The sequence below is a fragment of the Onthophagus taurus genome, chromosome 11, assembly GCF_036711975.1.
Source record: "Onthophagus taurus isolate NC chromosome 11, IU_Otau_3.0, whole genome shotgun sequence".
In the NCBI taxonomy this organism is placed as follows: domain Eukaryota; kingdom Metazoa; phylum Arthropoda; class Insecta; order Coleoptera; family Scarabaeidae; genus Onthophagus; species Onthophagus taurus.
Genome location: NC_091976.1, coordinates 2,180,700 through 2,324,878, shown reverse-complemented (window position 1 = coordinate 2,324,878; position 144,179 = coordinate 2,180,700). Strand labels below are relative to the sequence as shown.

The following is a 144,179-nucleotide window of genomic DNA, read 5'->3' as shown; positions in this document are numbered from 1 at the left end:
AAATGGAAGATATCAATTCTAATTTTATTAAAGATTGAACTTTTAAGTGTCTGAAATTTGGTTAAAGTTCTCCCCGTGATAATGGATTTTTAACACGAGATTGTGTTTTTTCACCAAACAATCTACATCTGAATTTAATGAGCGTTATGTCATACAATAACTCCATTGTATTGAAGGTTAATGAAGACGCCAAACGGCGCTAAAAGAATAATAGTATGATCTTGGACAGTAAAACAAAATATTATTATTGAAACTAACGCAACTTCACCTAGATTAGCTGGTAAGTGTATTGAATAGCTCACCAGACTTCACTGCTGGTCCCAAGCCCGGCACTGTAGCCAGGCCAGTGTAAAATCCAACATATGCTCAAAAAATTGCTACTCAGGCAAAACATGAAGAAAGGACTTTGGGCGTCTTAAATACTACGAATGACCCAGGCTGTTGCCCCAGGCTTGTTGTGGTAGGCTGCTGACACAGACTACTAAAAGAAGCAAAAGTATTTATAATGGAAGATTTTAACTCTAGAACTGGAAGTACTCCTTCTTTTTCTTCTATGGTTCTACAACCCAAGTCGGTCTCTGCTTCACTTAACCATTGCAATGATTAATATTTAAATGAAACAAAGTCCCTTTATGATGAGATTATTTACCCTAATATATGAGAAGTGTTCAGCCTCTCTAATGCCATCCTCTATAATGACGTTCAGTGTTTTTGTGCGTTTGAGTGTTCTTCTTCTTGTTTGTAGTAGTACCTTTTTTCTCCTATATTTGTCACCAAACCTAACCTTTGCTCTAGACGTGTTCATTCAGTTAATATACTTCTGTTAACGTCTATGTCATGTTTGTAGACTTTTCTATTTACGTAAAATATCTATCTACTGTGCATATTTGGTAAATTGTAGACCTAACGCGCCTAAAACCGGTTTGGTTTTGACTAATAACGTTATCTAATATAAGTTAGAACTACTCATTAATGTACAGAACACCGTTATGTGCCGTATCGAAAAGGGAGATTCCGCGGTAGTACTTTCAGATGAGTTGTCACTTATTTTATAAATGGGACATATGATGCTTTGCCTCCAGTTATTTGGTATTTGCTCTTTCCTCCATATATTATTTATCAGCGCATGAATGTGTTTTATTAATAAGTAGTAACACGGAGGTGTTATCTACACTTGCTTTCTATTGTTTCCTTGGTCTTTTTGGTATGTTTATTAAACCAAAATATATACAGCAAATACACTCCACACAATATAAAAGCATAACAAAAGTAATAACATTTATAGAATTAATGACAAAATGCAAGTATCAGTAAGGTGCAGAATTATAAACATTTACACGCTGGATGATATACATCTATGTTGTGCTTTTTCTTCAAATCATTTTACTCACATGATCTTGGCTGCTAGTGTGCTGTTGCAATGTATAAGAATGTAGGCTTAAAACTTAAGAAATAAATCGCTATGTAGTTTGATGTGTTCCTGGGCCAATTTCGAAAACCTGGAATGTTTTTGAATATTTCTTATATGTAAAGGAAGGAGATTATAAAATTTAAGACCCTTGCACGATCGATGATTAAGATGAACTGATTTAAAAGATTTTGTAGCGTACAGTCTTTCATTCATCTTATTTCTTGTGATGTAGTTGTGATTTATTGCGATTTGCGTATATATATGTCTGTGACAGTATTTGAAACAGGAGAGAATTTATTTTGAGTGAAGAGGAAGATATGTTGGATATAAACGTGGTTCTATTTGATTCCCTGCTATTGTACTTGTTTTGTTTGCACACATCTTTTACGACTTGTTTGTCACTCACTACTTGGCCTCCATTATTCTTGCAGAGTCTGGCTTGATGTTTGTATCTTTTGTCATTTCCGTATACTCTTTCTAAAACCATAATGAACGTTTCCATCTTTCTTATAGTTCTAATACAGATTCTGCATTGTCTGCTTATCATTCTGCTTTTCCGTTGATTGTGTTCTCTATCTAGTTCGTTATGTCAGGTTTCTAATAATCTCCTTCTGGAAACTCTCCTGTATTTCTGGAAATTTTAATTTTTTTAAGTACAACTTAGAAAGTTGTTCCTCTTGTGGCCGATTCTGCACCTAAAATTTATCTGTACCAAGAAATGATCTGAGCCACAGCAAGTGTCTTTACGTCCAATATACTGCCAACATGTCTATCAGAACGTGATTTACTTGATTAACTGTACTTTCATCGGGTGAGATCCACGTAGGTTTATGTATTTCTCTATGTCGAAATTATGTGGTACTTTCGATCACATGTGTACTATTTGCAAAGTTATCAGACTTATCAGAAATTGCTCGTTTTCATTAGTCTTCTTGTGCAGAAAAGGTCCCCATATTCGTGTCTTGTCATATATTCTTTCCAGGTATAATATATTCGCAATCGATTCCTTTTCCATGTTTAATCCTTCTCCTTTTTCTCGCCGGTGTCGTCATCGTATTATCAATCCTGTTCCGAGGCGTTATATTAGTTCTAAACTTACGATTTTGTAAAGGTGGGCTTTTCAATTATAAAATTACGCCTATTTCGACAATAAATTAAATACAACTGATATTATGTCGGATGTGATTCTCTCTCTTTCTCTTTGATCAACTATTTTCTATTATCTGACTATTTTTTTATATTTACTGTTCCAGAGTTTATTCTCACAATAATTAAATTGTCAGAATAGCCTAACAATTTAACTAAATTTTGCTATAATAAGTAGATTAATCAAATGTAATGCATATACGAAAAAAAAACAAGATGGTTTTGTTTGTGTGAAACATCAGTCTTGTGAAACTCTGTACTTATGAACGAGATTTAATAGGAATAATCCTACTCTGGTTTCTCTCGGTGAACTGCGAATCTATCGAAAATTCCACAGAGAGCTAATTACCATTAGCACAAAGGAATGCAATAGTGCGTGTGTGTCCAATGCTGACTGTAAGCATAAGCCTGTGTGAGATGTTATTAGAGCCAATAATCGTGTAGAATGCGTAATTTTACCCATCAATCTAACCATGATAAATTTAAATATATATTTTTAGTTGTTTAGCAAAAACAAATTTATCCTTCACTTCAAATGTAATAATTTTAATAAGTTAAACTCAACGTTAATAAAAACGATGCTGACTCGATTGTTGTGCTTATTTGGCGTGGTGAACTTTTAAAGTAGGTTCATTATTACCACTAAACTAAGGATTTAATTTCTCAACCCCTAGTGAATGTCGCACCCTGGAACTGGGCTAGATGATTCGAACAGGTGCTCTAGTATGCAACTTACCTATGGGCATCCCCAGATTTGCCGTAATGGTGACGGGGTGAATTTTTAAAGAATGATAATCCAGGGTTTTCTCCCTTGCATCGTACAAATGAATGGGGTCAAAACTGCAGAGTAATCTTTTTTTAGATTTTATGTTTAGTATTAAGAAGAGAACATCGCCAAGTGCGGCAGTATGTACCTTTCTGGGACACTCTGTATGATTTATTATAAAAATTGTTGCGCTTGTAGAACTACATTGTAAGTTGTTTTTAATTTTGTTTACAACCTAAAATTATTTGAACATACGACTTCTATAATATTGTAATAAATAATAAGTAATAAGAGAAAATGTTTGCTGTCCCATTTCAACACATTCATGTACAAGCTCCTCACCTGTTTTAGCTCTAAATAATGTTTCCTCCACTGATAAAAAGCTAATTTAAGAGAAAACACGTTTTGATTTTAAAATCGAGCATTTCATGCAAGAATTTGATCAAACCTAGAATCACTACCAATAAAGAAGGTTAAATCTAAAAGAATTGTTATTAAAATTAGATATCGCATGTGTGGTGATATTTAAAGGTTCAGCCAAACAAATTAAAGGGTATAACACAAATATTGTAGTGTATGAGCGATGTAAACATGAAGGTTGCAAAAAATTTAGATTTGAGTATAGTTTTTCCGCTAACTCATTAAAAGTGGAATCTAAAACGGAAGGTTACTATAATATTGATGACTACGCCGATGTGTTATTGATTTGTTTTCCAAAGAGACAGTAAATTGTGTAGTATCAAAAGATACTGGTTAACTACTAACAAAGTTCTTCCAGGTTTGTAAACAAAATTAAAAACAAACTTACAATGTAGTTCTACAAGCGCAACAATTTTTATAATAAATCATACAGAGTGTCCAAGAAAGGTGCATACAGCCGCACTTGGCGATGTTCTCTTCTTAATACTAAACATAAAATCTAAAAAGAGATTACTCTGCAGTTTTGTTCCCACTTACTTACACGATGCAAGGGAGAAACCCCCGGATTATCAGGCGCCTAAACGTGGTATTTAGTGGTAAAAATGACTATACTTTAAAAATTCACCCTGTCGCCGCTACGGTAAATCTGGGGATGCCCATAAGCAGGTTGCATACTAGAGTACTTATTCGAATTATCTAGACCAGTTCCAGGGTGCGACATTCACTAGGGGTTGAGAAATTAAATTCTTAGATTAGTGGTAAAAATGAGTCTACTTTAAAAGTTCACCCCACCGCTCCTACGGTAAATCTGGGGTGCCCATAGGTAGGTTGTATACTAGAGGACCTGTTCGAATTATCCAGCCTAGTTCCTAGGTTGAATACTAGAGGACCGATTCGAATTATCTAGACTATTAAATAAAATAATATAATAAAATAAAAATAATAATTAAAATTTATGTTCACTACTTGGTTGGTCAACTGTAATTTTATAAATCTGAATTTGTTGTGGATTTAAATCTGAAGCTTCAGCCACATTCTAAGGTCATATAGGTAGCGTTGTTTGTTTTTTTAGTAGCTAAAGATTTATATGATTTACATTAGCATAAATTAAAAGGAACTTGATGTGCAATTCAACCAGCACATAGTATCAAAAGAAACGGTAGTACAGCTAATATCTTTGGAAACTATCATTCACCTACTGGCTTTCGACAAAAATCGACAAAAATGTCATTTTACATAGTTTTTAAAAAGATCCTGCAACGGGCATATTTTGGAAAGGCAATTGAATATCTCCAGAACTACTAATGCTATTAGTTAGCAACAAATATGATAAAATATACAGGGCGTTCCATTTAAAAAAATTTATATGTCACGCCTAAATGTAACACCCTGTGTAAATGAAAATAATTTTACGTTATAGAAAGTGGCGATTCAAACAACTTTTGTATAAAACATTTTTTTCTTTCTCACAAGATTTAGTAACTATCAACCGCCGGGATACTAATAAGTCACTCTGTATATGCAAACAACACCTCTAATTCATCTGCATAAACAGACCAAAGGTTCAAATCAAGAACACATTAAATGCTATGTTGGGAAACGTTTGTGAACCTCTTACATTTTCAAAGCGATTTATAACGAAATCTACAAGATCATTTCATAAAAATAGAAAATGTATTAAGATAGTTGGAAACGAATAAAATATATGGATTCGTAAACGTCTTCTGGATGCAAAATTAAATTTAAAGAAAACATAGATCAATATTACTGCGACATACGGTAAACTGGGACATTTTTGACGTAATTGTTCGAAGAATAACAATAAAAGAAGAAACACAGACAAGATTTTTAAGAAGAGGAAGGTTGGAGGTCACATCTAGCAGTTGTACAAGAAGAAAAACAAGAGGAGATTGAGGAAGTTACTGTCAACTGTATAAATGTCAGATATGATACGAGTAATAAGCAAAGTTGGTTGTCCATGATTTTGTAGGTGATATACAACTATGTTTCAATTTTATCGAATCCTTCGATGTTCATTAGGGTCCAATTTTGGGACTCACTGTTCTTGAATTGGTCTAAGAGTTAGTCTTGGTCATGCTACTTTGCATATCACTTGTATATAATTTTTTCGAATCTTCGCAACTTCCTTTAAACCTTATTTTGACATGGCTATGGCATCTATTGCTTCGTCACGATTTCTCGAGAACATTCATCGTTACTATGATCACTAATATAACCAACATCCAGTTAAAAAAACATTAATATTCTTAAGGAAAAACGGACAAACCTTGGAAAAAAATGCATCACGTCCTGGAACACTAAAACACGGGAAATTTGGATATATGCTATAGGAGTAAAACCAAAAAGAAGAAAAAGGACATTACTATGTACAGAGATTATTCACTAATATACAACGGGAAATGCAAAATTGCGGCGAAAGAACACTAAGTGTCTCCATTAAGTTATCAGGTAGCATAATGAACTTTAATTGTGTGTATGTTCGAGAAATAATCAAACCCAAGCATATACATATGTATATAACAGCTTCCCTTCGAAAGAAAGAACTTTTATAGAAGGTGATCTTAATGTGCGAGTGAAAAATGAACCAGTACAGGGAATTATGCAAAGATACAACGAAGTCACACAGAATGAGGGTGGTGAACAACTTATAAAATTCTGCGCTAACGAATGAAGGATAACACATACTTTCAGTACGCACAACAATATAAATAACATGTAGATATTATTCATTTTTAGTCAAAATCAGAAAAGAAATGTTGATGAATACGTTCAAATTAATAGCATACCGAGATAAGAATAGAAGGAACTCTTTGCAATATTATGTGGAGAGACACAGTCAAATTAAAGGATGTACTCCAAAAAAGTATCTTTAATCTTACATATTTAACATAAAATAACACATTTTTGTTACACATCATTTTCTATTCCTGGCAGGCTATTATAACTTTACAACTTTTAATACAAATTCAAATGGTTCGAAATATGTAAATATTTTAATCAAGAAAACCTAATCAAAACTTTATAAAGTTATTGAAACTTTATGAACAAAATTTATTGCTAGATTTCCTCGTATGCTGTTAGCGGTTGCTACGTGTTTCCTGAGCTCCATACATCAACCTTTACGGTTTGAAATATGAGGTCCATCTGGCACCGAAGGCCGGTTTTCTCAAACTGGAAAACGATGCTAGGCACTTGATCGATTTTTCAGTCGTTTATCATGGAAGAGCGGCGTCGACAATCCAATATAATTCCTCAATAATTGTCCGTGTTTTTATTTTCACCCCCATTCTTTCTTCCTTTCGTACAATTTTAAAAAAGAGGCAAATACCCGGTCAATTGCAAATTCCTCTGCACCTGCAGCTCTTTTATCGATTTCAATTCGTCGCCTGTTGCTCATTTCTACGACTTGCGGGGTTCGTGTTAACGCTGTTAAAAAAGACTAATTCAAACTTTTTTTTTTAATGTTTGAGTTATATAAATTTAATATGAAACTATCAGAAGGGTCAAGATATTTTAGTTGTATACTTAACTAAGCAAATAGCCATGAATGTGTTGGTTCAATTTATAGAAATATTTACGTTTAACCAGATCGGAATAATACCTAATACCGAAACTAAACTCGTAATTACACCGGTGTTAATTGGGTTTAGATTCCTCTTAATTGAATTTGAATTAAATAGAAATTTAAATTAAGTCATAAAATTTAAAAATTAATGAAATTCATAAAATTGAAATTAATTTTCGAGAAACAAATAAATTGAAAGTAACAAAACGTAACAGCCCACACATTATGAAATACTACGTAATTGCATTATACTGTAACTACAATTAGCCTTTCCTAATTGCTTTAAAATGAGGTCCTTTGCAAAACGAACGGTTGTTATAGAGAGCACTCTCAGATGAGGACCTCGAGGGGGAAATTTTCCGCTTCAGTTACGGTTTCGGCGGGGGTAGAGAAATTAATTTTTAACCAAATACAACGCTTCCGCCCCTCCAAATAAGGGGGAAGCTTTCCAAATATTTGCATCCGGAGCGTGTCAAACAACAACGAACGATGATCCTTACGCAAGCTGTTAGTATCGGTGTTGGTGGTGGAACACAATATTGAGGTCATATAAATGGAAATCGACTGGTAATTTCGTCTCGCGCCATTTTCCGTTTCTGTTTTAGTCTTTTTGTCGTTATGCACACAGAGAAACCCAGCCGAGGGATGGTGTCGATAAAAATAGAGTTAAACCGAGAGAGGTACGTTTGTTTTGCCCGAGGAAATGTAATTTTCAGATAAAACTGTAGTTTTTTTTTTGTTTTTCACTCGTCGCGTGTTATCTTAATTAACGAGATGAAGAATTTTAAAACTAATAAATAACGGAATTGAATTAAATTTTATTAAAATTATAATTTAAATTAATGCAAATCTGCTGAATTATTCGATGTTCGAGACATGCAATAAATTTCCAATAATGAATATTTAAAAGTATGCGGAAGTTCTTCATTCCATATTCAGCAATTTTGCTTATCGCATCGTTTTATCAGGAATTATAAGGATCAAGAGCAATTTTGGATTTTGCCTATTCGCCGATTTAATAATGTACATGCTGTCCATAAATTGTATGAATTCACGGCTTCAATTGGTGTACACGATAACGAATCAATTCGTTCGTGCCCTTCTCAATTAACTTTACACAGGAACAATAACGATTCGCATCGTTGAACTTCATTTTTAGTGTAAAAGAATTCATTTGTAATATTAACACCTATACGCAAATTGTGCCAATGTGAGAGAACAATTATAGGAGAAAGGCAACTTGTCAACTTTTTTGTACCATTTCATTTCCTAAATAAAGAGAATAAAAGAATTTTGGACCTTGTATCTCTCCGCATCTCTCTTATTCCCACGTTTGTTTATCGGTGTTGTAAAGAGAGTCGATTTTAGTTTCTCCTTTGTTCTTTGTGTTTCTGTTCTGGTCTCTGTTCCGTAGGGCATCACTAGCCGAATTGTCGCCTTGCATGCTGAGTGACTTTACTCTCTACTTGCATGTATTTATTTTCTCAAAACCTTTATTGCCTTTGTCGCACGGTTGAAAAACATCATCAGTTATAAGACGACGATATTTCTAGGTCGAGCTTGCATCTTCAAGGCTCCCTAGATGTCAGTTTTTAATGTTTCGCAAAATTTAAAGGATTTTTGGAGATCATCTCCGTTCTCGGCTGTACATCGTCTGTATGTATAATAGATGATGTTTATTTTATTGTTTCCCATTATGTACTCGTAATCCTTGGAAATCGGCATTTTCTCAGTAACATGGTTGTGTTTATCTCCTGAACTAACCGTGTTATATTAAGCCTGTGATAAATGATATACCTTGTTACTTAATAAAGAGTTTATTAATCAACTATGCATCTACACGTTTACATCAGATCTCGTGTTATTGCTGTCATATTTAGTGTTACCAACTACGTCTGTCATATAGCGCCATCTCTTGATCAGTCCTTTCACTACATCCCCCAATTTCAACTTACAAGGAGACATCGCAGTTGACTCTTCACCAATTTTGATGTTTTTTTTTATGGTGAATCTATATTGAATATAAGTAAGTTCCCCCAGAGCTTTTGATCGAATGGCCCTTCTAAAGGGAGTTATTAATTTTTTAAAGTTACGATTTTTGAGAGTTGTTGTTATAAGCTATAAAGCGAAGCCGTCTAACATATCTGTCCGCAGTGCAGTGAATGAATGCCGCGCTCCTGTGCAGGAAGCCCAGGATCGGGATTCGGATGTTTCAATTTTTTTTTGTTTTACAATTAATTACTTATTGTAATACTCCTAATCTATTGTTTTATTTATATCAATATATACGTAATTATATTTATATATAATTGTAATTTTTTAATTACTTTATTATTATCACTATTTGGAATTTTTTAATAATTCCTTTTAATAAAATCTCATAACACGTGTTTTCTGTTTCAAAGGATATAACAGGACGTAAACTTATATTACAATTATATATAAATATAATTACGTATATATTGATATAAATAAAACAATAGATTAGGAGTATTACAATAAACAATTTATTAATTGTAAAACAAAAAAAAAATTGAAACTCCGAATCCCGATCCTGGGCTTCCTGCGCAGGAGCGCGGCATTCATTCACTGCACTACGGACTAATATGTAAAACGGTTTCGCTTTATAGCTTATAACAACAACTCTCAAAAATCGTAACTTTAAAAAATTAATAACTCCCTTTAGAAGGGCCATTCGATCAAAAGCTCTGGGGGAACTTACTTATATTCAATATAGATTCACCATAAAAAAATTCATCAAAATTGGTGAAGAGTCAACTGCGATGTCTCCTTGTTAGTCTATAGTATTAACAATAATCGTTTACATATGATGCCTTTTTTACAATTCGTCCGGATTTAGTGTGTCTTAAAGACGTTATCGGCGATTTACTAACACTTGTATCTTTTTGCGTAACATTACAATCAGGTTGATTATTTACAATGCGAGGCTCATTGTAAGATTCTCCACTAACGTTACATACAGGCGGATCTACAGTACTATTTCTAGGCTTAGCATTAACATCATTGTAACACCTACGGAGATGTGAACTATTACGTCTTAATAACCTTCCTGAGTCCTTCTGCACTACAAATAATCTTGGGGCATTATTTACTTTACAATACCCTTACCTTCGCACCATGTTTTATCTTTCTCCTGCATTAACACATTTTCCCCCGTTGCAAACGACTTTCGTAGAATAAATGTTTTTGTCCACGACTACCTTATAATATATACCTTATGAATGAGTTTTCTAAAACAGAATGGTAGTCATTTTTCACGGAGTGAATAATAGCGGTGAATAATAATCATTATTCACGGGTAGCCATCTTGACCAGACTAATAATAATTATTTCAAACGTTAAAAGTTCAAAAAACGTCAATTTAATTCAATTTTTTACGAGTTTCTAAATATTTGACATTAAAAAACCCTAAATAATTTCGTTTTTTCGTATGATTTAAGCATAAATTAATTAATTTTCGTAAAGAAAACGATGTTTTATAAAACTGACACTTAGTTTTGACAAATTGTTGTGAAGTTGGTTACAGTTAGTAATATTGAATTTGTGTCACATTGACGTTTAACCTTTATTCAAAAATTTATTTAAAAAATAAATTTATGGAATCAATTTCAATAGTCGTGGACAAAGTATAGTATTCTACTCGCATATAATGAGCTATTATTTACTCAGGTTAATTATGCCACTCGCTACGCTCGTAACATAAACTTAACCTTCGTGAATAATAGCCCTCATTATATGCTCATATAATAATATACTATATCGTAACACTTTCTATCTCTATTTTGATTATTCATTAATTGATCATAAGCATCTGTTGGAACACTACGACTTAACATTGTATTATAAGTCAACTTATCACGCAGAACCATTTATAGCATTTGTGCTGGCGAATAGTTCATTCTTGTTATAGGAGTATTCTTGTAACTCAGCAAAGCTAGATAAATATCTTGGTTATCCTCGTAGCATTTTCTTAACATTCTCTTTGCTATCCCTAATCCGTTCTCTGCAAACCCATTATATTTGGGATAATTAGGACTCAACGTTGTTAATTTTATGTCTCACTCATCTGTAAACTGTCTAAATTTGTAGCTAGAGAATGGCATATTATCTGAAACTGTACTACACTAGAAGCAGTTTTGTTCTCCAACTCTTTAATTTCTATCCATTCGCTATAGTAATCTATAACTAGTAGATAATCTTGATTTTAAAATGGAATATGTCCATACCGACTATATTAAAAGCAGGCTATACCAAAATTGTATATCGTGACCAATAAATGGTTCCTTAGCATATATATCTTATTTTACACTTTTGTATGTTATTTTCCACATCAGTACTCATTCCAGACCAATACCGTAAACATATTGCACGCGCTTTTCCTTTTGCTATTCCATAATGACCTTCATGTACTACATCTTAAGTATTTCTAATCTAAGACTTTTAAGAATGATAACTCTTTTCCCTAAATTCATTTTGACATGTGATTTCATTTCTTACTTTGTATAATGCCTTTAGTTCAAAACTATTTAAATTATTATTGTTGTTTGGATATCCTTCTTTGTACCATTCCATGTATTTGTTCAAATTGTTATCTTTTGAAGATTCCACCTTAAGCTCTTCCAGCCTTCTGTGGGATATTGGTAAATCTATACAATGTACGATTTCCTTTAAATTTTCCGTAGGCTGGGCACTGTTTGGGTTTGTGTATTTTATTGCAATACTTGCATTTCTTCTTCATTCCTCTTTTTCGTTTATTCTTAAAACTCTTAGTTTCTACGGTATTTTTCTTTTGCTTTATACTATCTACCTTCTTCTCCTGCTTATTTGAAACTATTATTTGTCTTCGAGTTATTTCTGCGGATCTGTATTGTTCTATGGCCAATTTTAACGTAAAATTTGGTATTCTTAGCATTCTTTCTTGTAGCTCTTTATCGTTTGTTCCTATTACAATTTTGTCTTTCAAAAGACCTTCTTCTAAATTCTTACCAGTGCGCAATGATCTTTAAATGTGTCTACGACTATCAAAATTCTTCTAGTCTTCATCACTCAAACCAAGTTGTTGGAATACAACCTGCGCTTCTTCTCCTGCGACATTTAAGAATATTGCGACTTTAGTTTCACTTTCTTTAGTATTATAACCTGCTGCCATCATAAGAAATTGAAAACTTTCATAGAACTTTTGGACATTTTTATCTATATTTTTATCAAATTTGAGGTTATTTGGTGGTTTAAAGCACGACATTTCTTTCTTTTTTTCTTAGATTTCCTCTGGTTTAACACCTGACACCATGTGATAAATGATATATCTTGTTACTTAATAAAGAGTTTATTAATCAACTATGTATCTACACGTTTACATCAGATCTCGTGTTCTTGCTGTCATGTTTCAACAGTCATTTCACTACAAAGCCAAAAATTAGCTTCATCATTGAAGATGAAAATATTGAAAATTAGTGGCAATGGGCAGAAAGTATTTCCTTCAAGAAATGGTATAAAACTCAATACAACTGCCACGAAACGAAGCAATGTCAATAAAAGACGACCTTTGAATAAATATCAGATGAAAGCTGACAACAAAAGTATTGGTACTTCGGCAAAAAAATTGAAAACAACAAACTTCATAGCCGTCTTTTCCACAATTTCGTAGGTGGTTGTTTGCAAAAGATGCCCTAAAGAAATAAAATTCACCCAGACGTGCAGACGTGGCTTAGGATTTAAAATTGCCTCATGTGGCGAGTGTAATGATACTTCGATACCCAATTTTATTGCAGTTTTACAGAAAATACATTTGAAATCAATCGAAGAATTGTCCTGGCAATGTGTATATTAGGAATAATTGCTTTACCTCGGCATATGTTTCAATCCATCTATGATAGGTTGATACATACAATCTCCATTGCAACAAACGCAGTTCGTTCAGCAAGCATGAGACAAGCAGTGCAAGAAGAAAACAGATTGAGCGATGCCGAAGGTCTAACTATTTCTAGAGATGGCTCATGGAGAAAAAGAGATTTTTCGTCACTCTACTGGGTAGTTCCACCATGCAGCGAGCATTTTCATTTGTAATAATGTAACGTATTAGAAACCCAACAAGATACAGAAAACACCCAACGTGATTTAGAAAAGCTCAACGTGATATAAAAAAAACCTGACCTGATTTAGAAAATCTCGACGTAATATAAAAAAAACGACGTAATTTGAAGAGACGCACTTCTCCGAAACAACCAAATCAACGATTCACGTGATCAAGAAGTTACGTCAATATCTAACATTAAACCTCCTCCCTTTCGGAGATCAAATCCTTCATTATTGTTCAAACAGATTGAAGTTCAATTTCAATTGGCGAGAATTGTGAATGTCAAAGCTAAGTATAATTTGGTTATAGTTAATCTACCAACTGAAAATATATCAGTAGTAACTGATCTTGTTGATGAACCTCCGGAATCTAACGCGTATTCATTTTCAAAACAAAATTTAATCAATCGTCTATCACTAAGTGAGGAAAAACGTTTAGACGATCTCGATACTGCATCTTTGCAAACAGAACTGATAAATCCTTAATCGCCTCCTTTCAGGCCAACACTCATTTGACCAAAAGTTCATATTCAAAAAAACTAAATACAGTTTCAATGGAAAAAATTCAAAAGTTCAATAAACCTTTTAATCGACAATCACATATTTCATTAAATGAGATTAGTTTTCGTCTTTACATCTACGATGATAGAACCAATATCAATTTTAAAAGAAGGTAGAACCTGGTAAAAAACTTTTAATATTAACTTTACAGTTAAGACGAAATTTTCCTCACATCTTCACCATAACAGATGTAGATAAGCCTATTATTGGCGCAGAGTTTGTTGACAAATTCGGCATCAACATCCAAACGTTAAAATGCCTTTATAGAGTTTCTGCTTTAAACTTTCTCAGTCACAAATCAATCACAATGTTCTTTCAGAAGGAATTCTTCCTTCACAGCCAAGAATTAAAGCAATTAATGATTCTCCATAACCTGAAAATTTAAAAGCGCTGAAAGGTTTTTACGTATGACTAACTATTATCACAGATTCGTTCTAAAATTTTCAGATATTCTTCAACCTCTTTATGATTTGGCAAATTCTCTTAAAAATTCTAAAGAAATTATTTATTGGACGTAAGAACAAATCGAATCGTTTGCTACAGCAAAAGAACTTTTGTCATAATCAGTAATTTTAGCTCATCCATCTACTGAAAGGTACTCTATCATTAACTACAGATGCTTCTAATGCTGCCATGGGTGCAGTACTCTCTCAAACAATAGATGACAATATCAATCCTATAGCGTTCTTCTCTAAAAAAATTTCTACTTTGTTGGATGCACAACCATACCAGGCTTCGCGAGTCGTTCAAGTAGTCATGCTCGTCTTTTCACGTATTTATTATACCGTTGCTTTGTAGTACACCCAAAAAGTCTCTTAATATTCAACACGTTTATTTAACCATTAAGTTTTCCTTAATATGCCCGTTTTAGTGCGTGAACTTTTTAGTCATGGTAGTTATACAGCCTCAACTATGCATGAACAGATGTGAAATATACAAATTACTTCACTAAATCTTTAACATTTAAAGTTACGAAAGCGAAAACAAATGCGATTGTTTGGAAATTACGAAACATTCACGTATTCCGAATGCGAATGCAAATATTTGTTACAACCCTAGCACTGACAATAGCTGTCAAGGACAACCTTTATTATATAGTTATACAAAGTATGCATAGCGGCATTACATTTACAAGCAATTTAACTCAGCGAAACGTGCTAGTTTCTAAAGATAACGTCCTTCAAATGACCACCATTTTCTATACGTACTCGGTAAGTCTTCCGTTAGAGGACCCATTACTCTTTGCAGCCGTTCTGCAGTAATTCCTTCAATCTCTTCCCGTATGCCGGTTTTCAACGTCAGAATCGTATATGGTGCTTCGGCGCTGAAAACCTTAGATTTCATGTTCTCAACTCGAGAGGAATAGCTTATTTTTATTAAAATAGTAACTTTGTCAATTTCAATGGAGTTACAAAATAAATACTACCTCCGTTCCAAAATAAGTGTCCGATTTGAGATGTTTTATCGGATTATTGAATAAACAAAAAAAATTGTAATTATGCATTTATTTACATAGAACACACCAGTGTCAATTACTATATCTTGGTAAAAAAAAGTTAATTTTATATATTCTCCGCCAAGTATAAAAATTAAAAAACATCATGTCAGAAAATATACGAAATTATAAAGGAGCGCTGAAAAAAACCAATTTAAGCAACGAGCAGCGACAAGGTGTCTTACAATATCTGCTGAAAAATGTAAGCAAGAAAAGTTGAAACACGATACAATTAAGCAGTGCAGCACCAAATTCAACGTTTGTACGCGGACAATAAACCGATTTTGGAATTCAGCAAAACAGGATTATAATGTCGGATCTTGTACTGCTAACACCGACTCAAAGAAAAAAGGAAATTCTGGAAGGAAACGTAAAGACAGAGAAGGTATAGAAAAGAAAATCGCTGAAGTTCCCATAGCACAAAGATCAATCATCCGCAGTCTTTGTAACAATATTAACGAGTCATTGGGCACAGTGCACAGAATGTTGAAGGAATTAGTCATAAAGAGACTTTCAAGTACATTGAAACCTGTTTTGACCGATGACAATAAGAAGCGTCGATTAGAATTTACACCTTGCATGTTACAAAAAGCTAGCCTATATTTTCAAGAAATGTTAGTTTGTTTATATTGATAAAAAATGGTTTTACATAACCAAAACTAACACAAACTGCTACCTTCTTCTCGAAGAAGAACATCATCGAACATGTAAGAGTAAAAGATTCTTAACAAGTCATGTTTCTAGCTTCAGATAAAAACAAAAAGTCTGAATTTAATGGTAAAATAGGCTTATGGCCTATTGTAATTCAAGAACAAGCAAAACGAAATTCTAAAAATCGTGTACGTGGGACATTAGTGACAAAACCTGTTGAAGTTTCTCGTCAAATTTATGTAGACATGATTACCAAAAAAATTATTCCAGCTATAAAAGAAAAGTGACCGAAGAGTAGCAAAAAGATGCCCATCAAAATTCCACAAGATAATGCCCGACCACATTGTAGTACAGATGATGGTGAAGTAATTCGAGCCGAAACAGCTAATGGATGGAATATCAGTTTGATTTGTCAGCCACCAAACAGCCCTGACTTTAATGTTCTTGATTTAGGCTTTTTTTAATGCATTTCAGTTTACAGGGTAATTCAAATTCGACCCCCACCATTATATTCACACCATTATTACCATATTCATACCATTATTATTCGGCCATATTTTAAAAACTAAAACGGCTAGATCCAAAAACTTAGTTGAAAAATGATGAGCTCTAAGATACGCAACTTTGCCCCCATTTATCCATGTCTGTATCTTTTATGGTTTCTGAGATACCAATGGTGGGGGTCGAATTTGAATTACCCTGTATACAACATAAAAACTCGATGCATAATATAGATGAATTAATTGTTGCTGTTTTGAAGGCATGGGCTGATACACCTGCATATAAATTAGACAATGTTTTTATGACACTGCAGAAATGTATGGAGTCCTACATGCTTCATAAAGGAGGTAACAATTACAAAATCCCTCACAAAGGGAAAGAAAAATTACGGTTTACTGGACAATTACAAAGAAATGTAATTTGATCAAAAGAAGCTGTTGAAACTGCTCGGATGGCATTAAATAGTTTATAATTTTTATTTAAATTATATCATAAAAAATGTAGTAATTAAAATATAGTAGTACTTATAAAATTTTACTTTTTTCAAAAGTTGACACTTATTTTGGAACGGAGGTAGTATTACTTTTTATACTGTAAAAAATTAATAAATAAAGATTCATATTTGTTCGCAGCATGAGTTAATATGAAAACGCGAGGTTCAGCGAGACCTACTATCCGTGCCAAAAGTCAAGCCCCTCACTATACTGGACGACGCCCCTTTACTTCTTTATGTAGGTACAGCTCTGTTCAGATTTAATGCGAATCGGCTGCTGTTAGCTCCGACATGACGCTGGTACTAGAAGAAGACGGAGACATCTTTTATTTCTATTTAATTCGATTTCTGAGACTAAAGGAAGAGGGTAAAACCCAGGTAAAATCGTTCCAGTTTGAAGTGGGCCGAAGAATGGATCACCCTTTTTTTAAATGTGTTAATTTTATTTTATTTTAAATCTTTTTTGATATTTTTAGGCACAACAAATACACGATTTTTTATATGTTCCTCTAATAAATGATTTTAGAGTATTTCTATAAAAAAAAACGTCAAATAAAATTCATTCATGACCGGGTAGCTGTAAAAAAAACCCTAATTACGGAGCAATCGGCTACAACACGGTTACGATTTGCCCGTGAATACCTTGAGTATAATTGGGAACCAGTCATCTTCACAGACGAAAAAATCTTCTGTTCGTCGGACGACCATAAGAAATTACTATGGCGAAGGGGTGGAACCCGGTATGATGCTAATCATGTTCAACCCAATACAAGAAGTGGTCGCATTTCCTTGGGTTATTGTTAAGGGATGAGCATTCATGGATAGGGAGAACTGACCGAAATTAAAGGAAGATTTAATTCGATTTAATACATTCGAATGCTGGAGCATGTTTTGATACCACCAGTAAGAACCTGTATCCAGAAGGGATCATCACGATAGTCCAAGACAATTCGCCCGTGCATTCTTCAAGAATTGTTCATGATTGGTTTGACGATCATAATGAGATTAGGCGAATACCCGTGGTCACCGGATCTAAACCCATTCGAAAATCTATGTTCTTTGGTGGAAAAACAGTTCATAAAAATGCCAAATTTCCTTTTCGCAACGTGGATAATCTGCGCCGCAACATTACAGTTGTGTGGGAATTGTTTCGCGGTAGGGATGTATGCGAAAGATTTGTAAATTCGATGTCCACCAGATTGCAATGTTGCATAGAGAATAATGGGTATTTGGAGTATTATACAAAATACTGATATTTGATGGTATAATGGATCATATGAAATTCTCCCCAATTAGATTATTATAATATTTATTATATTTTATATGTATAATAATATATTATATTTTTTGTTATATAGGAGTGTTATATTTTATTATATTGATTTTTGATTGTTTGATTTTATTACATTAAAATGGTTTGCGATATATTTCAATATATGTATAGTTTATATATAACTTATTATCAATATATCATTTTCATTTCTTTTGAGGTTCGACTTATCCTTCCACAGTATTACCAAAGTAATACAGTAATTATTAGTAATTATTTTCATTTACTACAGGAATTGTCTAAAGTAAATAAGACTATATTTACTGTAAATGAATTGCTTATACCTATTTATTTTCTTAATTTTTCTTTGTGATTCAGTCATCTTGGCCATAAATCACACCACCCCGCTTGCCTTTTCGGAACTTTTACAAGACTACAGAGCAGGTAAAACCGCATTGAATGCCTCGTGAACGTAGGTCGTTTCTAGCACAATTTTATGCCTCTACGAGCGGCTCTTTTCGCATTATATCTGAACAGAACTGTACAATAAACGTGCGACGTCCAGTCTGAAACACACCGGCCGGATTGGACGAAACCCCCCTCTCCCGCATAGTTTATTTTCTGTGTCTTTTTACCTGTTTAAAATTGAAATTTTTTCCTCAAATAGTTTTTATGAAAAGAAAATCGCAAAGTGGACAAAATTGCCGGTACCGTAAAAAATCGGGTTTCAAATTCACATATGTTAAGTAGAAATGTTTTTACAACAAACTTTACCTCAATTTTTTTATCTATCTCTAAAATGAGGGGCCTTGACTTTTAGCACGGATAGTAGATCTTTTGATTCTGGTGTATCATGAACTCTAAGACTTTGCTCACTTTAAACATGTTCAAGATTTTATACTAACTGAAAGATTTGGCATATCCTTCGAAATCCTGGAATTATTCTAGCAATTCCACTTTTATTGATACAGATAACTATGTTTTGTAGTCGTTCAAGGATCTATAGTAATGGTGAGGTTGGAGAGGTTGGTTTTACATTACTTAAAAGTCTGACGTAGTTTGACGCAATATCGACTTTTTATTTATTGATTTATCATCCAGATAACTCGAACACTGAGTTTCTGTCTAAGTTTAACGATGTCTGAGGAATGCCGATAATTTGAAATTTATTAATGAATAAAATTTGCTTTTAAATTAGTTGCAAGTGGAATTTTCTATAAACGGGTTTTGGCGAACCCAGATTTAAAGTCTAATGTGCCCTAATACCTTTAATCAAAAATGATGATGATAAATTCGACTGACGTAAATTGCATTTTCCAATTTCTACTAATGATCTAATTTATTTTTCCGGAGAGTAGATTGTGTTGAAAAAGTAACGTCTTCGTTTAATAAACTTATCCCACAACTTTCGTCGCGCTCTATATACGCGATTTCGCATTTGCACGTTTTTGAAAATAAGATAACCAAAGAAAGCAAACATTTTTTTAATTCCTTTTGATTCGTAATAGTAGCGACACACATTATTTCTATTCGAACAGAGGATTATTTTACAAGACTAATCTTCTATTCTACTTCGTATTTACTATGTTAATTATAAATTACACTATTATTAATGGTATTTTTACAATTTAATCAAAATTTTAGAGAATAATAAAGCCTAAGCTTTAGATAAAAGGATAATTTTGACAATTAATTATTATACATCAAGTGATACAGTTATATTTTAGAGCAAATAGAAAATGATGTATCACTTTCCGTTATGGGTACAAGGATCACAATTTAAAATCATAATTTTAGATTGTGTTAAACATGTCGGATTATGGCATAAGAAAATTAAGCAATCAAGCCTAAATGAAATAACATCAGAGAATGGAATTATTATGCAAATGTAGCTACAGTCTTTGAATAAAAATCAACCTAATAAAAAGGCAAGTAATTACAGGTACAATATGAAGAAGAGAAACTTATTACGAGGTAAACGGATTATAGCTGAATTTAAAAGAACTGAAAATCCAAATAAAAAAAAAGAATAGGAAAAATAGACAAAAATTTAAGGTCGCTAAGCCATCGCCGGTAATTTTATGTAATGATGAATGATTATTGATTATAAGTAGAGCTCGGATTTTTATGCAGTTAAATTATAGGAAATATGCGCATAAATATGCAAGCGTTTTATTCAAAATATGCAAAAAATATGGAAAAATATGTGGAAATATGCAAACATATACCTTTCTTATAGTTGTTATCAATCTATTTCTAGTCTACCATTGAATGGGATATGTACGAAAACAAAGCTCATGGGCATATAAAGGTTATAGTCAGAAATTTACATCACTCAACACCTGCGGAATACATTTACAATGATTTAAAAGAAAGAAACTTTATCTTAATGGATGTAATTCAAAAGAACTACCTTAAATGACAAAACGAAACATATTAGCTTGTCGATGTGTGTGCTGACTTTTGATAATTCAGATATCGGTGTGATGATATAAGTAGTGTGGAATAGCAAACTAATTCCGAATTAAATAGGCAAATAGCCACATAATGATATTCTGCAGAAGTGCACCAGTTCGCGTGAAACTAAAAACTGCACTAAATCTACAGATACATCAACCAAGTGCGTTAACTGAAAAAAAGAGTACCCGGATGGCTACAGAGGATGCACAATAGCAATGCAGCTGCAGAAAAGAAGAGATAATGCTATAACGAAGAAACTTACCCAAGTACAATAAATTGGTACTAATACAGATAGTGAAGCCTGAGTTGTCTTATAGCCAGAGCATGCAAAAGAAGCCAGGTAACTTAGCACCACTAATTCCTTCCGGATTTATTCTTATTTTAAAACAGTATAATTTTTACCGATTACTTTTAAAATTTAGAAACATAATAATGATTTGTGCTAAAACTAGACTTTTGAAGTAATTAACTTCCTTGCAAACACAAATATATACATATATTTTTTTAAATTTTTACTATACAAAAATACACAAAAAAATTCTTAAACACCAAGTAAATAAAACGATAAAAGGTAAATCGTCCTTAACTCCTCTAAAATTCTTGTCCATTTCCTCCCATTCCTGAGGACTTTAGCGTAGTGTTCACGGTCGAGCTGAATTAAATTATAATTGGATCTGGCGGATGCTTTGCAGTACTCTCAAGCTGGAGGTCATAGGATAACCTGCTCCGGGCCGGAGGGGTTCACCAGAAATTCCTTCACGCTTGGAGAAGTTTTGTTGTTTGTCATTTAATAGAAATTGCATCTTCTTGTTAGAAAAATATGAATGTGTAAATTTCTCCCTTAATAATTTTATAACGTTATCTAAATTCGAGTTTGCAAAACGTGCAGTTGAAACGAACCATGTTACGCATCGAAACTAATTGACGAGGATATAATTTGATCGTGACGTGCATGCAATTATAGTCCCCGATCGTGTTTGCGCTAGTTTTACTATAGATATTAAATCAAACGCTTCGTTGCTGGTTTTAATTAACAAACGTCAAACATTCATCTAGAATTTAATGTATTTTGTAACAATAATTATAGTTGCTTATTATTTGTTAGTTAATAACTTTAGTTTGTAATAATTATTTAAGTGTCGATAATCGACAATATCGTTGTTTGAAAGTTTGCTACACCTCTCGTTGTAAAGACAACTAAATTAAATTGATTAAGTGTAGTATAACTAGGAAAGTTGTCCAAGTGCAGTTTACCAACTTGGCTCATTTCCTCTTCCTACCGTTTTATGTGTACCACCATTACAAACAATTTATATGTTTAGTTTCAATTTGAAATAACATTTTATGACTGCTATTTCGTTTTTATTTTTTAATCCTCGTTTCGAAACATAAAATGTGTACATAATTTAAAAGCTCAAATCTATTATTTATTGTCAGTTGTCTTCGTGACTTTTACGACTGCTTAACGTTTGTAAATAAATAATAAAGATTACTACATGATTAATTTATGTTGTATATGTATCATGAAAGTTATATTTAGAACTAGAATTATTCTGAAAAATAGAAATTGATAAAAATATTTTCAGTTGCGCTACCGTGAATTTTTCGAGGATGAACGAATTGGATTTAAATAATAAAACACAAATTTTGCTTATACGTTAACTAAAAAAGATTTAAATTTTTTTATTTGCACGATTATTTAAAAATGTATAACTTGGATTGGCCACGTTTTATATTGGTATGTATGCACATTATTTATTCACCATCCCTAATCCACTTTGTACAATTTTTTACATGGTTCATTATTACATTTATTCTGTGTAATTTTGTTGCTCAACGGTTGTTGAAAATAAAGTATATTCAATTAAAAAAAAATAACAGAAAGACACTATAATACATTTCTTATAGTGCTTTTAAATGTGCACGAAGACAATGTTTTAATACATGAAATATAATATATCGCAGACATTATACCGACATTAATGATACCCAGTCGTTATTTTGATATAACAGCCTTTAATACATATTTCATAGTCGACAAGCAGTTTAAGCTTTTTTTAAAGGCTGAAATTTTTCTCATCTTCTTTCCCATTTTTCATAGAACAAAGATCTTAATAACTCATTTTATTAGTATTTTACTCATCATTGGGTGTTTGTAGGCATATTAGCACTTATTGCTGCTAAGTGATATGGTATGTTTCGTTAACTCTGGATCCTAAATATTTGAATATATTCGGGATCCATATTGGAAGTTCAATTTCAAAAATTAAAAAAGTATTTATTTAGCGATTTTTTCAACCAAATGTTTTTACAACAAGTGATTTACTTTTAACATAATTTTTTTTGTTCTTGAATGCTTGCTATTTGATATGCCTATCTGATTTAACACAGATTCGGCTGATGATGAGTGTTTAATAAACTCGAAACCGGTACTTTATAAATAAACTATTAAAAACATGTAAGAAGTTTTTCTTTACAATCTTTTTTAATTTTTAAATATATGGAGGTTTGTACTCGGTCTATTTCGAGCTGGTCTAGTCTACTTTTGAAGCTTCTGTCAGTTCTCCTTTGGTGCGATCACTATATCATTTCCGCATGCACATAGCTGCGATTTTGTGTACGTCCATGTTTCGGAAGTGGAATATCAGAATTGATATATAATTAAGAATAAACTATTTGCTTTTGGTAATATTTATTTAATTTACTAGTAGGACTAGTTTCGAATCATCATCGAATAGTTCGTCAGCTGTCTTCTATAAAAGCAATTCAAAACATATTAAAATACATAAGTAATAATAAAACTAAAGTACTAGGAGTATAAAAACGTAGTATTATTATTATTATTGCTGCCGGGCTGAGGAGAGCGGCCCCTCTCGTTACCGCGACCTATAAGATCTATTGTAACTTTAGCCCTCCAAAGGTTTAGGGCAAATGTAGGTCCTTAATGAACCTTAGTATTGTCCTGAGGTCTTGAACCTTTATGTCGGTAGGTAACAGGGGAGTTTTACTGAAGACGTTGTGCCTTAAACGGCCTCTGGCGACGCAATTGCACAGTATATGTTCAGCAGTTCCTGACTCGTCGTTGCATAGTCGACAAATTTGATCCTCAGCTTATCCAATGTGGAAGAGGTGGTATTTTAGGGGCACATGGCCGGTCAGGTAGCCTGAGAGCGTTCTTAGATCCCCTTTGCTGAGGCATAAAACCTCTTTGGTTTTGTTTTGCGACGGAGTTATCATACTCTTCGCTTGTCTGTGACCTGGAAGTTCTTTCCAGCGTAAGGCTATCTTTGAAGCCTCCCAGTTGTTGATTATTTGTTTTATGTGGCTTTTTTGTAGTCCACATCCAGGTTGCGGTCCAATGAAGGGCGTGTTTGCTGCCTCTTTGGCCAGCTTGTCGGCCTTCTCATTGCCCTCAATGTTGCTGTGACCTAGAACCCACCATAGGGTAACATCATTGCCCCTAGCGAGTTCTCTCAGGTTGTTGGTACACTCTCTGATCAGTGCGGAGCCACACGTGTAGACCTGAATTGCCTTTAAGGCGGCCCGACTGTCTGTGAAAATGTTTATGGATGCACCTTTTTGTCCCTTCTGTAGGTTCAAAGCGGTGCAGAAGTTTATATCAAGAACTTCTGCTTGGAAAATTGTTAAGTCCGAGCTGAGGGGCAATTTGATGTGGCTATTTGGTCCACTGATGCCCATGCCTACTCCAGATCTTACTGTCTTTGAAGCATCGCTGTACCAGGCTAGGGCTCTTCTTTTTAGTTGAGGCCCTCCCTTCGTCCAATCATCCCTGCTACTAAATATGACCTTATACGGTTGGTTGAAATTGTATTCCGTCGGTATGAGGTCCGTTTTAATTTCAATCAGGTGATTTAGACATGGGTCCTTGAGGATCTCGAGGTGTCCTCTGAGGTTACCCTGCATCAACTTGAGTGAAGAAACTGTTTTCAGTGATAAGGCACTTAAGGCTGCCTCCTTTTGTATATATAAGTGGAGCGGTGTGAGACCGAGTAGGGCTTCCAAAGCAGCCGTCGGACAGGATCTCATTGCACCTGTTATGTTAAGACATGCTAACCGCTGGATTTGTGCCAGCTGTTGTTGAGCTGTCTTATGTTTTGTTTTTGGCCACCAAACCAATGAGGCGTAGGCGACCATGGGTCTGATTATTGCTACGTAGGCCCAATGAGCCATTCGTGATTTGAGACCCCAGTTCCTTCCTAGGAGCCTGCGGCAGATCTGGTTTGCCATGATGGCCTTTTTCCTCACCTTATCTAAGTGTGAGTTCCAGTTTAGTTTACTGTCAAGTATTACCCCTAGGTATTTAGTTTCTGTTTTGAGGTTAATAGTTCTACTTTCAATGGAGGGTGCTTTTATTTGTAGCTTCCTTCTCCGAGTGAAAGGGACTATTTCGATTTTATTGGGATTGATGCTGAGCCCATTGCTTCTGCACCAAGTACTGGTGAGTAGTAGGGCTTTCTGCATTAGCTGAGTTATGATTGAATCATATTTACCTCGGATTGTGATTACTAGGGCATTAGCATACCCTTGTATCTTAAATCCGTTTTTAGTTAGGGTGTTCATCAAGTCATCAACTACCAGGCACCATAATAGAGGTGATAGTACTCCCCCTTGGGGACATCTTCTTAGCGCCTTTATAGTCAGCGACTCGCCTCCCAGACTGGCTGTGATCTGCCGACTTTTCAACATGGCTATACACCACTTGATTGTCGACGGATGTATGTCTTTTACGTTTAGAGCCTTCTCTATGGATTCATATAAGGTGTTATCAAACGCGCCCTCTACATCTATGAAAGCACAAAGGGCTATCTCTTTGGTTGCAATTGCCTCCTCTAAGGTGCTAGTCAAAGCATGGAGAGCGGTAATTGTTGATTTTGCTTTCTGGTAAGCATGTTGGCTAGGGTGGAGTGGATTTGTGACAAGCACTCCATTCCTTAGGTATTGATCGATTACCTTTTCCATCCCTTTGAGGAGAAATGAAGTTAGGCTAATTGGTCTGTACGCCTTGGGGTCCGCGTTTGAACGCCTACCACCTTTAGGTATGAAGACCACCTTTACTTTCCTCCATAGAGTGGGTATATAGCTAAAAAAAAACGTATAAAAAGGATTTTATATAGAGTATAAAAACTTACATCGTAATAAACAACACAAGTACAGAACACGTTAAAATGCTCAGAGCGAGATTGATATAATAAAATAACATTACATTCTTGTACCATTTTATTTTATTATAATTATAGTATTATATTATATATATTATATTATATCAATCTCGCTCTGAGCATTTTATCGTGTTCTGTACTTGTGTTGTTTATTACGATGTAAGTTTTTATACTCTAATCTTAGTAGTTTAGTTTTATTATGTATTTTAATATGTTTTGTATTGCTTTTATAGAAGACAACTGATGATGAACATAGTTCGAAACTCGTCCTGTCATTTAAATTAAATAAATATTACCGGAAGCAAAGAGTTTTTTCTTAATTATACATCAATTCTTACATAGCTGCGAGATTTTCGTCTTGATAAAATTTTGCATTCTAAGTTCCACTGAGACAGCTTCTGAAGCCAGATTAAATATTACTTTGCCATAGTCCGCCGTTTCTTTTAAACTGTTCTGTTAGATCTTCCTGTATTGTGACAGTTGCCTTCGATACAGGTAACGTAATATGATATTATTGGATGTTTGAACGATATTAAATCTCTAATTGATGGATTGAAGTACGCGTGGACGACTTGGAAACGTATTCTCGCCGAAACTGCTTACTTATACATGGCATAGGTGAGAAAGGAAACGAGGATACTGATGCTGTAGTGGCGAATTTCTTTGAGCAATATTTAAGGTACCCGGTTTCACTTTCGATTTAAATATCCTTGATAGATCACATAGAATTGGTCCAAAAAAGAAAAAAATTGGATCCTCTGCAACAACTAGACCCATCATAATCAAACTAATTTCTTATATGGATCGTAAGATTATATGGTCTAACAAGAAACTGTTGAAAGGTACGATGTTTTTAATAACTGAGTCACTGACCAAGAGAAAAATGAAGTTGTACGCTGCCGCGAGGAATACTGTGGGCAAAAGGAATGCCTAGACTGCTGATGGCCGTATATTTGTGAGGTCTCCAAATAATGAGATTTAGAGAATTAACGAATTCAATGATCTACCTAAGAGCTTTGTGGAATCATCTAAGACGGAACAAAATCGTTACAAACGATTTAAATAATTATTTTGTTCACGGTGATTCTTCACTTTATATTCAGACTGATCCCGACTTACCCATATTTTATCAAAATAATGTGAACCCTAGAGTGCAGATAATGCAAGCTTTTATGCCCGTTGATGAACATGAAATATCTATAATAATTGATAACATTAAAACTGCAGCGGTGGGTTCTGATGGTATCTCAGTCTGGATGATTGACTTGAGTACCCCTTTTCTCATTCCTTATATTACTAACGTAATAAACTCTGCCATTCATCAATCAGTTTTTCCGGATGCCTTCAAAATGGCTGAAATAATTGCGTTATCTAAAGTGTCTTCCCCTTCTGCTCTAAGGGATTTCAGTATCCTGCCAGTAATGTCAAAAATTTTAGAGAGAGTCTTAGAATGGCAACGTAGAGCACACTGCGAAAGAATAATATACTGCCTGATCAACAATCTGGATTTCGATCGGGTTTCAGCTGCGCAACAGCTTTATTGAACCTTACAGATGAGGTATTTGCTTCTAGAGAGGCCGGGCAAGCCGCACGTTTGTTATCATTGGACTTCACCAAAGCATTTGATACAATAAATCATAATATACTTGCATCTAAACTTCATTATTTTGGTCTTAGAAATCGAACTTTAATTTTGATAAAGTCATTTTTGTCGGATAGGTTTCAGGTTGTGAAGATGTCGAGCGCTCTGTCTGTTACTCGTAGAGTCCCTCAGGAGTCCATTTTAGGGCCACTATTGTTCTCTATTTATACATCTGATTTTAACCAAGTTCTTGAGCATTCGCAGATTCATTTGTATGCAGATGATACACAGCTTTTGCTGAATTTTAATCCACATAATTGGGATGATGCCTGCATAAAATTTAACTCAGATGTAGCATTATTTTCTGATGTTGTGAAACGACATAAGCTTGTGCTTAATCCATCTAAGTCCTCTGTTCTTCTGTTTTGCGGTAGTGTCACAAGGAGAGCAATTAAACCTTTGATATCCGGTCAATTGGAGAACCTCTTACTGTTTCTGATGATATAAAAATTTTAGCAGTTACATTGGATCATCAGTTGAGGTTTGAGGAGCCTGTGGCCAGGTGCTCGACGGGTGGGTATGGCCCCATCCGTCTCTTGTATGCCCATCGGGATGACTTAAATAAGAAATTAAAAATTATGCTGTGTAATAGCTTGGTTCTAAGCAAATTAAATCACTGCGACGTTGTTTATGATCCAAATTTAATGGGGGCGAGTGGCGTCGTATCCAGAACCTCCAGAACGGTTGTCTAACGTTTATTTGCGGAATTAGTAAATATGACCATATTAGTCATAAGTTGGCAGAGACTGGGTGGTTGAACATGAAGAGCAGACGTAAACTGCATACAACTTGCATTTATTATAAAATTATTAAAAGTCAACGGCCTTCTTACTTGCTGCAACGCCTATCTTTCAGAAGCGATGTCCATAATATTAATGTAAGAAGGAAAGATGTATTGACTGTACCACGCCGCGCCTCGCATCTGTACTTTTCCTACCAGATAGCCAAAACGTACAATAATCTACTAGTGAACCTTATGGGATTGAGCTGTATTTCGTTCAAGAGTAAGTTAAAATCCTCCCTCGTGCTTGAATCATCATGATTTTTTTTTATATTCTGTCGTCGTATTTTGTTATTTTTTTCATTTTGTTTTTGTTGATATTATTATAAAGATTTTCATTTTTGTTTCATATATATATTTTCTATATTTTCTGGATTAAGTAAAAGAGCAGTTGGTTAATAACCAACCTGAACTTCGTCCAGAAAATAAGGACGAAGTTATTTATTAGTTTTTATTTGTGTGCTCTTAATGCACACAAATCGACATTATGAATTCCATGCTCAATTGAATACCGTGTGTGTATAAATAATTACATTAGTTCAGGTCTGTATCAGATTAATAATGATATTTCTTATTACGATAAAGAAGGTTTTTTTTCTTGCAGAAATCCAGCCTAATCAATTCAGCCTTTTTTTAATTAAATGAGGTCTCATAACCGGAGCAAATTACACCATATTTTATACAGAGAAAAGGACCGAAAATCAATAACACAATACTATAGCACGTGCGAGAGTGGTCACGAAGAGTAGGGTGTTGCAGTTAATGACAATTACATTTCACAGTAATGACTGTGATGCGGTATATCGAGTATGGTCAATATCATGATTTAAAAATACTAAAACCAGGAATGTGTAATATACCTGTAACGGTTTAGATTTTCAACGATATGAAATAACATCGAGGGATTTTGTGTGGGACGTGGGAAAATACTAATTTTAGCCCTTCATACCACAGGAATAGGATACGATGTATATCATATTCTTTATATGGAAACTCGAAGTCTACGAAAGGGGTCCGTCCTAAAACCGGATTTTGCAATGGTAACTAGTGTAACTGATATTGAGGAAATTGTGCTTTAAAATTGTAAAACCGTCTATTATTTAAAATGACACAAAATACAAATAACATCGGACGGTAATCAAAACCACGATAAGTACTGCTTTTAAAAAACAACAATTAGGTTTGTTTTGCCCAGTTTGTGTCAGATGTGTAGAAGTTTGTTGGATGTAATATTCCTGGTGTTTCAAAAAGTATCTGCTCAATTGAACCGTTATGTGTTAGTGCTCAAATTGGCTGCAGATTGGATTTTGTACGCTGTCAATTTCGCTTATAGAGTCCTATATTCGAGAAAAGGACCAATGTCTAATTTAACTGATTTGAGACTACTTCTTTTTCTAACTTGTCGTCCCCATCTCACCGTGTAATGTCCCGTATCGGTCTCTGATGTCCACATTAACAATTTTCTCATACCATAAGTCATTATTGGGTAGATGCAGGATGTGTGTATTCACATATTATTATCCATGTGCATGAATTTGTTCAGCCAAACAGTATCTCGTAGGCAGCAGTAATGAAATAGCGGATGCTTTTTTGGTCTGATTGCTCAGATGTTTTGCAAGATGTGGAAAATATTGTGACTTATACGATAGGGGTATTATTGATTATCACCTTACTGCTTGTTAGATTCGTTGCTACCATCACACACTTAAGTTTTGAAGTAGAGACGGCTATAGTCAGAGAAGACCATATTTTTTATACACTTATTGTAATACGTGGGCGGAACACTTGTTGGTGATATAACCAGATATTGTTTTGTGACAGGAGAAAGAAGCAAATATTGTAGCTAATTTACCTTCCACTATATAAGTAGATTTTTATCTTTTTCAAAACGTTTTTCAGATAAATATTTCAGCTCCTTCACTTTCACTGGAAGAATCCTTTAGTGTGCTGATGGGGTCTCTAAAAGATTTTAGTTCGAGTGAAATTTCATTCTAAAAGATGCCTGTCTTATTGGCTGAAATACAATAGATCCTAAGTTTTCGACTCCATTATTCACGCGCACTTTGTTTTAGTGCCACTTGTTCTCAAAGATACAATTACTTCGTGATCTGCAATTAAATCCACAATTTTAAAGAGAATTTTAACATTTCCATACAATTTTTTACAAATATTGTATGAAAAATATTGTTGGCTTTTTAAATTATACGACGGACAAAATTGTTTTATCAAGCTCACGAAGCCAAAACAGTCTGCGGAACTAAACGATGAATCTTCCAATGTAATCATTTCGCCACTGACTTCGCATTGTCGATATCCCGCTGTTTCCTTTTTCCGACAAAAGTAACAAGAATTTCCTTTTCATTTTCAGTACATTGCTGCAAGCACGAAGCTCACTGATAGGATTTTTAATACATTCTTTTATTCGATCTCATTTTAGAAATCGTTTTTATACATATAATTTAAATAATATCCTTCGGCGATCTTCGTTTACGAAAGTGTTCAAATTTTCTTTTTTTCTCATCTTTACAAACAGAATAAATAAGTTAAATCTCACACAGCAAGACCCAATCACTCCAAATTTATACACACTTATTATACTATTGTAACCTATAACCCTTGTGAAAAAAAGATCAAACGTTCGACTTTATTCGCAATCGGGTATTTTTATCATGCCAACGAACAAATTTTAAATTGGTGTTCGCTTTTGCCTTCGCGAATATCGGCGACAAATATTCGCATCTCCATTCGCATTCACGAATACGTAAATATCAATTTTCGTTATATCGCTAAGACCTATACATACATGTATATGCATATTCTTCAACTCTTGATCGCTCATAAAAAATTCATTTTGAAAGAATTAATTTCACCTAATTTGGCACTATTTACACTTTTCATACATTGTGATGAATATTTTTGCAGTTATTACGAACTTCGCCCCCATGCGACTAGGCTAAAAATCTTGATGAATACAATGTTTTTTCAAAAATTTCTAGTCAAAATCTAAATAAGTCGTCTAAGTATTGCATCGTTGTAAGATTTTGCCAAATATTTACGTTAAACGAAGCTTTAAGTGCCACTGTAACCCCTTCTCCAGGGTTACGGTCATCTTCAGAAATTGTGCAAGGAAGGGCCACGAATACAAAGATTGCAGGAAAAAATAGAAGTCACCGGTGTATGTTAACTACGAAGTTAGGGGTGAAGAGTGTGGGCATGAGTCGAAGGACCGGAGTTACAGAGAATATAGAGCTACGGTGGCAATGACGAAAAGAAGCATAGATTATGAGTGAAGGTGTTAGTTTAAAGGGGTTGCAATTGAATGTAGGCCATGCTCAACGCGTTGCACGTGGCGAGGGAGTTGCGAGTAAGTGTCCTGATGGTGCAAGAACCGTACCTGAGTTGATGATTTCTAGGTAAGGTAAAATGTGTCATTGTGCTATTGAGTGGTGGGTTGTTTGATGAGAGGGATGCGAATGGAATAGTTGAGAATGAGGACTCCGTGGTGATGGAGTGTAAGAAGCGATAAGACCAAATAGTAGGAGTCCAACGTTTCAGACAGAGAACGGTTACAGCTGAATAGATCTTAGGGCTAGCAAGGGGCTGAGAGACCCTTATTTGATGACGGTTCTGGAAGAGGTATCGCTGAGTGATCATGAGTGTGCAATAGGAATATAATTTTGAATGATACGAAGAACTAGGACGTCAGTGGGAAAGAAGAAATTGGGAGAGGGCTGGTGTAGTGAGAGACTAGATGTATTGAGGAGGGAGTTGCGTATGGCCAAACTGGAATATCAGGATTATAAGAGAAGTGGTGTGGCAGAAGAGATGCGACAAAATGAAGGCGGTTGTGGTGAAAGAAACAAGGGGGAGATTGCGGGATAAATGGGCGCGGATAATAAATAGGTGTTTGAATGATGGTGTATTCTCGAGGTGTGGAAGGTAGCGAAGATGATGTGATTGCCCAAACTGAGCGGGGTTATCAGGCCAAATTCCTTACGTCGATCTTGGGCAAAGTGTGGATAGGGATTTGGGACCAGTGTTGTAGTTCTATGGTATTAATAAATAGTTTCCGAAGGTGACGAGGTGTATGAATGGGGAGAGCGATCTGGTACAGGCGTACGTCGATGATCAGATCGTCTTAGTTGCGGACGTGTCTGTAATGAAGATTGAGAGGAGGTGGGAAGATACATGGGTTGCGTGTCGGTAGTGAGCCAAAGAGTGCAAGATAAAGATAAGATAAGGATATAATACGGGAAGAAATAACGGGAGGGGAAACTGTAGAGTGGCAAAATGCATGAATGCGGCAATGAAGCCTTTTTTGCTATGGGCGACCGGAGCTTATGGAACGACGTCAACGGACGTGAGGTACATCGTGGTAAGGACTCCAGGGTCATCTGTTGGCAAAGTATGCGATAGTGAGGTGGGTAAAGCAGGTGAATGGTGAATGGGAGAAAAAATCTATGAGAAGTCAACGGAGTTTTAGAGAGAAGAGAGAAATAGAGGGCATGGAAGAAAGGGCGTACAGAGTATAGGTATATACTGATGGGATGGGATGAGAGAAGAATGTTTGTGTGGCGTACGTGACATGAAGCGAAAAGGTTGTGATAGGATCAGGACAGCACAAGATTAGCGATCTTGCCACCGTACTGCACACCGAGATCCAGGCAATAAGGCCGGGGATAGAGTGGATGGACGCGCAAAGAGAAGGTGTGTATGTGGTGTACAACAATAACCGTCAGGCGGTTGAATCGGTGTGTAGAGAAAGGTGAGGAGTGTCGAGTTGAACGAATCAGTAGGTTTGATGAATGGTAGTATCGGAGGGGGGTGTGGTGAGTGGGTATATGGTGAAGGGAAGGATACACTCAATCACATCTTGAAGGACTAGAACGGGTTGGCCGTGGTGTTAGGGATTAGTATTGTATTTTTATTTTTATTATGGTTTTTTTGTACTTTGTTTCTTTTATAAATAAAACATGGGGTCCTCGCCAATTTTTGGAATGTGGAGAAGATGGATTCTGTTGGGGGAGGTTTGGCTGGATGGTGGGATGATCGATAACCGAAAGGCAGGTTGATCGTGAACTCGCATTTTGTGGGGTCATATGTTTACAATGTATGTAGACCTTGAAAATGGCTGGTTCACTTCTCCTTTGATATGTTATTTAGAGCCACTGTGTCGTTTACATCCCTTTTTATCTCCTTTTGCTCTGCGAATTTTCAAAGATTCGTTCTAAATTCCATATAGGTTATTTAGATTGTCATGCTGCAATAGAGATACTGTCTGTTCGTAGCGATTCAATGTTGTATTTTTTTTTAGAAATTTTCAGGTTTATGTGTTTGCCTTATGGTCTTCTCATTTTAATTTTGTCTAATACTAGATTGTGGTGTGATTCTATGTTGGCGAATGTCAAATATCTAACATCCAATATTTGTTCTGGTCTGATTACCCTGTTTGTTATTATAAAATCTATTGTAAACATTTTCCCTTAGCTTCCTTGAAAAGTGTTTTTTTTTCAGATTTGTGTTTAAAGTGATGATCTTCAGTTCGTTGTGTGAACAGAAATCAACCAACATCCCACGTCTTTCGTTTATTACTTCATGCATTTTTGATTTATGAAAGTCAAGATCTCGTTGCCTATTCGTTCATTCAGGTCGCCCATTATTATATTTTCATTGTGTTGCAACTTTTACTTTCCCGAAATGGCCTTCCGATGATGATGGTGCGTTGACTGATATTATGTGTAGTGGGAGTTTTTCCATTTTTAATTTCACTTTTACTATTCTGTCATTTTATATTTAATATGCACTTGCATCTCTCGAGTGGATTACTTTATAATTGTTGTACTTTATCCTGCCTTACCCATTTCGTTTCATCTATTTCACAAATGTGTTGCTTCTAATTCAAAAATAATTTCCTAATCCTTCGCACCAAATGACCATCAGTTTCAGCACCCCAGTCTCATCTCGTTCTCTTGTCGCTTTCTGCCCATATTCCTTGCCTTCCCTTCCCCTCACATACCCCTTTATTTCGCTTAATTTCTCTTCAGAGGTTTTTCCCCGGGTCTCAGCAGGACATATGTTTTTCTCTGCTCCCCTATTCTGTTTTCGTATTTCTTACGGCTCTTCTCTCTTAGGTCTTTCAATATTATCTCTACTATCTTTCTCTTTCGAATCTTCACTTCTTTCTTATCTTTCACTTTAATTACCTTCTCGCCGCTTTTTCTTTTTGTCCATTAATTTTCGTATAGGTTGTCACATCGATTTCGTCAATTGCATCGTTACATTCTATTAAATCGGGATTCCTTTTTCCTATACAAATATTGGATACACTTCTCTATTTGTTCTTCATCGCTTTCTACTATCAGCACTTTTATTATATCCGCTATAGGCTTTTGCCATATTGGATTTCCTATAACTATTTTTGTATTCTTGAAATTTTCCTCATTTCTTTCATACTATCTTCCTTCGCCCCTCGTAGCTAGTAGTTCTCTTTTGAAATTCATCATGAAGTTCATTTTCTCTTACTTCTGGTTCCTTAATGGGTTTTATCTGCGTACATTGCGTGGTCTCCTTTTCCTTCCCCTTCCTCTTTATTCTCCTTGTTCTCCGCTCCCATCTCTTGTCCCAATTGCTTTTGCTGCTCTATTTGTCCTTTTGTATTTGCTTTCTTCTTTCTTCCTCTTTTTCGTCATCATTGGATAAGATCTATTCCGAAGCTCTATTTGGGTTCTGTGAGGTAATATACACTTTTACACCCCTTTTACACACTTTTACTTTTATATCCACTTCCTTCCCTCGGGCTTGGGGGCGACAACGACAAGATATGAGCTACTCAATCCACCTGACCGTATCGCAGGCGGAGTTATACAGGATACTGATTTACATAATCTTCTTAGAAAGTTGGAGTTATGGTGCTGGCGATTCGAAAATATAATGGTAGCAAACCCATGAACAATTTAAGCTTTAAGCAAAAATCTCCAACTAAAAGGAGAGTATTATAGCACGGTAGAATATTGTACAGCACTACAAATTATTAGATTTTTTATTATTATGTAATACAGTTACGATTTGTTTTTACCTAGATTTATGGAATATTAAAGTAACAATCCTATATACTTACTCTGCCAGCACATTAAATAACTGCTCGGCATCTGCATCCACAATGCGATTAGCATTACCTAACATATGAACTAATCTCTATGTTAACGTTTCAAACTCCGAAAAGCGTAAATTACAGTTAAAATGTACCACTCTCGAAGTAATTAGGTAGAGTCGAGCAGGAAGTATCAGCATCATATAACTATTAGATACATATAATTCATATGTGGTTATCTCAGCTTCTGGTTGAATGGAACTTTGGGGTTGTTAATCACCCCGCCGTTTGACCGCTTCTATTATGTTAGATCTTTTGGATTTTATTGTTTTTTTCGACGTTAATAAAGGAATTTATTATTATTATTATTTATTATTATCCGTATGAATTATCCTTAATAGGTGATAAATGATCGAGTTTTATAGCGTATTTTATTTAACTATTAACCATTTGCGCCAACTAAGAGCAATTAAATTTGTTAATAAAAGCTTGTTGACTAATTTGGGATAACACAGGTTCATTTATTGAGTTCTCAAAACACTTCAAGTTTAGCCAATCGATTCTCGTGAAAATTGGTGAAATTTTTAATTTCAAATGACCCACTTTTTTCAATCTTCATTTCGTTCTCGTAGATGGGGTGAATAACAGAACATAAACGATATTGTTCGGATTCGGCCTCCACATCAATCAAACCTCTCCTATTTATCTTTCAAGAAGGGAGTTGAAGCGATAGAATAGGGGTGTTTCCTGTCTTTGAAAGGGATGCAAAACGGACGCGGAAAAGAGTAATTTTGCAACCCATCGATTGTGTTTCGCTTTGTCAAGAAAGAGGGTGGTAGTCGACGAGTGGTAGTAGTTCGCATTGTTCTCCATCCATGTCTACAAGATTAATGGAAACGATCACTTCCAATTTGCTTCGTGAATAACGTTCACCATGTTTCAAAAACAAAACAGGAGAGGAAACGAAAAAACGTTGTGAAAAAACATTTTTTCTTTAAGTTGTAAAGGAAAGTTTAAACTGTGACCCTAAAAATTTTAAAAACCCCCCAATGAAAATGTGGGTTTAATCTATCGGCAAACTAAACAATAAGAGCCAAGCAATAACTAATCGTTATCTTTACACCTCGCGAGGGTGATTAGCGATCCAATTTATCATTTTGGAAATAGAAAAAGGGGTGTTGATAACCTCGATACGAGTTCAACCACGCTTAAAAAGTCACTATAATTCATCGGATCGTGCTTAAACCGGCTTACTTCCGTGCGATAACGAACAAAAATCAATATAGATATCTAATTTGAAAAGATTACCTTGTAATTCTTTAATGAATTTTGTTGTTGTAGGTTATATCGGAAAAAGAAAAAAAGAAAATAATGTGCTTATATATTTTTTGAGGGGTTGTAAATAAATTTACTCCGATCACGTTTTTGGGATATAACCCCGAAATTTTTCGTGAACAAAGAGACCGAAATCGGACGGGTAAAGAGAGTCGAATCGGATGTTCGCATCAAACCGAGCGAGATGGAATTCTCCCTAAAAATATCTCCGATTTTCGAGGAATACATTTTCCCATATAACGTTTTGCGTTGAAAACCAATTTCCTTGTCGCGTCGCGTCGCAGCGAAAAATGATTAATCTTCATCGAGAGTATTTTATAAAGCATTCAAAAACTCATCCTTATTTTGTGGGGAATCATTTGAGGGATGGCTTTTTAATCAATCTAATCAAAAATCCTCTCATTCGTTACAAATTATAAAATACTACAGCGTACAGACTTTAAAAGTTTACTTCCAATTTATTTCCACACACTTTGAGACCTTGCTTAGAAAATCTCTGAAAATCCTCCGGAAATCCTTAAAAATTCTTTTCTATTTTCTGAAAATCGTTGAGAAACCTTTCTCATAAATCTTTAGAAATCATTATAAAATCCGTAAATTTCGTATAATACTATTACGTGAAATCTGCGCCACATAGTCACTCTTTACCGCCCAGACTGTGCCGTAAAATTACGAAATCAGATTTACGCTTGAAAACGATCTTGGAATTTTATTCGTTTTCGTGCGAGTGTAGTTACAAAACTGTTGCTGTCTGGGATGTCTCTTGTTTCGCGTCCGTATGAAGCCGGATTTATATTTGTCTGACGTGTTGTGTCGTGATGCGTTCTGACGTGATGGTTAGTGTTCACATTTATATGTCGTGTTCTGACACACTCTGACGATATTTTGAATCAATACAGTCGTAGCACTCAGAGAGTCCACACGTGGGTATAAAATGTTTTTCTATGATTCCTCTGATTCTGATTCAGATTATGAAGAAGATATTAATTTTATAGTACTAGCAACTCTTCTAAAAAAAGAAAGAGAGAGAAGATATTGGGTCCATCCAGTGAATAGAAAAAGAGAAGCTAAAGGAGAATTTCACTGCCTGGTTAAAGAGCTTAAGAGCGATGCTGAAAGATTTCATCAATATTTTAGGTTGTCCAAGGAACAGTTTGACGAGGTTTATTCCTTGATTGCCAAAGATATAAAAAAAGTACATACGAAGCTTCGTAAACCTATAGGGACAAAAGAAAGACTTGCTGTATGCTTAAGGTAAGTATTTATTTATTTTTATTTTGTATTATTTTAAAGATACAAAAAAGATTAATTAATTGAAGAGTCGAGTAGATGAAGAAAGTAAGTTATATGGGAAATCCTATTTACTTACTCACCTCCTTTAACCATTCGACTTTTCAATTATCATCAGAAATGTCTGTATTCATATAACTGTTGTAATATGCTGAAATGTTATCAATCGGTGTGAGAGTTGATGTGGATGGGAATACCGACATAGATGTGGATGGTTGAATAGATGGCTGGAGTTGTTGTTGCGGCTGGGAAACAATGTGGTGAGCCGCATTAATTGGTGCTGGTCCAACAGATTGAGCTTCTGACTCAAGTTTCCGTATTTCCGCATGTGACACAGCAGTATCCAAATCTAACTTGATTTTTGTTTGCTCAAGTTTTGGCAGTTGTTTAACTGCTTTGCTCATGCTCAAAAAGAATAAGTCTGTTTCATCCATACCCTGCCCAACTAGTTGAGATTTGGACTGTTCTTTCTGGATTCTCAAGTCATGAGAGGACTTCATTAAATCATACAAATCTTGAAGGTTTGTTCTATTTCGCACAGGCCTTTGGGGACAACTTTGGGCGGAACTGCCTGAATGTGGTGTTTCTGGGCGGCTTTGTGTTTCAGAATTTGAGTGATGCTCTGGTGAATCTGGACGTGACGTAATATTTGTCACTGTAGGCCTTGTTTCCATGTATGGTCGTAAAAAACTCATTTGATCTTCATACTTCCATAGCACCATACATGTAGCAGCTTGCCCACTTTTTTTATTTTTGCGGCGTTTCAATGCATTGACATAGGCATTTCTTAGTTTATTCCAGTCTTCTTTGCATTTTTCCGCTGAATTAAACATAAATGATATGTGTTTTTATATTACAGATATTTGGCAACTGGAAACTCTTTTCGATCATTGGCATTCAATTACCGCATGGGGTTTGCTACAGTAAAGGTCATAGTAGAAGAAGTAATAATAATAATTTATTGAGCCAAATTAGAAAAAACAAAATACAATAATGAGGAAAAGTACAATAATATTAAAATTAAATTATAGCTCAAAGGGTGCAAGGGCAGAAAAGGCAAAACAATGCCACTGATTTTACTTGCACCTAATGAGAACAGCAGCAGAAAATAAAATAAAAGTTAAATCAAATCAAAACTGAGCAGTATCAATGAAAATGAGATAATAAAAATAAAAACAAAAATAAAAACAAGTAGTTAGGATTATTAAATTACCAAAAGAATCAAAAGCAACACTATATCAATTATCACAAAAACCGATCAAACACCCTCTCGCGCAAAACAATAGATCTAAACAACTGAACCGAGCACACCTCGCAGAACCGGGAATCGCGTTCCAGAAACGAGCTACTTGATAGGAAAACGAGCACTGAAATTTTGACGATCTATGCAGCGGAACTGTAATAGAAAATCCATGCCTAAGATTCAAATTGTGTACATCAGTTCTGAAGGTAATCTTGCGAGAAAGATAAGGAGGTTTACCAGAAATAATAATCCCATGAATAAAAGACAAGTAATGAAAAACAAATCTCTGTCGCATATTCAGCCAACCACAATTCTGAAGAGCTTGTGAGACGTGATCACCTCTCCTCAATTTATAAATAAAGCGAAGACACGAATTCTGCACGACCTGAATTCTTCGCAAACTCTCAAAAGATAGACATGGACCAAATACAACGTTACAATAATTAAAGTGAGACAAAACTAGAGCATCACAGAGAAGGCGCTTGAGCTTTATCGACAAAAACATTTTACTAAAATAGAGGCTTCTAAGGGACCCATACGCGCGCCCACATATCAACCTAATGTGATCACCAAAAGTATCATCAATGACAACACCCAAACTCTTGACCGAGTCCACCACTCTTAATTGCTCCCCTAGCATACTAATGTTAATGTCATTTTTATTAACAGATAAGTTACCCTTTTTAGTAAATAAGATGCATTGGGTTTTGTCAGGATTGATCACAAGAGCATGCCTTTGTATCTCCACACATAAGTGACCCAATTCCTCAGTAATTCTGTCACATGCATGAGGCAACTCATCAGGTATGAGGTCGAAATACAGTTGTGTATCATCCGCATATAAGTGATAGGAACATAAGGTTAATTTTGAAAATAAATTGCTGGTGAATATACTAAATAAAAGTGGACCCAAAATAGAACCTTGCGGTACACCTGCTACAATTGTAGAAGGATCAGAAAAAACGGATTTAACCTTAACCGATTGCATCCTGTTAGAAAGATAGCTCCGAAACAAGGAAACAGCACAATCAGAAACACCAATAAACCTCAGAATAGCCAACAAAAGGTTATGATTCAAAATATCAAATGCCTTGCTGAAATCAAGAAGCACAAGTACAGTAGATCTTCCCCCATCCAGAGCTCTAAAAACGTCATCTGTCAGATCAAGAAGTGCCGTGGCACAGCTATACTGTCGCCTAAAGCCAGATTGTTTCTGAGGTAAAATATGATTAGAATTTAAAAAGGATTGTAGTTGTTCCGCCATAATCCTCTCCAACACTTTGGAAAGAACCGGGAGGATGGTAATGGGCCTCAGATCTTTAAACTCCTTACCTGGATTGGCTTTAGGAACAGGAGTCACCAAACCAAACTTCCACGCACTCGGGTAAACTGACTCTTTCAAGCAGAAATTAATTATATGGCAAAGAACATTCAAAATACGAGGACAGCACAACCTAACCATATCCAGGGAAATTCCATCAGAACCAACACTAGTGGACTTAAATGAAAGTAACATTCGCTCAACAAATTCCACAGAGACGTCACTGAAAGTAAAGGTAGTACCTTCAGGATTTAATCTATATCTATCATAAAAATGTAATAAATCAGCGTCAGGTTCAACAACAACATCACCAATAGCTTCAGAAAAAAACAAATTAATATTGTCCGGATCGGCCAGATGAGGAGGTAAATCTGTAATATTAGACTTAACAACATTATACTTTCTCAATGTCCTCCACATAGAACGAGGTCCCCCAACCACACAGTTCTGTTCAAGAAAAGCCTTTTTTTCATGACGAATAGCACCGGTGACAAAGTTACGCAGCTGTTTGTAGTATTGAAAATGTACAGGATTTCCTGTTCTCTTGTAACGCCTCAAGGCAGCCTCTCTAAGTCCTATCATCTCCCTGATGTTGCTAGTAAACCACGGCAAAGAGTCCTTCTTAACAGTTCCAGTAATGAGTGGTGCATGAACATCAAATAAAGTGATTAAAACCTCATTAAAATAGTCGACCTTTTCATCAATAGGGGGTGAACATATAAAGCCTCCCAATTCATAATATCTAAGTCTCTATTAAAATTGTCCATGATAATATTACGCAAATTGCGAAAAGTAACAAACCTGGATCTAGCCCTAATTCTTTGAATTGTCAGTTCACAAAAAATCAACAGATGGTCAGAGAAACCAAGATCAAGCGTATTACAATCAGAAACCATCAGGGCACCAGATACAAAGATCAGATCAATAAGAGAGACGGAGGAGCTAGATATCCTAGAAGGCACGTCAACAACCTCACGCAAGGCAAACACCTCAAGGGTTAACAAAAAGTTAACATTAAAATCTCCAACAACAACTATCTCATCAACTGAGGGATATACAACAGAAAGTGACCTTTCAAGTCCTTCAAGAAATAGCTTCAGATCACAATTTGGAGGTCTATAACAAACACCAAAAGCTATATGCATCCCTCCCAAGACCAACTCAACCCAAAGCTGCTCAGCTCCCTGTATCGGCTGAACGTGAATTATTTTACAGGAATAACAATCTCTTATAAAAAAACCAACTCCAAGTATGTGATGCAATTTGGAAGAATTTGTCCCCTATTGTAATGCCTCAACCTACAGAACAAATATGGAGAGAGATTGCGAAAGGATTCGAAAATGTATGGCATTTTCCGTATTGTATTGGAGCATTGGACGGTAAACATGTATCTATAATATGTCCAATAAATGCAGGCTCGACATTTTATAATTACAAAAACGAGCATTCTATTGTACTGCTTGCCCTTGTTGATGCTCATTACAGATTCATTATGATAGAAGTAGGAGCGTATGGTAGAAATAGTGATGGCGGTATATACCAAATGTCTTTAATGGGAAAAATGTTTGAGAGAAGTCAATTAAATGTGCCACCAAACAAACCGTTAAACCAAAATACAGAGCCTTTACCCTACACTATTGTGGCAGACGCGGCATTTCCATTGAAAACTTATTTATTAAAACCGTACAGTAAAGCAAAATTAGTTAATAGTGATCCAAATAAAATATTTAATTGTTGTTTATCACGCGCGCGCCACACTGTAGAAAATGCATTTGGAATATTGCGAGCTAGATTAGAGTGTTTCAAGGACCTTTGCTAGTACAACCAAACATGGCAGAAAAGATCGTACTTGCAGCTTGCTGCCTTCACAACTTTTTTACCAAAAAAACCCAGCAAACAGAAGAAGTTTTGATGGATGAAATCGAGCTTACCAATAGTATTGGCTTAGTAGACATTGGACCGTTAAATAGAAATTCACCTCAAGAAGCTATTCAAGTTCGTGAGGCATATAAAAGATATTTTGTAAGTCCAGAGGGACAAGTTTCATGGCAAATGCAATCTATTAGAAAAGGTAGTACCAAATATAATTAAATACAGCAGTGAATTACTTACCAGGTTGTTTTATTTTCTCTCCTATCTCCTCCCAAATAGCCGCTCTAATAGACTGATCCCTGTATTCTTTAGATTTCGTATCGTAAAGTACTTTGTACTCTCGCACAATTTCGATGAGATCGTCCATACCGTTAAATTTAATTAAATTTAAACATCGATAACGCAAATCTGACGAGTCTTAAAACAGGTGTACACTTGTCTGATCTGTCGTTATGCGTCACTTCCCACTCCACTGCTCTGACGGATATCGGGATCGGTGCTGATCCGACACAACACAAGGCATCACAACACATTGCAACACATAAATATAAATCTCACCATAGTAAATGTATTCAACCGATATCGTTCTGACGCGTCACAACACGACACGTCAGACAAATATAAATCCGGCTTGATTAGGTTGTTACTGAGATTCCAGTAAGTATGTGAGTGGATTTCTTTTTATCGTTTTTCTTCGCGATAAACGTCTTGTGCAGTGATAAAGTATGAACAATAAGCATTGAAATCAATGAAATCGATGGTTTTGACCATACTTGTTGGAAGAATAGTTCCATTTCTAATTACCTTTTGGAATCTCAACAAACTCACTAAGGAGTCATAGATTTGTCGCACAGAAGTTCAAATCAATTCGGGGGATATTCTTCCAGAAAAAAGGCTTGGACATCTATGTTATTTTTTTAATGCGCATTTTTTGAGTTAAATTTGAAATGTACAGGTGTCCCAAAATTGAGATACTATCACCAAAATACAATTACTATCCTATTTTAGGCTGGACCCTAATAATTGTTTCTTTACTAAGTCTGCTTGACGACTTGATAACTTAAGTTTAGTTTTGTTTGCTACTTCATCGAGATATTGCCTAACTTGAACTGCATAATGTGATAGTACACCATCTTGCACTATCATCGGGTTATTAGCACTGGTTAATGAATTTCTTAAATTAGGAATTAGAAATTGTTGTAAGAATGTAATACGCATCTGGGATTTTCTTTTGTCCAATGCCGACAGTTTTGTTTATTAAACGCCATTTTTTCGAAAACAATTGAATATCTACATGAAAAATAGTCACATTTTTTCGTAGAATACCTAAATGCAACAAAAAATGGAGGTTTCTATTTAAAACTGTCAATTAAGGGATTGCATATCAATTATGGGAAACCCTGTACATTGCAATTTTATCTCAAAAAATGCGTGTTAAAAAAATTAACATAGATGTCCAAGCCTTTTTGCTGGAAGAATATCTCCAGAATTGTGATGTTAACCTCTGTACGAGACCGATGGTAACTAGACGATAAGGTCAGTAAAAAAATCTTGATTCTCAGGATCAAAAATGGCGACAAGGACTTATACAATTGTGGATAACATTTTCCATTGGAATTACAGTGGATATTCGTAACAATCTACTCTTAGTATATAGGTAATGTTTGAATCCGTGTATGTAGGTAGAAATCAAAAATACAGGCTAAGGTACGTTGTCTTGTGACTTCTTGCGACCCGTTTTTATCGACTGCCACATGTAATGCTGAGGTACAAGTTTGTTTTTAATTATTTCGTATTACAAGTTTTGTGCTAATTTTCAGGTATAAGAAGACTTTTAAAGTTAATTACCGAATATGATTGAAAGTTTACAATATTACTGGTGATAGTTCGACCGGTAGCAATCGATCGTCGACAAAGTCATTTTCGTTTCCTTCTACGTGGCGTATAAACTTTGTATGTCATTATTCTCCTAGAATGCGGATATAATCAGTTTGTAATCAGCAACTATTATCAAAGTTCGACCTCCTAGCCTGTATTCGCAAGCATTGTGTATATCAATTATCTATCATAGGTTCCTTATATTTCCTCTTCTTCTCTTCTTAAATAATTTCTGTTTCGAGTTTAATGAAATCGACTTGTAATGAAATTGGTACAAATCGAAAGATATCGATATCGCTGTTATTTGCGGTCTAATAGATGTTTGAAAAATATAGGACATTTTTGCATTCATTCCTGCATAGTTCTAGTATTGACGGTAACCAGATATTTTGTTTTAGTTGTCCAAACCAAACTTTTTGGCGAAATTAACAACCTCCATCGTGATGCCTCGATTAATTTCTCAATACAGTATCTCCAAATCGCACGTGATACTGACGTAATCAATTCAGCTTAATAGAAATAGTTATATTTATATCGTGAAGCTTGACACACACTTGTTTCTCCGATCTGCCTAAGGGTAGCTTTGTTATAATACTCAGTCGGTTCGAAAAAGATTCTGATATGCCTTTTTGTTACCAGTTATCGAAATTCTTTTATTGCAGGTATTTCTTGCTTCAGATGGGGTTCTATAACCTTGCCCAACTTTATGTCCCAAATTAACATCTTGAACTCTTCCCCGCCCACATTTCTTTGCTTTTACTGTAAGACCAGCCTTATGTTCGTTCGGAGTTCTTCTAAACGGTGGCATATTATACCTATTAGCACTTTGTACAAGGTGTTTAGCAGAGTGATGCTTCTGTTGTTGATACAGTTTAGTTTGTATCTCTTCTTATAGATAGGTTCATATTCTCTTTATTAATTGATATATGCGTCACCACGTGTTGTTTCCTGGTGCTTTTAATAGTTCAGCAGTTTTGCATCATCTCTTGTGGCTTTGTAATTATTTAACTTCTTTATGGTTTCTACAGTTTTTTTGTGTGTTGGTTCTGGTACTAACACGTCATTTATGACCTCTGCATTTTATTCGTTCTCCCTATTTTCCTCTTATCTTAAAAGTCTTTCGAAGTATTTCTTCCTTCTTTGTGATCCTTGCATATTGCTATGTTTAATTAATAGCTGTTATCTTATTATATTGAATTGTCTACTATTTTCTGCTTTAAGTCTTTCTCTTTTCTCTCCAGGGCAGGTTCTCGTAATCTTGTTTTTTGTTGTAATCATTTTCTTCTTGTAGCATTCTTTCTTATTATCTTTTTATGGTCATCATCACAGTATTCATTGTGTGATTTTTTATGGTGAATTATAGTATCTTGAGCATCCCCTTGTTTTTTCTGTTATAAACACCTTTTCAATCTTCGGCAAAGTTATGCTTTTTGTCAATATCTCTCAATGCTCTTACAATCCAATTTTTTGTTGTATTTATAATTTCTCCACATCGTTGATAGAAGAAGCATATCTCTACGATACTAAGACTTGCATGATTCGGTTACATTTATCCTTACCTGGGATTACCCATGCTTCCTTTTGGGTTTCTTTGTGCAGGAGAACAGATGCTGACGGTTTTGAGGTTATTGCGTGTGGCTGATTGTAGTAGCCTCACTAATTATTCAAAACTCTATTTTGAAAGTTATCTGGTTCTATCATAATCCCAACAATACTGAGCTAGAGCAACTAACATTTATGACTAGGGTTTCAGTACTTTAGTTTTAACTAATATTATCCCGTTTTTTGGAACAATGTCTTTTCCGTTGGGATATTAAAGATTATTATTATCATTAATCTACAGAATCATATTAAAAATGGTATACACGATGAAATTGAAAACTATAAGTTATATCCATCCATTTTTTGTAAATTTTTTTGCTAATGAATATATAAAAAGATTTATGAAAAAATATATTAGAGCAAAGAAATTTATCCTCGTCAAAATTAAAACTCGTACATCAAGTTTGTGATCGCGATAAAGCTTTTAAGCTTTTCATAACCGTTCAACACCGAGCTTTGAAATTTCCGCCCGTTTATAGTGCACCGTTTATGATGTAACAATAAGTTTTCAAAGTTCTCTTGCAACTTGTAAAGAAGAAATTTTAGCCGAAACTTTAAATGAAACTTTACCAGAACTTTATAGATCGCTAAAAGTTTACATTATGGGATTATTTACAGGTGGAAGTTACCCAGTTATTATTTTCGAGTTCGTTCCCCATTAATTTGTACTACACCGAAAGTGCATTCAGCCAATCGGAATGATCGTAAATCATTACGACTCGACTGTGGGTAATAAAACGGATTATGGTGACATTAAAATTGTACACGCATCACGTAATATAGAGACTACACACATTTTTAGTACATATTCTTTTTATAATCTCGTTAATTTTTATTAATGGTACTTTTTTACGATTATTTGAATGATAATTCAAGTTTTAATTAAGTTGCAAATCTTCTATCAATTTTCATTGTTTAAAATCTACTATTATTCGAATGGTAATAGTGACGAACTTCTCTCATTCAAGTTGAATTGAATTTGAAACTATCGAATCTATCAGAACGCGTCCCAGAAACGCATTTGCCAAACAGAATTTGTCGATAATCTCCATCCGCATCCAGGACCTTTTCAGTAGTTTACCTAGATCCATAAATTTTGGATTGTTCTAAATTTATTCGTTATTGATCGTATTAAATGGATATACATGTTTTATTTTTTTACATTTGTGGAGTAAACTTGCTTCGTTCGGAATTTAAATGGCCCTCCTAATCCAGGGGACTCGGTAAATATCGCTCTTCGCCATTTCTTTAAATTAATGTTTATTGCAAAATGCAAAATCTTGCCCCACAGTAACTGGAATGAGAAAAATTATACTAGGAGCCTGAAGGATGTAACAGAGCCTGGAGGAAGTCAAGAAGGAAACAAAATACCAGAATGCAATTAAAGACAGTTGAAAAAGAGAAAAAAGAGCCTGAACAGAAAGTAGAAATAGAAAAATAAGACTGGGTGGAGGAGGAAGACTTAAAAAAAATTGGTTATAAAAGAAAGAGATATAATAGAAGTTGGAAAACAAACAGGAAAAGGTAATAGAAGAAAGAAAGCGAACTGAGACAAGAACAAAAAGATTGATTGTAGAATGAAGAGACTTGAGAGAATTATAAAAAATAGTAACAGAAAAAAGGGAATGAATAGCAACTGATAGAAGTTCTAAAAAAGGGCTGGGAACGGGAAATGGTATAGAAGAGAGAAATGGAACATACGAACAGAAAAAGATACCGGGCATAGAAATCGAAACCTAGAATGACAAGAAAGAAGACGGGTAATGGTAGAAAGAAATTGATAAGAGACTGGCAAAAGAAATAGAACAAAGCAATCGAACAGAGATTTTGATGAGAAAAACGGTCTAGAATTAGTGATCTAAGGCTTATGGGCAGCAGCACTACTATTAAAACCAGGCAGATGTCATCATGAATGGTATTTAATAAAACAACACAACCAGATGCTTTCTTGAAAACTTGAAACTCAGAGTGTATGTTATCCATCGGTTGGTCAATCTCTATCTTCCAGACTCTACCCTACACTTTTGAATAACATAGGCAACTGTCGATTTTAGGTAATTCAATTCCCAAATAGCCACTCCCAATTGTATTTGAACTACATTTTCTCCCTCATAATCCCAACCTCAACCTGGAAGATAGTTTTTCTTCTACGATGAGCTCTACCTTGGGCTTTCCTCGCAATCACCTCCGCGTTCTACTTTTACTCTTATCGATAATGTACCAAATCTTCCCCGTTTTTGGAGAGAGTACTGCAGACGTTGTCGCAGTTGCAAAATACAAATCTGATACAATTCAGGAATACCTAAACAACAAACTATTTTGTCCTATTCAAGCAAATATGCATGGATCACCGCCGATATTTTTTAAAATTAGTTAACGGATTGGGACCGAAATCTAGCTCATCCAGATATGGACCAGCTAAAAAATAATCGATGAACATTGTTATGATGTGTTCCAATTAACCGGAATGCATTGAATTTTTTTAACCAGTCCATGTATATCATTGTATATCCATGTACACAACTGATACATGACCTTTTTCTGTCCATGTTCATCCATGTATGCGTTTTTGTACACCAACGTACGTATAAAATTGTCAACGGTGTTGGAACGGATTGGAAGTTGTCGATACGGTTTGTAGCTAATTGCAACCAGGAGTTATTGCAACCACAATTTACTTACAAATTAACGTGTGTTCTCTGTGTACTTTTATTTACAAAGGAAGATTGAAAAACACAAAATTATGGGAATATTTATAAATGGCTTATAGTTCTTATGTACTATAAAACTTTACTAGCTTTTAATAATAAATAATATAAAATTTTTAATATAAAAGAGGAAATGGAGGAGATTATGGGGAAAAAGAAAAAGCATAAAATCCGTTGGATAACGACGTAATTCATTTAGCGTAACAAAGTAAATAATGAAAATTATAACGAACCAGTCGGAGAAAATACACGAGAGGACGTAACGCCAGTACAGGTACAAATGTAATATAGCAGAGGTAAAGACACAAACAGAAAAATTAAAAAGAAATGGATTATTATTTACAAATAATTAAAAACAAAAAAAAAATTATTCTATGAGGTTAAGTTAGTTAAAGATGCAACGAAATTTTGAAGGAAAAGAAGAAAAATTTAAAGAAAACACAAAAGAAAGAAATTAACATATAATAATTTCTTTTTATTGTTAATTCAATAACATTGATAATTCATTTCCATCATCATTACTATTTTCTTTATGATTTCCTACCGCTACATTAACGATTTTTGATGAGAAAACTCATTGTAGTTTTGTTGCCTATCGGTCAAATTACCTCCGTCTCTAAAAGGAGTTAAAATGTTTGATGTTCAAGGTCGTTCTTCTAATATAATAAATAGCTTGGATAGCTAACAAAAAGATCTGTAGGTTTTCATGTGTAATAATAACACATAGCTTGAATATAAACCATGGAATTTATTTAATATTGGACATTTTTTACGTTGCATAATTAAATCTTTTGTTATGAAAATGTAACAGCTTTATTTTAAGGAAAAATGAATCCATAAAATTGGAAGTAAACTTTTAGATGGATTTAACCTATTTTTTATACAATTTGGTGAATAGTTTATTTTTTATTAAATAAAATAGCTTTTATTTAATGAATAAATATTTAAACTCCGAGCAGATCTACTAACATTTAAGAATCTCACACAAGGTTTTTTAGTATTCATGGAATATTTTATCACCCAATCAATCATTACCAAGTCCTAGAATTTTTGGCTCTGACGTTGTAGCTGACAACCCAAACTATTAACCTATCACCTGAAATGTTCCTTTAATACTTTAAGTAATTATTTCTTCGTTTATCACGGTACAGGACCCAATGATTATCTTTTGGAGATAACAAGATAACCGAGATGATTGACCTAACATAAGAACTGTAGAAAATTCTTGGGAAAGTTGATCACGGGGGGATAAGGGGAATTAAAACAACCTTGTCCTATTTTTTTAACCAAGCTTTCGCAAATAATTTTATTCTTGCTTTAGGATAAACTATTCAATAGAAAAAACAAAGTTGAGACTTAAAAGGTTAAGACTTTTTTAAAAATATAAGACATGTGTACATGTTATCAAATCGTTCTGGGTATCGTATACTCCACCACACAAGTAAAATAGATGCAGATGGTATTTGATTTGGATCCAATCATGACAGTGATCATTGTTTAAGCAAGAAAGATGATGACTAAAAAGATGATGATGCATCAAATGATCCAAATACCTGTTATTCTGAAAAAAATCGGACAAAATAGAACAAAATATATTATCCAATAAATGTAAAAAACGTGGAAGCCGGGTTGATATACGTGCGGTCTTTGATAAACTTGTGAAGAATAGTCAACATACAGGGTGTTTCACTTAAAATTTCCTAGCCAAGTATCACTCGAATGGATTGACATATTTTAATTTTGTAAGAAGTTTTTGTTAGAGTACGTAAATGACTTTTTACATACATTTCTTAAATACTATTATTTTTCACTGTACAAATAAAGATGGCGATGCAGTCAAAAGAATCTTTCAACACAAACTTTTATTAGCTACAAATGATAGATCAAAACTGTGCAACTTTCTTATTAACATTGATTTGAAAAAAGTTTGAAAATTTACATTATGAAGAAATTGTTTGCATGTTACAACTAACAACTAAAATTTTAACTTGAAATGGTTCTTTACATTAATGAAAATAAATTAAATAGGTATGATTTTAATTTATGGTGAATGTCACCGAAATTCTTCGGACGCGATACGAATTTATCTACAAAACAATCGATATTGGTCTCAGAACAATCTTAAATGGACCGTACAAACAAATAATCAAAGAAGTTTTGGTATTGGATAATCAATGAAACTTTGGTAGGACCTTATTTATATCTTATTAGAAATAAAACCATAAGAAATCATTTAGTACAAGTGATACGGAATCAGAATGGGCGAAAAACGTAACAATCGAAATATTTAACAACTTAAACAAACTCTATGTAGTGTTTATTATTGTACTGCGTAACAAAGTGATATATAAAAATTATTATTTCAAAAATTAGTTACTATTTTCGACAGCGCTCTATTAACATTTGTATCCTAAATACGTCTTTCAATATTCATGTGCAAATAAAAATATTTTATAATTATTAATAAATTTCAAACGATTCTTTTTTTAATTACGGTTAAAATCCAATTATAGAAAATAAAATCCACCTTGTATTCCTTAAAAAATAATATTCATTTTAAAACTATTACATTTTAAGATTGTAAATATTTACCTTAGCTAGTGATGTATGAGACAATTGACCAAACAATGAGACTTCCATAATGAGTTACCGTTGACTCATACACAACAGTATTACACCATCTTTTTTCCTTAAAGTATTCGAATCGAACCAATTTAGATTATAAACTGTGTAGGCAACACTACCCGCCTATTAAAAAGTAAAAGACAATTACTTATATTTTAACTAATGCAAAACGCAGATTCTTACCGCTATGGTAAATCTTTGTCTAATTGTATGGAATATAACTGTACCTTGGAGGTAAAGGATTGTATCTCCATTATAGTAGGTTTTTAGAAAGCAAGGTTTAAAGTTTTATAATATAGAAACAGGAATATTTTTAGAAAAATAAAATGAAATCATTTATTTGGTGTTTTGAACATTTTTGAACTAATTGAACTATTTTATTACACACATGTCAACAATCCATTGTACCTGACCAGAATTAAGGCACTTACGATTGTTTACCACTAAACAAAAAATCATGTAAAGAACATGAAACACAAATCATAACTCCAAATCAATCAGAAATAGGTTACAATCAAGAAAGACTTATGATTAGAGAAATTTAGGGCTTTCTTCTTCCTACTTGGCTATTGTCATATCTCTATAAAAGCAATGAAATTGAGACGGTATCCACTCACACAACTTCAAAAGATGTTGATGCGGTTATACGTTTGGAGGTTTTGCTGATAACAGGCAACTCATGTGGAATTGATACTACTCTTTGTGTGCAATTTCTACTCAAATTTACACTTTTCAATTCTTTATCGGTAAATTCAGTTTTTCTAACCATACCGCAATTGAAGTAAGAAAATTTTGCTTTTCTGTATTTATTTTTCGGTTCACAAATGGGGCGTTTGAAGATGAATACAAAACATTAATGTTTCTAAAGTCATTCAATTCCATGCTCCAAAGTATAGCTCCTACCGAACTAATTAACTGCTACCAATCCCATGGCGTAACGATACTCAATGCAGGTTCTTTCTTTATGGTTCACTCAATAAGACCGTGGACATGATGAAGATTCGAAAGAAAGAAATAATTTACTGCCATCATAATATGTATTTCTATTTTGGCATGGACAGTTGTCCGACCAGATTATTAATGTTTCTGTACTAGAGTTTTTCAAAACATCTTTAGCCCATTTGAGTAAGACTGATGATATTTCATTGCCGCCTGTACCAGCAATGGATTTGGAAATTTGTGATTCGATGTTCATCGTAAAAAATATCAATTAAAAGCCAGTTATTTACGATGATAAATGTTTTATTATATTAAAACAGGATAATTCGGCGCAACAATGTTTCAGCTGATAATCCAGCCTTTATCAAGCACGACTATAAGAAGTAGTGGAGAAAAAAATTACAATTAGTAAAGAATATTACAATTAGTGGAAAATATTAGAATAGTAAAAAATAACAAAATTATTACAAAATAACAAAATTATTACAATTATTAAAAGATGGTAAGACATGAGCCATTTTGTAAATTTTATTAAATTAACAAAGATATTTACCGTCAACGAGAGTGCCACAGATCAAAGTTTTAAAAATTGAAACGTGAGGCGCACGTGTTGGTTTTCAGATTATTAAAACTGTAAATTGATTCCTTCTAATTTTTACTTCAATACAATACAATTTGAGAAAAAAAAATGGTAAAGCAAACACTGCCCGTTAAACAACGGGGTTGTCGCTCAAAAGTTGGAATGAATTTTTAATGAAAAAATCTTCGTAGGCTTTGCAATCTTTGTCAGAAATATTTTTCACGTTTAAATGTCAGTTTTTCTTGCTATTATTATTGTTTTTCAAATTAATTTTTGAATAAAGTTCTATCGCATTTACGCTCGTTCTCTCGACGTTTCAAAATTTTAAATAAAACAATAATAAAGTAAGAAAACCACTGATATTTAAACGTCAAACATATTTCTGACAAAGACTGCAAAGCCTACTAAGATTATTTCATTAAAAATTCATTCCAACTTTCGATTAACAACCCTACAGCTTAACAGTTAGTGTTTGCTTAATTATTTTTTTTCTCAGAAATTATTAATTTTTAGAAGAACATCAGAGAAACAAAAAAGTTTTAGAATAGTTTTATCTATCTAACTGGAACTTTTCCAATGTATTTATCATCTTCATAAAAAAAATCTAGGCATAAATTGAACGGGGGTGGTTACGTTTAGAAGGGTAGATTGAAAGTACAAATAGGGTCAAAACGTGCCCTATTATAAGTTAAACATATTCCCCAAATTTCATTTTCCTAGCGTTTATGGTTTTTAAGAAAAAGAAATTAAACCAAAATTTTCCGCTATTTTTGGAGGGGTGTAGCTCCTTAGGGGAACCGTAGTCGCCCATGGTTCATATATCAAAGTACCCTTAAAATTCACTAAAGAATCACCCCTTGAAGTTTGTTGCAGTCATTCAGATACACCCTGTATAATGAGGTTTAAAGGCCAGTTTTAAGAAATAAAAACTTTTCGCGTTAGGTAGATAGGGTGTGGGTAAGCTCTTGTGCAAATCTAGTAGGACTACTTTAGTTTTTTCTAAAAGATTTACTTTGTCATTTTTGTTGCTATTGCATCGGACATTAGCATCGTTTAAATGACAATCAATTTTCTCCTGAACGACTCCTCATTCCTCCTCTGACTGGCTTAACACTCTTAACAACGGTCTTAGATATACCTAACGTATTAAAAAAAAGCAATTTACACACCTCTATAATTTTACCATTAACTTCAAAATTGTAATATATGTATTGTTCCTTTTCTCTGGTCGTTTCTTGCACCATTTGCTGGCCTTTTACGTTTAGTTGGTGTAGTTTTCACTCTGGAAAGTAGTAACTGCCGTTTGAGGTCCCAGGTCTTATTTTCATTCCAATAATTATTGAATACTTGAATTCGCTCAAGCTCATTCATTTTATCGGTACATTTTCTTCTACAAGGACCGCAACCAGGTTTAATCTTCTTTGCACTACCTTTCTGTTTAAACACTAGCTCCTAAATGGTATATTCTATAACAAAATGAATAACTGTAGCAATATTTGACGTTCTAATTTCTAACATAACCTAACTTTTCTGTAAAATTGTGTAAAAAGAGGATATTATTTTAATGAATTTCAACTCACTTCAATTTGTAGGATCATTAGTAAAAACTAATGCAAGACTTACTAATTGTCTATCTCTTAATAGCACTTTGTGGCACTATTTTACTAATAGAACAACAGAATAAATATACGATTGTTTAGATACTTTAGGCTAGCCGAATATTCAACTGCGCGTAACTGTTCTTTGGAGACTCGACTTTTTACCTCTACGACAATTTCGAATGCAACTTCTTTTAAATATAGTATCTTAGGAACCAGTGGACGTAAGACCCTTTACTATTATATAGTTTACGCTTCTGATACGTTGAAAAAAAGCATTAACTCGATATAGACAAAAACTGGAGTACGATCCTTTACTCCTTAGGTAAATAACACGGAAAAGTTTATACCAAATATCCAGCAACACAATAAATTCTTTTTCTGAACATATTTCTTAATAAATTGAAAGGTGTATATTATATGAATTGTCAAACCAGATTAAATCAGTGGTAGATATACTTAAACAAACTAAAATGCAAATTTTTGTAGAGACAAGAAAACTGGTAAAGAAACTATTAACGCATTTAAACATCCTAAAACCACAATATACAGGTTTCCTATTCATTTGAGATAGAAAAATAGTAGTAGCCATGCGTAACCCTGGTAACCAATTGCTTCAAATATTTTATTAAAGACAATGATTAATTTTTGACATCTGAAACAGTTGGTTACTATGCTTACGCATGGCTACTACTATGCTTTTTTATCTCAAATGAATAAAAAACAAGGAAACTTTAAGATAAGTTTTCTCGAAAATTTTCTTGTGTAACTAATATTAATTTTGATTGTACTACCTTCAAAAAAAATTCTTTTCCATACTCCGGAATATAAATGGGGGAAACATTTTTAAATCTTTAGACCCATCTCAGCGATTTTTTCACAACAGTTTTTAACTGTTTTAACAAATTTATCCGTTACTTTTGGGAAACCTGTATATGAATACATTAAAATCGTAACTATTGTGTTAAATTATCTGAATATATCTTGATAATAGAAGCTAATTGGCAGCAAAATTTCAATATTTCTCTTCTTATTTCTGGTCAAATATAATATGTATATATCATCAATCTAGAATATTTTCCGAAAATTTCAAGTCAATCGGAGTAAAACTATAGCAGATAGGGTCTTTGGAAGTTCACCTTGTTAGGCTGACCGAGCGACTCAGGTCTCTCCCTTTCTTGGTTAAAATAGCCACGAGTGAGCGTAGAAGGACGATGAATATCGCATACTCATAGCTGAGGCTATAACTCGAGAATCAAGAATTCATCTTAGGCAGGAACAAAAGGATACACTGGACATTACAGTTTCTATTTAAATCGTTTCTATTTAAACGACGAAAATTCGAGTGATAGTGCTAGTGTTAGTACGAGTGCTAGTGCTATTGTTAGTACTAGAACTAGTTCTTGTGTTAGTGTTAGTTCTAGTGCTAGTGCTAGTTCTTGTTCAGTGTCTGCCTTGAAAGCATTCGTATTAATATATTATGGTTCTACGTAAAAATAAATGTTCGGTTTATTCTTACATTTTACCTAACTTTCTTCTAAAAACGCCCTTGTTTTATTGAAATTTTGCATACTTCTTCAAAATAAGATTGACTAGTGATTTATTATTTACGAATTACGAATTATAGCTGTATTTGAAGATAAACAGCGATTTGTTATTTGGCAAAACGAATCTACTTCGTTAACAAAATACTGTCGATCAGTAAAAACAATTTTCCACAAAGAAATAAAGGAATTTGTCAAAAATAAAATTGAAAATATTAAAAAACAAATAGATGAAGTAGTCTCTTCAATGACTACAGAATTTCAAGCAAATTCGATATCGTGTTATTCCTTCTTTTCTTTAACTATGATTGATTGTAAAATTTGTAGCTAGTTCTCCGATACGCCTGGTTAAAGCTGTCATCTTTATTGAATTAAGAAGATAATTTGGAATTTCAAGTCTCGATGCGTGGATAAAAACGTTTCAGTGCAATTTACATATCGCCTACAGATTAGAGATATGTAAATGACAAGTCAGGGAAGAAGATAACGGAAAGGTAGAAACAAAGAAGAAAGAAATACGAGAAAACTTTCGTCGTAACATGGCGCTTCTCGTTGATATGCTTAAGCCAGATTTTGGAACAACCATTGACGGCAACACAGTCCAATGTTTTTCAGAATTCCTGAATTACCTTCTGAAATTACAGGAGTAAATGAAGAATTTATAAAGCGAATTAGTACTATTAATACTATTACTATTACATACTATTTAAATCTTATTGTATAGATACCGCAAAGATCTATGTTAATTTGTATCCTTGGTGTTATATGCCACAAAGTTTGCATAAAATATTAATTCATGGTGCAGATTTAATTTAAAAATATTATGAAATTCTTTCAGATTTCTTTTTATGAATCTTTCAGAAAAAATAAAAATGTACCTTCGCTGCCTTCATATACAGGTGTTTCTGTAAGTCGTGGCATAATTTTAATCACAAATACTAGAGTAAAAATGATGACGATTTACGTGTAAAAGTTTTTGGTTTAAACCGATAAATAGCTAAGATATGGGCCTTCAAAGTTAAGAAATTCTTTCGGTGATGCCGAATTTAGTAAAATCACTAAATTTCACTTTTAAATTTTTTAATAAGAAAATCATTTTTCTTTTCATGAAGAAATTACTGTGGATTACGGAAGATTATTTTGTAGTAGTAGATAATAGATAAATAAATAAATAAACAAACGTGAAATGAACATCCAATTAACTGGTCGCCATGAAACAATTACCACAAAAGTAATGTTCGTCTCGCAATCGACATTTAAATTATTACTTTGAGAATCGCCCATGTTGTCTATAATATCGATTTACGGCTTGATTGATTGATATATTATTTTTTTATAACTGTTTGCTATATTATTGTACGTAATCGGGATGTAATAAAAAGTAAAACTTTTATTTTCCTATTTAAATTTTATTTTCTTTGCAATGAAACCAGTTGACCTAACATTAAATAGATAATAATAATCGCGTCATTAGCCGCACAAAGAGAAAAGATACGTCTATATCTTCACTTCAAGCGTCTAAGAAAAACGTAACCCCTTTCTGGTAACATATCTTAAAGGGAATTTTTAGTATATATGCCTGTATTTTTTAAGACACCACCCAGCTTAAGAAATAAGAAGTCAAGTAAATAAAGGAGCAGTACTGTTGGGATACTTAAGGGACACAGTTTGGTGAATATGTGCTGATAGATAGCAAATCAACAATTTATAAAATCTGCATAAGGCCCTTTATGATCGACGATATAGAACCCCGTGAAGATACTAGCAAGTCAAAAATCGAAAAGATATAGAACGTTGTGCGAAGGGGAAAACAGCGAAAAAATTTATGTTTCTCTTTTCTATCAAATTTGTGTCATTAAAGAATTGTACGTTTATCAAACATACTAAATCTGCGTTTTTATCAGTATTAGCAACCATTATAGAATTAGTTTTAAACTTACTTAAAGTTTTAGTTTCCTCCCAGTTGAATTTAAACTTAACATTAGGAGGAATCATAAGATCATATCTCAAACCGTCTTCTCCCCGACTGCACATACCAGATCTATTGCCAATTTCGGTAGATTAACTTGTATCGATGATATAATGTATTTGTTAAGCAGGTTCAGTTCTTTTTGATTAAATTTTGATTATCTTCGGCTGGAATTTGTGTGGACAAGTTATGTTAGTTTATTTTTGGGAAGATTCATATTTTTTGATTCTTAGTTTGTTTAGTTTTTTATTTTTAATTGTTCAATCATCATCCGTAATTCTATATATTGCTGAATTTGATAAGTTAATTTCTTATAAGTCTGGATCAAATCTATAGTACCATTACTATTCAGTAAATTGTAAATATACTCTATATGGTGTTTATTGTTATACTGTGCAACAAATTGATTGCTATTTTCGATTGCGCTCTATTAACATTTGTGACTTAATTCGTCTTCTTCAAATCTGTAAATATTCAAGTGCAAATAATAATATATGATCGTTATTAATAAATTTCAAACGATTCTTTTTTTAATTACGGTTACGATCCAATTATAGAAAACATAAACCGCTTTGTATTCCTTAAACAAATAATATTCATCTCAGCCATTATTTCTTTATTTTGTGAATATAAATAATTACCTTAGCTACTGATATGTGTGACATTTGACCAAATAATGGGACTTCAATAATTAGTGGATGTTGGCTCATACACATCAATATTACACAATATTTTCGTGTTAAAACATCAGAATCGAACCAATTTAGATCATAAAACGCGTCGATAACACTAGCCGCCTATTAAAAATAAAAAAATAAGCCATGTTACGCATTCTATAACAAATTCATTATTTAATATAACAATATCAAAAATTCATTCATACCGCTGTAGTAAATCTTTGTCCAACTGTATGGATGAAAAATAACCCTAAAATATTGAAAATAATCATCCAGCAAGAAGTTAAATTCTTTTCCTAAAAATATTTCACAGTTAATTAATTGAAATTGTCATATAAAATATCAAACCAGAACAAATTTAGTAGTAGCCATTGTTAAACAAACGAAAATGCAGCCTTTTGTAGGGACGAGAAAATTGGTAAAGAACCTATTAACGCATTTATACATCCTAAAACCACAATACATCGTGTATATTAACCAGGTAACTATTGTGTTAAATAAATAAATTACCTGAATATGTCTTGATGATATAAGGCAATTGGCCGCAGAATCTTTAAATTTCTTCTCTTATTTCTGGTCAAATGTATGTTATCAATCATGTCTTTAAGGTGTTCTACTCGTATAGTTAATAATTCCAATGAATAGCCGTACAAGACCAACGCAAAAAGTATAATATGTAATGAAGCAGCCAAAGTATATATTTGAAATAGCATTATTAATGTTGTTTCGTACTGCTTCAAATTACATGGAACGAAATATTCTATAGCAAAACAAATTTTAGTGTTCATAACATGAGTGCAATCATTTTTCAAGATAATATAATATGCTACAATATATCCCACAAAACCTCCTGCGTAATGAATCGTTTTTAGTACGGTTTTAATATTTTCTTCAATAAATTTCATTCTTTCAGGGGCACCGACTGAATTAAAATCACTTAATAAATCAATCATTTCGAACAAACCACATTGATTTAGTAATAATTGAATGTTATCAATTAGAATTGCTACACCCATTGCAATAAATTCCCAATGAAACAGTATGTTTGAAATATTCGTCTTGTAATCTAAAGTAATTGATGAGATGATATCAAAACATAATATAAAACATCTGACACTCACCTTTAAATTCTCTTATGCAGGGATAAAATATCCAAATGAAATTTACAACAATCAAAATTAATGACCGGAATCTTCGCAACCTATGGGACGTGGGCCATACATAATTGTTCCTCAAATTTTTTTCTAAAAGGTAAAAACCGCTTGTTTTCGACATTTTGAACACTACTATGTTTAAAGAACGAAATTGATCGAATACATTAAAATCAATATTAAGACTTAAATAAAGTTATCATTCTCTTAATTAAGAAATTAACATGGATTACGAAAGATTTTTTATATTATTATTCACTCAAAATTTACTTAAATTCAGTGAATAACCGTGAAATTAACATCCAATTAACTGTTCGCTACGCAACAAAACTGAAAAATTAATGTTCGTCTTGCATCGACATTTAAATTATTATTGTTGCGCAGAAGCGCTTTGAGTATACAAGCATGCGCTTCCTGTTTGTGAATCTCCCGTGTTGTCTATAGTATCGATTTACTATGGTTGATTTATGTATTATTTTTTATTATTACTTGTAACATTATACATGGAAAAAACACTGACATATTTTAGCTTCTCATGAATAACATATGAGGGGCTGAAATGTTTGATAAATAGGTCTCGGAGGCTGGCTAAAATATACCAACAAATTTTACCACCACGACTAGAACTTATTGGTTAAAGGAGGATGACCCCTACAGAAGAGTTCCTAGCCTTCCAGGTTAAAGGTTGAGTATGGTGTTAACACCCCACTCATAAAAAATATTATTTTTACGAAAACTAAATTACAAAAAACCAGATGAATCTCAGGCAAACGGAAATTGGACCTAAGAGTAGGAACATGGAACAAAATAAATGGAAGTAAGATGGAAGGAGTACAATAGAGTAAAGGAGTCATACAGCATGAACTACATCAGGAATGATCTAGGTATCACTTCTAACACTCACACTACCTTGATGTATATCGATTGTTATTTCATGTAAACTTACTCAGTTTCCTAACAGTTAACTCAGATTTACGATCATAAATAAAATTCTTGAATGACGATGAAAATTCTTTTATTAAATTGGTTCGGTGCTACATGTTTCGACAATAATTTGTCTTCATCGGGCACGACTAAGAATAGTAAACAAAGAGAGAAAAGACATGTCAAAAAATAATAATAATTAAAATATTATGATACTACACATAACCAACTTAACTGTTATGATACTAAACACTACTAACAAAACAAATATTTACCGTCAAATTGGAAGAATACGTGGTTGAGTTGAAAGGAAAGTCCGGCCAAAGTGCAAAAACCATCAAAACCCACATCGGTGAATCATTACGGTAAAAACAAAAAACAAAGGGTGACTTAAATTAAGTAACGGGAAATATGAAAAGGAATAAGTAATTAATATTGTAGGGTGGTGAAAGGATGATTTTAAAATATAGAGTTTAGGCAGAAACAGAAATCTGAAAAATAACCCGAAAAAGAAGTTTGAGAAATAAAAGAATGAGCAGATGGTGACTTACGTCAAAAGTGGTTTTGGGAACCTCAATGAAAAAACCGGAGAATGTGAAAAGAAACCCCAAAAAAGGGTGAAATGTTCTTCGAGTAACGAGAACTGGAAAAGTAAACAAAGAAAAAATTGACAATCAAAAAAGTTGATAATTAAAAAAGAAAAAAGAGGCGAAACTTACGGAGAAACACAAAGGTGAATTTGAGTCGGTCTTAACAGTTCACATATTTTCGTTGGACTGAGGGTAAGAAAATGAGACCAAGTTGAGCATGCGTAACAGGTGGAATGTAAGAAAAATGGGGGCGGTGAGAGTAAAATATTTAAAACTATTTTTAAAAATATTTTCAAAAAACATTATAGTTGAAATAAGGAAGAAAAAGTTTTACAAAAATGATAAAAATTGTCTGAATGGATTTTGATCAATATTTTCGTTCATAAGGGAACCGCTGCTATTAGCATTAATATAATATTCTTCGTATAAATCCATCTCACGTGATTTACAAACTTTCTTAATTAACTTAACATTATCTATGGAAATCTTGTGTTTAGATTCTTCCATGTGTTTGAAAACTGCGGAAGTTTTCTTGGAGGAGTGTTCTTTAAATCTAACCTTAATGTTGCGACCTGTCTGTCCGATGTACATTAAATCACATTCTGGACAATGATCATAAATTGATAGGTAAATTGGTTACCATTCTATCTGTCTAATCTATTTATAGTAAACTTGACCTGTCGGCAGTGGAGCTCGTTTTTCCAAATACTATGCTAGTCAATTCGGCAGTTCTTCCACTAATTGTAAGTTGGAAACACCACAATTCATGCAGTTTTCTTTTCCATTTCTTTCCAATGTTACGCCGAACTTTTTTCAGCTCCTTCTTCACAGTCAATACCAGCACCTTAGATTTTATTTTTTGATTTTTGTAAGTGTCATATTTTCTCTTGGTTTTATTAGCTAGATAGACTGTCCACAGCACCTTCTTCTTCTTCTTCGACATCTCCCCCTTCACTTCGTCATTCCACCAAGCATTCGGTGCTTTGTTTTTTTTTCATACTGTAACTATTCTAAAATTTATCTTTATCCTCACTTCTGTGATTTTCATTGTGTCCATAACATACAATCAAATCTACACAGTACTCCTTCTTCAACTCAAATTCAACCCTCAACAGCCACTCCTGTCCTCCACCAAACTTTTTCCTCTACTCCACTGTAAATGAATATGATTCCATCCCTTAAGTTTACACATCCCTGTCCTTACGTTTTAGTTTTAGTCACGATAAGTATACCTATTTTAGACTTTTCAAATTCTTGTATTAACTCTTGTTCCTTACCATTCGTCCCTTTTATGTTCCAAGTTACCGCACGCATTGTAGCATCCTTCTGTTTCCTTAACCTTTTTCGTCCTTTTATTTTGCGTAGGTCATCATCAATTTTCCAGCCGGCATTTCTATTCACAGCTTTTTGAATCTTTGGAAGTTGCTCTTTAAATACCAGTTTTCCTTCTTCGTTATTCCAAAACTACCACACTTTTCCATCAACTGAGAGCTTCTGCTACGTTACTTTTACCTACTTACCTTTGTTTCTCTCTTCTTTTGCCAGGTTCCTTATCTTCTTTTCAATTTCTCTATCCTTTTCAGTGCGATCCAGGTTTATAAATATGTTTTGTTTTTTCGTGCTTTTTTCTCTAGTTCCTCTGATTCCCTTGTAATCTACCATTTTCCGCATTTTCTTGCTGAATCCTTGGATTTTCTTAGTTTATTAGACGCCTTTCCGGGAGATTTCCTTTTACTTTCTTATTTCTTTTATTTTTATCATCAAATATACTATCATCAATATACTATCATCTTGACAACATTATCGTTAATATTTTTCATCTCACATCATAGGAAAGGTGAATTTACTTAATCATCAAAGTATAGGTTGGTTAAATCTCTTCGAGCTAGTCCTGCATACATCTAGGTGAATGCATAAGCCATGGTTGCGCGCTAAAAACGCAACCCAAATCGGCTCTTCGGAGGTTAAGTTAAGTTAAATTTATCGTAAATAGCCTTATTTATTTAAAGTTTAGTTATTTATTATTTAAGTAAAAGATTTTACTCGCCAGTACACACACACTACACGGGTAGTGTTTGAAGACACTTTGGTATAATTACATTACTTTCCATCGTCTCACTTCCAGCCTCCTCACGTCACTCTCTACGTCGTCCAGCCATCGTCTGCGCGGTTGTCTTGGAAGTCGTTGATCCTCGGGTTTCTTGTTATCGCCCTCTCCTCCGACATCCTCTTCATGTGGCCAAGCCATCTAAGTCTAGCCTTCCTTACTTCGTTTTTGGCTATGATGGCTTCCATGCTCATCGTTGAGAGTGATGAAAAATTAAAAATCAGGTTAACGATGATATAATTTTATTATTTGCAATTGGTGCTACAATGTTTCGACAGCTTAGCTGTCTTCTTCAGGCACGACTAAAACGTAAAAGAGAAGGTGAAGAACATCAAAATCAAAATAAAGGACAAGAAAATAATTATCGTCAGATATGTAAGGACCTTGTGAGATTTATAATGTTGAAACGATTTACTTAAAGTCACACAGTCAAAAAACATCAAAATATTGAACAAGTTCTAGGTTATGTCTAAAGAAGAGGATGGTCACAGAATTTATAGCGGGGTCTCATCCTCGAGATAACGTTGTTTCTTCAATTCAACTTCAACTCTTTCAAATCAAGGTCTTAAATAGAGACAAAAAACAAAATAATTGAAAGGAACAAATATTAAAATATTAAAATAGTATCACAAAACTTACAATTATCAACGAGAACTCGAACATAGAAGGACGCCGTCATTCGTTGTAAAGATGGCCGTGTGGAAAAACCGGTTGTATTTCCAGATTAAAACTTAAATTTTAATATTATTTATCTTTCTAGAGTAAACGCTACGTCGCGTCGGAGAATGTAGACTAAAAAATTTTTTATTAAATTAAAATGTAGATGTTGTAACATAGTTAAACGCTTAAAACTTACAGTTAACAGAGCTTGTTTTACAGGTTAGAATGAGTAAAGAGACGTCTTCAGTCTGTAGTAGCAGCGGATCGAGAAGGAAATGGTCTGGTGTTCGGTATGCAAATAGGTGTCTTAGGGTGGCGCAAGCGCAAGGTATAGGTCGAGGTAGGCAACAGTTAAGCGGGAGAAGGATGGGCGATTTAATAACTTACATCTCGACACTTACATAAACTTCAAGAAACATCTCTGTGGGTTGATATCTATGACATCGTTCATTATGAGATGCTTGTTATCATTCATATGTTTACTAATGTAGAATTCTTCATACAAATCTAGTTCCCTTGATTTCTTTAAGTTTTTTAAGAGGGTAACGTTGTTTAGATCAGTGTTGTGTTTAAATTCATTTAAGTGTTTGAAAACTGCTGAAGTATTTTTAGTTTTATGCTCTTTAAGGCGGGTTTTCAGGTTTCTCCCTGTTTGGCCTATGTAAAATTTATCACAATTATCGCAGTTTATACTATAAACTCCGCCCAGTTCCTCTTTTTTAAATTTATGTTTGTTGTTTATTAAGTATGAGCTTATTTTGTTATTTGAAACAAAGGCCGGGGAGATGTCGAATTTTTGTAGGTTGAGTTTTATTTTAAATTGAGCGGATAGTACGAATGGTAATGTTACGAATTTTGGTCTCTGTTTGTAAGTTGGAAAAATAATCCTGTTGATGTATGAAGAATGTGTCCTGTTGTATATTTCTTGCATTTGCTCAACAGTGTAGTTATTGTTTAAGCCGATGGTGATAATCCTCCTGATCTCCTTGGCGAAGTCTAACTCATTAAGGGGAACATGCTCAATTCTATCGAAAAAGAACCGCATACTGGCTTTTTTATGTTGTGAACAATTATATATATGAACCGGAGGGGATGACAGTATCGGTTGTAGTCTTCTTTCTAAAAATGTCAAAATCCAGTTTGTTGTTATGGGTATTTCTTTTTATGGTCAGGTCTAGAAAATTGAGACCAATATCGCTTTCGACTTCTGTGGTGCATTCAAGTTTTGAAATATTATTGAAAACGGAGTTTAGTGCTTTAAGTTTAGCTTTATTTCCATTATAGACAACAAAGATATCATCCACATATCGGCAGTAAAATGATATGTCAGAAGTGAATAGTCTGTAAGGGTTGGAAAAAAGTTGGATCTCGAAGTGGTTAACAAAGATATCCGACAGTATTCCGGATATTGGAGAACCCATCGGAAGACCGTCCGTCATCTTGTAATATTTGTCATTGAATATAAAGAAGTTTTGTTTACATGTTAGGGACAGAACATCTAAAAAGCTGTCAATTTCTAGGATATCAAGATTCAAGTCTATTTGAGATTGAATTAAGTGTTGCCTTATTATCTTCATGGTTTCATTAATTGGTACGTTCGAATAAAGGTTCTTTATATCGAAAGACAAGAGTTTACTATTTTTACTTGTCTCAAAAATTTTCAGCTTATTGATAAGGTCTTTAGAGCTCTTAATGGTATGTTGAAAATGATCATGAAATACATCGTATAAAAATCTATGAATGAGTTTGGCAACTCTATTAGTGGGAGTATCATTGTTGGAGATAATGGGTCGAATAGTTTTATCCTCCTTGTGTAATTTTACTAGACTCTTCAGTGTCGGGATTAGTGGGTTCATAACAATTGAATTGTATGAGGTAATATTAAATTTGGTCAGGAAAGGTTCTTTCTCTTTAATCAGTTTCTTAAGTGAATTATTGAAGGTTGTGGTGGGATTTTTCTTGATTTCGTGTATGTCATTCTCTTGAAAAAATTTCATGGTTTTGTTTATATAGATACTTTTATCCATTATCACATAACCAGCATTTTTGTCACCTAAGGTCACTATGAGATTTTCCCTAGAAATTTTATTTTTTAGTATTTTGACTTTATTCAACAGGTCAAGGTTCTGTTTATTCAATTTGTTATGGTTTTCTATGTTTTTTTATGAGGTCATGGTTTTCAAAAAATATTTGCTTGATATTAGGGTCAGAACTAAGTTGTGACTCCAATTTTATTGCGATATCGATGGGTTTTGTTGAATGGGGTAAGGAATATTTGTGTCCTAAATTGAGGATCTCTATGTCATCATCTGATAATTCGACATTGCTTAGGTTAGTATACCTGGGAGCAAATTTTGGGGTTTCAGGGACATTAAGATCAATTCTTTGGACTGGATTATTTATATTAAGTCTTTTAACAATGAAATAACTTTGAACTTCATTATGATGTTCCGCTACTAGACCTTGGTTATTGTGAATCTCATCAATGTTAGTAACAGACTCTAGGTTATTTGACTTATTAACGTTATTAGAGTGGGGAGTATTTGACGTTATAGACCTATTATTACTCTTTATATTTTTGTCATTATTGATCTTATCTAAGACTAACCTACGAAGCTTCTTCCTTTTTGTTTCCTTGCTGTGAAGGGTTTTATGAAGGGCTTCCTCGCTGAATTTACCGTATTCTATATAGTTGAGTGTGTCCTGTAGTTTCCTATGTTATGTTATGTTATGTGTTTCCTGTGTGTTATGTTACAACATCTACATTTTAATTTAATAAAAAATTTTTTAGTCTACATTCGCCGACGTAGCATTTACTCTAGAAAGATAAATAATATTAAAATTTAAGTTTTAATCTGGAAATACAACCGGTTTTTCCACACGGCCATCTTTACAACGAATGACGGCGTCCTTCTATGTTCGAGTTCTCGTTGATAATTGTAAGTTTTGTGATACTATTTTAATATTTGTTCCTTTCAATTATTTTGTTTTTTGTCTCTATTTAAGACCTTGATTTGAAAGAGTTGAAGTTGAATTGAAGAAACAACGTTATCTCGAGGATGAGACCCCGCTATAAATTCTGTGACCATCCTCTTCTTTAGACATAACCTAGTACTTGTTCAATATTTTGATGTTTTTTGACTGTGTGACTTAGTAAATCGTTTCAACATTATAAATCTCACAAGGTCCTTACATATCTGACGATAATTATTTTCTTGTCCTTTATTTTGATTTTGATGTTCTTCACCTTCTCTTTTACGTTTTAGTCGTGCCTGAAGAAGACAGCTAAGCTGTCGAAACATTGTAGCACCAATTGCAAATAATAAAATTATATCATCGTTAACCTGATTTTTAATTTTTCTTCCTTACTTCGATTGTAACAGGTTGTTCATCATGTAATTGGTATACTTCCGCGTTTCTGCGGATCCGCGACAAATCACCATCCAGAAAAGGACCATAAATTTGCCTAAGAATTTTTGTCTCCTATGTATCCAGGCGTCGGTTATTCTTCTCAGTCGTACCCATGTCTCGCAGACCTATATAATCACTGGATGCTAAGAGTGTTCTATAACTAAGTTTCTTTGTATTTCTATGCAGTAGTCATAACCTAAACAGGTGATGGAGGCTAAAGTATGGTCTGTTTCCAGCTTTGATTATTTCCTCGAACACTTTGATTCTTATTGTTCTAAAAAAAAATCGGCATTACATGTTTCGACTACAACTTAGTCATCTTCAGGGGCATAATTCAATGAAGAAACATTCTATTCTAATAACAAAGGTATATAGCACGATATTAAATTTGGAGTTTTTACCTGTTTTCGAAAAGGCCCGTTCCAGTTACCTCCTCAGTTGGAGTATACACACAAAGAAGTATTGGAATGAATAATTTGAATCTCATTCTTATCTTGCATAAGCGCTCAGTTACTATCTTGAAATCACTAACTTCGCCCACCAATTCGTTATTGACTGCAATTTCTGTTCCCAGTGTACTTGGAAATTGTATAGCCCTTTGTCTTCATTATACCTCTCCATATTACTTCTTTCAATGCCGCCACTCAATGCGACCTCATACTTTTGGAATTGCACGACAAGATTTCTCAGCGCACCAGCTTTATGGAGGGTGGGCATGTTCCAGGTCGGCATCCACATTCCTAAGTCACGTCCCGTTTCTGGTATTAGTCACCGCTTCGCAAGCAGATATGGTTTGGGGATGATTACAAATGACAATGTAAAGATCCAATGCACAACTAACAAGACATGTGATCAGAATGGACGAAGGATTACAAAAATCGAAAATTTTGACGACACTAAATAAACTCTATAACATTTATTGACACACTTTCAAACAAATAAAGTGATATATAACAGTTATTACTTCAAAACATAATTGTATACTATACAGGATGTTTCTGTAATTCGTGGCATAATTTTAATCACAAATACTAGAGTGAAAATGATGACGATTCATGTAAAAATTTTTGAATTAAACCCATAAATGGCTAAGATATGTGCCTTCAAAATTAAGAAATTTTCTATTCTTTCGGCTATGTGCCACCATGTTTAGCTAAAATTATTCTAAAAGTTGGCTCTGAGAACTTGTAAGTTTTATTTACGGTGAATTTTCGCAATTGTTGATAATTATTAATAATTGTTGACTGTTATTAAGCAAGAATATCAATTTTTAATATTGTTTGAAACAACGTAATTTGTTCAGACAGACATTTATCTTATTTATGGTTTTTCTTATGAAAATCACAATTAATAGGTGTTATTTAGTCAGTACTAGATCCTAGTAAGTGCACAACATCCATAGCCAGCTATAAAGAAAAAAAATTTTTTAATAATAGCAGCACTTTACAGTACAATGTAGCATATTTTATTTTTTTACGCTAAAACTATTATCTTTACAACCCGTATTTTTTTATGTTAATATTCCATGGCGTTAAAAAGTTGTTATAAAAAAATCAAAGGGGTTGTGAATTTCATCCCCTTAGAGGGCGCTAGGGAAGTTTAAGGTATGGTTGGAAATAAGATATTAACCAGTAGTACATACATACAATATTTCAAATTGTATGGTTTACTCATACCCGAAAGAAAAGATAAAATGTAAATTTTTGGCTCAACTTTGACAGCTCATAGCTCGAAGACAAAAGAGTTGAGACCCTATGTTTATATAAAACACTTGTGTTATTTTGGCAAATATCCTGTATAGGAATTTAGCAAATAACGTGTTTTTGCATCGCATAAGCACATTATTTTCAATCCATATTTTCGTGGTTTACTTGTAATGAACTGTCAGAAGGAGCATTTTCCTCTGAAACCAACTAACATTTCATCTACCACCGCATACTCACTACAAGAATAATTTGTTTTACGTTAGGTATTGAATATATCATATATTTTGGAAATTACAGCGACTTGTCGGCAAGTCTAGTCATCAAACCTCAAAGCGATTAACAGAAATAAAAATCTCTCCTTGGGCATAGTCCCGAGAAATATATCTCTTCCTAAACTATCGGTACTAAAAAAAGAGTTCACGTCTTCATGGTTGAATTTGCATACTCCTGCTAGGAGCATCAAACCCAGGAATGCTTTCAGTTCTATCTCGTCTATGTGTCCCATAAATGTAGCTGTGGCTTACACTTAAATCTGCAATTCTAGAGATGGTGTGTTTCAAAATTTCAGATATGATCTCATCTGTTATCAAAAATGACCAACATTCTAAAGGGCCTTTGGGGAGATTCGTTACCGTTTAGGTCTGGAAGATGTATTATCTTCTCCTGTCGAGTTCTGGACGAAGCTAGTGGAAGTTTTGACCACTTCTATTTTTGCGATAAAAAAACTTGCTTTCCCTGGGAGATCGTAAACAGCTTTACTCTTCTCGTTTACTTCATCTTTTTCTTCATCCGTGTCGGACTAAGGTCGCTGTCTTGTTCATTTTCAAGTTCATCTTCAACATCCATATAATCATAAAAGTTCTCGGAAAGTTTTTCAACTTGTTCATTTGTCAAAAACCGATTCATTATTTTGTACACTAAGATTTCAACTCACGAACTCTTTACTAAGGCAAAACTCACAACTTCAAACTGCGAAGACAAAGATAGGCGAATAAATGAAGTGAAACCTCTTGGTCGCTTTATATAGAATACAAAACACCGGGGAATCACATATATACGAATTGTGTTATCAAATATCTTATGGTCTCGGCGCCGAAGTACGAGCGCGCTAATTATAAACAGTCGAAAGACATGTTCAAGTTGAAAAGAAATAAATCAGTTAATTGTAAAGAATTACAAATGATGTAAATAAAAATAATCCACGTTTCTTCGTAGTAAGTAAAGAGTGTGACTGACTCACATAGATGTAATTCTAAATAATATAATTCTCCCTTTAAAAAAGTCTAACGCAACTACTATAGTGGGGTATCAGACCACCCCAAGTGTTACTTTTCTCAAAAATGGTTAAAAATAAAAAATGTCTGATAGTGCTATATTGAACATATTAATGTTGTAGAAGAATACTTAAAACCAAATAATTGTAAAAAAATTGATTTAAAAGATATGAAGCAAAAACTAATGTCTGGGGTATCTAAACACCCCAGTACTTGAGGGTTAAACAAACTTAAAACATTTTTGAGAATAACTCGAAAACGATGCGCCTAATCAAAAATTTGTAAGAATGAAAATAATTTTAAAATGAAATAGACTTTTAGAATGAGTTGGAAAATTGAATGGTTTACGACATAATAAAAAAGTTTTTAGGAAATAACCTTTGTGAACATCCTCTATAGCATTGATCCCGTGTTTGCATACTTTCAAAAGTTATCTTAAACGATTTCTCATGATAACATTACACCCTTTTTTTCAAATTTTATCTTTCTAGACAAACCATATTGAAAACATTTAAGAAAATGTTTCAAATTTCTTAACTTTGATGGTCTACATCTTAGCTATTTATGGGTTTAGACCAAAAATGTTTACACGAATCGTCATCATATTGACTGTAGTATTTGTGATTAAAATTATGTGACGACTTACAGAAACATGCTGTATAAGCTATTAAATCTTTAAATATTCATGTGCAAGTAAAACTATTTTATAGTTGTTAATAAATTTCAAACGATTTTTTGTTTCAATACAGTTACGACCCAATTATAGAAAACATATGCCACCTTGTATTCCTTAAAAAAACAATAATCATCTCAGTCATTGTTTAAAATCCATTACATTTATGAATGTAAATAATTACCTTAGCTACTGATATGTGTGAGAATTGACCAAACAATGGGACTTGCATAGTAAGTGGATGTTGGCTCATACATAACAATATTACACAATCTTTTCGTGTTGAAACATCGGAGTCAAACCAATTTAGATTGTACACTGAATCAGCAACACTACTCGCCTATTAAAAATAATAAGAAAATGCTATGTTAATATAAAAATATAATTTATACCGCTGTGGTAAATCTTTGACCAACTGTATGGATGAAAAATAACGCCAAAAAGTTAGAAATAAACATCCAGCAACTTATTAAATTCTTTTTCTAAAAATATTACAGTGTTAATTAATTGAAATCATTATATGAATTGTCTAACCAGAACAAATTCAGTAATAGACATTATTAAACAAACTAAAACGCAAGTTTTCGTAGACACGAGAAATCTGATAAAGAAACTATTAACGCATTTAAACAACCTAAAACCAAAATACATCATGTAACTATTGTGTTAAAATAATAAATTACCTGAATATTTCTTGATGATATAAGCCAATCGGCCGCAGAATATTGAAATTACGTTTCTTACTTTTGGTCAAATGTATGTTATCAATCATGTCTTTAAGGTGTTCTACTCGTAGGGTTAATAATTCTAACGAATAGCCATATAAGAGCAACGAGCAAACCACAACATTTGTTGCAACAGCTATGCCATATATTTGAAATAACATTATTAATGTAATTTATTTATTTATTTATTTCATGTGGGTACAGAAACAGGTCGAACCCAATAATACTGTACCACAAACAACCAATTGTATACAAATAAAATAGAATTACAGTTCACAATACTAATAATAATGAATTAACATTAATAGTACAAAAGGGATTCAAAAGGAAAAAAAACTAAAACTAAGTTTAGGTGATATAAATATATCATATATCAAATGAACGCTCGAGGCAACACACCAACTGCAGCAAAGAGCAGTCTTCTAAATGCATAGAAAGAATGCTGAAACAGATCTATGTTAACACGATTTGCCGATCTTGCCATTCTCAATAAAGGAGAGTTTTGACAGGCATTGGTTCTAGGAGTAGGTGTCATAAATAGAAAATCAAAGGGAAGTAATCTCGGAGGAACGTGAACACATATAGAACCAACAAGCATTGGAGAATCACACTTGTTGTTCAAAAGATTGTAAAAATATAATATATCCCCACAAAAGCGACGCTGGTTGAGGGTTAACATACGAAAACAAGTGCAAGTTGATTCGTAATCAATGTATTGAATGGAAAATTTAAAACAAATGTATTTGAGGAATTTAGATTGAATACGCTCAATTCTAGATTTATACGAGAGATACTGAGGATTCCAAACAACGCTGCAGAAGTTAAGTGTGCTGTAAACATAGGCAAAATAGAGATTTCTAATTGCAGCAATGTTTGAAAAAGCTACCGTTGATCTCATAATAAATCCTAACATACGCCAGGCTTTGGAGACAACAGTATCGATATGTTTATCAAATAATAATTTATAATCAAATGTAACACCCAAATCTCTAATAAATGAGACACGTTGCAACCTCTCACCAGCGACGCTATAATTGTAGTGGATTGTGTTCACCCTCCTAGAGAAGGAAATAACATTACACTTTGATAAGTTTAATGAAAGGCGATTATTTAAGCAAAAAGCATGTAGATTGTTTAAGTCAGATTGCAGTTTAGAACAATCAAGAGGTGAGGAGATACGGAGAAAGAGTTTTAAATCGTCAGCATACATTAACCATTGGGCATAATTAACGACGTCAAATATGTCGTTAACATAAATATTAAACAGTAAAGGGCCCAGATGGCTGCCCTGTGGAACACCAGAAGGAACCGACACAGGATTAGAGAAAAAACCATTAACCGAAACAATCTGGCATCTCTCCTTCAGATAGGAAGCAAGCCATTGCAAAAGATTTCCCTGAACACCAAACTTCTTTAGTTTGAACAGAAGTAAGTTGTGATCCACCCGGTCGAAAGCTTTACTAAAATCCGTATAAACTGAATCAACCTGACAAGAATCATCCAGAGTAGATAAGATATACTGGGTATATTCAAGCAAGTTACTCTCCACCGAGCGACCAGCAAAAAAACCATGTTGTCTAGAATTGATTTTAGACTTAAGGGCAAAGAATAGACGTGCATGAACTACTTTCTCAAACACTTTCCCAAATACTGGCAAAATAGATATGGGGCGGTAATCGGATATAGCACCACGGTCCCCAGATTTAAAAATGGGAAGAACAAAAGCCCGCTTCCACAATAAAGGAAAGACACCCACCTTCAATGAAGCATTAAATAAAATAGTTAAAGGAAGGGACAGAGAGTGTGAACATTCCTTGATTAAAATTGATGGAATACCATCAGTACCTATACTGTCTGTAACCCTGATGCCCATCAGGGCCTCCTCAACCTCAATTCTGTCAAACTGCATCTGACTCAAAGGAAGGGTATCCATTTCTATACAATCGACATTCTGCTGGATTGGAGCAGGATCCACAAAAACCGAAGAAAAGAAATCAGCAAACAATGACCATACTCCGACACCATCGCCGACAACAGTTCCATTCCATGACATCGTAGAAGGAATGACATCCGCACGCTTCTTAGACTTAGTAAAAGCCCAAAACACCTTTGGATCAGATTGCATATTACTTTCAGCTCTTTTAACATACTCCATGTAATTGTGATGGATTAGATACTTTGCACGACTCCTTAGAATTGAAAAAGTGAGGTAGTCAAGTCGGTTTTTAAAACGCTTCCATCCACAGTTCGTACTGTTTCGCCTTATATGGAATGAAATATTCCATAACAAAACAAATGTTGGTATTCATAACATTGGTACAATCATTTTCCAACATAATATAATATGATATAACATATCCCGTAAAACATGTTCCGTAATGAATCGTTTTTAGTACAGTTTTTATATTTTCTTCAATAAATTTCATTCTTTCGGGTATGCCGAATCGATTAAAATCACTTAATAAATCAATCATTTCGAAGAAACCACGTCGATTTCGTAATAATGTAATATTATTAAGTAGAATTGCTATGTACGCGATAATAAATTCCCATTGAAACAATAATTTTGCAAAATTCGTCTTGTAATCTAAAATAATTGAAAAGATAACATTGAACGGTGATATATAACATCAAATGCTCACCTTTAACTTGTATTATGAAGGGATAAAACACCCAAATTACATTTACAACAATCAAAAGTATTGTCCCGGATCCTCGTAATCCGCTTGATGTGGGCCATGCATAATTTTTCTTCAAACTTTTTTCTAAAAGGTAATAACCGCATCTTTTCACCATTTTGAACACTTCTGTTCCAAAAGAACGAAATTGATCGAAAACATTAAAATCAATATTAAAACTAAAATGAAATCACGTAGATTACGAAAAATTATTATTTTATTTTATTGGTCGCTCAAAATCCGTCTAAATTGTGTGACAAATTTAATAACCAATAAATGTAAAAAGTTGCTCTACACGAAACAATTACCAAAAGAATAATGTTGGTCCCGCATTGACATTTTCACAAGCATGCGCTCCCTCTGTGAGAATCGTCCAAGTGGTCTATAATACTTGTCATAATGTCATTTATTAATGTATTTTTTATTGTTATTTGTAACATTATTGTAAGTGGGCTTTGAAATTGTAATAATCACGTATGATGATAAGAAGATGACTCACGTATGATGACTTTTTTGTCTTAAATAATAATAATATATTTCAACCAGTTAGCAGTCCATAGTCATCATCTTAATAAACAACAAAAAATCAATTGTAAATATTACAAACATGTCAGGCCTCCATGTATTCCTGTAGCCTCATTTATTAAAAAAATCTTAACCTCCTTTTTAAAACTTTCAAATTTTGTTGCTGCTTTAATGGTGGTAGACAGTTTATTATATAATTTAACAAGACAATAAAATGGCGACTTCTTGAACAATGCTGAGGAATGATGCTTCAAAACAAATAATTTATCATTTCTCCTTTCATACTCATGGCCAGGAAGCGGGATGCGGTGTAGGTGACTACGCACAAAACGTATGGCTTTAAAAATGAGTGTTAGGAAAAGTTAAAATCTTCCATGAACGAAAATAGGGTCGACAAGGCTCCATTGATTGGAGACCGTACATGACCCGATGATTCTTTTCTGGGCATCAAACACCTAGCAGCTCTGCCCCAAATGAGAGTATTATATGCCAAAACTGAGTGATCAAGGGCATAATATGCACTCATGATACCACCGACATCCAAAGAGCCTTTTAATTTTAGAAGTGCAAAATAATTCATCATTAAAGAAAATTATTTCATAATTTTCATCTAAACTACCTGCATTTTTATTTGATCTAATATTGATTGAGATTACCATGGAGAGAACACTTGCTCTCATGATAACAAGAGATCACAGATACCCATGGTCTCTAATTTCTTCACTACAAATACGGATTCTATGGTATGAAAGGCACGTGAGAGATCAAAGAATAGTCCTACGACATACTTGCCACCGTCTTAATTATCATAAACAAATTGAATAAAATCAATTGAAGCAGTCTCGTAATCTCATGACAAAGCCTTCACTCTTACAAACACCTCATCATAACCAACGCTACCATCATTTTTCAGTCTCGTAATAGCAAGTAGCACCTCAGACTCCGAAATTGGGCAAAAAAAGCAGGATGATAAAACTCTAAAAAAAATATATCCACTATATTTTAAGAATCATGACATGATGTGTATGTTAAATTGAAGCTTAACTATTTTAGTTTATGATATGATATAAAAACTGTAAAATAATATAATTGAAGGAAAAAATTGTTAAAGAAATTATCAATTTTGTGAATCAAACATAACACGAAATTTCCAAAAAATCTTATGGGCTGTCATAAGAAAAATCCTATTGAAGCTTAAAGATTCTAGTTTATGATATAAAGACTTTGATATAATATTATTGAGATCTCCAGCAAAAAATTATTATTGAAAAAATGTTAAATTTATAAATATGAAAACAAACGAAGACATTGACAAGGAAGTAGTTCTTAAAAGACATACAAAACTCAGCCTGGACCTCAACAGCTATTTTAACACCAAAACCTAAATCTGTCATGTATCCTAAATTCATTAGAGACAAAATTGCAGAACCAATAGAATTTCTAGTGATAAAACTAAATTAATACTAAAAAAGCCACAAACAAGATAATATTCAAAGTTACTTAAAAGATCTTACTGACCATGCCAGTACTGATTATTCTCTGTGGAAGCCAACAAGAAAGCTTAAAGTTCCAACAACACATACAGCTCCAATTTGAAATAGTAATGGAAATTGAGCTAAGAGCAATCAAGAGAAAGTTAATTTATTTACTGAACATCTGAAAGAAACTTTTACATTAGACAGTCCAACAACTATGTTAAATAGTGTTCCTGGCATTATTCAAAGTAATCAGCAGAGTAATATTCCATGTGTAAGAATGAAGAAACTGTATTATGAAATACAAAAACTAAATATAAAGAAATCAGCAGGCTATGACCTAATTAATGGAGAAACATTGAAACATCTACCAAAACGGGCGATTACAAAACTAGTACACATAATTAATGCTGCTTTTAAACAGTATTTCTGTTCCCAAGTATATGGAAAGTTGCTGCAATAGTAATGATACCAAAACCTGGTAAACCCCCCACAGATGTTACATCATATAGGCCAATCTCATTATTACTCTTACTATCAAAACTACTTGCAAAAAGTGGCGATGGTTAACTCCAAGCATTGTGTAAATTGATAAATTAAAAAGACAAAAAGAACTAATCTTTTGCTCCACAATGATGTCTATTTTATTTCAATTTTCAATCTGTACTCAAAGATTCTAAAATTAATTTCTTGCATGTTACTATTTCCAAGGACTTTTCAAGGTAATCACTTAATTTCAACATATACTGTAAAGACACAGCCACTGATACGATTATCCCGAAATCCTCCTTCTCCAGTTCACATCATAAATTTGCTTCATTTCGTTTCTGAATTTTCCCTTACAACATTCTGACTTTATTATTGAACTAAAAAAGATAATCAAGATCGGCTTAAATAACTGTTATTCTCTTCAAAAAATTCAAAACATATATCATAAAACCCATAATAATATTACCAATAAGATTATCGTCCCAAGAATTAATGAAAAACTTAAATTTGTTTCTATTTCTTTTCATCCTAACTTACAAAACTCTTTTACCCATATTTTTAAATTTCATAAAATTACTTTTGTATTTTTTGCCAACAATAAATTAGGTCAATTGCTTGCCAACAATAAAAATTAATTCGGTCAAAACCTTAAAAGTGGCATCTATAAAGTTAATTGTGAAGATTGTGATTGCTTTTACATTGGTCAAACGGGACGTAACATAAAAACTAGATATAAAGAACACATTTTAAAAAATAATTCTGCTTTTTTCAAACATTTAACTAAAACAGGAATAAATCTAATCTCTCTAATCTGCCCTCCTAAAAGGCCTAAAGAAATCAAAAAAGATGGATCTTTATAAAGAATATTTTATTACATAACAAATCTAATCCAAATCGATTAGTTAATGATTCTCTCTTTAACGCTCACGTCAGATCGTTTCGTAACGTGATACCATGTGCTTGGCTCTCAAATTTTAAGGTAATTTTAATCTTTAATTATTTTAATTAGTATTGAACATCACCCCGTTTTCTTACAACTAATTATACTTTTTGATAATTTGAATTGTTTTTTGGATTTTTGTATTATTCTTTTTGGTCTTCCGGCGCCTTCGTTATGTTATTCCCTTTTATTTCATTGCAACCTCTGATGTAACTGACGATAATTATTAGTTATTTTATCCACCTTTAATTATAATTTTGAAACCATATGTTAATTACTTTAGATGTACCTGATGACGCTTTTATGAAAAAAGCGAAACACGAGTAGTACAGATTGAAAATTGAAATAAAATAAACATCATTGTGGAGCAAAAGATTAGTTCTTTTTGTCTTTTTAATTTACTTGCAAAATTACTAAAAAGCTAAAACCTGTTATAGAAGAAAAAGCCCTAATACCAACACAACAATTTGGGTTTCGGAATAAACATGCAACAATAGACCAAGTGCATAGAATAACGAATACTATCGAAATAACAATGGAAGAAAATAAAGTTGTTGCACAAGCTTTCGACAAAGTCTGGTTAGATGGTTTAAATTACAAACTAATTGAAATCATATCTTTCTAATCGATATTTTAGAGTAAAATACGAAAACGCTTATTCACTACTACATAAAATACAAGCCGGAGTTTCTCAATAAGTGTGCTTGGCCCAAAACTGTACTTACTCTACACATTCGACCTTTCTCAGATACCAGAAAACAGTACATTAACAGCTACATTCGCAGATAACACAGCGATCTTGGCTGTTGCAAAAAATGAAGTAGTTGCAGCAAATAAGTTAAAATTGGCCTTAAATTCAATAAGATCAGTTCGTATACTCGAACTAGAAGAACTTGTGAACAGTACCAAAATTAAAAATTGCTGATCATCCGTTGCGAGTACAGTTTAGCCATTTTGAGAAATGCTCATAATTTGACTGATGAAAATCCAGATTTTACCCTACTTTACCCCCTAAGTTATATAATATAATCTCTAACACTTACCTGTAATTGCTACTATAACAGGATAAAATCCTCAAATTGCATTTACAACAATCAAAATTATTGTCCCGAATCCTCTTGAATCGTGCGGGGTGGGCTACAAATGATCCTTCTGCATAATTTTCTCTATAAGATAGAAACCGTTTGTTTTCGGCATTATGAACCCAACTGTGCTTTAATAACGTAATTGATCGAAAAGACTAAAATCAATATTTAAAATGGAATTAAATTATTGCCTATTGGTTAATTAGGAAATTCAAAACGTATTATGTAAGATTATTACTTTATTTTTTATTATTCACTGCAAATTCATTTAAATTCAGTGAGTAATTTAAAAACTAACAAATATGAAATAAATGGCTGCTTAGGTACTAGCCACGATACAATTACTGAAAAAATGATATTTATTATGGATTAACATAAGTGCATATAATACATGAGCGTGTGCTTGCCCTTTATTGTCTACAACATCGATTAACAGTGACTTACTAACGCATTATTTTTTATTATTGGTATCATATAGGTACGCGATCGTGATGTGAGAAAGCAGTGACACTTTATTCAGTTTTCTTATTTAAACGTTATCTTCGTTACGGCGTAAATCAGCCACTATGTCATATCAGTTCCTACTTTATATCCAGTAAATAAATAATTTCAAATCGATACATCGTTCAGTAGAAATTAATAATAATGGTTGGTTGCAGAAAAACATGTAAGATTTCTATCCGCCTGCCTTTGAGCAAAATGTGAACATCGACATATTTTATTTGAATATGTATGACATGGAAATTAAAAAAGTTTTTGTTGCCATCAAAGATCAAAGTGTGGATCGAGTTGGGCAGAGAGAAGCGATACCAAGCCCGGATAAAGAAGGAGAAAGTAAAAAGCTAAATCGCTGAAAACGTCAAATCAGCCAGAAGGATAGGAAAAATCGGAGACGACTCATGCTTGGACAGGTTATGACTATGCAAACATGGAATGTATAAGGATTGAGAACGGAAAAAATCGACGACGAGCTACAGATAAAGATATTATTCACTTTTGAACACTATTCCTTTAATCAGGAAATTAACGTGTATTACGAAAGATTATAATTTTATTTTATTATACGCCTCAAATTCGTTTAAATTTAATGAAAAATTTAAATACTAACAAATGTGAAATGAACATTCAATTCACTGCTCGCCAAGAAACAATTACCAAAAGAATAATGTTTGTCCCGTATCGACATTTAAATTATCACTAATGCGCAGCAGTCATTGATTTCACGAACATGCGCTCGCTCTTTGTGAATCGCACGTGTTGTCGATGTAATATCGATTGACAGTGATTAATGTATTATAATAATGCAGTGATGCATTGTTTGTAGTAACACCATTATGAGAGTACTTCTAAATTGTGATAATCATGTACACCTTTGTATAAAGCGGAACATAAAATACTGACACGTTCAACAGCTTTTCTGTGGTAGAATTTCTTAAAGATTGCATGATCTTTAAGAAGTTAGTTTATTCGTGAACCCTGAAATAATACTTTACATCAAAGGGAATGTTATTTTCAATATTCTCTTCCCTACCGAATAAGTTGGCGATTTGAAAACTGAAGTCCCACTACACTATTTTTCTATATGTTCAACATGACTAAAGTAGAATACAAAATGCACTCAGTCCAAGGTACTCCTTAAATAGGAGGAGGATGCGATCAATCCCTCCATTTTTAGATAATAAGAATATACGACTTGCATATACATGATGGGAAAACTGCGGAGATGTAGATACTACGGATTCAGATAGTGGCAATAGATATTGCGTAGCGATTTTAACTAGAGACACCTGTCATTGACGTTATCACACTTGGAGATAGAGTGATTAGTCCTGAGGCTAGCCACCACCCATCTAAGCCTACGCTTCAAGAAAAAAGGCTTCACCTTAGAGGCCATGAAGTTGACCAAAAAATGAGAAATAACAATTGTCCTTGGCGATTTTAATGCCAAATTAGGAAAGGGTGTGAAGGAAAAGTCGCCTGACAGTATACACTCGGAACACACAACGAGAAAGAATATCGAGTGGTGTAATCCTGCAGAGAGCAAGACCTGTCTGCCACAAGCGCTTTCTTCGAACAGTACTTCCGACAACTATACACATGGAAATCTCCAGCCCACAGATATGATCTTATCTCTATAAATTTCGTCCTTATCAAAAACCACCTCTCAATGAGATGCAAGATGTCGACATTGAATTTGCACATGCTCTCAAGAAATAGCAGTGGATGACAGACCAAATCCTCCGACCTATGGTAGGGAAATAGAACTAAAGTTCAAGGATAACAGCCGTTACAGGGAGCTGAATAGGATAGTGACAGCAGAATGCCGAAAAGTGAAGATGGTTGACGCATAAAAGCAACGAGATAAACGCTGCAGAACAAGCACGATCTACTTAATCTCCACAAGGAACTCCTAAACATAAAATACAAACAATAATGGGGTGTTGTGCAACGATAGTGCACCAGATGCACCCTGAATCCTAGAAACTGATAGCGAATGCGGATCCAAATAGTTTGCGACTCCTCATCGCTTTCTTCGATTTCATACATAGGGCTGGTAATATATCAGTGGACTGGCTGAAGTCGACCCTTTCCAGAAAACCGAACGCCGCCCATTGCGACGACTACCGCATGATCAGTATAATATTTCATATTTCAAGGCATTTCTGCGCACGATTTACACTATGGCTATATGGCGTATGTATGCTAAATGTTGGAGACAGTTTGGCGACACGCAGCTTCAGAAACGGAACAGGTACGAGCGAGGCTCAATTTCCCCTCAATGTATTCACACAAAGTTGCTGGAATATGAATGTTGAAATGTACGCCTGCTTTACTGACTATCAGAAAGCTTTCGATAGCATCTCACATGGGTAGCTTGTAGAAATTCGCAAATGCAAAACTTAGGATAGATCACAAAATCTAATGAAATAGCGGTTCGTAGAGGCGTAAGACAGGGATGCGGTCTTCTTCTCTTTTTTAATATGTACTTGGAAGCGATATTCAAGGAAGCACAGATGCTCCAGAGACTCTTCAATGAATTTTACCAAAATACGACAACAAATCCCAAACCACTAACCCAAAACAACCAAAAGAGCAACATAAAACACTAAATATAAGTTTACACACGAACTTAACAACCTCTACCGCATCCTAGAGATCTACTCGTTTTCAAGCCTAAAATATTTCAAACACCCCAACCCCACAACGTTCCTCACCCTCACCTCTCATCTCCATACTCCACCCAAAAACGAAAACATGCCCAATTACAAGCAGACAAATGCTTCAAATTTTTTATAGTGCCTTGCTGAAAATTTTCTGAAGCTTCGTCAAAATGATAATAAGTACAGCAATCGATGATCTCAAAATAACAGCCCTGGCGATACAGATCTAGTAGGCTGTACTTTTCGCTCGCCTCTGAAGAGGAAGTCTTTCGTACGTTACAATCTATTAAACCTAATGCAGTTGGGTGTAATGGTATTAGCGTAAAAATGTTGTTGTTGTGTTGCCCTGATATTATTCCATATTTGTGTCATATTATTAATTGTTGTCTGGAATTTGGGGTCTATCCTGACCAATAGGCAGCTTTCTATTGGTTTGACCAATTCCAAAAAACAAGAATCCAAATGTTTTGGTTGATTTACAGTCTATTGGCATTTTAAATGTTACCTCGAAGGTTTTAGAGAGGATTGTGGCGGCGAGAATCTGGGACCATCTTAATGAATTTAATGTATTACCAACCAATCAGTCTGGATTTCGCCCTGGTTTCAGCTGTACCACTGCTCTTCTTGATATTACCGACGATGTTTTGCGTGGGATGGATGAGAGGAGTGTCACTGCACTGGTTTTGATCGATTTTTCGAAAACTTTAGACACGATCCATCATTTAACACTCCTATCAGTGCTCCATTATATTGGCCTCTCTCCGATGGCCAATATAATGTTGATTTCTTTAAAAATTATTTTTACATCGCTCTCAATTTTGGTAAATTTCAGGATACCCTATCGGAGGGAGGCCTTATTGCTTCTGGAGTGCCTCAAGGATCAATTTTGGTACCTGAAGCACTCTAAAATCCATATGTATACTGACGAAACACAAGTATACTTTCGCTTTAATGGGGATAACTTAGGTGAGTCGCAATTTCTAATGAAGCATGTCTTGAAATTACCAGTTCACAACGCCAAACGCCAATGCTTATCTATTAATGGTTCGAAATCGTCGTATGTCATTATTTTCGGAACCGGTGCTCCCGCGGATGAACATTCTTATTAACGATGAACAACTAAATTTGACGCACGTTGCCGGTAATTTGGGTATTGCCATGGACTCTGATTTGAGATTTAACGGGCATGTCAGTAATCTCCTTGAGAGAGCCTATTCTACCCTTAAGCTTTTGTATTCAAATAAAAATTTATTCCATCAACAATTAAGAATTTATTTATGCGAATCACTTGTGTTATCCACCTTTAATTATGGGGAAGCTCTTTACCACTTTTGCATCGATGTTGCGAATAGATCTCGTATTCAGCGGGGGCAGAATTCTTGTCTTCGCTTCATCTTTGGTATCAGACGACGTGAGAGAATTTCTAATACACTCGGATGGGTCGGTTGGCTGAATATGTCACGACGTAGAATATTATATTCCGCTTGTCTGTATCACAAAATCCTTACTTATAAAACCAATCCTTATTTATACAACAAAATTTGCTATCGTACAGATATTTATAATATAAATGTTAGACACCGTTACACGTTAACAATACCGAAGCACCAGCTTGAACTCTTTAAGCGAGCCTTTTCCTACTGTGTGCCTAACATTTACAACAATATCCCACTTACTATAAAGCTGGAGAATGTGCGTGGTTTCAGTAACAAATTAAAAATTGAACTGCGGGGACAGCAGGAAGAAGCGAGCAATCATTAGGCATATCACGAATTTTATGAAACCTTTAAAACTTTCAATTGGGGTTGTACTTGGGGTTGGTGCTAGGATGGGCTTTGGATGTAATTTCAATTAAGACTTTCGAGGACCAATGAAAAACAGTTTGCGTTTTCGCTAATTGATTTGCCCTCTTTAACTCCATTAATTATTTATTAGTACTATTACTCGTCTCCTTTCCTTTATTCAATTGATTTTATTTGTATTATCTTTCTTTTTTTCTATGTGTCAATCTGTGTGTCAATTCTCATCGTAAACCATTTGCTACCACCTTTTTTCTTAATAATAATCCGACTAGCTCAAATCTTAGGGGAAGCAGATCTTTGGTCCACAATTGGACACTAGTAAGAGAACTCTGGAATATTTAACAAAATAGACGATCCAATAAAGAAATTAATCGACAATTGTTTATTCCTAATTTTCCTTACTTTCCCCGCATGTGGACGTCACAGACTCTCCCCGTTCTTCAACGTTTCAGAGTTCGTCCTTGCTCGGCCAGACAGGATTTTAGGTACTTTTTTATTAATACAAAAAACAGGGGAAAAGAAAGGCCTATATGGAAATAAAACACATTAAACAAACATTAACAATAACCAAGTGAAGATATTGGGACTGCAACCAATTTTGGGGGAATTAAAAAACCTCCTTTAATCAATCCAAGCTTTCGATTGTAATTTCAATCATCATCAGGGAGTACTACAACCAATAAACGGAACAAAACGGTCAAAAATAAACCAAAAGGGGACGAAAGGCTCACAACGAGCAATCGCTACTTACATTGAGAGGCTAAGAACGTCTAAAGAACGTTGATGTTAATGAAACCCCATATAAAAACATAACTTATCTACCACACGGCAGTTGTTACTCAAAAGCGACGACGAAGAACACAAGAGACCTTAACAACGACGCCAAAACGCTACGACCATTTTTATGATCGATATTCGGCGAGAACGATCGATGAAGTACAAGGCGCCACCGTCTCTGGGGGAAAACGTGACAACACAAAAGTCACCACGTGAAATTAATACCAACTCCAGAACATAGGTGGCGTTGATCACTTAGAGCAAATTTGAAAAAGGCGGGAAAGGAGTTAGGAAACAGAGACTCACAAAAGATCTTAAAACGAGAACAATAAGCGCTCTACCCTAATTTGGTACATACCAAAATCTTAAAAGTAAAGACCCTCAGGCCAAAATTAACAAACGGCAGAAGGCCGACGCAACAAAAGATGTTGGCTCAAAGAGCTCACCCACAGGAGGGGATGAAAGAAACAAAATTAAAGGGGCAAGTTATAGAGGCCAGAAAACTGCCCTGTGTTAAAAATTTCGTAAACAAACAGAAAAATACCAGTCAAAGAACAAGGTAACGACTACCAACCAAGGTTGGAGTCACTAAAACCATATTGCACCCAAAGAAGAATCACTCGAGGTACCATTGGAACCATCACCCTTAGATGCCAAAATCAACCCACAATAAATATCGCTCAACCCCTGTGAGTCCGTTCTAAAATTAACTGTGTCTGAGGAAGACGCAATGTGAAACATCTCTAAAAACATCCTTTTGTAATAGACAGGCTCCCTCGTTATAACCTTAGCATTGTCAAAATCGAACCTATGTCCAGTGGAAAGATGGTGCTCAATCAACGCTGTTCCTCCCGACTTCTTCATATCACAATCTCTACGATGTTGAGAAAAATCCGTAGAGCTAGAGCCACTAACATCATCACTAATGGCTTTTATAATACATCTGGGAATTCTCCTATTGAGGGTTTAATTTCTCACCTTCAAACTACGACAGCCAAGTTTTTGAAAGAGGAGAGAGCTGATCCACTTTTAGTTTTGCCGGCCGATAAAGGTCAGGTTACTGTGGTCCTCAATCAGACTGAGTATGACCTTAAAGCTCTTGCTTTACTAGGTGATACGTCCACTTATGAGCGCCTGAAGTCAGATCCCACTTTCACTATACAAAGAAAACAAAATAAACTTTGTAAAGACCTTTTGGATGGTGAATTTATCACCAAAGAAGTCTATAGGTCTTTAGTGTGCCATAATGGTGTTGCCCCCAAGTTCTATGGCCTTCCAAAAATTCATAAGGCTGAGGTGCCTCTGCGTCCCATCATGTCGTTTGTGGGTTCGCCTACTTACCGTCTGTCAAGTTATTTGGCCACCATTCTCACAGAAGTGTTCTTTAACAGATCGACTTATAACATCAGCGACTCTTTCGCGTTTTCGGACAAGATGAAGGACCTAGTCCTGCCCCCCGGCTATGTGCTGATTTCTTTAGATGTGGTCTCTTTGTTTACCAACGTCCCTCTAGAACTTGTGTCTGAGAGGTTAGTCACAGATTGGAGTTTGGTGTCTTCTTGTTGTGACATTCCCCAGGAGTTGTTTCTCAGGATCATAGAATTTTTGTTCAACTCTTCGGTCTTCTCTTTTAAGAGTACCCTGTATAAGCAGAAGTTTGGCACCCCTATGGGTAGCCCTCTGAGTCCCATATTGGCTAACATCGTCATGGACTTCGTCCTTGATGCGTGTATCCCTTCTCTTCCCTTCCAACTACCTTTCATCTATAAATATGTGGATGATATCATTTGTGCAGTTCCTGAGGATGGCGCGGGTGAATGTTTAAGGATCTTCAATTCTATCAACCCCCACATTCAATTTACAATTGAGACTGAGTCTGATAATAGCGTTCCCTTTTTGGATTCTCTTGTGGTTAGAAGATCAGACCAACGAGTTATTTTGGACTGGTATAGAAAGCCAACTTATTCTGGGAGATTTATCAACTTTTTCTCTTGCCACCCTACACAAATGAAGATTAACACTCTTAAGGGTATGAAGAATAGGGTTCTACGTATCTCCGATCCGGAGTTCAGGGATAAGAATCTTAAGATTTTATCAGATATCTTTTGTAACAATGGTTTCCCCCGTACCCTGGTCAGAAAGATTCTTTTTTCCACCGAAACTATGGGTTCCCCTGCCCCTTCTAGACGGGCGCCTTCTCGGTTGGATTGGTCTATGACTCACCCACCCGACGAGGGTGATCCCCCTACTCCTTCTAAGTATGTCAAGCTTCCTCACATTCCCGGTTTGACAGAGAACCTAGCTAAGATCTTTAAGGATTGTCCAATTAAAGTGACAAAATATACGTGTAATCCGTTAAAAAGGTTCTTTTCTAATCTCAAAGACCCTACACCCCCTCTATTACAGTCGAATTTGGTCTATAGGATCGATTGTGCGGGCTGTGAGAAGTGCTATATAGGCACGACTTCCCAATATTTCAAGAATAGGGTTTCTCAACATCGTAGAGATTGTGATATGAAGAAGTCGGGAGGAACAGCGTTGATTGAGCACCATCTTTCCACTGGACACAGGTTCGATTTTGACAATGCTAAGGTTATAACGAGGGAGCCTGTCTATTACAAAAGGATGTTTTTAGAGATGTTTCACATTGCGTCTTCCTCAGACACAGTTAATTTTAGAACGGACTCACAGGGGTTGAGCGATATTTATTGTGGGTTGATTTTGGCATCTAAGGGTGATGGTTCCAATGGTACCTCGAGTGATTCTTCTTTGGGTGCAATATGGTTTTAGTGACTCCAACCTTGGTTGGTAGTCGTTACCTTGTTCTTTGACTGGTATTTTTCTGTTTGTTTACGAAATTTTTAACACAGGGCAGTTTTCTGGCCTCTATAACTTGCCCCTTTAATTTTGGTTCTTTCATCCCCTCCTGTGGGTGAGCTCTTTGAGCCAACATCTTTTGTTGCGTCGGCCTTCTGCCGTTTGTTAATTTTGGCCTGAGGGTCTTTACTTTTAAGATTTTGGTATGTACCAAATTAGGGTAGAGCGCTTATTGTTCTCGTTTTAAGATCTTTTGTGAGTCTCTGTTTCCTAACTCCTTTCCCGCCTCTTTTTCAAATTTGCTCTAAGTGATCAACGCCACCTATGTTCTGGAGTTGGTATTAATTTCACGTGGTGACTTTTGTGTTGTCACGTTTTCCCCCAGAGACGGTGGCGCCTTGTACTTCATCGATCGTTCTCGCCGAATATCGATCATAAAAATGGTCGTAGCGTTTTGGCGTCGTTGTTAAGGTCTCTTGTGTTCTTCGTCGTCGCTTTTGAGTAACAACTGCCGTGTGGTAGATAAGTTATGTTTTTATATGGGGTTTCATTAACATCAACGTTCTTTAGACGTTCTTAGCCTCTCAATGTAAGTAGCGATTGCTCGTTGTGAGCCTTTCGTCCCCTTTTGGTTTATTTTTGACCGTTTTGTTCCGTTTATTGGTTGTAGTACTCCCTGATGATGATTGAAATTACAATCGAAAGCTTGGATTGATTAAAGGAGGTTTTTTAATTCCCCCAAAATTGGTTGCAGTCCCAATATCTTCACTTGATTCCTAACGTAGTACAACCAGTACTTCCACCCACTTTATTAACAATAACTACATAACATTACCTCCACTCCGGGAAGCCTTTGTTCACAGATGTTAAAGAATAAAAAAATAGAAGATCGCTACGGCTTATCGGAAAATAATCCGGAAAAGGGTTCCGTTTGAAAATACTTTAATCCAACATCCCAAAAATTAGCACGCCTTTTCAATAATCCGTAAGAAAATTCGATCCGTAGTTGACACCACCAAGTTGACACAGGAATAGAGGAAGAGACGAAGAAGGAACACGTTTTATACCAAGACACAAGTTATTCATATCAACTCATCCCAAATTAAAGAAGGACAAAAAAGATGAATGAAAGAAAGAAAAATGTCTGATGCGTAAGGTGTTTGTTTACGAGATTTATTATTAGTTTATTTTGTGATTAGTGAATAATTGGAGAAATGGTAGGTGATAGAACTCGATTCGCCTCTGAGAAGAGGGATATTATTAAATCCTGCATGTTAGAGATTATGAATGACCAAACATTTTTGCGTTTATTACGCGAAAATATTGCAAAAGAGGTGGATCGAGTTTTCAAAGAAAAAATTGCCAAATTGGAAGAGTGCCTAACTGAGTTAAAGGAGGATAACAAGAGACTGGAACGATTGGTTGTTGAACTGGAGGATCGGAACGAAGAAACAGTCGAACGTTACGATGCTTTGGAGCAGTACTCCCGACGTACGTCAATAAGAATTAGCGGTATGGACCACTGTCCGATTAATTAAGTGGAAACTCATTAGTGTCTACGTCTTTTTAACGAAAAATTAGAAGTCCCCATTGATACTATTAATATCGATCGATGTCATCATGGTGAAAAGCTGGTAAATGGTAAACAAAGCGTAATCGTGCGTTTTGTTTCCTATAAAGATCGACAATTGATTCTTCAAAGGCGGAAGTTGCTAAAGGGGCCCCGCGTTCGAGTTACAGAAGACCTTACGGCGACTCGATATAAATTATATCAAAATGCGGTCACCAAATTAGATATAAAATCTGTATGGACCTCTGATGGTAGAATTTTTGCTCGTGTTCATGGTAAGATTGGAATATCAAGTTTAGGTGATTTAGATAAAGTATTATAATCGATATTAATAGTATAAATGCTCCATTAATATTAGAAAATATTGGTTACTATGAGCCTGCATATTGTCTTAGGCTAAAGAATCTTTTCTATATTCCTTGGTTTTCAACTGAACTGAGACGAAATTCTCCTCTTATTAGAATCCTTTCACTGTACAACACCCTGTCGGCTTCTTTCTTCATACCTATGTTTGGCATTGGTATTAGATCGTTTAAACAACATGTGACACCTTTGATAAGTGCTGCAGCCACCCGGTAGGCAAACTTGATTTTTATCATTGAACTCTGTAATTTGTGAAGTAATTCTGATCATTTTTTTTTTAAGTTTTAATTCAACATATCCTATCTTGGTTGTTTTGCTTGTTTTTATTGGTTATATTATGTACTAGTAGACTTATGTTCTGAAATTTGTAATTAGGGGCAACCCGGTAATTTCGGAAGTAAAATAAAACAAAATTAATAAATAAATAAATCGAATAAAAATTACTAATAATTTTGGCAACGACGCCCACCAACAAAAGGATGAATTGATATAAAAAACAACCACAACCCCACAAATATCTAAACAAAGAAAACAAAAGAAAACTAATAAAACCGTAACATATTGGTTGATTATTTTTATCATTAATACCATGAACCTCGAATCCAAAAATTTCTAAATAACAAGACATGTGATCAGAATGGACAAAGAATTATAGAAATCGAAAAATTTGACAACACTAAATCAACTCTATAGTATTTATTGACACACTTTGAATCACATAAAGTGATATATAACAGTTATTACTTCAAAACATACCTAATTGCTATTTTCTACAGCGCTCTATTAACATATGTATACTATATAAGCTATCAAATCGTTAAATATTCACGTGCAAGTAAAAATATTTTATCTACGACTGCTTGGATAAGTCATCATTACCGCACTCATTTGAAATGATTTGAGTTACGTAATGAAGTTCATTACCGCACTGGTATCATTACGTCACGCATTTTTAGCCTAATCAGAACAGACATGACTTAATGAAGCGAGCAACAATACAAAAGAAAAAGTGCTATCTACTTACAGAGAAACAATACTATTTATTATAAACATCAATTGTTATGTTTTTACATTTCGAAACACTTATTCCAGATGAGTAAACATGTTGTTGAAACTGACAATTCAAAATTATCAACAATCATTTCAAAATATTTTTGTAAATGTCAAACAGAGTTTTTTAAAGAAATTGTTTTTTTAGTAATTTTTAGCAGTCGTAGATAAAATGCTGTATATCACACGTGGGCTAGAGCATAATTACAGTACTCGTGTGATTACACGACTCAGTCTACGACCTCGTCGTGCAATTCTTCACACTCGTACAGTAATTATATTTCTAGCCCACTTGTAATATAAATAACTATTATAGTTGTTAATAAATTTCAAACGATTTTTTGTTTTAATGCAGTTGCGATCCAATTATAGAAAACATATGCCACCTTGTATTCCTTAAAAAAACAATGATTATCTCAGTTATTGTTTTAAAACCATTACGTTAGTGAATGTAAACAATTACCTTAGCTACTGATGTGTGTGACATTTGACCAAACAATGGGAGTTCCGAAGTAAGTGGATGTTGGCTCATACATAACAATATTACATAATCTTTTCGTGTTGAAACATCGGAGTCAAACCAATTTAGATTGTACACTGAATCAGCAACACTGCTCGCCTATTAAAAATAATAAGAAAATGCTATGTTAATATAAAAATATAATTTATACCGCTGTGGTAAATCTTTGACCAACTGTATGGATGAAAAATAACGCCAAAAAGTTAGAAATAAATAACCAGCAACTTATTAAATTCTTTTTCTAAAAATATTACAGAGTTAATTAATTGAAATCATCATATGAATTGTCTAACCAGAACAATTTCAGTAATAGACATTGTTAAACTAACTAAAATGCAAGTTTTCGTAGACACGAGAAATCTGAGAAAGAAACTATTAACGTATTTAAACAACCTAAAACCACAATATATCATGTATATTACCAAAGTAACTATTGTGTTAAATTACCTGAATATATCTTGATGATATAAGGCAATCCACCGCAGAATCTTCAGATTACGTTTCCTATTTTTGGTCAAATGTATGTTATCAATCATGCTTTTAAGGTGTTCTATTCGTACGGTTAATAATTCAAATGAATAGCCATATAAGAGCAACGAGGAATACATAACATTTCTTGTAATAGCTATACCATATATTTGAAATAACATTATTAATGTAATTTCGTACTGTTTCGCCTTATATGGAATGAAATACTCCATAATAAAACAAATTTTGGTATTCATAACATTGGTACAATCATTTTCTAACATAGTATAATATGATATAACATATCCCACAAAACATGCTATGTAATGAATCGTTTTTACAATAGTTTTCATATTTTCTTCAATAAATTTCATTCTTTCGGGGATGCCGAATCGATTAAAATCACTTAATAAATCAATCATTTCGATCAAACCGCGTGGATTTCGTAATATTAGAATATTATCCAATAGAATTGCTGTACCCGGTACAATAAATTCCCATTTAAACAGTAATTTTGCAAAATTCGTCTTATAATCTAAAATAATTGAAAAGATAACATCAAAACGTTATATTATATAACATCTAATACTCACCTTTAACTTCTATTATCAAGGGATAAAATATCCAAATTGCATTTACAACAATCAAAATTATTATTCCGTATCTTCGCAAACCGTGGGAGGTGGGCCATGCATAATCTTTGCTGAAACTTTTTTCTAAAAGGTAATAACCGCTTGTTTTCGCCATTTTGAACACTACTGTTCCAAAAGAATGAAATTGATCGAAAACTTTAAAATTAATATTAAATCTACAATAAAATCACCATTCGTTTAATTAAGAAATTAACGTGGATTACGAAAGATTACTATTTTACTTTATTGTTCGCTCAAAATTTGTCTAAATTCAGTGAAAAGTTTAATAACTAACAAATGTGAAATGAACATACAAATAACTAGTCGGCACGAAACAAATACTGAAAAAATAATGTTATTGTCCCGCATTGATATTTAAATTAAGACTAATGCGCAGAAGCGCATTCAGTACGCCAGCATGCGCTCCCGCTGTGTGAATCGCCCAAATGGTCTATAATATCGATTTGCTATGATTGATTAATGTATTTTTTTATTATTGTTTGTAACATCATTGTAAATGTACTGTCAATTTGTGGTAATTACGTACAATGATAAGAAGAGTAAGAGTTTTTAGACTTAAATGTTATTTTCTGTGCAATGGTAGTGGATAAACAATTTGAAATACATCTAACAAGGGAAGTAACACAACTGTGGCACGCCGATTTTGATGAAATTTGATAGAATGGACCAAAATGAGGCTTACATATTTTTTTATATGTGCGGTAAAAGCCCTTGAGCCGAGTTTTAGGGGTTGAAGTACATTTTTGCATATATTTCGAAAACGAAAAGTGCTCTCAAAATTTGGTAAATTGAAACTAATATTTATTTTTAATAAGCTTTCATTTGATGTATCACACATATACCAGAAGGTGAAAATGGGCGAACTACCCTTATTTTTTATATGTAAAGTAAAAATGTTTGAAAATGGTTATAAGGGCTGGAAGTTAAGGTTAATATTAATTATAATAAGTTAATAATTCAACTAACAAAAGAAATAATTCAAAAGCTATAACAAGGGGAATGAAGGAAGAAGAGAAAATAAGGAAAAATCTACAACAAATTCTAATATGGGAAGACACAAATAAGAAAAACAAGAACAACGAAGAGAAGGTCAAGAAAAAAAGAAGAAGAGAGGTAAAAGTTATAAGATATAAATAAAAGAAAAAATCAAAGAAAATCACCTAATATTCACTAAGGCAGATAAAAACGTGGACTTAGTAATTTTAAATAAAACTTAGTAATAAAACAGAAAAATTTCTTAAAGATAATAATTACAAAAAAATATTGAAAAATCCCACTAATAATTGTCACTCAAATGTTAAAAAAATTGTCAATGAGGTTAAAGACACTTAAAAAATATAATATGTATTAACACTAGGAATATAATGTCAATGAACCCAAAAACACCCAGGTTGTACTCCCTCATTAAATTACATAAAATAAACCACCCAATAAGACCCATAATAGCATCTACTGACGCCAGCACATATAACATTTCAAAATTTCTGGTACAATTCTTTAAAAATAATATAGCCTTTGAACCCAAATATACAATTAAAAATAGAAAACAAATCATTCAAAAATTAATAGACACCAACCTACCAGTCAAAAACGCCATTTTATCCTTTGACGTAGTAAACCTCCACACTAACATTCCTACTGGACAGACTTTAACGATTATTGAAAACATCCTCAACTCACAAATGGAAAATAAGAACGCTAGTAAAAACATATTTAACCTTTTCCAAATCTGCTTACAACAGAATTTTTGCAATTTTTGAAATGAAACATGCACCTATGAGGAGGGACTCCCCATGGGCTCACCTTTGAGCGGGTTACTAGCTGATGTCTTTTTAAATGAGATGGAAAATAACTTCATAATGAATGAAAAAACCCCTTTTGTCAATAATATTTTGATATGGCAACGCTACGTCGACGATATTTTAGGACAGTAAAGAAGTTATTGACGGTATACATCAGTATATTAACACACTACACAAAGAAATTCAATTCACACTAGAACTTGAAGCCGACAATAAAATACATTTTCTTGATTTTACAATAAACAAAACAAACCAAAATATCCAATTCGAAGTGTATAGCAAACCCACTCAGACTAACACTACGATCCCATACGACTCCTTCCATAATTTAACTCACAAAATGAGTTAATACATTTGCATACACAGTTAATACAAATTTGAGTAAAGAAAAGTTTAACAGCGAGATTGAAATAATAAAAGATATCGCTAAAAATAACGCCTTTCCAGGAAGCATAATAGATAAAGTTGTCTACAAATATCAGAATAAACAAAACCTTTGAGGTACTTAATAATACCCAACTAAAAACTCAGCAGACACAGAAAACCAAAAACTACAGATACATTAGGTACCAAGGAAATATTAATAACAAAATAAAGGAAACTATGAAACAGCACGATATTCAGATTTCAGATAATCCCAACAGGACCATAGGCAGCCTACTCATAAATAACAAAGAAAGAATAAACAAATTGGATGGGGGGCGAATGGCCCCGTGGTAAGCTCTCGGGCTACCATGCCGGCGTCCTGGGTTCGATTCCCAGTGAATACACGCCGAGTCGCCTCCCCGTCCTTCGGAGGGGACGTTAAGCCGTCGGTCCCGGTAACCAGTCTAACATCTCTGGTTGTCGTCAGATACATGTGTAGTTGGACGATGTGAACGTAAAAACGGGTTGAAAGCGCGTCTGCGCTCTTTGAGCGGTACTCAGCCATGCACCCAAGTTTCTGGGCGTTGGAGTACCAGCCCGGCTTGGGGGTCGTCTTCAAATTGCTGGGCGTTGGAGTACCAGCCCGGCTGAAGGCGAGGCGAGAAGCGGTATCAGCCTGATCGGATGCCATCTTCGAACATCTTTCACTCCTCCAAATAGACCTACACATGGCCGAAGTAAAAACCGTGAGGATGTACAAAGGGACCGTTGAGGCCCAAGTGCTTTGGTTATACCACCTGTGGTTTAACCAACCTCACATGAAACAACAACAACAACAAATTGGATAACAATGGGGTATATAAGTTGAAATGTAAACTTGGCATGCCACTTATATTGGGGAGACAGGCAGAGCCCTCAAACTACGAATTAAAGAACATAAAATAAAGCACAAGTCTAATTTTGGTAAACATATAACCTTTAACCATGAATTCGACGAAAATAAAAACACAAAAATATTGCATCATGTTAACAAGGGCTACCTTATGGAAATCCTGGAAGGATACGAAGTTAGAAGGTTTATATATAAGAACCCAGATCTAACATGTTTAAATGACCAAATTCAGACCACACATAAACCACTATATTTGTTTCTTAACAACCTTACATCCCACCCCGTGAACCCCCAGATAGACGAGAATTTCAAAACATGATGTCATTTTGAAAACGCACTACTCTGGGTCCCATGGACATCACCCCTATCCTTTTCTAACCTATCCTCATCCCATATCGATTCTCATCAAATCTAATAGATTCTATATTTTAAGGTTGCGCTACAAAACACAATTTTTCATCCATCACAATTTCCAAGTAATTCACACTCTCACAATACCTCACACTTACCTCATCCAGCTTCAGAATTTTGTTGGCTTCCTCTGCATGCAGCCTTTTATAAACATCATTTGTGTCTTGGTTTTCGATATTTGTAGCCTGTTAAAATCCACCCATTTACTCAACTTTCCAAGGTAGCTGATCGCAATTTATCGACCTCCGAACGGCTATCCCCAACACCACGATATCGTCAGCATAGGCAACAAGATCAACCACACCAAAATCCATCTCCAAAAGCTCGTCAAGCACTATCCCCCAGAATCTCGACTCCCTAGATCTTTCTTCTTACTTGTCAGCAACATGACAACTTCGGCCAGTTTCCACTTAACCGGAAAGCTTTTTTCTTCAACAAATTAGGCCAGATCTTCCACAACTGATGCAACTACTGTGGAAAAATCCCGGCCAATCCCGGGGATATCTTTCTATCATACCCTTCCTCACTCTCACTTTCGCTCTATCATCTCACGCTGATGGCGTGTAAAATGAATTTCTGCTGGATCGTCACCAATGCCTCCAATTCTCTTCGCCGGAATTGAACGTTGTATAACTCCATCATTGATTTATTTTCCTCTAAATTTTCCTTTTCCTAATAACTTCCTCTCCCCCATTCTCGTACGCCTATGTTCCCTTCCAGATGTAGCATAAAAATACCAAAGAATATCTCAAACAATATAGGAGCAAGTAATTAAGACGGATACGTTGGAATGTTTACTCCAAGGATGTCGTTGACATCGAGAAAGATGTACCTGTAGGCAACAGGTTCCAAGCAAGTCAAATAAATATGGAATTAAATGTTTGTTTTTGCTAATCCAAAAACTACTTCGCTTAAAACATAGAAGTGTACATAAGCATTCAATCAATAGGGCAATATTAATGTATTAATTCTTCTCATGCTGTAATAGAAAGATTATGCAGACCACTAAAAGAAATAACACTGAAATAACACGATTTCGTCGTAGAGAATTTCTCCAAAATGTATCTATTGCGCTAATATAAAAGTCTTCTCCTGAACGTGTGCCAAAAACGTAATATATCAAAACATTCAAACTCACCACACCGCGCATGTTGTCTAGATACATTAAAATTTACAACACTCTTCATCATCCGCATAAATCGACGTAAAACGAGTTGATGTTCGCAGCAAACAATTGTGGTTTCTGTAAAATTGCATATGATAAGGTAGAGACATAATGTCCAATAAATAAGGCACATAATGGTATATAGATTAGAAACTCTTTATAGTGTTTATTGTTATACTATGTAACAAATAAATAACAATTACTATTTCAATTATTACATATTTGGTATTTTCCACTATTAACATTTGTACCATAAATATGTACTTTAGATCTTATAAGATTAATAAATTTTAAGCGATTCGTTGTTTCATTACGGTTAAAATCCAATTGCAGAAACCATAAACCATTTTGTATTCCTTCAAAAATATCATTCGTACTCTCAATTATTACAAAACAGTTATATAATAATTATATACAATAACTACCTTAGCTGCTGCGGTATGTGATAATTTGCCGAACAATGGGACTTCCATGGCGACTGTATGTTGGCTCATACACAACAACAATAAAACATCTTTACGTGTTGAAACATCCGAATCGAACCAATTTAAATTACAAACTGCATCGTTAACACTACCCACCTATTAAAAATTTGGTAACAAATTATTAAATACCTATATGAAAGGTCTTCCAATTTTAAAGAGTGAAAATTCACTATAAAAATGGTAAAAATTTCGCGGAGGCAGTTCGTAAAGTTCTTTGAGCTGTATTTGGTTTTGGAGAGGACTGCGCAGTAAAATCATAAGCAACCATAGCCGTAGCCACACCAACGGGACATTATATGGCAAAACAAACACATGACTGTAAAAAGCAAAGTAAGAATCTATAAAACTTGTGTAAGACCACCGCTAACATACGCAGCCGAAACAAGACCCGAAACAGTAACAACCAAATAAGTCGTCAAAGCTACAGAGATGAGAACACTAAGGACTATTATAGGCTTAAGCCTGCATGACAGGATAAGAAGCAAGAGGACGCGCGTGATGTGCGAGGTACTAGTTGTCATCCAGAAATTTCGGTCATTTCGTATTCATCCGGCCAGGTCTGCTGAAAATATATATACTAGGGTGTCCCTTAAATTTCAATTTCAATATATTTTTACGCATACCTTCTAAAAACTTTCGTATTGACCTAATATAGTCTAGAAATAAATATTAGCCCGATTTATAAACGATAACCCGTGCCGACTTGAGTTTTTAACTTGTCCATACATGTTGCGTAGGTGCAGCGCTGCGACCTGTTACTGCGAGTTTCAATTGTCATTTCATACGTGATTTCTAACATTATTAGTGCGTTGTTGTTTATTGTGTGAAGATGTCTGTGGAATTACGAAGTGATAAACAAAATATTTACCTTACCGGACTGCCAAGCCACCAGATAAATGGTGCAAAATTACCATCTAATCGACAAGTTCTCACCGTTTTATTTTACAATATTCGTGAAGTCAGCTTGACTGACTGTTAGTGAAAGTGCGAATCTTGTTATAAGAGAGTGCATTATATTTTGGGAAAAAGCCAGAATTCCTACGAAGGCATTTCCTAACTGCGTGAAGAAACTTGTTCATTTATATCATGTTTGGAGGGAGCTGCAAAAAAACTGTAAGAAAACTCAGGTGACGTTCAAAAACCGTGAAAATAATTTTGTAAAAGACCTTGATAACTTATTTGATATTGCACATGCTGATGCCTTCGACAGAATGAAAATAAAGAAAGACAAAGAATTTTTAAGGAAACAGAGAGAGCCAGGTCGGCCGGGATGCTTAGGTGGAATTGACAAAAAATTGGCGGAGAAAGAAGGACGAGTTAGGCAAAGACAATTGAAAGAAGAGGAAAGAAAGGTAAAACAAAGAAAGTTATTGGCTGTTGCATCTACTTCTTCGATAGATAGCTTGGAATGTCATGAGAATTCGGATGAGGAACAGATTTCGAACTCTGAACTTAGTACTCAGATTCCTTGCCCTAAAAAAAGTTCTAAAAGAGGCACGAAAAGTTTCATAACTCCTAAACTGGTAGCAGCTTTAGATCGATACCAATTAAGCATAAGGGACTCAGTTTACACTCTCCATGCGGTTGTAGAAGCGCTTGGTCTGAACAGCGATGATTTCCCTATTAACAAATCCTCGATTCAGCGAATTCGTACTCAGGCGAGAAAATCCAGGGCAGAAGCAATAAAAACTGACTTCCAGAATAATTTGCCTGACGTAGTCACAGTCCATTGGGATGGAAAACTATTACCTGGATTGGATGTATGAAGTTCAAAAGAAGAACGCTTGCCAATTATTGCTTCATTTGACGATAGAGAACAGCTTCTTGCAGTACCAAAATTAGAGAGTTCTTCTGGAAAACATCAAGCTAAAGCCATTTCAACTGCACTCTTTGACTGGAACCTCCATGATAAAGTACAGATAATGTGTTGCGATACAACAGCTTCAAATACTGGCCATTTCAGAGGAGCTTGTGCTATTTTGCTTGTCGTCATCATATTTATGAGTTGGTCCTTAAAGCTGTTTTTGAAACCAAGGTAAAGCATATTACAAGTAGCCCAGATATTCCAATTTTCAAAAAGTTAAGAGATAATTGGAAAAATATTAACATCGATAACATTGAGCCACCTCTGAATTTCGTTAAAGCACATATTGCTGAGACAAACATTACATATTTGTTAACTTTTTATAAGACTGAAAAACCTGGAAAAACCTTTTATTAGAGACGATTACCGCGAATTGGTTGAACTATGCGTTGTGTTCTTAGGAGGAGATACAGAGAATAAACTAAAACTCAGGCCCCCGGAGCTTTGCATCAAGCGCGATGAATGGCGAGAGCGATCTATTCTATAAAAATATGTTTGCTTCAATCGCAACTTAAAATTACTGCAAAGGACAAAAATGCTCTACAAGATGTTTGCTTATTTATCGTCACCTTGTATACTAAACCTTGGCTCGAATGCACAGTGGCAATTAAAGCACCTAACCAAGACTTGTGCTTTTTGAAAGCTCTAAAAGAATATGAAAAAGTAGACGCGACAAGTTCCAAGGCATCCATAAGCAAGTTTGTTCATCATTTATGGTATTTGGATGAAGAAACAGTCATGTTATCACTGTTTGATGAAGAAGTTGATTCCAAAACCAAGACAAAAATGATAAATAATTTAAACAGAGACGAAAGTTCACATTCCGCTAAAGGCTATGTCCCATCGAAGAAAGAAATTACGCAAAATTTGTTTAGTAAGCTTAATATTTTCTTGTTTCTTTTTTCAAAGTTTCGTGGCTTAGTTTTTGCTTATTTAAACTGTTTTTTCTTTCTTTCAGATATGACGCTGGATGATTTTGTGACTCAAAGAAGCAAACAATTTCTATCTCGACTGCAGATCGACGACAGTTTTCTTCGGGAAGATATATCTTCTTGGGGTGACAATCCTACTTTTTTGGAAGCTAGAAGACAAATAAGTCGTTTGAAGGTCGTAAATGACACTGCTGAAAGAGCTGTTAAATTAATGCAAGATTTTAATGGACTTATCACGGCTGAAGAAGAGCAAAAACAGTTTTTGTTGCGTTGTGTTCAGGAACATAGAAATCTGTATCCAGACTGTTAAAAAGCTACACTAAAGAGAAGTTACCCTAATTAATTATTATTATAAATTGTATTTAAATAAAAGTTTATGTTGATCTTATTTTATTTTTACTCATACTTACTTTATTTGTTGCATTTTAATTAGTTTTGGATCAAACCAAAATGTCAGGCCAAAACACCATTTTTTATTAAACTTTAGAGCTCGGTCGGCACGGGTTGCAATCATGCTACAAATATGAAATTTCATATTTAAGTACATTTTAGCATTTATAAAAAAAGTAGAGGGTATGCGTTTAGAAATTCTCAAAAAAAATTTTTTTTGCCATATAAGGGACACCCTAATATATACGTTTACAGGAATTAGGCTTATCAAAAACCAGCTTGCACCGTATTTCGCATAAAGATTTTGCGTTAAAAGCTTACAAAATCCAGCTGACGCAATAATTAAAGCCATAAGATCACGGACAACGTCATACATTCGCTGATTGGGTGCTCACAATGCACGCACAAGATCACCATTTTTTCAACAAATTTATTCTGAGTAATGAGGATTATTTTCATTAGTCTGGTTATGTCAACAAGCCAAATTATCAGATTGTGGGTTCTGAAAACCCAAAAGAAATGGTCGAACAAACACTTCATCAACAACGAGTGACAGTTTGGAGCGGTTTTTAGGTTGGCGGAGTGATTGGACCTTACTTCTTTGAAAATGATGATAGTTGCAAAGAATGAATTGCATTCCCGAACGATAATAATAACTCTATTGCGTGAAAAAAATTCTTGGACGTGTAATTTCCCGAAATGGAGATATGAATTAGCCAACGAGATAGTGTGATTTAACATTATTGAAGTTTTTTTCTTAGGAGTATGTTAAAAAATAAGGTTTACGCCAACGTTCCAGCAACGATTTGGCAGGTATTACAAATACTGTACATTTCTTTTAATTTAAAATTAATCTTTTAGTTGAAAGACCCTATGTATATGTATAATTATTATTTATACAAAGTGTTCGTTAAGCATTGAACCGCTTAATATCTCCAAAAGTACTTGTCGGATCAACATGAAATTTGAAATGTGAATTTGACTAAACAAAATCCAATTTTTCAAGATGCAACGCCTACTTGATTGTATTTAAATAGCACCATTAGTCAAAATTGACATCATTCGAAAGTTTGACTAGTGGTGCTCATTTTTTTAACAAAAGGTTTTATTTAGACAAATTCACATTTCAAATTTCGTATTGATTCGATAAGTACTTTTGGAAATATGACTTAAGCCGGTTCCATACTTAACAAACATTTGTATATTAATCGATAATTTAATAATATAAAAAATTTATTCTTACCGCTGTGATAAATCTTTGTCCAATAGTATGGAAGAAAAATAACGTTAAGAAGTACATAATAATCATCCAGCAACTTATTAAATTCTTTTCCTAAAAATATTACTTGGTTAATTAATTGAAATTATCATGTGAAGTGTCAAACCAGAATAAATTCAGTAGTAGACATAGTTAAACAAACTATAACACAAACTTTTGTAGGCACGATATAACTGACAAAGAATCCCTTAACACAGTCAAACATTCTAAAACCGCAACACATCATATATATTGGCAATGTAACTAGTGTGTGCAAAATTACCTGAAAATATCTTGATGATATAAGAAAATCGGTCGCAGAATTTTAAAATTTCTTTTCTTATTTCTGTTCAAATGTATATTATCGATTACATTATTAAGGTGTTCTATTCGAGCGATTAACAATTCCATCGAGTAACTATATAATAACAACCCAGAAAATATAACATTCATTGAAATACCCAAAAAATATATTTGAAATAACATTATTAATGTTATTTCGTACTGTTTTAAATGATGTGGAACGAAATATTCGATAATAAAACAATCTTTAGTATTTATAATACCGGCACAATTATTTTCGAACATAACATAATATGCCATAGCATATCCTATAAAAAATCCTCCGTAATGAATAATATTTAGTATAATTTTTATATTTTTTTCAATAAATTTTATTCTTTCTGGGATACCGAAATGATTAAAATCACTTAATGAATCAATTATTTCGAGCAAACTACGTCGATTTCGTAGTAACTGAATATTACCAAACAGAATTATAGCGCCTATCGCAATAAGTTCCAAATGAAACAGTAGCTTTGCGAAATTCGTCTTATAATCTGAAATGATTAAAGTGACGACATTAAAACAGGGGATATAAACATTAATACTCACGCATAAGTTCCGTTATCAAGGGATAAAAACCCCAAACCAGATTTATAACTATTAAAATTATTACTCCGTATCCTCTCATTCCGTGTGAGGTGGGCCATATCATATATTTGCGCATACTTTTTTCTAAAAGGTAATAACCGAGTGTTTTCAACATTTTAAACACTACTCAATTAAAATAATCAATATTAAAACTTAAATAATCTTAATGAGGAAATTATCGTGTTCACTTATGATTATTGTTTTATTTTACCATACGCGTTAAATTCGATGAAAAATTTAATAGATAAGAAATGCGAAATATGTAACAAATTGACTACTCGCTACGAATCAATCACTGAAAGAATATCGTTAGTCCGACATCGATATTTAAATTATTTTTAATGCGCAGAGACGCATGGAGTACGGGGGCATGCGCTCGTTTTCTTATTAATCGTGGTTGATTCATTCTATTAACATTGATTTATTTTCTGTTTTTATATGTAAAATTATTTTAAGAGTAATTTAAACTTTGATAATCGTGATGTATACAAAGAAAGACTTGTTATTTATCACTTAAACCAACACCTAAATATTTTTAATCCCGACTTATATCGAGTGAATATTGCAGCCAATCTCAGAGAAACGGTCAATATATATGTCATACATTGGTTTTCAAACCACGGAGCAAAAAGAAAGAATACTATTAACATATGCCATATACCTAAGCAGATTTTATGTAATCAAGACTAGAAAAGACATAAGTAGTTCTTAGAATATACGTTATGCGATGTAGATCTTCTATTGAGTAAGGATTTTGAACAACGATTTTTCGTGTACATGTAGATTAATATCACTGAAAAGTAAAGGAGAATCACATATATTATGTGGACTCTTAAAGAAGAAGAGTACATCATCACAGACACAATCCTGAACTGTTTGCAAAGAAGTGTCATAGTCAGAGTGTATTGTATTAAGCATTTAAAACATAAGTATTTAACAAACTTGTTTTGAATTCTTTCAATCCTGGATATGTACGTTTGGTGCTGTAAACGAAACCAATACAGTATTTTGATCGGAATAACTTTTATAAAAGAAGCTTTGAATACCGATATGTGTGTTAAACAATAGTTACAGATACTTAATGGATGATACACGGGTAAGAACCTCACCAACAACCATATAATTGTAACACATAGTATTCCTCTTCCTCGTGAAAGAGATGACATTGCATTTAGAGCAAAAGATTCACAGAGCATTCAAAAGAAAATTTCTGTCAACATCACATTTAAAGCTGCGAGAGATTTTAAAAAACTAATCAATACAAATACGCTTGGATTAAAATGGGAAAGTAATGCAAGGCATAACACAAGGCAGGATGATATTCTGCTAAATTGATTATCATCAACACTATTGAAGATCTCCCAAAGCCAAAAAACTGAACTGTAATTCTGAATGTAAACTAAAAGTAATATACTGTAATATAAGAAGCCTAAGACAGAATATCAATTAAGTTGATGTCATTTTGATGCAACATAAACCTAATGTACTAATTCTTGTTGAAACTTGGCTGTATGATGACGAGGCTATGACTTTAAAGTTTTCAAGTTATATGAGGTCTCATGTGTGTAGAGAGGACAGAATGTCTTGTCAATATTGACAAGAAGCAACTGTCCCCATGAACTGGTCTCTTCTGTAAACACGGATCGTAACAACTTATTATCAATTAGACTTACATTTCACAATATAATCATTACGGAGTCTACAAAAAGCCGGGCTCATCCTTCTGACCTTTCATGGATGCGCTCGAAATGGGATTACGACGTGTAAATCTATTTGTATAGGAGATTTCAACATATCTCGTTTGGAACAAAAAACAAGCATGGTTTAAAGAAGGTAACAGTAACAAAAGATAGGAATTTAACAACTAACCTTGAAGAGGGTGGTTCACAGGTGAGCTTTTAAAACACTTAGATATGATGTTAAGAAGTTGGTCATAATGAATAAAAAACGATTCATGGAATACAAATTTAATAATGCTGAAGATTCCGCTCGAAAGCAATGGAAGGTCATAAATGATTCAATAATGATAAATAATAAACAAGAACGAATCCATAAAATTTTGGATAAAGATAATTCAGAAACGGAGGACCCGAAACAAATCTGTAATATTCTACGTCAGACCAAGTAATGATGATTTCATACAAGTTGCATCGCAATCTGGTAACATCAACGGTGCGGGCTGAAAAGAAGGCATACTATGGCATACCTTTGGATCTTTCTCCAAAGATCCAAAGGCTCTATTCATCAATCAGTTTTTCCGGATGCCTGGAAGATAGCTGAAGTAATTGCGTTACCTAAAGTATCTTCCCCTTCTGCCCTAAGGGATTTTAGACCGATCAGTATCCTACCAGTAATGTCAAAAATTTTAGAGAGAGTCTTGGAAAAGCAACTTAGAGCACACTGCGAAAGGTATAGTATACTGCCAGATCAACAATCTGGGTTTCGTTCGGGTTTCAGCTGCGCAACTGCTTTATTGAACCTTACTGATGATGTATTTGCTTCTAGAGATGCCGGGCAAGCCGCACTTTTGTTATGTTGGACTTCACCAAATCATTTGATACAATAAATCATAATATACTTGCATCTAAACTTAATTATTTTGGTCTTGGAAATCAAGCTGCAATTTTGATAAAGTCATTTTTGTCGGAAAGGTCTCAGGTTGTGAAGATTAATAGTCAAGTGTCGAGCGCTCTGTCTGTTACTCGTGGAGTCCCTCAGGGGTCCATTTTGGAGCCACTATTGTTCTCTATTTATACATCTGATTTTGACCAGGTTCTTGAGCATTCGCAGATTCACTTGTATGCAGACGATACACAGCTTCTGCTGAATTTTAATCCAAATAATTGGGTTGATGCCTGCATAAAATTTAACTCAGATATAGCATTATTTTCTGATGTTGCGAAACGCCATGAACTTGTGCTAAATCCATTTAAGTCTTCTGTTCTTCTGTTTTGCGGTAGTGTCACAAGGAGAGCGATTAAGCCTTTGATATCCGGACAATTGGTGGTGGATAGCGAACCACTTACTGTTTCTGAAAATATAAAAATTTTAGGAGTCACATTGGATCATCAGTTGAGGTTTGAGGAGCATGTGGCCAGATGCTTGAGGGGTGGGTATGGCGCCCTGCGTCTCTTGTATGCTCATAGGGATGTCTTAAGTAAAAAATTAAAAATTATGCTGTGTGATAGCTTGGTTCTAAGCAAATTAAATCACTGCGACGTTGTTTATGGTCCAAATTTAACGGAGGCGAGTAGGCGTCGTATCCAGAACCTCCAGAACGGTTGTCTGAGGTTTATTTACGGAATTCGTAAATATGACCATATTAGTCATAAGTTGGCAGAGACTGGGTGGTTGAACATGAAGAACAGACGTAAACTGCATGCAACTTGCACTTATTATAAAACTATTAAAAGTCAGCGGCCTCCTTACTTGCTGCAACGCCTATCTTTCAGAAGCGATGTCCATAACATTAATATAAGGAGGCAAGATGTATTGACGGTACCACGCCGCGCCTCGCACCGATCCTTTTCCTACCAGATAGCTAAAACGTACAATGATCTACCGATGAACCTTATAGGATTGAACTGTATTTCGTTCAAAAGTAAATTAAAATCCTCCCTCCTGCTTGAGTCATCATGATTTTTTTTTTTATTATATTCTGAGTTACTGATGTATCGCTTTATACTGGCATGTCGTCGTATTTTGTTATTTTGTTTTTTTCATTTGTTTATTAGTATTGCTAAAAACATTCTCATTTTTGCTTTATATATATATTTTCTATATATTCTGGATTAAGTGGAAGAGCAGTTGGTTAATAACCAAACTGAACTTCGTCCAGAAAATACGTCTATTTTCTAAGAGTGTATTATTATTTTCTTTCCTTTTTTTTTGCGACTTATTAATAAAGGCATTATTATTATTATTATTATTATTATTATTATAATGACAACACTTAAAACTAATTCAGCTCCAAGTCATGATGGTATCAAGCCTAAAGTTGTTAAATGTTTGAAAGAGGTACACTCACCGATTCTATCTAGTCTTATTAATAGAACCAGGAGGGGAATTTCCCGGAAGAACTAAAGATTGTAAAGATAACACCGATATTCAAGAAGGGTCTGAAAGTAGAAGCAACCAATTATCGGCCCATATCAGTCATAACTGCTTTTGCCAAAATATACGAGCTAGTACTGAAAAATAGATTACTGCAATTTTTAAATGATATTGGTCTTATAGCGGAGAGTCAGCAATGTTTCCTAAAAAAAAGTACACAAAGTGCAATAACTTCAGTAATGAATAGTAACAGATGAATAGGAACAGTAATGAATGCAGTTTGTTTATGATAATGTGGATCTTGGACGAAAAGTTTTGGCTGTATTTTTGGACCTATGTAAGGCATTTGATGTGCTTGATCATGAGCTGCTGTTGAATCGTTTGAAGAGCATAGAGGCGATTGGACCGGCACCGGTTATCTTTACGAATTACTTCAAAGACCGATATCAATACAGGGTGTGTGGTGGGTATGCAAGCGCCAAAAAACTTGTTAAATATGGAGTGCCGCGGCTCTGTTCTAAGCCCTCTCCTATATGTAATTATCATCTAAAAACTATGAAATAACTTTCAAATTATTATAAATTGTATATTTATATAAGCAGGCAAAAAAAATTATTTTGCTTCATTTCATTATTATTTTACTCACAGTGTGAATTACCCACATAATTATGAAAGGTGTCATAGGAATGTAAATGATATCTGTATCTGAGCTTATTATTAATTTGTTTTATTTAATAAGCTTAAATGATAACACAACAAACAATAAGGTAGCATTAAAAACGCTTTTGTTATCTTTGACAATAAAAATGGATTAGAACTTGAATTGAAAACAAATCACATTCTTAGAGCAAACCTTCATTGAAAACAATCGTTTTCTAGACAAATCGTTTTGTTGATAATTGTAAGTGGAAATTTATGTTACCCATTGTTTTAGTGGTTATAGAACCTAAATTGAACGCCTGAGATCATAAAAGGGAAAATTGAACCGTATACGATCGCCTGCAAATTGACTCGATATTGCACTTGCTGAATCAAAATGGGTTAATAGAAAGTGTTGTTGTTGTCGTCGCGGTTTAATGCATTACCCTCTGAAAATTAGTTTCGTTCCAACATTCCCAAATAGAATCTTCGGAATTGCAATTAAATAACACCTTATAAAAAAGTGTGTAATTTTTATTTTCCACAAAAATTAATATTCAAATAGCAATATTTTCCGAAAAGGAAAATCTAATTATACTATTGGAATTTGCGGAAGCCTCTAATTTCGTAGCTAGGGTGGCGCATGCGAATCGAGCATGTATTGATTGCTGAAGGCTCGACTTCCGGGATGTTAGAAGACCGAAGTGATCTTGCGGTGATCCCAAGAAAAGAACGTGTTTGTTATATGCAAACAAGCATTACGAGTTCGTTGATGTTGTTTGAAATGCGATTTCAAAATGGCAATGAAAATAAATTAAAATGGAAGCAAGAAGGAAGTATTCAAATTCTAAGTTTAAGGTTAGTTTTAATTTCAGAATGAAATTTGTTATCTATTCTTGTTTTAAGGGGGTGTTTTATGGTTTTAATCGTTTTAACTATTATAACTTGAGTTTTATCTACTATGAAATACTGACGATGGACCATCAAAGTTGGATTTTAGCACATCATTGAATTAAAAAAGTTCATAAATTCTCGGATGAATCGGATTAACCTATAGAATTCTTGGAAATATGGATTTAAGGTAAATGGTAAATGGATTTTGTTATTTGTTCACTTAAAAATTTTTGAGACTCATTTAAATGGTAAAATTTACCAAATTTTCTTTTTACTATTTAAACATACGATCATTGTTGTCGTCTGTGGTGTTCTTCTCTGACGTGATATAAAATTATGTGTTTAGGGGTTAAGTGAAGGATTACTTCACGGAATTATTTTCTTATTAAGAAGGACAGGAAACGTAGAGGCGAAGATGTGGCGGTGTATGTCTCGAAGGAATTGTTAGATTAGAGCGAGTTACTTAAAAGATTAAGTTTAGTGTTTATATTGGGAGTTGTCTATTGCCTTTCTAATTTAAATTTTCAAGTCTTACTAAATAAATTGCTATACCTCTATAAAAATCTGTCACACACAAATTCATACGAAAATCTATCAATTATTGTTTAAAATCGAGACCCAAATACGATCAAATCCCAAATAAATGGAATACCAGTAGCATAATTGCGATCCCTAAACCCGACTCAGAATATCATCTACCCAACAATTCTAGACCAATCGTACTTCTTCCGGTCATAGCCAAAATCCTTAGAAGTATAATAAACCAACGAATTCTTAAATACCCAAATACTCTATTTCATTTTACCAGTTTGGTTTCAAACCAAACAGCTCCAGTATACATCCATTAGTTGTGCTACTTAACAACATCCAACGGTAACAAAAATTAATTAAGAAAATAATTGCTTTATTCCTGAATAGTAACAAAGCATTCGATACAGTTTGGCATATGGGATTATTATTCAAAATGGATATCAAGAGAAACTTAATTACTTTCATCTACGAATTTTTAAAAACAGAACGTTTCATGTAGCGATTGAGTTCCGTTTCTTTTAACCTTGAGGTACCCAAACTAGGCGTTCCTCAGGATTCCCCCTTTCTCCCACCTCATACAACTACGCAACAATTATACTATACAACAATTTAAACCTTGATCTGTACGTTTTGCAATATGCTGACGACACGACGCTCATCGCACATAGCAACATATTGGACAAAGCCACAATAAACTTACAAACTCTATATAACCATGTATTAAAATGGTTACATAAATGGAGACATACTCCCAATCCAGGAAAATGCTAAGTCATAGTTCCAAACTACTGCATTTGTCAAAAATCTCCAACAGTGAATACTGGCAACTTATGCATAAAACCATCTCCATCAGTTAAATATTTGGGAATAATTTTACATAATGGCCTAAAATTATCCAAGCATTACAAAACCAAAAGAGACAAATCAGAAGAGCCAAATACTTCCGAACACTCACCTACAAAAAAAACTAAGTGATACACATCAGTATCTCAAAATCTCACTGACAATTAATTCGACATAAAAGACTAACGATTCATTGATAAAGCAGAAGGAGGTGCATAAGAATAATAACTAAAATCCGACATCCGAAAAATCTTGTGCACAATATCAGTAATGAAGGCCTATATGCTGTAACATAAATAAACCAATACGACTAAGGCACGAAGAACTAAAGAAGAAATTTATCAATACAAAATAGAACAGCTATTATTACTATGTATTATAATTTATATGTATTATGTACGCGAATGTTATACATACTAACATTTGAAGGCCACGTTGATGGAGCTGTTGCTAAGACTTGGCGCATTCTTTGCTTCGTTATAAGAGTCACGCAAAATTTTACAAATATTTGTGCCATAAGAACATTGTATTTTGCTTATGTGCATAGCGTTTTAAGCTTATGCAGCTCCGTTTGGATTCCGCAATATCAAACATATATATCCAGAATTGAAAGGATTCAAAAGAAATTCCTAAAGTATTTATGTTTTAAAAGCAACATCGCTTACATTGATTACGTATCTGCCTGTGCCTCCTTCAACTTCTTATCGCTCCGTCAGCGTCGTTCATGTGGTGATGCTTTAACATTCCATAAAATCATTAATGGTAGTATTGATTATCCTAGCTTTCTTGAGGTCGTTAATTTTCGTGTTCCTCCCCGGTGTCTTCGGCTCGATTATTTATTTTACATGCCTACTCCAGGTATGAATATCTGTCAGAAATCTTCCATGTTGAGAATGGCGCGCACATGCGACCATTTACATCGTGGCGTGGGGGTTGATGTCTTTTGCGATTCGCTACGCGCGTTTAAACGTTTGATAATTGCGGCGTGTAAAGCTGATAATAATAATAAGTTTATGTAAGTAAATTCTATGTTTTGATGGATATATTTTATTCTCTGGTTATCTTTGAGGAACGGTGCCTTGGGTTCGTCCCGTTTGTAGAGGCGGAAAGGCCAGGATGTAATGAGGTTACGGTCGGTAGCTAATAAAGAATTATTCCTCTCTCTCTCCAAAAATTCGTTGGCACCATCCTATTTACATGTAATGAGGAAATTATGTAATAACTTAGCAGTTAAATTAGAAAATATATCATTAAATAAAATAATTAATCAAGGAACGATTGTAGTACGATTATAATATTATGCAAACACATCAACGAGTGAATTGAAATATACAGAGTGTTTCTAAATTGATGCGAAAGATTCATCGCCTTCTAGATAGAAAAATAACACGGACAAAATCACAACAATGAAAATATTTGTCATTATGACACCAGCCTACTTGATATTTTTAAATAAAGAATCAATCTGTGAATTAATGTCAAAAAGGTCTGAGTATTATTTTATTTTTTTTATGGACAAACTAACGGTTTTAGGAAAAAATTTTAAGAGATAAAAAAGTTGCGTATTGAGTTCCACTATTTAAATCAAGTTTTTATATAGAAAAAAATAGACGCATTAAAAAGTTCTGATGCATGTATTGTAGGAGTGAATTTTTCACCGCCTTGTAATAACATTTTAGGATTATAAAAATCGTCAAAAAGTATCATTTTATTAGTAATAGTTATCTGCCAAATTTCATTCTTCTAAATTCCTCCGTAGTGGATTTATTAAATAAAAACAATTTTTTTCCCTTAACTTTAGAGGGCTGTAACTCGGCGAGGAAGGGGTTTTGAACAACAACTTATATGAAAAACCCCCTTAATTTTGCTGAAATATCATCCCTTGAAATCTTTCGCATCAATTTAGAAACACTCTGTATAATGTAATACTCTATCAAACAAATCAGGAAAAAGTAATAGGACTTTTATTGGTAGTGCTAAAGTGTGAACTGCAAGTATTCCTAATTGCTAAAATGGTTAAGATCGCAAAAATTATGAAATAGAAAGTACCATAATAGGGACGAACATACACATCCGGCAGTAATAATGGAGGAAAGATTATGCGATGGATATATTCAAAGTAAATATTCCCATCTCATTCAAGTACGTTGTAATGTATATCAATTTCAAAAAATTAATCTGTGCTCTTTGTCTTATGCGTTTTCAAGGTAGGAGTAGGAAAACCCGTGAGGAGATGGACGGCGGGGAAGAACACAGTAATTGAGGAGACGAAAATCAAACGACATCTCTAATATGAAGTATTGTATTTTGCTTTTGAGTTTCAACAATAAAATGGCGTGGACAAAAGAGACTTAGACTGCTAAGGAAGAAGAATTGATAGAGGGCGCATGAAACGGAATACATCCATAAATACATGTATATAATATACTATATTATATGCGGCGTCCAAAATATAGTATAAGTTGGCCCACAAGAATTATCTTTATTGAATTCTCAACTTATTTTCAGAAAATGTCGTCTTGAGTTGTTGTAGTTTGTAACAATTTCGGATTAATTTATTTAGCGTATGGCATATAAGACACACAATACGATAGTAGGTAAGTTACAAAAAATGAATAGAATGACAGTCATTAAAGAGTACAACCTACGTTTTGGTTGTTATTGGTAAATTTTACATCCAATTCGGCTAGCCATTAAAAGTTTTTGCAAGGTTTAGCATCAAAGAGGCTCCCACAGCGTTAGGATAAGATTCAATAGGGCAGCACCCCACAATTTGCTGAATACATTATTTTGAAGCTTCGCAGTCACACTGAGGCGATGGCAGCACTCTCCATTTGTTGAGGCTATCGCTACAGATTCCAAGTACCGTACATACTCTGTTCAGGTCCTTCCAAAGCTGAGAAAATCGAAATCCTTTTAATTTTTGGTTGAGGAGGATCTCTTGGTTTATTCTTGGTGATGCTTTGGCGTTCCAGTCTTTTCCCCACTCAGAATTGATGTTGTACTTGTTTTTAACCAGTTCCTCAGCAAGATTAATATAATGGAGGTTGTCTATGGCCATTAATATGGAAATAAGGTGAGCATTTTTTTTTTCGAAGGTTTCTGGGGCAATATAGCAATTTTGGAAACTGTTTCTGTCGAATTATTATTTAGTTAAGTCTATTAGTCTATCAACCTCAAAATCCAGCGCACATCTGACCTTCTAACTTCATTGTATGTGCCGCGTAAAATGGCTACTTGGCCTTAAGATTGCACTCCACGTACATGTAACATAGTCTGGTACAGGTGATGCAAAACCTTAACCGATTTTAACACAGGGTCTTGTGGGGAGCAACCTTTGGTGATCCCAAAAGGATTCCTGGCAAATACTTATCAATGCTACGTTGGGTACGTATATAATGTTTGCATAGGTTTGTATTAAACTGTAATACTTTGCTGTGATATATTGGTGCATATTGGTGACAAGAGAAATAGCTGAAAATTGTTTTGAAGTTCGTAAGTCGACCGCTAAGCGGCGTAACTGTCATAGAGAAACATAAAATTTCCGCTATCTCAGAAAGGTAGATGTTGGGCTATAAATTTGGCATTATTTGACAGCTTAGATAGTACCGCATAGTTTTGTTTCGTGACATATCTCATATTTATCATAATAAGGGAGGGGGAGGTCAATGCGCGTTTAAATGTTTACATTTTAATATCTTCTGGACCATTTGATAATTCTTCATGATACACAATGATACAAAAATGTTGTATGAAATAAAACATTTCATATCTGTATAATATAATAATATTAAATAACAAAAGATAAACAATTATAGATAAGAAAAATTTATTTTCTAAACGCTTACACTAGTGCTGTCACCGGACCCCCTCCCAACCGATGCAAAACACTTCTCATATTTCTTTTTAAATGATTGTAAGTTGTAATCTGTGTAGCAAATAGAAAGGTTATTAAAAATCGAACCAACCATATAATAAAAGCAATGTTTCAACGCTTGCATACTATGTTTTGGAATGGAAATCTAATGTTTCTACGCATTGATGATTTCATATAGGTAAGATGGCCTGCAGTTAGTGATAATAAAAATTATTCGATAAGGAATATGAAGTCTACGACTTTCTACCATATTTAAGCAATTTTCATTGGCCCATTTATTACGACGCATACAATAAATAAATCTGAGACAAGATTCTTGAATCCTTGTTATTCTCTCCGCATTCTTCATCATCAAACAAGGCTCATAAATAAGATTATAAAGGAAAAGTAGTTTCAATAGTATTTTTTAAGTGTGTTTTATAATTCACTAGCATCTAACTGAAAGTTGTATGGAGAAGAAGCAATAAAAAATTTATTAATTTCATTACAATCCGAGAGATTACTATCAAGCCGTGTGATGTTTTTCGATTTAGTAATGTTATTTCTTAGAACCTCCATTTTTTTCAGAATTTGAAGGTTTGGACAAATTTTGATTAAAATAAGCATTTTTTCAGATCTGATACCATCTGTAGTAAAAATATGCAAAGTTCTGTAATATTGACCATGTACAGGATTTCCCGTGAGTTCTGGAAAACTGGCGTTACGCTTAAGTTGTCCGCTAGATGGTGCCACCGGCCTCGAGAAGGGCACTAGCGCTAGTAGCTACGGTTTAGGATTTACATCGGTTTCTTTCCCCGTATTAGTTATTTTGTTTTATTTTCAAATAATATTTATTATGTAATACATATTATATACACATTATAACAGTTTTTTTTCTTTACCTTTTCTTATCTTATTTAAAAAAATAGTTTTAAAAAGTACCCTCTATGAGACGATTGCCAAAGTTTTAAAATGTCTTAATTTACCGATTCTAGGTAGATTCCTTTACACAATCTAATGAAGCTTAAGTTATTATTATTTATGCAAATTAAGTTAATTCATTTTAAAATTGAGGGTAGGCACACACGGTCGATTTTTAGTTGGCCGATAGTTTAATCGATGAACATAAATGTATTAAGTTTAATGTATTATCTTAATTAACGTGTATTAATTAACAATAACTCTTCTTCATAGAATGCCCCCAATATATCCTAACCTTTCAAGTCTTTAATCGTATACATCGTCGGGTTTGTGAGAATTTTACTAATTTTAAATATTTCTGTGCTCCAATTTGAGGTATAACCATTACAAAAACTGAAAAAATTTTTGTTTAAAACTTTTTACTTGCGTTTATTTAAAAATATAAATCGGTACCGGTTTCGAAGTTACAACTTTATCTTCAGAAAAAATTTTGGATACCTCGATCGACGACTAATTGATAGGCAACAGTTTTCTTAGCTATAATGCTTTATGTCGTACTGTTGTGGTACCACCCGTTTACGTAGTAATGCTCACGTAGTATTTATGTTTATAATAATAAGAATATAATAAGTTTACAATATAATAATGTATCAAAAGTAATGATTCTGTAGTTAACCAACAACCACCAGAGACATGTGTGAATAATAAACATATAGATGGAAACAACCCCTAATTCTCCTGGTCTCTGTGTATATCAAGAAACAGATGGAAACATACTTAGTTATATGATATTTTCCGTGGGAAGCACAGTTGTAAAAACAGAGTTCACTAGGAACAGTCGTTATATAAGTCGAGTTCACTAAGAACAGTCGTTAAGTACACTTCACTAAGAGCAGTCGAAAAGTCAAGTCAGTGGTGTCTGTTAGACCGAGTCGATCAGTTAGTCTTAGAACAAATTGTTACCTGTCGTCATCGTCGTCTCTTAAATAAAATTATACTAAAATCAAGAACAGAAGAAGAGTTGTTTAATTTAATAAATTGCCCTTCACATCGAAGAAATAACTATATTCTTAAATATCGACGTTACAACATTTAAGTAAGGATACACAACATCGATGACGGCGGTACACAAAAGTACAATTTTTAATTTACAATCTTGGTACAATTTCGATGAACGTGAATATAGTATAATACGGACTTAGAATTAGAGATATAGAATAGTATTATGGAACTAGACTTAGTATTAGAATTAGAATGATCATAAGAATGCTACGGTCGAGGGTTATATAGGACAGCGGAGCCCTTGAATGCAACTTTTGGTGGGGCGAAGACGACGCCACGGGCGCCTGAGGGGCACAATGTGTCCTAAACTATGGGTCGTAAATTGGTCCCTTCTGAAAGCATCCCCTAATTAGGGGACCACCTTATCGGGTCTGTAACAAAGAAAATGTGGCTATAAAGCGCATTTTTAGAATACTAAAAATCTTAACTTATGTGGTCCTTAAAACTTATCTTAAAAATACTAAAAAACCTAACTTATAGAGTCCATTAAGTGTCTTTGTAACGAACACGACACGAAACTCACCTATTTCCCACGAACGCTTTAGAATAATATATCCTTTAACCGTATAATGCTCTGATCCGGAAGATACGGGACACCTGTATACCTAATCGAAATCAAAGAAATAGGAAGATCTAAAAGTGGCACCAAATTAGCATTAAAATCCAATTTGCCATCAACACCAATGATATAGTTGACCATAAAGTAACTCAACCGATGGACAACTTAAATCTTCTTTTATGGTCTTTACTAATTCGTCTTTCCAATGAGTTGTATTCCCCCTAGCAATTACAGCAGTTCCTAAAGTTCTATGAAATCTTTCGACAATATCATTGCTTTGAGGATGCTATGTTGAAGTATGGATTTCAAATGAGCCAAGAAATTTATTAAATTCTTTAAATAATTAAGATTCAAATTGATTATGTTGAGTGAGGAATTCCAAAACGTAAGAACAGTTGTTTCAGCAATAGTTGATGTAGGTATTGATAAAAGAGGAACAGCTTCTGTAAATCTAGTAAGTCTTTCAATTACTGTTATAATGTAAGTACAACCACCAGAAAGAAGAGGGTAACCTACAATGTCAACGTGGATATGTTCAAAACGGTCTTTAGGAATATCAATCTTCATAATTGAAGGTTTTGTATGTCTTTGGACTTTCGAAATTTAACATTTAATTTAATTTATATGAACCCATGAATATCTTGTACTGATTAATTTTTTAGAAGCTCTTATACTTAGAAGGGAAATACTATGTAAATCAGTGAAAATTGTTGTGTGAATCAGTAAATTGTTTGTAGTTTTAGACGAAATTTAGAATTAGGATTACAATTTCGAGCTTTAAGCAGGTTGAGTTGTTCATCTGTAGTTTGGCCTTGTTCCAAAATGCAATTATTTGCAATTATGAGAAAAATGCAATTGATTGTGAAATGTTGTTGATTCCTTGTTCTAACGTCGCTCTAATTGCATAGTTGGAAGCATTGGTGGTAAGAATTAATTTAGCAGACGTGTTAGGGTGAGCTAAAATTGATTCTTCTGGAAAGGGGAATATTTGTGGCGTTATTTTATCAAGTTTTTTTAGATGATATGTTATATTTTTCCTGTTACTATGAAAACTATAAATAAAAAATAATCAAGTGAAAACATATAACATATTAGACCGCGTTATGCATCACTTGACTAAGCGATAAATGAATAATGTTGAGAAAAACGAGATTTTCGTTGTCATCTCTCTAAAAATATAAGACTTCTCAGAATAGACAGGTTCAAACTATTGGAAATTGTTTGGTACCTGTCTATTTTTATCACAGAACACTGATGACAGCTAGCACAAGCACAGAAGCCGCTTGGTACGTTTTACGATTATACAGGCTGTTTCTGTAAGTCGTGGCATATATTTAACCACAAATACTAGAGTCAAAATGATGCTTCATGTAAAAATTTTTGAAGGAAATAATCTAGAGTTTGATTTTGTACTTTTAAACTGGTTTTTATTTTATATAGAATTTAAGTCTAACTAGTTTCGGCCCTTGTCCATCTTCATAGACTCTACAAATAGATTAACAACTCTCATCTTATCCATTTTACAAACAAGTTTCTTAATGTTATTTTTCCTTTTGTTAGAAAAGATCACATATTAAAGTCGAAATCAGATTGTTAGTTACTAAATTACTTACAAAATTAAAGTTTAAAAAGTTGTAAAATGAAATTAAGGACGAAGTGTTACAAGTTTACAGGTTAAAATTAAAGAGCGCTCTTTTTTAACAAAAGAAATATTAAGAAACTTGGCAAAAATTCAAGAATCATCATGTTACTTAACAATCGACGATTTTTTTAATCAACGTGAAATGACTAAAAAAACAAGTTAAAAATAAAAAGAAAGTGCGGAACGTGACTAACACTAAATTAACTTCAGTTATAAAAATTCTATTATATGATAACTAACTTCAGGTTTAAAAGGACAACCTCAATTTTGACATATTTATAATCTTCATTAAAAGTCCTTTAAAATGAGTACAAACACGATATATTTATCTCCAATATTAATGAAGTTATGGTCAACTTCCGGTTAAGAATGTTAACCTCAATTTTGCCATATTTGTAATCGTTGTGAAAAATCCTTTAAAACGAGTCCAAACATGATACGTTTAATTCCAATATTACTCGACGTATAAGAACTTCCGAATATTCTTAATTTTTATAAAATATCTTAATATTTGTCACAAAAACAAAAATATAATAAAAAAAATAGTAGTCTAAAATTAAGGTTGGTATTAATATTTAAAAATTGAATTGCTACCTTCATTGTTAGCAACTTTGGGTTTAATGTTTTTTATTCTAACTTTTTTGTTCTTTGAACTCACTTTAAAGGTTTTTTTAATGAAGATGACAGATATGTCAAAATTAAAAGTTGAAATTTCGAACTTTTTGGTTTTATGAGATAAATGAGTCAAGTTTGGACTCACTTTAAAGGTTATTTTATGAAGATTACGAATATAATAATAAAATTAAGGTTGCTATTGACTACTGAAAGTTTTTTTCACGACTAAACCCGAATGCTTCTAGTTCTCGTTCTAATTTTAGTTCAATAAGAATATACAACATAGTAATATCTGATGCTAACTAGTGTTACCACTGCCACTAGAACTAACACTAGACTAGAAACATTCGGATTTAGTCCCACGTCTCTCAAGACTGCTAAACCTAAATAATTCTAGTTCTAGGTCTTGCTGTTAGTTCTAGTGATAGTGCTAGTGTAAAACTTGCACTATACGCTAATCTTCAGACGCACGGCTACACCCGAATATTTCTAGTTCTAGGTCTAATGTTGGTTCCAGTTTTAGTACAATAAAAATATGCAACATAGTGATATCTTATGGTAACTAGCGCTACCTACCGCTGTCGTTTGTAGAATGAGAGATGTTAATCTATTTCTAGAGTCTCTGAAGAACATCTAGAAAACGACACCGATCCAAAATTGTAGGATCATCTATTTTTTCTATTGTAGAATTTCTTGGTGTATCTAAGTGTCGTATCTAAGCCGGTTCTTAGACCTACGATGCAAATCAGACTTGAAATCATATGACGTGCTTGTCGCTCAGCTTTATCCTTTAAAACAAATGGTATTTTAGGTCTTTCGGTATTCTCCATTTTTTCTAAGATAAGTTACACCTTTACCTACCAGCCAGCATGTAAATCTCTAAGGTCCATTACTACCATCTTTTAGTTAAATTTATCTTATAGATAAACCCATCTACTAGCCAATCAGAGCGCGTAAAATAGCCGTAACCGTGGTAACAATCCCTTAGATAGCTTAACTAAAAGATGGTAGTAACGAGCCTAATAACGATAAAATATCGCTTAGTCAAGTGATGTATAATGCGGTCCAATTGGTGTTCTTCATAATAACATGATGTAATTATCTATAAATAAATATCTATAGACTCTACCACCCAAGGAGGCACGAAGCAAGAGGCTGATGACAAAAAATATAATTGTTTATCAAGAGATAATCCAAATCCACACTTGTACCCAACCACGTTTCCGTTACAGGTAAAACGTGTTTACAATCTGCAGTAATTCTAGTCAATACATTATTATTATTAAAAGAATTTTAATGAGGTTGAAAAAAATTACCATCGGGTAATAAAATATGCTATTAAGTAGAAAATTTTTATTTAATTTTTTATAACAATGTAAAAACTAAAGAAATCTATACTTCTTTATATCATCTTAAACTAATGATATATATATAACATATTACTCCGTTAAATAGAGCGGTAGAATTTAAATTAATTTACTATGCACAATGGTAAACGTACTTATACAATGGTAATGATATTTTAATAATAATTAAATGATTCATTTAAGTGTTTAAACTTAAACATTTTTTCATTAAAACAAATAAAACTGTTCATATATTTCAAAAATAAAAATAGTCCATTAAACTACTTACATAAATAGAAATCACAAAATAGGAACTCTCAAAACAATATTATTTAACTGACAAAATTAATATTACACTCTATGATAATGATAAATATGTTCGTATCTGTGGGCAATCCAATCCTTTTTCTGAAAAAAATGCATCAATTAATTTATTGTTAATTTTTTTTATATGAGCCATTTATTACACAACTCGATTAACTCCACTTTTTGAAAATTTTACCCCTCGATCAATTTTCACTTCATGTTCGGGAACATCTGGACCGACTATTCGGACAAAGATGAATAGGCCGAGGTGGTTCAATCGCATGGTTTCCACGATTATCGGATTTGACTCCATTGGACTTTTTCTCTAGGGGCATATGAAGAGTCTGGTTTATGGCACAAGTTGTGGTCAATGCAAGACACCAGGTGTGATGGAGCGAGTTTACTAGAACATCATTCGTAAGTACAATGCGTGCAACGAAGTGCGTTTGTAAAATAAAGGATATAGTCAACATTGGCTACATATGAAAATGCAGCTAATGTTTGTGAATGTCACTGTTCACTTCTTATGGCTTTTTGCAGATATACAAATGATGAAGAACTCTAAAGAACAAGTTCGTTCTTTGATTGATTAGCTCAGAGACCGTGTTGCAAGTAATAAAATGGAATAATCTTCCTATTACACGTAAACAATGTTTAAAAGTTAACAGCTTTAAATTACAGTATCGCAACCTCTTACTTGGTGGCCGGGTCGAACATGTGTGAGCGTCTGTTGCTTGTGGCTCTATTGGTTGTAGCCTGATTACATCGTTATGTTACTATAGAACTGTTAACCTCACTTCGCACTTAACTTTTGATTTCAGTTATTATTATTAATATTATTTTTACTATTATTTTCTTTTTTTTTCTCAATTTTGTTGTTTTTCCGTTCAACGCACCAGCTTTATAATTATAATTATTCTAGTGTTACAGTACAATTTAATTTCAACATTTTTTGTTTTTTTTTTACTCTACTTTAGTTAAGTTGAAAAGCAGTCTTCGACTGAACTTCACCTATTCAAGGTACTTATAATTGTAAATCCTGTATTGTTGTCTGAATAAAGTCATTTATTATTATTATTATTAAAAAATATGACACAATAAAAAAAAACAATGTACATAATTTCATCGCGTTTCCCGACTTTTCGTTTTACGGAATTAATCGATTTGCGCAGTGAACGACTCATATAAAACTCTTAAAATATTATATAAAAGCTAATTAATACTGAATTACTGCATAAAAAATAAAATATCTTACAACTCACCTCACAATTAAATGAACAATACATCTTTTTTTTGCAGGAACATTTATAGAACGCCCTCATATTGCAAGTACTACACAACAATAATGGCGCAGTGTTCAAACTATTCTTCAGGTTGTCCATCTGTAAATGAGCACAGTTGCAAATTAATTGTAATCCTACAAGGGCAAGGAGGTTGCTACATACATACATTTCAAAATACACGAGGAAAAAATGGTAATAAAAACCAATAAAAAGAAATGAGACGATTAGGAATCTTTACAAGTCACGATTGGAAAATAATATAAGCAATTCCACGATAGAAGACACAGAGGGTAGTTGGAGAAAGGTTATGGATGTGCAATAGGTAGAACATCAACAAGAACGAAAAAAACACCTTCCGTTGATGATTTCACCTGTTAAATAATAAAACATCAAATGGAAATGATGAGAAAATTGAAAGATTTAAAATATAGATTGCTTGAACAGTTTTATGTATAGTTTCTAGGCAAACTTTGCGCAAATGCAGTTAACACACTCGTTCAGGCAATAATCTGAATGTACTAAATAAAACCTCCTGCTGAAGATTATGATAGTGAGTCTGAGCAATTAGATATCACGCATTTCGGTGATTTCCGACAGACTTTCTGTAAAAATTCTAAATGGTTCAGTTGAAGCAACTCTTGTTCCCAATCGAATTGTAGAAGAGGATAAAGAATTAGTTTCGAAGAGCGATGAAGATCAGCTAAAAATGGGAACAACAGAAACTTAACAGATACTTGGAAAAGAAGAGACTTGGGCTAAGAACAGTTTGGAAAAAGCAAACACGTTTGCAGAATATCTTGAACACCACAATTCCATCCTAATGAATTGCAGAATCGCCACCCAAGTGACAACCTTGATTAGATCCCACTAGTTGTTGCCTTTATTGCCACAAGGATGTTGTTGTGGAAATTAGAAACCAAGGAAAACGGCCGAAGTCACAATGATTCCAAAATGTAACAAGAACCTAAGCGAACTGGAATTATGTCGACCCAAAGTTGGTTGAGAAAATTTAGTTTTAGAAATAATCATACAACTTATTTCTTTCTGTTCATCTGGTCTTGTATCTGACTTACATTTATGATTTTCCAACAACCTGACATAACACAAAGTGATTCAGTGAACAACACCATAAGTGCACAATGTTTACTTCTCTAACATTATAAATCGAAACGTTTCATTTTATTTGTGGAGTGAAACCGAAGATGTAGAAATGAAGAATGAAACGATAATGGCTGTAGCTATCAAAATCAAATACGGCATGGCCAATGCTTTATTAACTTTAGCAATAAGCTATAATGTAACTATAGAACAAAAATTTTTGGTAGTTAGCCATATACAAGCGAAGGTAAATTCATTCACTCCGTGGAGAGAATAATAAACATTCCAGCTGATTATATAAGCATACGTCAACAAGCAAGAAAGAAACCATCCCATATCATGTAACTTATTTGACCTTGCTGCCTTGTCTAAAAACTTTGATGCAGTTCAATGTCATAAAAATATCCAAGACGGGCAAACGCAAGTGATACCCCATAGTTGGACGAAACCAGAAAAGGAATATCAATAGAGAGATGCTATTACAGTTTGCTGAAAGTAAAAATCTACGTGTAAAAACTATCTCATTCCCACACAAATTATCCACAAAGAAATGTGGGTGTCTTTCGATGGACGAACAATCAATCAAATTGATCATGTGATAGTGGATAGCAGATCATATTGTAGTATCATAGACGTAAGAAGCTACAGAGAAGCTGTTTCGAACTCTGACCACCACCTTATAAAAAACAAACTACGAGAAAGGATTACTGAAGATAAAAAGAAAGTAGCCGATAAAGCTAAGAAACACAATACACAAAAATTGAGTCAATATATGGAAGCCCATATATTAGAGTTAGGAAAAAATTACGCTGAAGCGGAAGCTGAAGAGAAGGAAATGAGAGTAGTAGATTCTTGCTGGACAACCGATGCTGCAGAAGATCGCTAAAGAGGTAGTTAGGACTCTAGAAGGGGTAAAGGGAAATGACTGGTACGACGAGGAATGCAAAGAGATTATTGACAAACAAAACAAGGCGCGACAAAGTAAACTTGTACAGTAAACTTTTCTTCTTACAGTAAAAAGGTAAGCCGAGCTTGGAAACAATAAAAAGCAGCATAGAGAGACTAAAATATAATAAGACACTAGGGGTAGATAGTATCCTAAGAGACGACTGAGAAGATGCCTACAGATTGGCAGACTGCCTTCATATGTCTAATACATGAAAAGGGGAATAAACTTAACTGCCATATAATTCTGTATGTAGTAGCATAGTACATCATTTTAAGTTAGTTTTATTTTATACTTACCGACCGAACACTCCGTTGCATCTGACCGGTTTTCTTACGTATTTGTGGAGCAGTACAATTCGAACGAAGGGGTTGACTCGAATTTAACGTAAATAAATCCTTTCTTACAGCAATACCACCAGACATTCCGAATGGATTTGTTTGGGTTATGTTTTGGTTTTGAGAGGAAGCTGCTAATTGTTGATTGTATACGTTTCTATGTGTATGAGATTGATAAACCACTTCATTGATACGTTGAGGTTGACATTCAGGAGAATGATACGATACTTGCTGATGTGTTTGCTGTTGAAGCGTTTGTTGTTGAGGAACAATTTGATTAAACGCTATATGTGGATTAAAAGTTCCATTCACAGTTTGCTGGTTGTTATTATTGGGTTGATTAATATATTCAAAATGTACTGTTTGAGGTTCTTGCAATCTAGGACAACTGGAGTATTTATCATTCAAACTTGGCAATTGAACAACTTGTGGATTTGATGTTAACACTTTGTTTAAATTAGAAACTGTATCTGGATTTATATTATTTGTTGTATTTGTATTAACCAGAATCGGCATATCCATTTGGTTGTTGGACTCTTCAATTTGGTTTTGTGATTGGATTATATTTGGCGAAGTAGGTGTAGTAGAAGAAACATCGACTTCTATAAAAAAAATATATGTATGAATTAATATACTTTAAATCATTCAACAAATTTATTTTAAAAAGATTTTTCAATTAATTTAACAAACTCACCATTTTTGAAATCAATTATTACACAATCATCATCAATCATTTCATCCTTAATAAAAATAGAATCCGAGTTATCCTTTAATAAGCGCATAATTTCTTTACCTAATCCATAAGCGACATCAACAAACGTAATTTTTAATGCAGATATAATGTCCAACTGTGAACAACCAATATTCGCCAAAATAATTTTTTTATGCACTTTCGTAATGATTTCTTTGATGTCAATATTTGAATATGGAATAAGCTTGCAACTATTTCTAAATGTTTTCTTCACCCCTTCCAGGTAGCTTATTAATGTCTGATCTTCACCATTAAATGTAGAAATTAATTTTATGTTTTTAGTTGTTAAACAAAACAGTGTAATATATTCTACGAATTTTGTTGTAAGCTCTTTAATGTTCGGTGTTGTTTTAATTATTTTTGGCTCGCTTTGGACATTAATAGGTTCTAAAATGGTTGCTCTTTGGTAGCATTCTTTTGGATGTATTAATAATTTTGCTTTATGTTTCCCTGGAGTTTTTATAGAAAACGGTTTAATGTGATCAATCATTACTCTTTCGGTTGTTTCCATCACGAAATGTATTTTACTGTTTTTATTAGTGGAAAACGAAGGTTCTGTTTTACACCTTCCTTTTCCTATCCGGTTCATATCAAACAAACTCAATTTTTTCCGAGTTTCTTCTTTTCTAACTTTTGAAGCACACATTTTTGAATGATAATTCTGATAGTCTTCCGTCTTTCGTCGCTTATTCCCAATGATATGTGGATTGGAAATAACTTTATTTCTGTAATTACTTCTTGGATCATTTGGAGACAATGTTGCGTAAATTTTTGTTGGATTATCTGGTAAATCAATTAAATGTGGTTTTTTGTATATGGTGAAGTTATTGTTTGATTTTCCATGACGTCTTTTTGCGTTGCTTCTTCGTTTTGACTGTTGTATAGTTGACTTTTTATTATATCTTGAATTTAATTTGATATTCCGATATTTACTTTTAGAATTTTGAATGTTGGTGGGAACTAAATCCGACAGAAATTTCGATGGTTTTTTCTTCAGTTTTTCATGTCGGGGTAATTTTAAACAAGATTTACTCCTAAACATTTGTTTAGATATTTCAAAATGAGGTCTTGTTAATTGGACTTTGTCATTTGTCGTACTATCCGGTTGAGCCGCCTTTTCAGTGTTCTTATTTGAAATATGCAAATTTTCAGTACTTGAAGCATAGAGTGATGTATGTTTCATCGTTACCATATTTTCAGTGGAATCCACTACATCTTCTTCATTACGTTTAACACAATTTAATTTACGAAATTGTTGCTTGCTTTGCTGTAGCATTTGATTCTCCTTATCAAAGGAGTTACTACTACAAGAGTCCATTTTAGCCGAATCTGTATCATATTTATTTTGTTTACTACATAGAGAGATGGATTCCACGCTCGATTGTACAATGTTATCCTCGGAATCACTTACAACCACAAAATCATATGTTGTTTCTTCCATATCAGTGAATGTTTCTTTATCACTTATCACTTCAGTTTCGTTACTAGAAAAAGAAATTAAATAATTATTAATAATCAATTATTGAATTTATGAGATGAGTTGATGTTTATCGAGTAATAACATTTTAATGAATTGGATAACGTAATTAGATATAAAAAACAACCTCTAAGCATGTTTAGATATGACAAGAGTATTGACACGATTCACGGAATAAATTATTCTAGGAATCAGAATTGAAATATTGTCGTTAAGAAAATCCAACGTCATTGCATCTACGTTTCTCAAATTTACGTCGTCACTTCCGGTCCACCTGAAGTAGATCACAAAATCGTTATTTTAAATGGAATGCTATGGTTTTTATTACACCTTTTAATTTACTTAGACATTTACTTGACTTTTCAGGAAACACAAAAAACTTTTATCACGTCCCGTTGGATGCAAATTTAAAAATCTTATTCAACAGTGCAGCTAAGTAAAAAGTGACAATTTCTCCCGTTTTGGATTGGCAGCGTTGATATGCAGGTGAAAGAAGCTTGGGATGAATCTAATTTATATTTTAAATTTAAATATGGGCCCAATATATTGTAATGTCCCTTTTCTTATTATTAGGTGTAGTTTATGGGTTAATTGATAAAATCCATTTTAACTATTATATTACTTATATTTAACAGGCATAAGGAAGAACACTGACACGGTCATCGGATTGGCACGAATCTTTATTATAGCTCAATTGCTGACCACTCTTAACTCACAGTCAGTTCGTTCACTCATTAATTACTTAATTATTAACACCATTATTACTTATTTCTAATACCATTCCAATATAAAAAGTAGAAAGCAGAAATGATTTTTAAACTCGGAAAACCACCAAATGAAGTTTCAGGTTGAAGCTGTTATTTTAAATCAGTTTGACTTCAGACCCAGATATAATCACAGAGACAGAATCACAGATATATTTGAAATTTTTTTTATTATCATTGTTTCTTTCCATTATGTAAATTAAATAAAACTCGATTTTTGCACTTTTTGGTGGATAGATTCGGTGATTCGATTTCTATTTTGACCTCTACCTTTTTGAGGTTATCAACCTTAAAATAATATAATCTAAATATTTGAGAGCTAATAGAACAAGTTCTGGAAATCTATGTAGTGAAATCTGGCAACAAACGAAGAAAGCATCTCAAATCTCGAGCTGCTTAAGGGACATCGTTTGGAGGAACAAATATCTAATAAAATCTATAATAACATATGCAGTTGAAACAATACAGACACCTTCAAGAGACAGCAATGATGAGTACAGTCGAGATGAAATGGTAAGAAGCATTCATGGAAAAACACCGTATGACTTGACCGTATGAATCAAAAGTGAAAACATACGACAACAACGCAACATACAAGACGTAGGAAAATAGATAAGAAACCGAAAAAAATGCTGGAACGCGTAAATAGAATGGACAACGGTAGTGCCAAAACGTGGCAAATTTAATCCTGTTGCAAAAAAATCAGGGCAGGAAACGGTGGAATGAATGTTTTCATCTACATCTGAAGAACCATACGTAGAATAAAAGAAGAAGGATTACTTCTAAATTATTCTTATTGGCACAACCTCACGTCTGGGCCTCCGAATTTGTTTATACAAATGTGCTTTGTTATACATTGACTGGATGGAATCTATTTCTTTAAATTTCATATAACGTTATATAATTCTGCTTTTTTTACATGTGCTTCCAGCTCAGTTTAGCTACTAGTGTTATACCTAAATATTTGGTTGTATCGGCATTTAGTACTCGGATATAGCATATGCTGCATTTTGTTAACTGATGTTTCTTGATTTATTGCAGTTATATTAGATTGCTACGTGATAATTTGCCCATAACCATTATAGAAGGTAGATAGACTGGAATATAGTAGGCAGAGAAATAGTTCTTGTAAGTATTTTAAAAGTATGTTCGGCGGTGTTGATGCTTTTCTTTTACATACTTCACCAACATTTGATCTAAATTATCTAAATAATCTTTCTTGTTTCTAACAAGGATTTCTTTTCATCTGCTTCTTCTTTCATTTAGTCAATAAATTGACCACTTCTCGTTTTCTATCAATTTCTTCTTGTGGTGGTAATTCCACAACATCTCCGTAGTCACTGTCCGGTTGTAATTCAATTGGTCTAAACTTATGCGCTTTTTACATTGCTCCGTCTTGCGTCGTTTAACCAACATGCTGTATTTCTGTTTACAACTATTTTCAGTATAGCGTCCTAATTTTGTTGAACAGAATTGGAAAACAGTCCTTGATATCTCCGTCTAAACCGCATTCCTTTAAGTTTGCAAATACAGGGTGATTTTCAACCTATACGCATAAACTTGGGGATTTATTCCTCAAACAAATAAAGGGTAATAGGTGAAAAAAATTATTAGTTCCATAGATATCCGATATATGCGGCGACATCTAGATAAAGTGCTTCCCGGAAAATGGACAAGTCGAGATAGTCTATTGGCCTGGCCATTGAGATAGTCACTTAAAAAGCGTAGTGTACGTCACCGAAGTTAATACTGAGCAAGGATTGGGAAATCAGATACAAACTGCTGCCGAGATAATCCACCAACAGTGGTTTAGGCCACTGTTGGTGGATTGTCTCGCTATCATATCAGCTCCAAAGCGTACAGTCTTTGCTTCTAGAAATAATCTTACACAGCAACATCAAACTATCTCATCCGTTTGATATCCGGACTGATACCATCTTCTGCAAAAAAATATTTACATACGTTTAAGTGTGTCTGTGGTAAGGCCGCCTCTGAACGATCTCGACCTTTGGTAATAAGACCAGCTGCCACCAGAAACAGTGTTTCGCGCTTCTTAACTCTTAGTCTGAAGGACCCCTAATTGATCTTAGCAAATCAATCAAAACTAAATGACAAGCGCGCGATCACTATTTCAGAACCGTGGGTTCTTGCACTAAGGCTCTGTCAGGAAAAGGGGAAAATCAAAAGACAAGTGTTCTAACCACACTTAAACTATATTAACAAAATAACAAGAAAGAATTGACAATGAACAAAAATGAACTTTAAAATCTACCTGCGTTTATTTACGACCCGACGTTACTTAAAAAGAGATATTTCTGAATCTAACCCCGACAGCTAATTCTCGTTGGTAGATAGGTGATAATGGAAACTGGCAAACAGACTTACTCAGGGGAAGGTTTCAACACCACTCTCGCACCAAATCCTCAGTGGAAACACAATTACCGACACGAAACGGATGCCCGAAGTGCAAAGAATGTTTACAAATGAAACTAAGTCACAGTTCTCGATATGCGACGACACTTAGAATTGGCGTTAAAGCGAATTCTAAGTTGCTGTCTAACGGAGCGCTGACGACGTTTCGACTCAAAAATCTCTTAGGTTCGTTGTGATTCTAATTGATTGTGATTGAATTCTGATTCTGATCATGAAAAAGGTCTTACAAGCTCTTAAGTAACCTCGGGTATTGGAGGGGTGCAAAAACCTTCTTGAGGCGTTCCTATCACTTGGATGTCCTCGACACCTGAGCCAATCCAAAATACGGGGCGGATATTTTACAATAATTTTCTGAGCCAATGAGGGAATTTGGGGAAGGGAACAATTTTTGACCGCGGGGTCAGAAGATAACATCCGCCACTGATTTATCCCAAAAGTCATCACATAAATCCAAAACTGTGGGACCCATCAACTTTACGTATTTCTAACGAATTTTTCGTTATCTACGTTTCCCCTTAAATTTGCAGGTACGTTAATCTTTCCCAAAATTTATTTCGACGTCTGGTCACCATTCCGGACGTCAGTCGTAAACGCGAGACGTGATTTTTGGTTTTTAGAAGAAAAAGGTTGCACGCCAGGAATATATAATTCGTATGGTTTATTCTCAAAATCATTAAATAATTCCCCTTCTGATTGCAAGAGTTGCCTACACAAATAATGCATGGCAAAATTTAGTAACGAGATGAGGAATGATATGTACGGATTACACAATGTTGAGGAAAATTTTTGGGAACATCAAAAAGAATCAGAACTGCGACGAAAAAATGTCAAGCAGCCTTCCTCTATTTCATTGATCTAACCAAAACGTTCGACAAAGTAAGGATAAAAGATTTAGAACAGGGCAAACATTACAAAATATGTAATATCAACTATGGTTACACTATAAATGATTACAAATTGAGTGCCATGCAGATGATGACGTCCTCTTGGCTGATACTGAGGGTGGCGTACAGTGGTTAACACAGGCATTTAACTTGATTCATTAAACTTCAAGCTAGATAGTCCATGGGTCTTCCCGGCTATCGATTGGCTGCTTCCTTTTATCGCACCACAAGAGAACATGGTGGATCATTGATCCTTGCGAGATCTGATTTCGGCATTGACGAATTCGATTTAAAGAAATTTGAACTTGAGATGGTCTTTGAATGCTGAACGGTTAGTTTTGCGTGTGAGTCTAAGAGGTGCGCTTGAGTATGCATTTATCACCCACCCAAAGGTTCAATTGACGTGTTTTTGCGTTGCGTTGTCTGCACTGCTTGATTTTTTGTGTTTAAAATATAACTTTGTTATTTTGTGTGGAGACTTTAACGTTGATGTTAATATTGACTCTATTGATTCTGGAATTGTCGCGGATATATTCTGTTCTTTAGGGGTTACATGGTGATACCTCTAAACCGACCCGAATTGCATGCAACCAGGGTGGTATTGGCATAAAATCCACACTGGACTACATCATAACAAATATACCTCTACAGTTTTGTTCTTTTGGTTTTTTCAATGCCAATATTGCTGACCATTTCGAAGATAAGTCAGATACCAAATGAAGAGGTACCACATGTTGTGACCGGAAGACTGTGTTCCGATGAACGCTTGGCTTTACTTAGATGTAAAATTAATGTGATAGACTGGAACTCAGTATTGTCATCCAGTGACGCCGTCTTCCTGCTGGTTGTGGCCTCTCAAAATGGGTCACCCAGGAAATCAAAGATGCAAGTAACCACTTGAAAAATACTCATTGGCAATGGTTTCCCTGAACTTAAAGCACGTTACACGAAATTGAAATCTAAGTACACGTCCCTGATAGACAATACAAAAAGGAATCATTTGTCAAATAAAATAGTGAATTCTGAGAATCGTACAAAACCGCTTTGGCAGTGTGTAAAGAAGGAAATCGGTAAAGATACACGGAAGAGTACTGCTTCAAAGTTAGTAATAGACGGTAAATTGATCGCGGATCCAGCCGAATGCTACTTCCATTACAGTAACATTTTTGTAAACATGGTTCCCGAATCTCTGAGCATAGGCTTTGGTTCGACGTCACCGGACTCATGTACGGCGGATGCATTCCTTAATACGAGTATGTATTTTGATAATGTTACTGTGTCAGAAATGATGGGAGTAATCAAAAATCTGTAAAACACCTACAGTGTTGATCCTGATAGCGTCCATATCGGATATGTCAAGTTTCTACGGGATGTCTTAGCCCCACCTCTAATAATGATTTTAAATCGATCAATTTCCACGGGTACCTTTCCGAATAAACTCAAGACTTACAACACGATTCCCGTGTATAAAAGGGAAAGCCCGTCGGATATCTCAAACTACCGTCCTATTTCTTTAAATAGTGTTTTTTCCAAAATCATTGAGGGTGTGGTCAAAGAACCACACCCTCAATTTGGCGAACTTCCTCAACAAGTTCAATATTGTGTCAGATACTCAGCATGGATTTCGTGACGGGTTTTCCACCGAAACGGCCACGATCGATTATTTCAGGTATGTTTATGAATACCTAGATAGGGGTGACTTCGTCTTTGGCTTGTTTTTTGATTTGACTCGTGCCTTTCTTGGACACAAACTGTTTAGATTAGGGATACGTGGTCCGATACTGGACTGGGTCATTTCATTTATGACTGGTAACTGGTCGCAGTATGCGGCATCGGAATATGCTCCAACTGAACTGTGAGTCCCCCAGGGCTCCATTCTTCGACCCTTAATGTTTCACATCGACAGGGAAGTTCACTTGACAATGCATGCAGACGACACATCCATTGCCATTGCTGCTCCAGACACTGAAAAAATATCGTGCAAGATCAGGGCAGTGATTGAACAATTCGAAAGTTGGCATAGGAAAAATAGGATAATTCTCAATTCGAGGAAGACTGTCGGCATACATTTTCATAAACACCGTGTTTTCCCCGATCCTACGTGTTTGGCCGTTCCTTTATCGGAATCGGTGAAATTCCTGGGATTAACCGTTGACTATAACTTGTCCTTTAGATCACATATAGACCAGGTATGCTCCAAATTGAATTCCGGTTATTATGCAATGAAGGCTAAAATCGTGTTTGGCTGAAGGATCGATACAAGCCTATTATGCACAAGAGTTGCTGACCTTTCCGTGTATTAATATATATGGAAAGCCGTAATTTTTGTTAAGAAAATATTCAACACTTTAATAACCATAACAATTGTTAGAATTGTTAAAACACGCGAAATAGTAACAGTTTGCCAATGCCCGAGCACAGAACGTCTTTGTACGAAAGAAGTCCACAATATAATTTGTTAAATCATATAATCAGCTTCCGAAGAGTCTAAAACAAATAAATGAACTAAACAGTTTTAAAAGTAAAGTTAAAATATTTCTGATAAAGGGCGGATACTACAGCCAGCGGGAGTATCTCTCTGACGCCTTAGTAATCTAATTTCATTAAAATGTTAATTGTGAATTTATTGTACTCTGTAATTTTCTTATGTTATTATTATTTTATTTTGTGTTTTGACAATGAATATCCACCGTTGTGCCAGAGGTGTTTAATAAATTATTATTATTATTTAACATTGCAGCTGAGGAAGTGAATACTGGGCAAGGATTGCAAAATCAGATACAAACTGCAATTATGTATAGAAAATATTGGAAACAACTTGCAACACTTCCTTTGATGTCATTTTAAAATCTTATATGTATTCTTGATTTGAAAGTAAATTTCATGGATATCTACACTGAGGGAAATTATTCTTGACATTGAAGAAAAATTTATTCTTGAATGTATTTCTTAGAAACAAGTATAAGATACTCTTAAAACAAAATTTTGTTTTGTTTTAAGAATAGAAATATTAACGGATGAAGTATCTCATATTCTTAGCATCGAAGAATATCAATTCTTTGTATCAAAAAATTTATTCTTGCGTCAATAATTTATAATACTCAAATGAAGTATTATACCAGGTTGTTATTACATGAATATGTTTTTCTAAAAAGAAAGGTACTTATGTTATTCTTGACATAAGAAATCTATTCTCAATTCGAAAATGGGATTGTTGACGCAACACTAAGATACTCTTTTTTAAGATGATTGATTTACTTTCACTAAGAATTCGTTTTCTTGAGAATCAAGAATATTTGCATACTTGCTTGGAGAATATGTGGTTTTTGTTCACTCAACAAAATGATCTTCTTGTGGATATATGTATAAGAATATGATAAGCTTGTGCCAAGAGTAATAATCTTCGTTCAAGAATATATTTCTCTCAGTGTAGAAAACTAAAAAACTTTTGCTACAATTTTTTTCACCTATTACTCATGATTTGTCATGAAGAATAAATTCTCAAATTTATGTCTACGCCGCTTACTTTATTGCGAAAGAAAAAATAAAAGTTTTTGTTCATACGGAACATTTTGAGCACTTCTATCTTCAGCTGATTTTCTTATAACCACACGAAATTTTAACTCACTGCTGGAGTTGTCTTGGAAGTTGTAGTGGAACGAATTCTCCACTAATATCGGATTCAAAAGTTTTTGCCCCTCACTTTGAACGTGATTAACAAAAAAAACTACTCCGTAGAAAAAATCGAGACCGGCTTCGTTGGACGCGAAATTTAATTCTTTATAATGTGTGGTAATTATAGTTTATAATTATAGTTTCGCGCGGATTGATTTAACTCTCATTATAAAATCGCATTGAGTACTTCATGTACAATGAGGGTTAGGGTTTTATTCAATTTCATCAGACAGAATGATGTTAGTGTCAATCTCATACAATAACGCGTTATCGAGATATTATTTCGTATAATGTAGTTTTTTTTTAATGGAAATCTAAAAATACTGGCTTGTTTAGTACTCTTTAGGCAATGTGTGGTCGAAATTTAGAATTTTTTCGATGAACCGTTCCTGAACAAAAAAATTCGAGCTTCTTCGCCGATCGTCCGAAATCTTGTACATTTTTTCATTACACCTGTAACAATTACTATACGAGTGGGAGAAAAAATCGAAATCACCACACATTATAAAGAATTAAATTTCGCCTCCAATGAAGCTAGTCTTGATTTTTCTACGGAGTAGTTTTTTTGTTATTCGCGTTCAACAAAGTGAGGGGCAAAAGCTTTTGAATCCAATAATAGTGCTCGCACTTGTTTAAAAAGTTCAACCAAACTTTCTAAACTTTTTGTATTGATCATGTTCCGTAGGGTTTATGAAATTTAATTTTTTTTTGTGGTACTACTGTCGTCGTCGTCAATTAATTTTACATATTTTAGGCCATGTCCGATTTCATTGCAGTTGATGAGCCTGACCAATTTTTATAGCATTTATCTCATTCTCATATTTGACATAAGAATAGTTTAAAAGCTCATGTTTTATGTGATAACTAATATTTTTAAATTGTGGTCAAATTGGATAACGAAGTAACATTTAAAGTGAAATTAAGAATTCGTACTTACTTGTGCCCTGCTTTATTTTTCAAAAACTGTTGCTTTTTCGACACCACCCTTGAATGTGCTTTTCTTGGCCATAATTATATTCACGTAAAGACTAAATTAATTATAATTAACAATAAATTACACTAAACTTTACTTTATCGACGTGCACGATGTTCACTCATGAGAGCTCGAGAAACGAATGTTTCAAAAACGTTATGACTTTTAGAAAAACAAAGGTGGTGAAATAAACACTTTTTAGTTAGGTAGTGTAAAAAGGGGCTGGTGTCAGTACCTGCATCTCTTTAGTACCACTTGACAGAAATAAGTATGCGGAGAAAATTTTAAAGATAAAGGTTGCGCAGTAGACACGTAGGCGGAGCTTTTAGAACGAACTTCATTCTATCGTAACCTCTGAAACAAACCGATCCCAATTAAACAGGTCCGTAATCGTATCGTATTAAAATAATATGATTTTTAAATAACATTTTGTATACATGTAAGTAAAACCGAAATTTTATAGAAAAACTTAAAACTAATATAAGTTTTACTACCTTTTTTAATAATAAAAGAAACCTTTTTTCTTCCTCTGCAAATCATAACATGTTTACCTTTACCTACATTTGCTAACTATTTACAAATGAGCACGTTATAAATGTATACCACAGTTCTATAAAACTAGTGATATTTTTGTCATAATAGAGTTCGTTTGGAAAGTAAAATCAAAAAAATTAAGTGGCCAAACTCGATACGTTATAGCAAATGTTATACATTTTATGCGTCGAGAGGCTCAAAACAATGAACCAAGCTTAAGAGCGCGTCGCTCAAAAGTGCAAACTGGAAGTATCCATGTGGTGACCATAAAACCGTCGAGGGACGCAGGCAAGAAACTCCTAGAAAAAGAAAACAGGCACATTTCTGGAACGAGATAAGAAAGCGACGTCGAATATCGCCGAAACGTCACGAAGCGCCGTACACCATGTGGCGGACATTTGGGCGACGAGATCAATCCGTGGAAAGCTTTTACAATTCGAGAAAGCCTGGAATGTTTGTAAGAGACTTTCTCGGGTTATTGAAGGACAAAGAACGGAGCCATAAAAACGTTGACCCTTCGAGGTTCAACGGAAACTTTTTTCCCATCGAAATGCGAATAACGGGAGCAATAAAGTTTTATAACTTTACTAAAACAAAAAAAACTTTCTCCGACCATCAGGACAGCAGATCCTTTGGTTCAGATAAAGGATTTCCAGAAAACCTACCCCGGGAAGTTACGGGACTCAACATCGCAAACAACACGTTCGCATTGTTCCACTGGGGCAACAAAAAACAAGGATCGGCCAGGACAAGTCAGTTAGTAGCTGGATTTTAACACCGCAACGGGCAGTTATATAAGAGAAATATCGATGTTCCGGAGGTGTATTTAAGCGGACAGCCGATTCAGCAAATTGATAACAATTGTTAAAATGGTTGAAATCGCAAGAATTATGGAATAAAAGATACAAGATAGATATAATTGTAAGATAGTGCAACCAACCCATAATAGGGACGGATATGCACGGCTGGCAGCAAAGAAAAGATAAAACGGAGCCGGGATCCAGAGTTGACTATCTCATCTCATCCTAGTACATTGTATATTAATTGTAAAAACTAAAATCGTCATAATTTGGGGGAAAAAGTGCATGTACGTATACAAGAAATTTATTATGAGACTTATATTACAACCTATTAGTAACATTAGTAATCTAATATAATATTAGTAATTTTCAGATTTTTTATTTCCTAAGAAATTCTGTATCACGCTGTTGATTGCATTCAAAATACTCCTGGCCTCGTTTTGTCTAAAGCTCTGACCAAATTCTTCATCAGGCCTAATTTTATTTGTAATGGCGGTAAAAATATTTTATTTATAATATAATTATGGTTTTCGTTCTTTTCTCCAGGAGTATATTGTATATCTGATTGGGCATTGCTTAAGAGTATAGTGCAAATTTCTATCTCGACTCTTTTTCTTATGAATTTTTAAGACTGGACTCTGAAAACTCGCTAGATGATGGATGGCGAAGGAAAATGTAGTAGTTGAGCAGACGAAATCTCTAATAAGAAGAAATCTTGGTTGTCTTTTGGTTTTGAATTTCTACACTAAAATGGTGTGAACAGGAGGAGTTGGACCCGTTGTCGTCTTGAGTTATTATAGTTTGTTAGAATTTCGGAATTATTTATTTTGCGTACGGTTATATAACACACAATACGAATAAAATAACAGTCATCAGAAAGTACAACAAAATCTAAAATTTTATATCAAATTTGGTTAGCCATTCAAGAGTTTGTGAGTTCAGCATCAAGGTAGTACCCACAATATGTTGGATAGATTGTTTTGAAGCTGTATAGTCATACTGTAGCACTCCCCATTTGTACATACTCCCTTGTGTTGCACGTGATGCAAAACTTTAATAGATTGTTTAATAGATGTTAACACAGGGTCTTGTGGAGAGTAACCTTTGCTGATCTCGAAAGGATACCTGGAATATTCTTATCAATGCTACGTTGTGCACGTAATGTTTGCATAGGTTTGTATTAATCTGTAATACTTTGTTGTGATGTTTATATTGAAGTGCATTGAATTACAATAAGTTTTTTATTTCTGGGGAATAACTCTCCACACACGACTCATCGAAATTCGTCTCGAGTTAGCTTCCCCTCAGCAAATAACATGCTTACGGCATGGCTCTACTTCCGATTTGTCTTACCCAATCTCCAGCCCAATTGCAAGACTCAGGATTAAAGAAAGAATTAGACTAAAACTACTACTATCACTAGAACTAACACTAGGCCTAATTAATGTTAATTAATTATTTTTTTTAGAACTGTGAACTTTCGGATTAAGACGTGCGTTGCAATCTTCTCCAGAAACAAGTTCAAAATGACAAAATCAGTAAAAGTTTGACAAAATATACATGAAATAATAATTAATAATTTATTAACACTAATTTCTGACTAATTATCAATTAAGTTGTTCTTGTCAAATCCGTGTGGAGAAGGCTTCGTCGAGTTAACTAGCATTTTCCATGTGCGGCTAAGTCCCCAACCGCCCCTTCTATTCGTATTATTCCCACGTCGATGGATCTCTCTCTCTCTCTCTCTCTATTGCCTCTCTGGTCATCCTTTGAAGATAATTCCTCCAGCTCTGGCTAGCACCTTGGTCCTATCGAAAAATGACGCGGTGCTGCAGTTTCCAAAAATACATAAAAAATGGAAATTGATAGTGAGGAAGAGATAATGTGTACTCCACCGGAGATGACATAAGCTGCAAATATCACTTCCCGAAATCTTTACGGATCCGTGTACAACACCTTTATGGACTGGAGGGCGACCAAGAAAGTTAATTCATTTTTAGAGTCAGTGTTACTGGTATATTTTACGGAATTATGCTTATGAGTACGCTAAATATAAATCAAGGAGTCAATATAGAAAATTATGTAAAACTGCGTTCACTTTGAAGAAAGCTAATACATTTTCTTATTAAAGCATGTGATAAAAAATATCTTGCAAAGAAGGTAAGAAATTAGCTACATTAAAACTTGTTTAAATAATATTAATGAAATATTATTCTTTGTTATGAAGTTACAATGATAATGGGAATAGATGCATGCCTGGCAAATGAAGTGTATAACATGAAAATAATAGGAAAACAAAAATCAGTAGAAAATTTACTATTACTGATAATGTTTACCCGATTTGTAAAAAATACATCGATCTCCGTTCGGCATATGTAACTTCTCAGGCGTTTTTTATGAATTACCAAAATGGCAAGTGCACTTCACAAAGGATCGGTATTAACAAATTCATAAAATTGGAAGACAAATAGCTGAGTTTTTGAAATTGCCAAATCCCGAGAAATATTCTGGACATAGTTTCCGCAGATCGTCTGCAACCTTACTCGTCGATGCAGGTGGAGACATAACAACACTAAAGAGACACGGGGGTTGGAAATTTGGAAATTCACATCAGTCGTGGAAAGCTACATTGATGAGTCAATTAAAAATAAAACGGATACAGCTCATAAAATATCGAACTCTATACAAGAGACTACTACATATATGTAACTATCAAACTGAAAATCTCAATCAGATTAGTTCTATAAGCAAACAAAATATTAATTTAGCTATAAACTCCGTACCTTCTTTCAATATTACTCATTCCTCAAATACATATATTATAATTAATGTAAATAAATAAGCTCAATAGTTTTATAACAAATAATTACTATCGCAAGTATCTTTGATTTTTTGTTTTGTTAATGTCAAATAAATAATGATAAATAAAGTTGTTTAATAGTTATTTATATTACAAGTGGGCTAGAAACATAATTACGGTACGAGTGTGGATAATTGCACGACGAGGTCGTAGACCGAGTCGTGTAATCACACAAGTAGATAGTAAAATATTTAATACTTTAGAATCATCTGAAAATCATATCAAGTGCTATTATAAACGAAATATCTAATTATTGAAATAAAGTTAATCATAACATTTAAGTTAATAAGTAAGTTAGTTAATAAATAGTATAGATAAATAAACAGGTTTATAAATAACCTAAAATTAGCTGGTTTTCGCAACATGCTCAATAAAGACATTCGTGATTTAAGAAAATTCCTCATTAATAATAAAAATTTAATTTTAATAGAGCCACACATGTTGATCCATGTCCACCATTAATTAATAAGGAAAATGATTATCTAAAACGACTTAAGAAGTATGGTTTCATTGACAAAATACAGAAACTAGGGCTGATCCTGCTTGCGCGTTACAGAAATGTTTCAACAAATCATTGAACGATTTCAAGCTTAATAATGATTTTGACCTAAAAAACGCTTTTGAGTTAAAAAAGAAACTAAACAACTTAAGTTTTGAACATGTCAGTGATTACGATGTAATTAGCTTTGATGTCCAATCATTATTTACAAATATACCACTTAACCACACTGAGAGAAATGGATTGTACTATGCACTAAAAATATACTATATGGTATAATACGTTTACTACGAATAGTGACAGCGAGACGAGATTGCATTCAGTACAATAAATATAATGAATATAATACAATGAATTGCTGCATGTATAATATTTTTTCTATAATACGATTCGTACAATCTATTTCTCTCAGTGCATGCAGTTAACATCATCGAAGAAAATTGGCATAGAATTGAAAACATTATTATAATAAAATATTAATTATTATATTGAAATATTAAGAAAGAACTTAAACTTTTGAAAAATAAAATTACCCAAAATAATCTCTTTGTTACCTATAGGGATAACAATTCTGGCCTCGTTGTTTTAAACAAACATGATTATAACAATAAAACTTTTAAATTTTTTAATGAAAACAACTTTTATCTACGACTGCTTGGATAAGTCATCATTACCACACTCATTTGAGGTGATTTGAGTTACGTAATGAAGTTCATTACCGCACTGGTTTCATTACGTAACGCATTTTTAGCCCAATCAGAACAGAGTTAATTTATTGAAACGAGCAACAATACAAAAGAAAAAGTGCTACCTATTTAAAGAGAAACAATACTATTTATTATAAACATTAATTGTTATATTTTTACATTTCGAAACACTTATTCCAGATGAGTAAACATGTTGTTGAAACTGACAATTCAAAATTATCAACAATCATTTCAAAATATTTTTATAAATGTCAAATAGACTTTTTTAAAGAAATTGATTTTTTAGTAATTTTTAGCAGTCGTAGATAAAATGCTGTATATCACACGTGGGCTAGTGCATAATTACAGTACTCGTGTGATTACACGACCTCGTCGTGCAATTCTCCACAGTCGTACAGTAATTATATTTCCAGCCCACTTGTAGTATAAATAACTATTATGCCATAAGCAATAATAAAAACCACACCACCTCATATAATAATACTTTTAAAAAACTCATTAATCGCCGATATTTATGTTAACTCTATTGAACAAGGCTTCTTCAATGAAAACAACTCTTTTTTTATTAATAATGTTGCTTTCTACGGCAGGTATATTGATGACATTTTAATAATCTTTAACGGTAATTCAGCTAAACTGATAGCTTTACAAAACCTTATTAATAACATCTCAAATTTAGAATTTACTACCGAGATGGAAATAAACAACTCCATCAATTTCTTAGACCTTAACATTTCTATAAATCGTGATGTCTTGACTTGTAAATGAAAATCATGGATTCCTTCATCACATGGAGGCAAATCTTGCTTGCTACACTTACTCAGAACTTGTATTTCGATTTAGTGGCACCTCGATGGATTGCAAACCTGGATCCTTTTGGTAGCTCCTCGGAATTTCAGTTGAATCACAATTAACCGACACGACACGGATGCCCGAAGTACAAAGAATGTTCACAAATAAAACTAAGTCACAGTTCTCGATATGCGACGAAACTTAGAGTTGGTCTTAAAGCGAATTCTAAGTTGTTGTCTAACGGAGCGTTGATAAACTTTTGATTCAAAAATCTCTCTGATTGTAAGCTATGCTCACGATTAAGAATAAGATTTAGACCAATCGCTTAAGTAACCACGGGTGTTGGAGGGGTGCTAAAACCTTCTTGAGGCGTTCCTATCACTTGGATGTCCTCGACACCTGGGCCAATCCAAAATACGGGGTGGATATTTTACGATAATTTTCTGAGCCAATGAGGGAATTTGGGGAAGGGAACAATTTTTGACCACGGGGCCAAAAAATAACATCTGCCACTAGCTAATCTCAAAAATCATCACGTAGTTCCCAAATTGTGGGAACCATCAAAGTTTACGTGGTGTAGCGTCTAATTTTGTAACGACTTCTTCGTACGAATAAAGTTGCGGATACATAATTTTTCCCAAAGTTACCCCGAAGATAGATCTTCATCCCGGACGTCGTAAAAGCGAGACGTGATTTTTGGCTTCTAAAAGAAAAAAAAAGGTTGCACGCCAGGAATTTCTAATTCGTATGGATCATTCTCAGAAAGCATTAAATATTTCCCGAATAACAATATTGATATTTGTATCCTTTGTATTAATAATTATATTGTTACTAATATTAAATAACTATAATAAAAAAGGTACGTTTTTTTTTCTTTTGGGATAAGAAAAAGATGAATATTAATAAAACTCTGGGTTAACGATGAAAATGGTTTATTTTATTTTAAATTGCGACATAGGTGCGACTTGTTTCGGAATTATCTTATTCCTTCATCGGGCACGACTGAAAGTATCGATAGGTTGTTAGTTACGGATTTTTTAGATAAAGATAGTTATAATTACCGTCAATGTTGAGGAGTTAAAATTATAAGTTGCTTCGTTAAATGAATCAAGGACATATCAACAGAATAGGTTGTATAAAGATTCAAGAAAACTCTTCTTCAAAGAATATCTCTTTCTAAAAAAGTACCGATCTACAAGTTTATGAAATTTTACACACGTGTTTTATCGTTAAGAAATCACTAAACCAGAATATATTCCTCAATGAATAAAATATTTCAACGGTAGGATGACTAATTGTAAGCTGATATAAAAAAGCGTCGCTATGAATAACTGAATTGAACTCTCGACGACCTCTTTTAACCAACAACGGAACTATACAAATTTTTTTTGCACTTTTGCGAACATCACGGATTGAACCGCGACCTTAAAGTCTCCAAGAAGATGCCAACGGGTCGTCAAGTTCCGTTAAAAAATGAGAATAAGTTCCAAGAGCACATCTAAATATCACACACAAATGCTCCAATGAATTGGAAATGCGATAGAACAGCGGCTGAAGCTTAAGGGGGGAAATTCATTTAGAACCGTCAAAAAACTCAAAATTTTTTTTCCATAAAAAGTTGCCTGAACATCTTAAGAATATGATAGCAAAATTTTAAAGCGAAATTCTAAGTACTTCCGTTAAAATAGCGTATTTTCCCGGTGCGCGTTCTTCGTGAAAATTGAAAACTATGTGACTCACGCGTGATTCACGTGACTCACGCATGATCACGTGATCAAAAAAATGGATTATTTTTATAGCAATATCTTGTTTAAGCTCTTGATTCTATGAAGTTTTAATTTCAAATGATTTAAATTGTAGAAGTTATAAACCTTTAACAAGTACGTTATAGATAACAATCTACAAGTCTTCTCGGTTTTTATAACTCCGTATCTTTACTTCTGTGGGAATAAAACTACATTCGTATCATTTGATAGAGTTTTTTACCGTGTTCAGTGCTTTGGCTAATGTTGTTATTTGTTGCAAATGTAAAGATACCATATAATTTGAGGTAGATGGAATGAGAGGTCTTGGGTTCAAGCTCGTTTTGCTTTGTCATTGTGGCCGAAGAGACATAAATTCCGGACCGTTAATTCAAACTGGTTATGAAATAAATCGTAGAAGTGTTTTTGTTGTGCGTCTGCTGGGCATTGGGAGGCAAGGGATAAATTTATTTTGCAATTTTATGGATATATGCGACGGTTTGAGTAATAGTGCATACAATAATATTGTTAAACATCAGCATTCAGCCACCAAATCGGTGTTCGAATATTTCAGCGGAAAAGCTGTTGAAGAAGAAAAGAAAGAAAATGAAAGGCAAGAAAGGTCAATCTTGAATTTAAAAGTATCTGGTGATGGTTCTTGGAAAAAGCGCGGATTCAAATCATTATACGGCGTAACATTGCTTATTGGGTACTATTCTGGTAAAGTTATCGATGTAGCTGTAAAAAGCAGTTATTGTCAAGCCTGTACATTTTATAAAAATAAAGAAAATACAGAAGAATATATTGACTGGTATGAAGAACATAAAGAAAATTGCATAAAAACTCACGAGGGTCTGCCGGTAAAATGGAAGTCGATGCAATTGTAGAGATGTTTTTGAGATCCGAAGAAAAGTTTGGTGTAAAATACGGCAACTATATAGGGGACTGAGATTCCAAAACGTTCAAAGCAATTTTAGAACAAAATCCATATGACGACGATTTTCCAGTAATTAAAAATGAATGTATTGGACATGTTGAAAAGAGGATGGGATCCCGACTACGAAACATAAAAAAAACATACAAACTTGGCGGAAAAGGAAAATTGACAGATACTCTAATCAGAAAACTTACGACATACTCCGGTCTTGCTATCCGTAGAAATATCAACAGTGCAGAGGACATGAAAAAAGCGATAATGGCTAGTTATTACCACATGTGCTCTACAGATGAACATCCAAATCACCAACATTGTCCGTCAGGATCCGAGAGCTGGTGCAAGTGGCAAAAAGCTAAATCAAATGAGTCGGATTCCTTGATGAAGCATCCAGTGCCATTGCATCCAGATGTTCAGACACACATATATTCAAGTTATGAAGATTTATCCAGAGAAAATTTATTAATAAGATGTTTGGGGGGCCACACTCAAAATACCAATGAAAGTTTCAACTCTACTATTTGGCGAGTGGCTCCAAATCACCTGAATTCTGGCTTAAAAATAGTGGATATTAGTACATATATTGTGGCTAGTTTATTT

General features: G+C 34.0%; 2 protein-coding genes and 3 long non-coding RNA genes across 13 annotated transcripts; 1 reads left to right on the top strand and 4 right to left on the bottom strand.

Moving 5' to 3' along the window:
• Positions 1 to 60,879: 60,879 nt before the first annotated feature.
• LOC111413659 (uncharacterized) lies at positions 60,880 to 64,658 on the bottom strand. 4 transcript variants are annotated; one of them, XR_011642013.1, is made up of 4 exons: positions 64,359 to 64,658; positions 64,142 to 64,294; positions 61,081 to 63,804; positions 60,880 to 60,954 (listed from the first exon to the last, which is right to left on the bottom strand). It is a non-coding gene; the product is annotated as an uncharacterized lncRNA (long non-coding RNA). The 4 variants fall into 4 exon arrangements; XR_011642014.1 differs by having other exon boundaries at positions 60,880 to 61,448; positions 61,525 to 63,804; XR_011642012.1 differs by having other exon boundaries at positions 60,880 to 64,066.
• A 26,838-nt stretch (positions 64,659 to 91,496) lies between these two features.
• LOC111429574 (uncharacterized) lies at positions 91,497 to 91,810 on the bottom strand. Its single transcript, XR_011641882.1, has 2 exons — positions 91,651 to 91,810; positions 91,497 to 91,596 (listed from the first exon to the last, which is right to left on the bottom strand). It is a non-coding gene; the product is annotated as an uncharacterized lncRNA (long non-coding RNA).
• A 5,292-nt stretch (positions 91,811 to 97,102) lies between these two features.
• LOC111414117 (uncharacterized) lies at positions 97,103 to 103,078 on the bottom strand. Its single transcript, XM_023045343.2, has 6 exons — positions 102,784 to 103,078; positions 102,173 to 102,728; positions 102,017 to 102,116; positions 101,875 to 101,964; positions 97,386 to 97,541; positions 97,103 to 97,316 (listed from the first exon to the last, which is right to left on the bottom strand). Exons 1-6 carry the CDS (start codon positions 102,935 to 102,937, stop codon positions 97,251 to 97,253), a joined length of 1,122 nt encoding a protein of 373 aa, XP_022901111.2. The 5' UTR covers positions 102,938 to 103,078; the 3' UTR covers positions 97,103 to 97,250.
• Positions 103,079 to 107,953: 4,875 nt separating this feature from the next.
• Positions 107,954 to 114,523, top strand: LOC111413760 (uncharacterized). 5 transcript variants are annotated; one of them, XR_002706227.2, is made up of 4 exons: positions 107,954 to 108,595; positions 111,757 to 111,924; positions 111,990 to 112,379; positions 114,274 to 114,523. It is a non-coding gene; the product is annotated as an uncharacterized lncRNA (long non-coding RNA). The 5 variants fall into 5 exon arrangements; XR_002706223.2 differs by having other exon boundaries at positions 107,966 to 108,372; positions 108,421 to 108,595; positions 111,990 to 114,523; XR_002706215.2 differs by having other exon boundaries at positions 107,973 to 108,595; positions 111,990 to 112,197; positions 112,291 to 114,523.
• Positions 114,524 to 119,889: 5,366 nt separating this feature from the next.
• On the bottom strand, positions 119,890 to 134,966 carry LOC111429483 (uncharacterized). Of its 2 annotated transcripts, XM_023065444.2 has the most exons (5): positions 134,676 to 134,966; positions 124,449 to 125,989; positions 123,716 to 124,356; positions 121,352 to 121,471; positions 119,890 to 120,191 (listed from the first exon to the last, which is right to left on the bottom strand). In XM_023065444.2, exons 2-5 carry the CDS (start codon positions 125,944 to 125,946, stop codon positions 120,135 to 120,137), a joined length of 2,316 nt encoding a protein of 771 aa, XP_022921212.2. In that variant the 5' UTR covers positions 125,947 to 125,989; positions 134,676 to 134,966; the 3' UTR covers positions 119,890 to 120,134. The 2 variants fall into 2 exon arrangements, 1 of the variants encoding a protein (XP_022921212.2); XR_011642024.1 differs by lacking the exons at positions 121,352 to 121,471; positions 123,716 to 124,356; positions 124,449 to 125,989; positions 134,676 to 134,966 and adding exons at positions 120,251 to 120,492; positions 120,787 to 121,105.
• Between the last annotated feature and the right edge of the window lie 9,213 nt (positions 134,967 to 144,179).

Coding starts and splice junctions, on each gene's coding strand:
- LOC111414117 (XM_023045343.2), bottom strand. CDS start 102,937: ATGTTGAAAACACTCGGTTATTACCTTTTAGAAAAAAGTATGCGCAAA. Junction 97,542..101,874: donor GACAAAGATTTATCACAGCG/GTAAGAATAAAT, acceptor AATTTTTAATAG/GTGGGTAGTGTTAACGATGC. Junction 97,317..97,385: donor CACATACCGCAGCAGCTAAG/GTAGTTATTGTA, acceptor ATATTTTTGAAG/GAATACAAAATGGTTTATGG.
- LOC111429483 (XM_023065444.2), bottom strand. CDS start 125,946: ATGGAAGAAACAACATATGATTTTGTGGTTGTAAGTGATTCCGAGGAT. Junction 124,357..124,448: donor AATAATTGATTTCAAAAATG/GTGAGTTTGTTA, acceptor TTTTTTTTATAG/AAGTCGATGTTTCTTCTACT. Junction 120,192..121,351: donor ATTGTTCATTTAATTGTGAG/GTGAGTTGTAAG, acceptor CATTTTTTTCAG/AAAAAGGATTGGATTGCCCA.